Source organism: Amphibalanus amphitrite, unplaced genomic scaffold (genome assembly GCF_019059575.1).
Source record: "Amphibalanus amphitrite isolate SeventyFive unplaced genomic scaffold, NRLGWU_Aamphi_draft 001767F_arrow, whole genome shotgun sequence".
Taxonomy (NCBI): Eukaryota; Metazoa; Arthropoda; class Thecostraca; order Balanomorpha; family Balanidae; genus Amphibalanus; species Amphibalanus amphitrite.
Window position 1 is genome coordinate 1 of NW_024883260.1, and position 109145 is coordinate 109145.

Genomic DNA, 109145 nt, shown 5'->3' on the forward strand with positions numbered 1-109145 from the left:
CTAGTTGCGTCATAGTGACGGCATAGTAATTCACTATGACGTGACATAGTGAGTTAGTGACGTCTTGGTGAGGACGGCTGGCGCCTCTGAAGAAACTAATAGCGTCCTGTGAGGTCTGTGATGAGTTTTGTCTTTGTGACAGGGGACATCATGGGTTTCGACTTAAAGGTATCTAGAAAATTGTTTGTTTGTTTGTCGTTTATTCATGATTATGGGCATGGACAATGGACAAAATAAAGTTGCCTGAATAAAGTTGCCAGAAATAAATAAAATACCTGTGCCGTGTAAGTTGTGTGCATAATAAACTCTACGATTAAATACTCATGAGTTGTAAGGGAGGTTCCGGTATTACTACCAACTGCTCAAATGACTGCTGCACCGGACGTGGCCATAATCATTTATTAGCATGGTTTACCACCCTAACTCAAGGCTTCCACTTATATGACACGTCTTCAACGATTTCCCTTCTTTTACCAGGTGGTAACGAACGCCGGCTTCGGCTCCGGTAACGGCGTGTTTCTGATGGACGACCTCAATTGTCGCGGAGACGAGGAGCGACTTAACGACTGTGACTTCGCCGGATGGGGCCGATCAGACTGTACAGAGGCCGAGGTATGAGAGAGGGAGAGGGAGAGGGAGAGGGAGAGGGAGAGGGAGAGGGAGAGGGAGAGGGAGAGGGAGAGAGAGAGAGAGGGAGGGGGAGAGGGTTGGAAAGAAAGGAAGAATGGAGTGGGAAAAGCAAAGGTGCAAAGGAGAGAGGGCTGGGTGAACAGAGGTAAAGGGGAGGGGACAGAGATTGGAAGGGATGGGGAGAGGATTGGAAAGAATAAAAATGATAGGAAGGAAGGGAAAAGAAGATTCAGTGAAATTAACTTTTGGAAGTTACTATATCACCGTTATTCCTATTTGTTGCTGATAACAGCCTTACGAGTTGTTGATATCGTGCACCTTGCCTAGCGCTTTCAGGGAGTAGACGGCAGACCTCGTAACCGCTAGTTTTGCCTCCCCTCCACCAGGTGGCAGGCGTCAAGTGCCGAGTCGAGGGCGAACCGTGCACCAGCAAACAGTGGCGCTGTCGCTCCGGCAAGTGTATCGACCTCACCTACGTGTGTGACAAGGTGGACGACTGCGGCGACTTCTCCGACGAGGAGGACGCTCTCTGTAAGGTGAGCGAGGCGAGAGTAATGATCGGAAGCTGATGGAAATAATGCGAAATAAAATATGGATGTACTGTTTGATGCGTGGTTACCGGTATGAGTTGATGTTTTCAGTCATTTGACTGATGCTTCGGGAATCAGTGTAACGTGAGATGATTGAATAGGGACACTTCCTCCTTTCAGTAGATATTTCTCTGCTTCGAAGCAGGCTTTCTCTCGCGTCTTAATCATAAAATTGGTAACGCGTAGCGTTATTGGTCTCCTGCTCTGATCTTTGGTCGTGAGACCTTTCAACTCAGCTGATAAGTTTGTACTGCTTGGCTGCATCACTGCATCAGTTCATCCTTGCTTTGCATAAAAAATATAAGCCACAAGCAGTCCCGCTGCCTACATTGCATTTAACCACGAAAACTCTGCACCCACTCAATTTTAACTACTCTATAATACTCCCCTCTAACCGCTCTATAACTCCTATCCTATTTACCCCATATAATCCCTTTATAACATCCCCTTAACCATGTCTCCTCACTTCTACCCCTGAAGGCCCGTCTACATAGAGGGAGTCACCGACAGCTCCGGGAAGATGGAGTTACACATTTAAAGCCCATCTCTACCCCTCTATAACCCTTCTATAACTCCCCTTCCCCGTTCCCCCACAGCTGCCCCTGAAGACCCGTCTGGTCGGAGGCACCAACTGCTCTGGGAGGGTGGAGTTACCCCTTTAAACCTCATATCTACTACTTTATAACCCCTCTATAACACCTTCTCCCTCAGCTGCCCCTGAAGGCTCGTCTGGTCGGAGGCACCAACAGCTCCGGGAGGGTTGAACTCCGCTACAAGGGTATCTGGGGCACCGCCTGTGACGACGACTTCGACTCTGAGGACGCTCAGGTACGGATTAAAGATCAGTGGGATGATGATGTTGATAGGTACCCGATGATGACGTCACTGGTATTTGCTGACGTCATGTCACTGTCGCATTACGTTGTGGTCTGATGATGGGATTTTAAATGACGTGGAAATTGATCAATCAATCGATTCAGAGTTTTATAACACTTTCTAGGACTAATTTGAACAGCTCTGGATGTAAAGATGTAAGTGTTTGTGTTTTCTTTAGTTGCTTTAGGACATAAATTCCACGTTTAATACATATCGACTGCTTCCATTTAATTGTTGCGACTTCTCAGGGCGGGGCGTCATTCGCCCAATACATGACTGCCGGCGTGCCATTTCGCTGACGTGTAGTTCCCATTTTCACCACCAGGTGGTGTGCCGTATGCTGGGTTTTGAAGGCTCGGCCGTTGTTCACGATAACGCCAAATACGGTCCCGGATCCGGTCAGATCTGGATCGATCAGCTCAACTGCCGCGGAAACGAGAAGAGCGTCGACGAGTGAGTGGAGGGCGACTCACTAGGGACTTCCCCGGGGGATGTCGTCCTTACTTACTTACGGGGGTGTCGCCATTCGTACTTGGCGTGGCTGTATTTGTTTTTTTTTGTTTTGTTGGGTTAGGCCCTTTCGGTCTGACAAGACCATTGCAGAGCCGGAAGGATGATAGGAATTAGGGGGAGACATTGGTCTGGGCAGACACCCTAGAGAGTCGCCGGGGCTGAGCCCGTTCAGAGGACAGGCCACCCAGCCCCAAGGCACTCACTGCACCCGGCTACGGGGTGCGCTCCCTCGGGAGCAGCGGTGCCGCTCCAAGGGAGCAGTCCGCATGAGACAAAGGTGCCTGTCCAGCCCGGAAGGGGGTTGCGGCGTGGAGGAGAAGGACCTCAGTATCCTGAGGATAGAAGCACGGAACGGGGTGCTAGGATCAACTCGTGCCCATCCTTGATAATGTGACCGTTTCGGGCTACCCTTGCCACGAGTGAGGGTATCTTGTGTGAAAGTCGGGTGAGACAGAAAATACCGGTAACTCAAAACGCAAGTGATAGTTTAGTTTGATGTGATTGTGATCATAAGTGGACAGGATCGCATTTGAAATACCCAAGTGGGTGAGAGTTAGAGGTGGCAAAAGATGAAAATTTTGGGAACCAGACTCGAACCAGACCCGGCTGGACATTTCTGGAACCAGTCGGACCCGGTCTTAGTTGGAATCGGAACCAGTTGGACCCGTTCCCCAAAAGTCAAGTAATACAAATTATTACATGGCTCCTGTGTTGCGCTTTTGCACCACTCTGCTATCACTTTTATGTTGCTACATTGTGCCATATGTTTCATTGATCATGCTTTATTTCTCGTGTATCTTTTGTTCCTTAATAAACGTTTTGTGTGTGTGTGTGTGTGTGTGTGTGTGTGTGTTAATTTGGCATGAGATATTTTTTACTATTGCCCGGCATCAGGTTACTGGCCTTTCAGTGTCAGGTTACTGACCTTTCTGAAGGTGAGAAGCGGTTGCCATGTCAACGGTCAATAGTAAGTTGCTCGCGCAGTGGTGTTTTAACAAAAATTCAAATGTCGTAATTTTATCGATTTTATCGTCGTTTTCTCAGACTGTCCAGTTTGATTTCGTGATTGGCTAGTCAAGTCATCAAAAACTGGGCCGTCATTTGAACATGTCCGTTCAAATACCCCGATTTAATTTGTGGGAGCCGCATGAATTGGATGAGCTATTTTCACCGCGCTGGGCTCAGGGCACTAAAAAGGTGATTAAATCAGCAGAAGACGTCTTCATTGAGTTCTTGCAAGTAAAAGGCATATCTGTTGAAAGCTGCATGCACAGCAACGATGTCCTGGACAACGCTGTGAAGGAGTTCTACATTACTGTAAAACGCAAGGACGGTGAACGCTACAAATCGAAGAGTCTCCACACTCTCAAGTACGGCGTGAAACAGTGGGGCCTCAGACCGGCGGCGGCCAGCTCTTCACAGGCTGCATCTTCAACTTTAACATGTAAAGCAGCTAAGTGTGTGCCGTACTGCCGTAGACATGTGACGTGGCTATGATTGTATATCCAATACATTCAATTGTACCATGATATTTGTGTTTGGATATTTTTTATTACGGGATGAATGAGGACTAAGTAAAGATTCCGAGAGTTGGCCATGTAATAAAACGAATACTGCATGGGGGAGCGGGCAATAGCAAAAATATTGCCCTCTGTAACGTCACTGTCGCCCTCGGGTGAAGACCTCCACAAGTGCTATTGCCCTCGGCTTCGCCTCGGGCAATAGCACTTGTTTCGGTCTTCACCCTCGGGCGACAGTGACGTCACATCGGGCAATATTTTTTGCTATTGCCCGCTCCCCCATGCAGTATTCGTATACTACTTGTAGGTATCATTAGTTGCATCATGTAAAACAGCCTATTTCCCACTGGGAAACTCATGAGCTACTGTGTGGAAAGAAACATTCACTTCATTCGCTTCATATTTTGCAATAATGTGTAGTGTGCAAGATGTATAGTTTATGGTAGGACCCGGTTGGACCCATCATAAAATTTCCAGGAACCGGTCTGGACCCATATGGGTCCAGACTGGTTCTTTGGACCGGGTCCTCGGGTCCACATTTTGCCACCTCTAGTGAGAGTTCATATGTAATGCTATCGCCGCTCCGTCCTATGTCCTCTTGCGATGATGTTTTACCACTTTCACCGACAGATGTCACCACCTGCCGTGGGGCTCCAACAACTGTGCGCATGAGGAGGATGTCGGGGTCAGCTGTCACGCTAGTGTCGAGCCGGATCAGGTACGGGTGGTTTGGGACGGCTCTGATCCCAGATGAGGGGTTCAAACGTTTGAGCTGCTGAGCGATATCATAAACCGTATAAACGCTCGCGATCTTGAAGGGCCAATAGTTTTATTTTAAGGTTCATGGTTGAGTATGATTTTTATTTTAGCTGTTTTTTAGGATGATTTTTATTTTATTTTTATTTTAGTTAGTCGCTGCTTATGCTGGTTTTATCAGGCTCCCTTGATTTTATTTTCTCCCGCAGCAAAACATTACGCTGTCTCACCTTCTCGCCTTCTCGCATTGTTTTCCCGGCGGCTGTTCACCCAACTAACAGTTCCTGTTACCCCCGCCAGACGGCGGTGCCGTCGGCCTCGCCGCCGCTGCGCGCTATGCTTCCGGAGCAGTGCGGCAGGCGGGTGGTGCCCGACACACCAATCATACCGCTCGACCAGAACCCCAAGATCGTGTCGGGAAAGGTCACAGAGCCCGGCTCACACCCCTGGATGGTGAGTCTGGGACGGGAGGGATGTATTTTAATCGGTGCTTACATGAGATGTCGAAAGGGCCTGAGCGTGTATTGTGCGTGCTCACTTTATTCTGGATCGGGTTCAGGGCTCGATTGCTGCTAGTGGGTAGGTACTCAGTTGGTGGTACACGCTTTTTATGTGGCAGCGTGAAGCTGACTAGGAAAATAAATCGGTGAAATAACTTAATTGCTCGGCTCCATCAATCATGTATGTAATGTTTGATTGTACTAGCAGTTTTTCAAATATAATACGATAATAAGGGCAGTTAGTTTTGCCACCCATTGCTCCAATATCCCCTCGATGCCATGTTTTATACATCACCCCTACGTCCCTCCCATTTTCTACGCCCTGACGTACTTCTCTCGGCCCGTCCCAGGTGGGAGTTCGTATAAAGGCCGGCGCCGAGACGGCCCACTGGTGTGGGGCCGTCATAGTCTCCGAGTGGCACATCATCTCAGCCGCCCACTGCCTGCTGGACTATCCCCAGCAGGTCTACGTGCTGAGGGTGGGAGACTACGATAACCAGGTGAGGGACTAGTGGACTATCCCCAGCAGGTCTACGTGCTCAGAGTGGGGGACTACGATAACCAGGTGAGGGACTAGTGGACTATCCCCAGCAGGTCTACGTGCTGAGAGTAGGGGACTACGATAACCAGGTGAGGGACTAGTGGACTATCCCCAGCAGGTCTACGTGCTGAGAGTGGGAGACTACGATAACCAGGTGAGAGACTAGTGGACTATCCCCAGCAGGTCTACGTGCTGAGAGTGGGGGACTACGATAACCAGGTGAGGGACTAGTGGACTATCCCCAGCAGGTCTACGTGCTAAGAGTGGGGGACTACGATAACCAGGTGAGGGACTAGTGGACTATCCCCAGCAGGTCTACGTGCTGAGAGTAGGGGACTACGATAACCAGGTGAGGGACTAGTGGACTATCCCCAGCAGGTCTACGTGCTGAGAGTGGGAGACTACGATAATCAGGTGAGGGACTAGTGGTGTACCAACAGGTCTACGTGCTGAGAATGGAAGACAATGGCAATTAAGTAAGGGAACAAGTATTGGAACCATGTCCCATAGATCAATCCACCCTCAGCAATTACAATAGCTATGCAAGTGACCAAGAAACGCATAGTTCAAGCCTTTTCCGCCCAATGTTCTACTAAGAGATAAAAAGATTTATGCACTTTCCATAAATACTAATGTTTCGTATCTTTTATTTCTCGAAGTGCCTGAGCTACACGGAGCTTTTCGTGTTATTTTATCGTAACGAAAAAGATTGTTCTGTGCATGAGCCATGAACAATATCACGCAAAGATGGAATTGAAACGTAGACGCAATGCTAAAGTTCTTAATACAAAAATTTGACGCGTAGTTGCAAACGTATCCAGGTCATTTGCGTATAATCATGCATTTTCCCATAGTATGAATACAAAAAGTGAGCATATAACGTATACAATTAAAAAGTAATTAATTGCAACGCAATAGCAGGGCAATTGCAGACGAAATATTTGTTAAAGTGTGGCATACGATATTTGTGCACATGCCGGCTGCGTACTTTGGAGTCATTGGCACTTGGCAGCCTATCTGACAAGCTGAATCATGCTGTCTGTCGTCTTTTTATCTGCACTGTGTACGTCTGTCTATGTCTAAATTATAATTTCATGTATGTCTGTCTGTTGTCTGTCTGTTGATATGTCTGTCTGTGTGTGTGTTATGACACACATCTGTAGGTGTGTCTGTGTCCTGACAGGTGGCTGATCCTGAGGAGCAGGAGTGTGTATGCCTGTCTGTTGTATCTCTGTTTATATGTTTGTGTGTGTTCTGACACACGTCTGTATGTGTGTCTGTTGATCTGTCTGTTTATACGTCTGTCTGTGTGTTCTGACACACGTCTGTATGTCTGTCTGTGTCCTGACAGGTGGTTGATCCTGAGGAGCAGGAGTTCACCATTGACAGGATGTACCCCCACGAGGAGTTCAACAAGGGCACCTACCTCAACCACGACATAATCGTCATCAGGGTCAAGGTACGAGTGAGAAGGACTGCTTCAGACTGCTATAGCTGCAAGAGACTGGTGATCTCAATTGAGTACATTTGTGATATAGGCCAGTTGGAAATTTTGGATTGTGTTCACCATCGTTTTTTGTGTTAATCACAAGATTTTGATAATTGAGAGAAATTACGACTGAATTTCTTGTCAGTCACACGCATATTCCAATCATATCAATTCAATTGTGTATTTTGTGGGTCGGTTTATTTATTATTATATTTATTATTTTGTATCATTTTTTATTATAGCTTTCATATCGGTGGGTGTTCAAAGTCATGTTATGTTAGGAAGTATCGATTCAAGGTGAAATGAACGCTTCAGTACCGCGGCTGCACCGTCGGTGCAGGGGAATCGGTATTCTAACTCTATCACTCTAACTCTTTCTAACTCCCCCAGCCGGTGCAGGGAGCCGGTATTCTAACTCTCTCCCTCTAACTCCTCCCCTACAGCCGGTGCAGGGAGCCGGTATTCTAACTCTAACTCCCTCTAACTCACTCTAACTCCCCCAGCCGGTGCAGGGAGCCGGTATTCTAACTCCCTCTAACTCCCCACAGCCGGTGCAGGGAACCGGTATTCTAACTCTAACTCCCTCTAACTCCCCCACAGCCGGTGCAGGGAGCCGATATTCTAACTCCCTCTAACTCTCCCACAGCCGGTGCAGGGAGCCGGTATTCTAACTCTCTCACCCTAACTTTCTCTAACTCCTCCCCCCAGCAGGTGCAGGGAGCCGATATTCTAACTCCATCTAACTCCTCCCACAGCCGGTGCAGGGAGCCGGTATTCTAACTCTAACTCCCTCTAACTCTCCCACAGCCGGTGCAGGGAGCCGGTATTCATTCATAACTCTCTCACTCTAACCCCTTCCACAGCCGGTGCATGGAGCCGGTATTGTAACTCTCTCACTCTAACTCCCTCTAACTCCCCCACAGCCGGTGCAGGGAGCCGGTATTCTAACTCTAACTCCCTCTAACTCCCCCCACAGCCGGTGCAGGGAGCCGGTATTCTAACTCTCTCACTCTAACTCCTCCACAGCCGGTGCAGGGAGCCGGTATTCGGTTCGGTCGCCAGGTGCAGCCCGTCTGCCTGGCTCCGCCTGAGATGGAGTACCAGCCGGGCAGAAAATGTACCATAGCCGGCTGGGGCAGCACTGGCAGACGGGCAGGTGAGAGGGGGAGAGGAGGAGAGAGAGAGAGGGAGAGAGAGAGAGAGAGAGAGAGAGAGAGAGAGAGAGAGAGAGAGAGAGAGAGAGAGAGAGAGAGAGAGAGAGAGAGAGAGAGAGAGAGAGAGAGAGAGAGAGAGAGAGAGAGAGAGAGAGAGGAGAGAGAGAGAGAATGGGATGGGTGCTCGGAGGGGTAGGATGGTAGGATTGCATCTCTCTTGATAGCATCTGTGTAGTGTAGTAGTGGCTTAGGCGTTTTATTTTTTCGCTGTGAGAGCTTTTCGTTTAGATAGTGGATACTAGGGTTACCCGCGTACTCCGCAACGCGAAGAAGGGTTGTTTTTGACCCGTGGGTATTGGATTGGTCTGTGTCGATTTGGTTGGTATCCATTTCGTTCGATTGCTCTTTGACGGCCAAGCATTTTGTAATAAAATAAAAAAGATACATCGCACCGAGGTGCCCGTGTCGTATTATCATGCGTTCTACTTAAGAATGATTCGAAAACTGGCATGAAGTCTTTTGAGGGCCATCGATGAATTTCGCTAAAAATGACAATGTAATGGTTTGGAACATTTATATTTTTGAGAATACTGTTGCTCATTATGCAAAAATTAAGAGTGAATATTGGACAGAATTGAATGCTCTATCCAATGGTACCATATTCAATTGCCAAAGGTATCAGGTTATGCAGCAAACCCCGTGTGATTAATAAAGTGGCACAAAATTGACAAACACCATTTTCTCCTGTGATTTGCACCACCTTGATTTGGATCAATCAGCTTTTCACAATTTTTATATGAGAGGCGGTACCTTTCTCTTGCAAATAGGCGTCGATTCAACTCGCTCCAATTAACGGTCACCTAAAAATAAAATTAATTCCAAAATCCCTCAAAAACCGCAATTTTTCAAATAAAAGTGCCCTCTCCGGTGCACGTGGCGCGTGCTATCCTCTGCATTGCACACCATTCAATAGCCCGTTCAATTCTGTACACGATGCTGTTTTCCCCGTGCCGGTCGGACCCCTGGTCACCAAGATATTGCACGGGAACTGGACCCGTGTCGGTCAAAATTAGCCGTTTTCGCCCGATTTCGCACGCCGATTTATGCATGTAAAGTCTATGACGCGAATTTGCACTTTTTGAGCACGCGCCACGCGCTCCCTATCAATCCGATCGAGCTGAGACCCCTCAAAGGCACGTCGCGCATCCTTGATCTATAAGTTGTGCAAAATTCACCGGGCTAGGTGCAACGGTCTGGCCTGTAGTCCACGCAAAGCACCACCAAGTCGGGACCTCGGTAACGGACAGACGCACCCTCCTCAAATTTACATATATAAAAATCAAAATGTCTGTACGTATGTATGTATGTATGTATGTATGTATGTAACGCGTCAGTCACGCTTGGCGGGCTATTGCTCCGGAACGGTGCGGGCTACGGGGGTGAAATTTTTGCGCCGAGTCGGACGCGTGCATCTGTTTGTTGTATTAAATTTTGGTGGGGGTGGGTTCGGTGGTTTGCACGTGGCGGGCGAATCTTTGCGGGATTTTGGGCCGCGGCCGGTTTCGAGCAGACGGCACGCGCCTTAGGCTCAGATTGTTCGCTGCGAAAATGAGGGAAAACAGAGTCGGAGGTCGTTGACCTTTGGCAATGAATACCGGAACAGAGCACCGCCGGCCAGGAGGAGACGCCAAATTTATTCTGGCCATAACTCGGCCGCTACTGGGCCGATTGCAATGAAACTTGATTTATTACGCTGCGCGTAATGCTCGGCACCTAGTTACATATATAAAAATCAAAATGTCTGTATGAAACGCGTCAGTCACGCTTTAAGGGCTATTGCTCCGGAACGGTGCGGGCTACGGGGATGAAATTTTGAACGCAAGTCGGACGCGTGCATCTGTTTGTTGTATTAAATTTTGGAAGAGGTGCGCTCGGTGGTTTGCACGTGGCGGGCGCATCTTTGCGGCATTTTGGGCCGCGGCCGGTGCCGATCAGACGGCACGCGCCTTAGGCTCAGTTTCTTCGCTGCAAAACTGAGGGAAATCAGAGCCGGCAGGTCACTGACCTTTGGCAATGAATACCGGAACAGAGCACCGCCGGCCAGGAGGAGACGCCAAATTTATTCTGGCAATAACTCGGTCGCTACTGGGCCGATTTTATTGACACTTGATTCAATACGCTGCGCGTAATGCTGTCCCTCTAGTAGTAATATAGATTTTATTGTAGTTGTTTTCTTTTGTTTCGCTGGCTCTGTTCTTTGTTGTGTGATGCTTGCAGTTGAAGCGCTTCTTAGATCCCTTCTTTCCAGCGATATGGAAAAGCCAACACTGTAGCCCTCTCGGCAATCTGTGTAGGTAATAGCTAGTAGCCTTAGCCCTACTTCAGACTTCATTAGCTCCCCTACCTCGTAGAAGCGTCCCCCAGGACGTCCACTAGCCCCTCTCGCCACCCCACGGACCCCCCTCCCCCCTACCCGCCTGACCCCCCACCCCACCGTCACCACGGTCGGCAGCGTACGCCCGGCGTCTGCGCTCCGTGGTACTGCCCCTGCTGCCCATCAGTACCTGTACGGCCCGGCACGTGTACGGAGACAGCAAAATCACGGACGGCATGTACTGCGCCGGGTACCTGGAGGGAGGCATTGATACCTGTCAGGGAGACAGCGGAGGGCCCATGGTCTGCGACGAAAACGGTGAGCAGGGCGGATTGGAAAAGGGAGCAGTGTTTTCGGGAGCCCTGGTGGGGATTGTGTGTGTGTGTGTTTTTTTTATCAGAACGGTGAAGGTAAGTATCGCGACTCGATTTGTTGATTAGATATCCTTGAATGAAGTAAGGCTATTGGAGGCTTTACAGAGTAGCAGATATCATGTATGAACTTTTATCGAAGTTAGCTAGCATCGTTGGATGCATTCGAGGACATTATCCTTTTTGTAGCGTCGAGCATCAAACTGAACATATTTTGTGTATAATGTGATGGTTATAGATGTTGTTTAAGCGTACGTATATGATTAAATCAGACCAATCATACCGTTTCCACCGCCTATTCCTAGTTGCACCCCAGTGACGTCATATGTCCGCTGTGCCCAGGTGTCGGTGTGTTGTACGGCGTCACCCCAGTGACGTCATATATCCGCTGTGTGCCCAGGTGTCGGTGTGTTGTACGGCGTCACCCCAGTGACGTCATATATCCGCTGTGTGCCCAGGTGTCGGTGTGTTGTACGGCGTCACCAGCTGGGGCCAGGGCTGTGCGCGGCCCAACAAACCAGGCGTCTACACTAAAATCACCTCCTACCTGCCCTGGATCGCGCGTACCATCGAGCACGACCTGCAGACCAACTGAATGGAACGAGGACGGGGTGGTCGGTTCAGTTTGGAATTGGGTCCTTGTGACGGCCACGGATGGAGTTCATTGTGTGTGGAACGCCGAGGTATTCGAGCGACGTGTATGAGGCGTGAGTCAGCGGCGGGGCGTTTAACGTGTACCCTCGTCCGTGTTCGTGTGTCAGGGCGATGCAGTGACATTTTGGCTGCGTTCATGTGACTTTTGAAGGGTGATGATGGTATTAAGATTCGGTATAATGGTGTTACATTTTACGATATTTATGTGAGGAGCATTTCGCAAATACTTACCTACCGTTTTCCGCTCTTTAGCTCCATGGGATTGAGAATTCGGTCTTAGCATGGTTTTAGAGTTACGGAAGAAGGCATAAGTGCTCTCAGCCCTTATTACTGTGTTTCCAAGTGATGTTTGGAAATGACAAGTTTCTAGGCACGCGGATGTATTCGAGCTGTTTCCTCGTCTGGTGCACTGTTCAGTATAGTGTGATCAGTGTGCATTTTAAAAGTGTAATTGAAGTCCTGTATTCTTGTGTTACGCTGCGGTCTGTCAGTTCTGGTCTGGCGCCAGCGTCTTGTAGTTTATTTTGTTTCCGTGCATACAAAACACATCTAGAGACTACTTGCAGAGGTTTCGATAAATGACCCTAGAAGCCACGTTTAAAATGTTATGCTTAAATAGTTTTTAAGTGTAGTGTCCTTTGTTTTTAATTTGTGGTCTAGTCGTTTTACTATCGTAAGACTAGAAGACTAGGAGCTACACAGTAGCAGATGCTATAGCACTGAATGGATTGTATGTGCCGGGGTGCTGTAAGTTATAAGATAGCGTGAGGTGCAAATGAGGGTGAATTTCACCGAGTAAACTTACAATGTGAATATGTCACAATGTTCCCGATTTGTTCGTCCTAAGTCGCACTCATTCGTAATGATAATTCGTTCTAGCCGCGCTGTCTTGTGGCAAAATGTGTCTACGCTGAGAAAATTCGAATATACTGACTCATGCGGTGAAACGTCACCAGAAGTACCACGGGAGGACACGACTTCACTCGACTTCGTCACCGTTTTCATGACTTTATCGCTAGAATTGCGTGCTAGAAAATCGCCTGCCACGAATGTAGTTTGCATGATAACCTATGCTTGGTTGATAGGTGCTGCTTATTTAGCTAGTGACTTAACACCGTAGCATAGCTGTTGGCTAAACTCATCAGTTATTTATGGTGGAAGTTTTAAGGACCAGGAGCGTGCTCCCTGCTCACTTCCCTCTTCCGTTCAGTGAAACGTTTGTCATGGTTCACGGTGTTTTGCTCTTTCACATGAATGACTATGGTATGGTGAAAAGTTGATTTAAAACGACCGTATTGACTATTGAACTCATGCAGTTTATTCAACAACGTAATATGAAAGCACTGCGACAGTAACGTTTTATACGTACATGGTATATTTACATTTCTACTGTTATTTTCCATCAGCATTTTGCGTTGTAAATCAATGTTTCACTTTCGTCTTCAGTTAAACGCACCGAAATCCTCACCAGGCAATACTGTTTGCGTAACAGGCACATGCAACAAGCTCACTCTAAATTTCGAGTACCAAAAATTATCGCGTGCCCACAATAAAAGTTATTTTTCGAATGAGGACTCCGTAGACCAGCTCATGCGTCAATGGATGCGGTTTCATTACGTGACAAGTGCAACTTAAAGCTCAAGCTACCACTAACGAGCGTTTACATAATACCCATATGAATCAATGCATGTTCATGATCGTGAGGCATTTTTGCACGTAATTGAGCCAGCTCAAAACCAGTTTTTTTTAGGCACACTTCATGAAATACATAAATTCTAACAGTGGCAGATTTCATTGAATCATTCTTTAGTAAAGACTGGGACAATTAATTCGTGCTCGATTCGCGACACTTGTAACGCCATTGTTTCAGCAGGAAGCTGATAGTATTGTACGCCTTTTGTGGCTTACATCACATTAGCACTCAGGCAGCCGCATTATCTAACAAGCTCATTGCAACAAACATTGTGGTTCATGCATAAAGTCCTCGACACTCGACAGCACCGTAATATTTCAAACAATATGGCACGCGATCACATAAAAGGAATAACGACGGAGCATCTCTAGCATAAACATACACTTCTTTGTGTTTCTGCATGATTCAGGGACCGAACTCGAACTAAATAACGGCAGACACGCGTTTTGATCTTGTCAATCTAGGTCGCTGTTGGGTATGAATTTAAACAAAAGAAGTGGCCGTGTTTTGAGGTGGTTTTGAGCTGACATACACGTGTCTTGTCATAGCCAGGTGGCTTCATTGCGTGAGGGCCGGTGAAATAGATCGACCTGCGTTCACAGCGCGAAATTCGGGAATGTGAATTTCGTGCCGCAAAACACTTTTTGGCATGGCAGTGCTTGATTCATCATGACTTCAGGCTGAGCATTCACAACGTTTTTGGTTGCATTGCTTGGCAGTAACCACTGGTCGAATATTTACGTGCATTCACCATCAGCAAAATCGAGATCCGGTAAGTTCATTGGCACCGAGAATTCCTTACATCAAATGGGATCTTTTGCCGCCTGCCCACCTTACACAACACACATACCACATTGTAACGCGACCTAGTTCAATGAGCGTGTCTCACTCAAGGATACAATACCTATCAGCTTTCAACCCACATGCTTGCTGTCAACGTTGAACTTGTTTCGCCCTCCAACTTGTTCTTTCGTGTTCCTTTGTCCTTGTGCAGTTTACACTCACTTTCCCTCCTTCCGCTTCGACACGTACTTCGAACAATGAATGATATGTTGCGTCATATTTAACTCTGAACGCTAGTTAGGAATTTATCTATTCGTCGAACGGAATTACAATTTTTGCCTCCTTTGCAACCAGCTTCGCTTTGTTCGGCGATGATTCCTAACAAAATGCCATTCATTCCCGACTTTGAACCCTCCTATGTGTCTGAAAGGATTGTCATCTCTGCCGACGCTTTGCTCAGTAGTGACGTCATCAGTCTGTTGACTGGTTGGAGATCTGGAAAAGAACCAGCGATCTCCGATACGGAATCCTCCGATGTGACCGAACGGGTTGTTCTTGTTGATGCTGGAGCTGGATGAAGAAGAGGCTGGTTGATTGTACTGAATGTTATCCGGAAGCTTTCTTTGAGCTCTCTGGAAGTTTCCGGGGCTCGCCCGAGCCTCATTGTTTTCACGCTGTGGCAATTGAGGTAGCTGATAACTCACGACTGTTCTTTGGTTCTGTTGAGCCTGTGGCTCAGTTGGCTGTTGCTGATGTTGCTGAAGAATCCTTCCCCGATCTTGTTGTCTGCTGGCCCTGAGCTTCTGTAGATCGGTGAGTGAAATTACCACCCTGTCGAAGTCACGCTGCCTGCCGCTAGGAGATGCTGTAGCTTCAGTTCTCGTAGGGGGTGTTGTACTTGTTGGTGAGGTCGCCGTGGGTTTCAGCAGGTCCTTCAGCTTGACGACTACTCTGAGACGTGTCAGAGGGGTGGGTGGAGGTGTCGCAGCGATCTGACTCTCCGGTACTGACGTGACCTGGTGTGGATTTGGATGCCCTCTGGAAACCTTTAGTTGTGATGAATCTGTAGCTTCCTCATTTCCTAACACAGAGACATGCTTCGCTACTGAATGTAGGTCTAAGTGTGATGATTCCGTCCTGCTGGAAGATCCTTGCGCTCTGAATTCATATCGTTGGCGGTGTGATGGCCTAGTGGAAGGTGCCGCAGACCCGGTTGTTTCTCGATCATCACTTTGAGATGTGTGTTGTGCGCCCTCCAGATCAGATGTGAAATGCTGATCTTCTGGTCTTACCGAGGCCTCCCCGTTTTTACCAGCGTCTTCAATATTTCTGTTTTCTGAGGTGTCTGGTACGTGATAGTTTGATGAATGAATAGACTTGCCTTGCAATATTGAAGCTATCACCTCCACTTTGCTGGGCCCTGGTTTAACGTGTCGGGCTATCGAACTAGGAATTATGCTCGCTTCGCCTCCTTTGACGTTTGAAGCTGAATTATCGGCAAGGATCTGCTCTTTAGCAGTTGGTGTTTTCCTGTTCCTGTATTCAACCAACTCCTTGATGGCACCCAGCACCTCTTCTGTGGACTTTGTCTTGCTCGTGAACGTTGCTGTCCCTTGTGTCTGCAAGATCTTCTTTGTATTATTTTCTCCTTGCTCTGAGGACGCCTTCGGACTATTTCTCGTGCTTTCCTCCTTCGTCACAAGTCTGCCGAACCGCCTGCCTTCCCGTCCTCCCAGCCGATTGTCACCAAACTCATACAAAGAGTTGGCCACTCGACGCTGCCAGCAGTGGTACTGCGTGTTTATCTTCCAGATGTCGATGTCCGTGAGGTTGCCGTTGCCTCCCAGCTTGACACCACCCTGTCTGGCCACCATGGTGGGTTTGGTGCTATCCACAGCCGAGCCGCGTCCCGAGTAATGCAGGATCGAGCGGAAGTCGTACGGACCCAGCCAGCTGCCCTCGCCGAGCTCCTCCCAGACCCTCCGGCCGTAGTCGGCCCGACGATGTCGTGGCTTGATGTTGTCCCACAGCACCCTGACGAACTGATCCCGGTCCGGTCTCTGATGTTCGTGCCAGAACCCTGCTGTGTGCATCAGCTCGTGTGCAGCGTGTCCGAAACTGAGACACCAGTGTGGCAGGCTGATCTTCTGGCGTCCTCCGCGGCGTCCCACTTCTCCGCTACATCGACCGGTGGGAGTGATACGCACGTAGTCCTTCTCGCTAGTTCGAGGCACCAAGCGAAGGCAGGTGACGGTTTCGAAGAGCCGGAAGACCCTGTTGATGAGCTCCCGCTCCGAGGAGCTGTAGTTGGAGGATATGCTGTAGGGAATGACACCGTTAGGCCAGAGGCGGAGTCTCGTTGGACGGCGTCGTCTTTGTGGAAAGAGCGCTCGACTGCCGGTAAAGCGACGGTCGTATACTGGAAAAGGTGTGGGACCGGGGACGATGGAGGACTTGGAGTGTCCACTGGATATGACGTCATTTAGGGAACTGATGACGTCTGAAGGGGTTCCTTGATCACCATGAGAGGAAGCATAGATGAGGGATTTTTGAATCCTCGCCATTGTGGCGGAGGTTATCGGCGTGCTGTCGAGGATTTCGACGTCTTCTTCTGGGGCGTCGATGTCATCGACGTCACTCATGTCGCTGTCAGGATCGTGGACTTCTTCTGATGTTTGCGTGCTCTTCGAGGTGTTTTTGTGTGATGTTTCTGCTGAGACCAGCTCAGGGCCATTGGATGCGACTTCTCGTGATGTTACAGCCAGGTCCCGAGTTCCTGGAGGGATGATCGGTCTCCATCTCTGTTGAGACAGAGATGGTGCTGAAAGAGATGCTCTCGGCACTGATGGGACACTTCCAGATGATGTCGCGCCTTGGGAGGTCAGGTCAGCTACTGAGGACCTCAGCACTCCGACTGATCTCACGTCACTCACGTCGGGCACTCCTGCCGGCACTCCACGGGTCTCTCGATCGAACATTCGACGCATTACGCCAGTGAGTGCTCCGCTAGACCTCACATCGCTAGGCGGCACTCTCGACACTCCCTGTGACACTCCGAACACTCCTCCAGTCACTCCTCTCCACTCGGAATCCGACACTCCGGCGGGCACTCGCGGCACTCGTGAGACCCCCTCTGGCACTGTCTCCACCGCGCTGTCCACCACAGTCCACCTTCCACTGTTGTCCACCGTTGGAGACCGGCTGTGGACGCTGTGGACAAGCCCGAGCAGAAGTAGCTGCACCACTGTCACAAAAGTCGCCGCGGCTGCCATTTCTGTTGTCTTTTGATGCACTCCGCTGAAGCCAGTTTACACTCGGTTGTTACACCCGTTTTACGCCTTGTTACACTCGATCGGGGCACAGTTACGCCAGATTGTAGCGTAATTACACCCGTCTGAGATGTAAAACGGTGCTTAGTTACACATTGTTTGCGTAGAGTTACTCTCACTGTCGTTCGGTTCGCTCCGCTCTCGCTCCCCTTTTTCGCACCTTTTCACACAGTTTCTGCGCCCTCACCAGGTGCCCTGCAGCGCTGGCGGCGGCCCCGACCGCCGCGGCTCCGGGCCCGTTTCTGGGAGGCTGGCGCCGGCCATGGTCGGCTTTATATAGACTCTGACACATTTTCCGACTCTGCAAAGACGTGCAGTGGCGCCGGCACCGAGGCATGTAGCGCCGACAGTTGCCTAACGGAGATCTGAAATCGGATTTCAGCTGGTGGTTCAGGGCAGGTGGCATCGAGTATTTCGTAAATCCGAGCGCGACATTTTTTGTCTGTGGGTGCGCGTGATGCAATTCGGTCGGAAATTTGCAGGGATGATCGTAATACCGCAAAGCGGACATCCTCACGCGAGCAACGTCAAAACTAAGACCGGATGAGTGCGGTTGTGGTTAGGTAACTAGGCTACACCGAAAATGAAACGTGTATAAAGAAGAGTTTTTGACGTGGGGATATAGTGTAAAGAAACGGAGTTTGGAGAAATATTATTTGCGTCACGGTTTATCTCAGCCTTGTTTGTTGGATTTTCTTAGAAATATCGCAGTAACGATGTACCCGAGTCATGCCAAAAAGTGAAAGTGAACACAGTCTGATTGTTAGGGATTTGTTTGCGGTTATTATTTGTTTAATAGATGTGTAGTGCAGGTATCGTGAGGTTCATTGTGCTTGAGTTCTTAGTGTTATTCAACCATTTCGGCGATCATTATGCTGAAATCAATAAGTACCTACAAATCAAATCGGAAGGCCTAGCCGCATTTCCGGAAGTATATAATTCAAACCTGAGCCGCGCACCGTCATTTCTTTAGCGCCAGCCGCCAGTCACTGATGTCTTCTGTACAAGCCGGTTTGAAGATATATTGCAGCTCCGGATATATCTGGGCTAACCCATACTTAGCAATGAATCGGAGATGAAAACCGGACCTCGACGGGAGCTCGGGGGTTTTACAAACCGGTTTTGTGAGAACACAACTCCGGTAGGGATGTGCCGCACCTACCGGCCAGTATAGTGACCGGATTACAGCGTGTAAAACACACTTTAGTTGGGATAAAGCGAAGCAACTCATTTCTGGTTTGTGCATGGCTACTCTCACTTTCGAGGAGATGCGAAATCAAGTCGCAAAGCAAGTGAGCGGCATACGTTGTACGTTTGTTCCACTTTATCAGGCTTGTGTTAGGTAGGTACCTACATATCCTATAGGGCTTTATCGGTGTAAGTCATGGGCAAATTGGTCCGCCTTGGTTGTGCAGAATAGTGATGCAATTGTGGAATTTCCAGTTTCCATCACATTCATGTCGAAGCAGTTTCGTAACTCTTTATCATAATTTAGACGAAACGTTTACGTTTTAGTTCATCGAGTTCACTCCATTTAAAATGAGCATTGCATTAGCCTCTGAGCTATTCTAAATCCGTACCCAGAATGAAAACCATAGCTTCAAATACTTTCGTTTTAAATCTATCTGACACAGCCTCATAACTGAATCATGCTTCTGTGCTTTGTCCCAAGCTCCAGATCAGCTAATACCGCCGGCATGACAGAACTGGCAACCAAGCGTGAGCTCCGACTCTGGCCATTCGTTATCTGGCAACTGTACCGACACTATCTGGCCACACTGTCGACGGAAACAGACCGAGCCGAGCCTGCACGTTTTCACACTCGACGAGTCACGGCGTCTCCTGTCCCCTCGCCCCTCCCCCTCGGTGCCCCCTCTCCCGAATCCCTCCCCCTCCCTTGTCCCCCCACCGAGTCTCTCGGCCGTGCCCCCCTGCCCGCTCCGCACCCCCCCCCCTCCCCTGACCGTTTCCTGTGTCTGATAAACTCACCCCCCCCCCCTCCATCTGACGGGGAGGGGGTCACAAAGTATGTGTTGGTCACGTGTACAATGGACACGTTTGGTACATTATTCAGTGAGTGGGTGGGGCGGGGCCGGCGGGATATTTCCCTCACTGTTCGGCGTGCTTGAGCTAGCTGGTTTTCCCCTGTCTGTGCCACCCGTTTCAGACTTTTGTGAGACATTTGACCTGCAATAGGCTCTTTTGTTCGTCGATTGTCGGTTTGGTAATTCTGACGTATACTAAATTACGCTCAAAAGAATGGCGGTGAACTGAACCAGTTACTGAAGATATGTAATGAAAGTCAAGGTCGACGAAATGGAGGTAGGTACCGTTTCGCCGTTTCCCGTAAATGAATAACTGGTGGTCATTTGTGAAACTGGTGGTCATTTGTGACATAGTTTTTGGTCGATTACCAGTGGCGTACGCACATACAGGACATTCCGTGCATGCCCTGTCCCTTTGGCTCATCGTCCCCGGCGCCCTCAGTGACTGGCGCCCTTCTGTCCAGTGTTGGCGCTCCTCCAGTCGATAGCGGCGCGCTTCTAGTTGATGGCGAAGCCCCTCTGTCCAGTATTGGCGCTCCTCTGGTGATAGTGGCGCCCTCCTAGACGATATAGTGGGCCGGTGGCGCCCCTTTGTCCAGTATTGGCGCCCCTCCAATCAATAGCGTCGCGCTCCTAGATGATGGTGGGTGGCGCCCCTCTGTCCAGTATGCCAGTTATGTTCGTTCCGCACGTGTACGAACATAACTGACACATTCAAGTTTCAGATATGTGGCGCCCTCCTTGTTGTTGGCGCCCTCCTTGATTGGCGCCCTCTCGTCCAATGCCCTGGTCCTTCGCGAATTCCTGGGTACGCCACTGTCGATTACCATCGGGGCCAGCCACACACACTTCTGAAATAAATTAACGTTTTTTTTTTTTGCGAATCACTCTGCTATCACCAGGCTGCCAAGCTCCCTACAGCTTTCAATCACACGAGATATTTTAGCTCAAATGAGGCACTGGCGCGCCGGCTACATTTTGTTCTCGGGAACACCCGCAACATCTGGTGGTCCCAGGGGGGTTCGCTCCCGTGCCTTCAGCATTACGAAAAATGGCAACAGCCCGTGAGCAGCATCAGCGCTCACGCACATGTTCAAGGAAAACAACGTGTAATTAGCTGCTGACGACGGCCCTCTCCACCAATCAGCGCTCGGTAACTCGAGCGCTGATTGGCTGGTAGCAAACGCGTCATATGTGGGTCTCTTTTTTTGCTATCAGTGAACGCGTTATTTAATACACAGTGGCCTATGGAGAATGGCACGAGGAATTGAAGGTCAGTGTTTTATTGCTTCGTACATGCGAATGGGGGTATTTGAGTGGCATTTGACACCATTTTCGAAATCTACAGTGAATTTCTGATCGACTCATGTATATATTTTTATGAATTTGACAGTAATAGTGCTACATAGTCGGTGTTTTATGTTGGTGTTGTTTCTCTCGACCTTTGTCTTGGACTTTAATCATACCTATATTTTCTCGAAAGTGCTTGCCATAACCAGGTCTAAACTGTATCTGTATAAAGGGAATATGTGTTGAATATGAGGGGAAAGTAGTAATGACCATTCTGCCTATCAAACTGCCAGAAGGTGTGCTTGTAAGGTGATTGAAACTGCAGTACGGGTTGCAGATGTGGGTTTGACATTAGCATTGTTGTTGTAACCCCACTTGCTCTAATAAAATGGCAACATGGGGTTATGTACACACTATTGCACAGCCTGGTATCAAGCTGGTTGATAGATGGAGGATAATGAAAGCATAAAAGAATAGGAGCGTTGCGTCTTGTGACTTATGTCAAGTCATTTTAAATCAAATGATTGTGCTTGTTACTCTTACTTCAATTATTATTGCAAGTTTTGACCTTTTTAATCATCAATTTTTATGTGTACCAATTTCATATGCCTGTGTAATGTCTGTGCGGCTTTGTGCAGTGTGCGTGTCTTGAAACAAACCAATTTATTTTGTACCTTTTTGTACTTCAACAAATGTATGTCAAAGGACAAAAATGTCATGTCTATTATCATTGACACTACTACAGCTAACTTTGCCTGTTTCCTATCTTTCAGAGGCATTCAATTCAATCTGCTTTCCAGTGCAGTACCAAGGAGGCTGCAATTACTGAAACTCGCACAAAGGCAATCAAGTCACCAAGTGTCACTTCATCAGCCTACAGTAACAGCCCATCTGTAATCAAGATATGGATGAAGGGGCATAGAAGAACAACCAGCTCAAACATGAAAAGATTGTATTTTGTTTTGGACTATTTCTTAGCATAACAGAACAGTACACTTGCTGCTTTTTATGTTTGCCCTGTGTGCAGTTTTGAATAATTTTAACCATGAGATGCTTTTGTCAACTATTCTCTTTACATAAGCTTCCTTTGTCATGCATGTGTAATTTTGAGTTTACATGCATAATGTAGGCACATTTCCCTTGGCTTCATAGAAGTTAAAACTACTTGCAAGCTTTGGTTATGGACATTGGTGCTATATATGATGCTTCAAATGTGTCCAGTAGTTGATGAAGGGAGAAGAGGAGTAGGACAGCTGATAGCTATTACCAAAAGTATGTGCTTGTCTGCACTTCGGGCTGTTTTACTTCCTTGAGTTAAAAAACTCCCATCTTTTGTTTCTTTCCTGTGTGCCCATTGTTTCCATGGTGCTATACATAAACGTCAAGTTTGAAGTTGGTATCCAAGTGAGCAAAATGTGTATTATTTCAGTCCGTCTTGAATCATTCGTCTTGAATTATATCCCTAACTGACATCCTGTTATTTGTCCTGCAATGTCTGTGCCTGTGTCCGCCCTTACCTCCGGCTCCAGCCTCCAACCAGCCCTGCTGAGCTCTGTCGCCGGCGCGGTGTGTCGCAACGTGCTGTTTCTCCACTCCAGCCGACAGCTGCTAGGAATCGTCCTGTGCCATGCGCCATGCGACACAGCAATTGTAAGCTGCAGGTCACATTCGGACTGATTGGCTCTGCGTATGTGCATCCGGCCGGGAGCTAGTCGATATCAGGGACGTGGGTCGGACTGTATTGTGGCGGCGTGCACTGTGCTGGTTGAAGTTGTATTTCTGTTAGTGAAAAGTATTAATACATAACCGTGGCCGCAGCCCAATGTTATTGTGGATTTCAGAGGGAGTGGCCAGTCAGGAGGGCCCCATGTGGGTATAGATCCAGTGTCCAGTGGGATTGGCTAAGATTTCCGGCGATTGATAAACGCTTCTATGATAGCAAACCTATTGAGTTATGAGGGGAGGTCACGTGACGGACCTGACCTTACTAAACTCTTGTGAAAACACGACACATACGAACGGTAAGAAACCGACAACTCTTCTTTCTGCCAAGTGTCATCTTTCTGTGAAGGATTTCTTGGCACTGAGTGTTCAGAAATTGCGTTGTTTTTGGACTGTGCAGAGGCTCACGAGCGACAACATGGGTCACTAACCTGACCTACCTTAAATATGCGACTTGTACCATAAGATCCAGCTTGATCAAAAGATAGGACATGTCAAATTTCATCTCTTTATCTCAAAAGAATTTTGAGCTATCGTAAAAACCGCCAGCGTGGCACCATATCGCCTCCGCGCGCGGTCGGAAGGTAAAAGTTCGCCGGCTCTAACTAAACAAATAGTCGTCGTATCGCAAATTCATTGACGGCGTTCGAAGCGTCGTTCAATTTACTTTCGAAACATATCCTAACATTACCATTTAACTGCCTAGCGCAATCACTAACAAGCAAAAGTTCCGCGCATCCCTCCTCATACAGTGTTAGCGGCGGCCGGCCGCCGGCCGCTGACCCACATTCGCGTCATCAGGGAATGCCGCAACTAATTTATTGTTTCCAACTTTTTTCCCGGAGCGTTCTACCTGGTTTATATAGCCTTGGGTGGTCCGTTGAGACATTTCCTGTAGCACGGAGATCGCCGAGCGGTGTCAGATTTTCCACGGTGCACGGGTTCTGTTCTGCGAGCACTGCCTTCCTGCAAATTGAATCAGACATACCAGAGATATCTGTCACGTTTGGTCTGACTGCAAACCCAGAGTGAATGCGGTTTTTGTAGGTATGCTTAGTAAAGCGACACGATTTAATGTAATTTGTCTGGAAAATTGTGGCGAGTGTGTTTTCGTAATTTTAGATAAGTTTATAAGAAAACAGATTTCTTTATTTGCCGCATGTCCCTTTGTTGAGCAATGAATAATTGAGCAATTATGGCTGAGATATAGGGGGAACTGGGATGATGCATTTTCGTCACAAGTCGTGGGCAGTGACATTACTTATCTGTATACTTACCTGCTTATCGTGTTTGGTACGTGATGAACGTGTGAATCGTTTTGTAAAGCTATGTGATGTTTTATACGAGATACTCATGTGATACGAGCGGCTGTCTTAACGGCTTATTCACTAGTCTTATCTGGTTTCTTAACCTTAGTTTTGACCAAGCAGTTTTGATTATTAAATTAACCCGCGCCCGGCTGGGGGTCCTGGATTTCCACGCCCTGCTGGGGGGGGGGGTGTTTGAACACCCCCCCCTTGTAACTCTTCTCCTGGGCCACGTAGCGATACGCGGAAGGCGGCAATGACGAAATCACTTCGGTCAATTTTTTGGTCAGGTCAAAGGTCAGGTCACCAGAGGTCATTGAAGGCAAAATTTCGCCGATTTCCAGGTCGAATGTCGAAAATTTCCAAGAAGCCAACTCATAACTCGAGAACCAATAGAGCTACAGCGCCGCAGAAAAGCGCATTCGATAGCCCTATTAAAGCCCTTTCTGAGTAATTCTATCAGATTTGACCTAACGTCAACGGTTTTGCCTGCAGGGGGCAAAAACTGCAAAATAGCCGATTTTTTCGGAAATAGTTTTTCTGCAATAACGTTTGACCCAAGCCTTGTACGAGCTTACTTTTACCGGCATTGTGTTCCTCTCGTCAAGACGCATCGAATGAACTATAACTTGACCTTGAAAGGTCAACTTGAAAATTTGACCTCAGGTCAAGGTCATGACCTGACCGGAAAGGGTCATGTTGCATATCAGTCGATCCGTATCGTCGAGCTGAACACATCTAAGGCTTTTTCATCGCTCTAGCATGCCTCTATCAAAAGTTATTTGCGAAAAAACTGTTAGATACCATTCGTGACCTAAGATGACCTCAGGGCATAAACAAGGGTCACGGACACCATTTTCATGTTCAATGTTTCTAAACCACTTGTAATTCGGTGTTTGGGAGTGTTTATAATGTCTTTCGTCCAAAAGAGGCGCACTTCAATTTTCTCCCATTGACTTATAATGGGGAGGTCGCAAAATTGACCTGACCTTAGGTCATCGATATCAAAATTCTGAGATATACGTTTTGTACATGCTTTTGCTCTTAGCAATCGCTGAAAGTTTCAAAGCGATCGGTCACTCGGTGTAGCTATGGCAGACATTGAAACTTTTTATGAGGTGAGGTCACTTCAAGTGACCTGGTGACCTGACCTTGCATGACCTTGGTCTGAAATTTTCACAACATGTGTAGAATTGATGTATGGTAAGGTGTACCAAAAACGGCGGCGCTCCGCGCCGCCGTTTTTGAGATATTCGCGAAAAATCACAAGGGGGGGTGTTCAAACACACCCCCCCCCTAGCAGGGCGCGGGTTAATGCATTGGGCTCTCTGTTCATAGCCAGATTAAAATGTAGCTATGTTTTAGCAGGAACCCTAATGTCTTACGTTTTAACCCTTCCATCTCTCATCCATCTGCACATCTGCTGATCTGAGGAAATTATAAAAGTTTCCCAACTTCCGTCCGTACGGTGATTTTATGAGCGGGAAATATCTCGTTCCGGTACGGTACCCCTCGAAACAATCCATTCACGTGGGTATTTCTCTCACGGGGACTAGGCTAGTCTGACCGTGACTTTCAGCTTAACACGTGATTCAACGGAATATCCGTCACACGATATCACCAATGATGGGGACGACAATAGCAATTAGAGTACCTACAGGGGGTGTTATTATTTTCGACAGGAATAGTACAGACGGCAGGGCGTTCAGTGTCAGTGGCAGTCAGGGGAAGGTAGATACTGAATGTCGTCTGTCGTTCAATGTGCCTACGGTTGGTGTCAGTGTCAGTGTCAGCTATTTGGTGTCGTGTCCAGTGTCAGTACCACTGACGGTCGGTATTGGTGTCAGTCTCAGTGTCACGTGTCTGTTTTGTGGCCTCGCAGCGTGTCAGACCGTTCGCTGGATTTTTTGTTTTTTGTTTTGTTGGGTTAGGCTCTTTCGGTCCAATGAGACCATTTCAGAGCCGGGAGGATGATAGGAATTAGGGGGAGACATTGGTCTGGGCAGGCACCCTACAGTCACCGGGGCTGAGCCCGTCCAGATGACAGGCCACCCAGCCCCAAGGCACTCACTGCACCCGGCTACGGGGTGCGCTCCCTCGGGAGCAGCGGTGCCGCTCCAAGGGAGCAGCCCGCATGAGATAAAGTTGCCTGTCCAGCCCGGAAGGGGGTTGCGGCGTGGAGGAGAAGGATTTCAGTATCCTGAGGATAGAAGCACGGAACGGTGGTTCGCTGGAGTCCTCCAGTGTGACGTCACTATACGGCCGGCGGAGTGGAGGTGACGGGAGGTCCGATCTGGTCTCGGAGTCGATCACAGCGCCCTCTGGGCTCAGAGTCGCCTTAAGAGGGCGCTGTCGGCACTGAAAAGGCCGGAAAGGACACGATGGGGCTGCGGAACCTTACCTACCGAGACAGGTAAGGTCATGGACCAGTCCTCTGGGACAAGTGAGGTCAAAGACCAGTCTCCTGCTGCAATTGAGGGACGACTGACCAGTTTCCTGGGATAACTAAGGTCCCTGGCTGCTGGCCAGTCTCATGAGGCGGGTAAAGTCACAGATGTGGATGCGATAACCCGATAATACGGACACTCGCTTTCGCTAGTTGCTAGTTCTTCTGCTCGTCTGCATTTCTGCAAGCATTCAACGGCCCGTTCCGTCGTTTCCATCCTCGGGATAGTCCTGTCCTTCTCCTCCAGGCCTCCACCCCCCTGTTCCGGACTGGACGGGCATCTTTATCCCACATGCGGGCGGGTAGCTCCCCTAGGATCACGCCCGTGGCCGGGTGCGGTCAGCGGTGAGTGTCAGGGGGCTGGTTGGTCTGTCCTCGTGATGGGCTCAGCCCCGACGAGTCACCGTGATGCCCGCCCAGACCAATGTCTCTCCCTATTTCATATCATCCATCCGGCTCTGGAATGGTCTCGCTAGACGGAAAGAGCCTACCCCGCCCCTCGAAAAAAGAACAACAAAGACTATTAGCGACTAGGAATATGCCACAAATTTTCTGATGCGCCAGCGCTGCTAATCATATCAGTCATATATTCAGGCAAAGTTGCTTGTCGGTGTATAGGAATTTTTGATTTCACGGAGTTTCCTATTGTGTATTTGAATTAAAAAAGCACGTAGAGGCATGAGACCGATAGCAATAAACAAAACCGGAGGGGATATCCCTCTACCCCGTGAACTGGGAGAGGAAATCCCTCCGTCCCATCCCCTGTGGCGTCACCCTTGTCTACCGATCTGTGACCGGTCCGAACTTCGCAAGCTGATGATACAATATATGAGGCCTTATATGTGTACGGTCGAACTGACTAGCATCAGTATCTTTTAAGTCTAGCTCTATTTACAATTTCCATTTAATGCATTGTGAATGACTATTGCATATAGTCACTCTTAAAGCATGCATGGGGGATTTTTTTTGGAGAGGACGTCCCCGGGCTCCTCGGCTGCCCCCCCCCCGTCCCCCGCTTTCGACGTCCATGCTGGTCGGTGAGACATTTTACAGAATGTCTAGGTATTATATAGAATGCCCGATTCCACACCTTGTCTCTAACATATAATGCAATAAGCATGCATGGATTTCTTTAGCGTCCCCTCCCCTTCCCTTCCCCTGAGCCGCGCGTCCACAGCTGCGGCTAGTGGAGACGGCGGTGCCAGCCCGTCTATCTGACGGCCTTCCTCTGCTCTGCGGCTAGGGTAGACGGCGGTGTTAGCCCGACTATCTGACGGCCTTCCTGGCCAGTCGGCTTCAGTTTAGGTCACCCTTCCTGTGGTTGACGCGGCGGTACAGACCAGCGCTATCAGTGGAGCCCGGCGGGTATCCTGTCGACGTCTCATGTTTTTCACCATATAAGGCGTCTTTTGAAGTAGAGAGAGGGAGAGGGAGAGAGAGAGAGAGAGAGAGAGAGAGAGGGAGAGAGAGAGAGAGAGAGAGAGAGAGAGAGAGAGAGATAGAGAGAGAGAGAGAGAGAGAGAGAGAGAGAGAGAGAGAGAGAGAGAGAGAGAGAGAGAGAGAGAGAGAGAGAGAGGGAGATTGTGGGCGTGAGAAAGGGAGAGAGAAATAAAATGAATATCATCATTAGATACAAATAAATACAATCATTGGGAAATTGTAACTTAATAGTACAGTACATTGTAACCTAAGAGCTTTTCTCATGTAATGAACATTGAATATCAAGAGTTGACGTTCGCTGAATTTTAACAACATTGCTTGTTGGTTCAATCATTCCTCGGAGTTGCACTTATATAAATTTGATATGTATTTGCCTATAACACATACACTCATGAGTAACATCGTAGCTCTACGTGTACCGTTTTGCCCGTCCTATTTTATGTCTGATTGCAGACTGCACACAACACTTGAAAAAAATCTCTCTCTCTCACTCTCTCTCTCTCTCTCTCTCTCTCTCTCTCTCTCTCTCTCTCTCTCTCTCTCTCTCTCTCTCTCTCTCTCTCTCTCTCTCTCTCTCCCTCTCTCTCTCTCTCTATCTCTCTCTCTCTCTCTCTCTCTCTCTCTCTCTCTCTCTCTCTCTCTCTCTCTCTCTCTCTCTGCCTGTTCGCTACTCCTGAAGATGACACCAGAGTTGTGTCCTACTTCCTCTTCACTGATCACATTCTCCTGACAACGGGTTTTTCGGGTAGTGCATGACTCAGCCCGAAACATGACATTGTCCCCTGCTTTCGGGACGTGCTTGGAGAACTGGAACACCTTCCACTGCACTCGTCAATAGCTTTGAAGTCGTTTGGGGTTCTCCTGTACACCATGTCACTCACGTGACCCCACAGAAACAGTCAACGGTGTTGAGGCAGGGAGAAATGGCCGGCTAAGGGCGAGCGGTGATGCGCGATCTGATGCCCCCTCGCCCCTGTTCCCGTATGTGACCGATGATCGCGGTTACTACTCGTGGGGTGGCCCCGACGTGCCAGAACCACCGAATGGTGTAGGTGTGGAATTCGGCGCATTTCGGCTGCAGTAGCTAACAGAAGCCGTGAACAGATGGCACGGCAGTTTAATCTACATGCACCAAATGTGTACCAGTTTACGTCCTGAAAACGGCTATTATCGAGCGTCACAGAGCGAATGGCCGACTCGATGGTCGTCCTACTGACATGGGGACCCTTGTCCCCACCGCTCCTCCGCGCCTGGGACACCCCTCACAGAACGTGTGGCCACACCCGAGACCAATGGGCCTGTGGAACATCTCCACACAGATGGGACACTGCAGCTCTTCAGAGAGACCGCTGGACAGAGATGTAACACCGGCGGCAGGCGTGGTGTCCTCGCGCTTTGATTCCGCGACCTCCTCTGATTTCCTGTGGTCGCCGGTCCATTTGTTTTTCTTTCGGAGCGTTTTCGGGTTACTGAGGTCGCCAATAGATTTCCAACGGGGACGGTGCCGTTTTGAGCCGTGCTGGCTGCCGTGGCAGTAAAGTCGTGAGAAGGTCGGAGGGGAAGTGTCTTTATTAAAGATTCACGACGATGCTATGGTTGGTGTTAGATGCCTTAATGAAGTGGAGTAGCGTACTTTTCTCAACAACAATAGGAATAACGATTTATAAAAATTAATTTCGTTATATTCATATATGTACCTATAATAAATGCTCCGGACGTAAATAAATATTTTGTTACGACCGAGCGAAGCGAGCAAACTCTCATGGAAAATTTCTGAGCATCAGCGACAGGCCGGCCGTGGGGACGCTTTTACTTACATCGTTTTACACGTGCCACGTGCAAAACGATGAGCTGTTGGTTTGGTAACAATTGCAATATATCGGTGTTTACTGGGCTGATTGCACTAAAATTGGCGTGTAGGTACGGACACCCACAAGACGCTACATTCCCGTGTGTCACGGTTGGGGTGCTGCTGCACGTGCAGAGGTCGCCTTCAGATTACTGAACCGGGTCTGTTGTAACTTTCCAAATCTTCATAACCTAAACTAGGACCCGTTCGTCACCAGTCCCTTGTGACCCGACCCGGGAAAGTCGCGTCAGCTCCATCTTGGACTGTATTTTCCAGATTGCTGCCCCGTCCCCAGACCCCCTTCCCTAACCGACGCCACGCCAACCGCACCATGGCCTGCCTGCAGCTAGGGGAGACGGCGGTGCCAGCCCGCCTATCTGACGTCCTTCCTGGCCAGTCGGCCGCAGTTGTCGTCACCCTTCCTGCGGTTGACGTGGCGGTGCAGACCAGCGCTATCATTGGAGCCCGGCCGGCCCGGTCTTCCTTCGCAGTTAGCTGGGTCGTGGCTGGCTAATATTATATTGACACTTCATCCAGTGGCCACCACATCCAACGGTTACCATGTAATAATTCGGTACAGATTCGTATGTATGTACCGATCGGTACACCTCCTAATGTCTACATAGTTTTTACAAGAATGCATATTACACAAGACATGTATCATAAAAAGTGAGTGTTCACGGACATCAGTATCATAAACAACAGTGAGTGTTCACTGAGCCCATTTCAATAAATGACATCATCGAACAACAATTTGTACTTGTATAACAACATACGTCACCCTGTAACACATCCAATGTACAATTATTTACACGTTATGAACATCGTGAACATCGCCATTTTGTACATACTGATACCAACACTCACCTATGTATATATTTGTTTCCTGTGTTCCATGGAACGGTGATGATATACAATATTATTCAATGTATTTTCTATTTCCAATATTTACACAGTCGACACATTTTGAACTTAATTGACACCACAAATGTCTGACCCTCGACTTGTTCTCCGTAGTGGCGCCTCCTCGGGGTGGTCCGCGACTCTGCTGACATCCTGAAACACAAACAGAGTAGGATTGGATATGGCAAATATCAGCCTGAACAGACCTAAGGAGCATGAAAAATATATGGTGTTTTTATCTTCCAAGGCTGCGCCCAGCATGAATTTTATTGGGAAAACAGAAAAATCATTTTCATCCATTTTGTTAAGAAAGATTGACCTCAGGTCAAGGTCATAACATAACCATGAAGACATGAAATGAAGGTCAAGGTCTTAAATGAACTCACGTCGGTCACTTTCTGTGGCGCCGCTCCTGGCTGTCCCGCCGACAGCCGAGGCGCCGCTCCAGATCCTTCCTCTCCTGCCGGTGACGTCTGCTCTGCTCCTCCAGCTCCTGGTTATGCCGCTCCTGAAGCTGGATACGCTGCTGGCGGTGTCTTCGGGTGACCTCTATTAGGTTCCTGAGATGTTCAACGTTCCGGCTCGGCTGCCGCCTCTGACGTTGTTCTTCTTCTTGATGTTGTTGTTGTTGCTGCTGTTGTCGTTGGCCATGTTGTTGCTGTTTCTGTTGCCTCTCATGGTTCTTGGGGTCTGGAATCAGAAGGGCATGATGTACTGTTTACACCGACCCTGATTGTATAGGATTGGTGTATAGATGCGTATTTTGCTTTTAGATGCAGAAATAATTGAAACTCCCGTCAATTTGTCAGCTACGATAGGATCTCTACCACTTCGGGCAGGACATGTCGGAATGATCAATCAATTCTGATGATATGTTTAAAAGTAACATGTTTTACTGAGTTAAGATTACCATGGAACGCGGTATGTAACACGGTATACATCCTATCGATGTACGTTTAACCCGGCACCGCCTGGGCTATTTCCGTACCCACGACAGCCTGGGGGGGTCGGATCCGACCCCCCCCTGTTATCTCGAGAACCAATGGTCGTATCGAGCCCCGCGAGGCGGCGTTCGAAAGGTCTCTACGAGACCTTCCCAAAGCACTCTTAAGATTTTAAGATTGAGGTCAACTTTCGGGTCAAGGTCAGGTCAAAGGTCAAATTCTGGGGTTTTGCATGATTAGGCTTACGGACAGCGGAATCGACAGCTGCTGCTCGAAACTCACCAAAAATGACCTCAAAGACCTAGTGAAGGTACCATGTGCGTATAGGGGTCATACTAAGTACGGTTCAAGGTCAGGTCAGGTCACGAAAGGTCACGGTTTTCACTTTCTGCTACATGGGCGTGCGACACATGTTTTATGGCTTATTTTTCACGCCGAATCCAATGGTAGTGGTTATATGTGACCCCAAGTCACTGTGCTTGGTGATAAGTGTGCATTGAAAGCATAAAAAAAAATCGTTTATACCATACATAACTAAGAGAGGGCCCAAAAAAGGTCAATTTTTGAACTTTTTATTTTTAACATAAAAATGCACTTTTCTAGACGAGCTTTGTCCCAGGAATCTAGTGGTGCCATCTGTTTTCACATGCGATGTTCAGAAGTGCCTCTAATTCACGAAAATGCTTATGACGTCACCATGCCCTATGCATGTTGGAGCTATTTTTTACAATTTGGGGGTCAAAAATCAAGGTAGAAAGTTGAAATTTGGGACATCTAATGTTCTAATAGAGCTCTATAACATATATTCCGGTTTTTTGGAAATTCTCAAAATTTTGGATTTTATGAGCTGTTTTCCAAAAAATATAGTTTTTTGAATTTTTAGGGGTGAAAAACGCATTTTATGGAAAATCCGAGATAGCCATTTTAAAGAACTTGTTGATCTGCATCTATTCATGTCCTTAATTTGCAATTTGCTTTAAACCTTGATTTTTGGCGATTTTTTAAACATTAACCACTTTTTGACTGAAAACGCCATGTAGTTACATCACTAAAATCAATATATCTCAAAACTTTTTGGAATTTTTTTTTCTTCAAAATTGCACAGGAGACGTCAAATTGATGGGGGAGAAGGTATGCCAAGTTTCAAGTCGATAGCGTAAGCGGTTAATAAGTTATTCAAGAAAAACGGATGGGGGTCGGATCCGACCCCCCCCCCCCAGGCGGTCGCGGGTTAAATGATAACTTGGCTATAGGATGGCGCTATATGCTTTCCTTATTTACGTTGTATGTACTTTTACTGTTAACATATCTTTTTAACTAACAAGATACAGGAAGATTGACATTGCCGCAATCGCGAAATGAGTCGAATATTAATGCTTATAACGTGAACACGTTGTTGGACGAGCGTTCTTATCAACTCTTTTGTGACTGACTTATCCTTTTGCTAGTGTTTTTGTTAGTTTTTGAGTTTTATCCGGTCGTTCTTCTAATATAAAAATACAACACAATTTTGTTTACCCCTGAATCTTAAATCTTACCTCGCACCAATGACTCTTCCTCCTCCTCTTCCAGTTCCAGGTCCTTCTCCTGTCTCTTCCTGGGTTCCTCCTTAAACTCCAGCTCCAACTCCAGTTCCTTCCCCAGCTCCTTCCCCAACTGCTGACGCCTCCTGCTGCACTCCTCCAGCAGCCGGTCCAACTCCTCCCCTGTCCAGATGTTCGGGTACCTCTCCTTCAGCTCTTGTGACTCGCTTTGGTGTCTCCGCTTCATCTTGTTCCACTGCCTCTGGACCTTCTGCGCCAGGTCTCCCCACTCTATCTGGTGCTGTCGCTCCAGCTCTTCCGACTTTCTTCGCTTTCTCCTATTTAGAAGCTCCAAATGCCTCTGACGTCTTTCCTGCTGCGCCTGCCCCGGGTTCTGAAGCTCCACGCACCTGGTAGCACTCTCGTGTCGTTGGTGGAGCCTCTTCAGCTCGTCATGGTGCCGCTCTTCCATGCTCCGCCACTTTTTGTCATGACGTCGCTCCAGACTCCGGCACTCCTCATCATGCCGCTGGTTCAGACTCTTCTTCTTCTTGTAGCCCCGCCGGTCCAGCTCCTGAAACAGCTGCTGGTGCTGTCGCTCCAGCTGCTGCCATTTCTCTCGCTGAGGGCGAGGCAGACCCTCCACTGTCTGCTCCTCGTCTGGGCCGCGCCGCTCCTCGCCACCGGCCTCTCCGTCGTCGTCATCCGAGTCTGGAACACAGTAGGTCAGGTGAAATTAAAAACTTGGTGGTCGTTCGATACAACAGTAAGCAACGACACCTCTACGATTGGAAAGAAGGACAAGATCTGGTCAGAGCAAGGTCAGACGGATGGGTGCGGTGTGAGTGGTCACGGTCAGCGGGGTCAGCTGTGGGTGGGGACAGGGTCTGTCAGTGGCGTCAGGTGGGACCGTAACACTCACACCGTACTCAGTGGGGTCAGGTGGGAGGTCACTCAGTGGGGCCAGGTGAGAGACATTTCGGTGGGTGAGTTTGGTGAGATGGGGAACGCGAGCATTGAATTTTGTTAATAGATGTTTTTTTAATCGTTGTATGTAATGCACGGCATATATAGAGGTTCGTAAATTTATTTCAAAATATAGGCATAATTAGTAAGACATATGACCCTTAGCATTACTTGAAAAGTAAGCATGCTACTTGTAACATAATTTTTAAGGACATGCAATTTCGATAAATACAGGTACATAACACCCAACACTAGATGCTATTTTATGGTACTCAGTCGTATTGGTCGTTTTCCTTCTTATCATATCGAGATTCAATAAACCGCTCTCGTGTAATGCCGCCACGTCTGTTATGACACTGGTACTAAATGAAACCACGTATTTGAATGACAGTGCTATTTCCGTCTTACCTTCTGAGTCGGTCTCGTCCACCGCCAGGTAGTACGGCGTCATCTCCCATCGGTCCGGCCACCAGCCGGTGACGGCGTCATAGGCCGTTCGCAGCCGGTCACCGGACAGCAGCTGCTGCAGCCGGCGGCGCCAGAGGCCGGCCGTGGCGGCCACAGACGCGGCGTCCATCTCTGGCAGTCGGTGATGGAGCTGCCTATGAAGGTTGATGTCCAAGAACCGCTCCAACCACTCCCGGGTCCCCTGGTAGGAACACATTGGTAGGTAGTTACTCATCCAGTCGTTCTTCTTTCTCCGGTCTATATCCCGCCACACGTCCATTATACCCGGTGCGTTCACGCGGACAGCCTGCAGCAGCAGCTCGGGCCGCAGCAGCAGCTCGGCACGGCCCCGCGGCGTGTCCAGCTCGGCGGTCAGTCCGACCGGCCGCTCCTCCAGTGGCCGCCGCAGCTGCTGACTACACCAGGTGGCCACTCTGTCCGGGTCACCCAGCAGAAGCTCCAGGTCAGACCTGGTGAGGAGTTGTATCAGGGGCGTTACGTCCAGCGTGACGATGTCGCTGACTGGTGACGTCATCACTGTCCCGCCTACCAGGTCCGCCGGGTCGACCACAGCCCACGCCATGAACAGGTAACACTGCTGGATGTGTGTTGTAGTGCTGTAGTGAAACCACTGTAGTAGAAGTGGTGCCGTGCGGACCAGCCGAGGGATGAACTGCTTCAACCAGATCTCCCACCACGGAGCCGTGGGGCGGAAAACGACACCATCCAGTACAGCCTGCCAGACGAGCGTCCGTCCCAGACGGAGCCGCAACTCACGCTCTGAGAGCGGCTCCGTCCCGCCCTCCAGCAGCAGATCCACGTTCCACCACTGATCCACACAGACTGCCATCAGAAGGAGCGTGGCATGCTCCCTTATCAGACGTATGGTGTCGATGATATCCCGTCGCTCTTTTGTGCTGAGTTCAGCCGCCACATCAATGTTGTGATCGAAAAAGCAAGGTAGTCTCCCATTGGTAAGGTTTTCCTCTAGCCAATCAAGTATTTTGTAGACACAATCAGCGATGCCTTTCCACATTCGAGGGGGCGTAGTTTGGGCCAACCAGAGCCCAGCTGTCTTTATAAAATAAGACTTTAATTTCACCTCATCGCCCATCACCTCGTTCTTTTTCAGAATGCCTTTCATCTCTTTTACAGCCTTGATAGCCGCCCGTATGACTGAAGCGAGGTGGCGAACGGCGACCAGCTCCGCCCGTGAGTAGGAAATCCGAAGCTCGATAACCTCGGTGTCACTGCCAGGCCGGCCGGTCGGCACGAGGTGAACTCCGAAATTACGGATTTCATCCCGTGCCGCCGTTGGTGGAAAGTCGTGCACCAGGTGACAGCCGTCGAGCTGGTCTTCTGCCGGCCACCACCCACGCGCAAGGATACAGGGCACGAAGTCAATACCGCCGTCTGTAACATCATATGATGACCTGACATTGACCGCCGGTCCGGCGGTGCTGATTTGGCCCCCCCTCTAATAACCCGAGAAAAGTCCAGCATGAGATTGCGCATGGTGTGTGCCGGCAGTGCCTCCAGTGCCTTCTCGTGGCAGCACTTTGTCGTCTTGACCCAGTGCAGCGTCACGAAACCTGGGTTTTTGGTCGGTCGGGCCCACAGCTGTGGTGCAGACTGTGGAGTAACAACGGCCGGCTCCTCTCTCTTTCCGGGCGCCGCCCAGCGGAAGGGACCGTCAAACTCGAACATCAGATCAAAATCCGACGTCGCCCCTTGGCCGACTCTCCCGTCATCCAGACCCTCGACACTGCTGCCCGATCCATTGATGGAGGCTATCCTGAGGGGCTGGTCGGGCTGGCAGTGTCGACACCGGGCGGCGGCGGCGTCATTGAGATCCACCAGGGCTGACATGAGCGGTTCTTCTACCAGCCTGTCGACAGCGCGGGTTACCTCAGACATGGTACAGTAGGCCTGATACCCAGCAGAGTGGTTGCCCACAAGGTCCAGTGCCAGTAGCAGAGTGTCCGGTATCAAATGTGCACATGATCCGTACTTCTCCACAATAGTTCTCACTTCCCAGTTAATACCTCTATACATATTCCTTATCCACTCGGCTCTTCTCACACAATATGTCTGTGGTCGTGACATGGCTGCTGGCTGCTCCGACTCTCCCGGACTGACTGAGGTCGGCCGACGCCGCTGTAGATATATACCATCCCCGACAGGAACACAGATAAGACGGAACGCTCTGTGGCCGTGTCCGTCCAGTGGCAGCGACTGGCGCGCTGCAGGGCAGCGAAATCAGGAGTAGCACTATGGTAGATAGATGTAGTGCGGTATATAAATTAGCATGCTGCTGTGTTGACCCTGCATTGGGAAATTCGGCTCAAGCAGGATTTAATAACGTATACATTAATAGGAATTAGAGCAATCTTTCAACGAGCCTAGGCATCAAAATTAAACTTGGAAATTGGAATGCATGTAGACCGTACAGTATATATACTGTGGCAAACAAACTGGAAATCTGCATGAACAAATTGGCCACAATGTTTGAAAATAATGTCCGATTCCCGAACGGGTCCTTGAAGTTTGGTGACGATATCTACAATGCTTAGGAAGGTAGCGGGTCCGTTTCGGCCCCCCTTACGGGACGCGGCAGTAATGACGCGATTTGACTCTTTATACAATTGTTACACTGATTGATCTGCAATGAGATGTATTTTGAGCAGGTGCCGTCAAACGTCCAACGGCAGTCCGTCCCATTCCCGTACAGCGCTGTAACACAGGCGCCGCAGACCGGGCTCTGTGTGGGTTCTCGGCAGCGCGTGGCTGCAGCCGCACCTCGTGTCAGGCGGCAATGGTGCGTGACGTCACCGATTGTTGCCGGGAACATCTCCAGTCTGCAAGTCCTAAATTAGGGTGTGCATCATGAAAAATGGTGAATAACTCAAATGAAGCAAACCGTGCTTGATACCAATGAGCGGACTACATTAAAGGAACTATCCCACCTTCTAAAATGTTGTTAAAACCAGTTAAATTGTGCCCGACTTTATAGATTGGATGACCAGGAACACGGTTCTGGCATTTATTTTTCATTAAACATCTTAGGCTTCCCATATTCCAAACACAAACTTTCAAATATGTGACGTCACAGCCCAAAATTACCTCCTTCCCCAGGCCACATTACTGTCATAAAGCTGATTCTTTTTACTCTGTAGGCACCACAACAAAGTTCAGACCAAGTTTTAAGCGATTTTTCAACGAACAAACCCATTTAAATCAGAATGACTAAACGAGTTGGCGTCACACTAACGGTCGCTCCATGTTGAAGATAGGGCCTTGCGCAAGGCCCATTTTCAAATGAAGGGAACGAATTTCTTCAACACCAAGAGGCCGCAGGGGTTGCAACCTAGATAGATAGTGGTTTCTGAACCTCACGCAAACTTGGCTATCTCAACTCAAACCCCATATTAAAGGTGGGATAGTCCCTTTAACCTTGGCGAAGTTTCTCGCTGATATTTAATTTCTTTTTTCTTAAAAACGGTGTCTTCTGTATGATTACCGGAATACCGCACTTTTTTGCACATGTTTTCTTTTTTTTGTTGAAAAGGCCAAGGGATGAAAAATAAGTGGCTTAAAACCGGTGGGAAAACTAAATTTGGGGGCACCCTATGTTGATCTTTATTATGGTGTGCCCCCCAGTCTGAAAGTAGTTCCCGCGCCCCTGATGGTCATGCAGGGAGGAGATGACCGCTGCAGCCACGGCCAGCTGGCCGCCGGGGGATGACGTCACTGGTGACCCTTAGGTCACTGAAGGTCAACAAAGGTCCAATTTTGAGATGTTACGTCCGTTATGTCGCACGCTCCGTATAGTATTGCGGCGCTGCTGCACTGTAGGCCGGCAGCCCGAAAAAGTGCTAGAAATTCCCCCAAACTGACTGTCCGCAATATGAACAAAATAGGTATCATTTAATCCCAAATTGATCGAAGAATACGATTCCGATGCCAGTTTTTCCCTAAGGTCAAAATTGAGGTCGTCAGTTGTCACCAAACACAAGACAATTTAGACTCTCTAGTGGCCACCACATTTACCGATTTTCATGATGATCTTTAGTGGTAATTTATTAGCTGACCAATCGTCGTTTTGAACGAAATTTCCTGTCAGACTAGCTCAGGGCACTGTTGTTCACTGTGCCAACATCATTCTCACATATTGCATCGCTTTTCTGCAAGATAAGCTAGCTTTTTGCAAGCAGCTGCAAGACGTAATTAAAAATCATATCTTATTTTTTAATTAGACTTTTATAAAAATGTTATTTCGATCGGCTAAAAATGAACATTTTATACTAGCCTCTGATTACTCATCTTTCGTTGCATACAGGTGCTTTGCTGCTTTTCCCTGCTACTTTTCGAGATATGCGCCAGTAAACCACATGATGTAGGGGCAATTGTCACCTCGCCGCTCTACTGAAGGCCCGGCGCTCTTTAAAGCGCTGGAAGTTGTGAAAAACAAACGCGTATAATCTAAATAAAATATATGTCCCTGAGCTCAGAATTGATCAATGCACACAATGCTGTCAAAAAATTTGGGCCAAACTCAACAATTCAGTCATTATTAACCCCCAAACACAAGTCAGTGATAATCAACAACAACTTGCTCTTTAGTTAGACTTTTTGAGAAATGTTATTTCGAGCCGCTAAAAATGACCATGCCATACAAACCACTAATCATCTTTCTGTCATGCCCTACTCGCAATTTTTGCTAATGCCTGCTACTCTTCGAGGTCACGTGACCTCACCATTAAAAGTAAATGGGAAAATAAGGAAACTGTTGTTTATGCGCATGGAATGATCTCAAACTATCTCAAGCACATGGAATCGTGATTTCATGCACTCCTTGCAAGATCCGATGCTTTACTTTTGCATTTTTGACCTTCCGTGACGTCATTTATGACGTCACTACGGTTATAGGAGTTTCTCGTCAATAACTCATGATCAAATTGAGCCAGCGACTCGGGAAAGCTACCAATGGACTCGGAAAGACCTCCCTAATCGAATGATATGCAATACGACTTCCTTCGATTAAGTTCGTGGCCTGATGGGCTCTGACCTGACCTTGACTCGAGGTCAACACCTTAAGTTGACCTCACCCGGACAAAAAGTATACCATTCGACGCGCCTGAGCCAGGCAAACACGATGGTGCCAAAATCGCTGCTCTGCGGCCATTTTTTGCGAAATTATTTACAAAAAACAAACCCTACCTTGGGCTTTTTGACTTCACCTCAGAGGTTACCGATTGACCTGGGACCTTAAATTCGGGTATCAATCGTTCCGTCTTGAAACGGCGCACACGCTTGTTTTTTCCGCGAGGCTCTAGCTCTATTACGGGCGAAACGGCGAAAAGGGGTCGTACCGACCCTCCCCCCCTCGGCCGGGCGAGGGGGTGGGGGGTCCGACAATAGGTCCGGCGAGGGTTAAGCAGCCCCACTTCGTTTTCAGCATGTTTGCTTGTCACTGAGATCAACAACTCAATCACAGATAATTTCTAGCACTTTTCCGGGCCCCCGGCCCAGTGTGTGCTGGTCGCAGCGTTTCCCAAACACGCAAAAAAAACTAATAATATTGTCAAATTTATCTTTTAGTCAGCAGGGAAGTTGTCAAGTTTGCCTTAACAGTACCTTTTCCAGCTTCCTAAAGCTTCATGACCTGGACCCGAACCCATAGGTCATTATTCCCTTGTGACCATACTAGGGCAAATCGAGCCACCTCCATTTTGTGTAGCGTGTTTTTCAGATTGTTACCCCTCCCTCCCCTTTCCTAACCGACGCCATGTCAACCGCACCATCCTGCCTGCGGCTAGGGTAGACGGCGGTGCCAGCCCGCCTATCTGACGGCCTTCCTGGCCAGCCAGCTGCAGTTTAGGTCACCCTTCCTGCACTGGCGGTCGCAGCCGCTAGCAAAAGGGGGGGCCAAAGTCACACTCGCGGGACATAACATTTAGGGTGAATAGGTCAAAAACGCCCCCATTAACCCTATTAGTGGCAGGGGGGGGTTGTTTTTATCCACCCCTCAGGTTTTTCGGCAATATCTCCGAAACCGCTGAAGCTACGATGCTGAAATTTTCTGACTTTTCCTAAAACTAAATTGGGCTTATTCCCTGAAAATTTCAAGTTCATAACTTTACCAGGGGCGGCTCCAGAGCACTGGGAATTGGGGGTCCTATTCGTGAAGCGAGTCATTTGGGCGAAGATCACGATGCTGCACCAGTTTTACGAACAGTGAATGAAAGGTATACATGTGATAACATATACAGTTATTGTGCATCCTCTTTTGACACGTTTTTGCTATAATAGGCGGATCCAGGCGTCCAAAAAGGGGGGTTATGTTTTACCTCCCAACATAGGTGCCCTGACACCGCCTATGCATGACCAATACAATTGTAGTCGTTCTCTCATAAGAAAATTGTAACATAACAAGACCATTACCACCCTTTTTAGAAACAGTACCAACAAAAACCTTATTTACTATACTTTTTGTGTACCCCCAATCTCAATGATCTGTATCCGCCTATGATTTTTGAAAATGCATATTTTTAGGATCCATGTGAATTCCTGGTTCATTCTCTATCGATCGGCAAAAGTTGCGTTAGGATTGGTTCAGAAACCTAGCCGTGATAAACAGTCTAAAATGTATCTGCAATTTGCCCGTTTTTACCCCCCTCTACCCCCCCCTGTTGACATATTTTAATTTTTATTTTTTAGAAATGTAGATCACGTTGAGCGAAATCGAATGCCGTTTGAATTTTGAAAATCGGCCCGTTAGATCTCGAGATATCAAGGGGGGGTCGTAAACAGCCCCCCCCCCCCCTGCCACTAATAGGGGTATACCAGGAGCCTGCCACTAATAGGGTTAAGCGCGAAACCTTCTGACACTCAACCCAACCCAGATTACTCAAACCTTTGGGCACCATCATGTAGCTCATTCTTTTTACTACGCTTTGAGACCAAGAAAAGACACTTGCGTGTGGTATTTAACCCCCCAAAAAGGTTTCCGCATACCCTTACAAAAGGGCGTTTTGCCCCACACCCTGGGTAATACGCCCACACCCATGTGCAAAGCGCCCCCACCCCATCCATCAACAGAAAATGATGAACATGGCAGAACTTGACGTCATTCTGACGTCATTTGTGGTCAACCTATCATAGCCTTTGGAATAAAATGTTGTTGCAATGTGTAAAATGGATGCCCGGAGGAGTCCTGAAAGTTTGGTGACGATATCTGCAGTCGTTTAGCATATATCAGCAAAAAAGGACAGAGAGAGGCCTTTTCGGCCCCGACCTACAGGGCGCTACCCTGCACTCTCACCACCGTGCAAAACGCCCCCCTTTCAGAAAACTGGGGGCGTCTTGCCCCATGCATCGAGATAGGCGTCTTTCCCCATCCACTCCATTTCCGGTCAACAAAATATCGACAAAAAGCGCGCCACTAACGCCGCAGCATAATAAATTCAACAGAATGACAATAAAACGCAGTTTTGAGTCATGTGCACAATAGCAAGTTTTGTGATATAAAGAGGGCATCAAAAGCTTAGAAATCTTCTGTAAAAACAACAAAAACAACACCCAAAACCAACATCAGCACCTACCCACGCTGCTCCTCAAGACGCAATCGGAAATAGAGAACTACCGTAAACCGGGGTGAGTTGATATGGATTTTGAGGTTATTCTAGATTTCGTTAAAAGCCACATTCATTTACGGAATTCTTTTTGTGCCAGTTTCATGGCACATGCCTTGGGGAGGCAATCAGCAAAAATGAATAAAAAATGTATATATTAAGCCCCTTTTTTAAAACGCCAAAGTTCATATCAACTCACCACCCTACAGGGGGTGAGTTGATATGATTTTGGATTTTTCAAAATTTCTCGGCTAAAGAAGCTCAGAGGTGAGTTGATAAAATGCCAGTGTTTAAAAAAAGGATGAGAGAACACATCCTGAAAGAAACCATTAGAAAAATGCTAGTAGTTTGGCAGCAGACCTCACATTCATGAAAACGCAATCATGTCCAACACAGCGCGATCAAAATGGCTTGATTTTAGCAGCATCATTTTTTCGCTTTATGATACTTAGTTTTACTTAGAACATTCTGAACTTGGCTAGTCACGTGTCCTCAAGCCAACGGTATCAAAACTGGCAACATATTTTGGAATTACAAGTGTATTTTCTTGTAATTAAAACACATTGTCAGTTGCGGGTCAAGGTTGATATGCCTCTGACAGAAACAATGGATTGAAATGAAAGAATACATATACTTCTGAGCTTTTGTTGACTGGTAGTCAACAAAATATTAATGAAGTGAAGTGAAGCGAATCTAATTCGGACTGTATTCTAAGCGACATAAAACAGAATTCGGCATCAAAAGCCAAAATTAACCCTCGCACTTATAGGCGGGCGAACGGACCACCTCGGCTTTTCGCACATAACTCGCGCAAAAAGCGGCCGATCACGACGAAACTTTCAGTACCTCTCGAGTTTATCAATTTTACACATGTTCTAAAGATTTCATGACTCTGACTCAAATGGTTTTTGACTTGTGACCTGATTCTCGAGACCATGCTTGGCCGGAATCGCGATTTGGCGTAGTCGGCTCACATTATCCGCGCATTTCCAGTCTTTTTGTGATTGTAACGTCCAAACATGTAAATGATGTTGGTCCCACGCAGTATTTTGGGTGTCAACTGTCAAGGTCACCTGAAGGTCAGGTCAGGTCATTGACCTTTGGTGACCTCGGTTCACTTTTTGGAGTTTTACATGTTTCTAGGGTAGTTTTTTTCGGGCCGATTTCGAATTTAACATGCATTTGATCATTTATGAAGTAGTTTTAGTGCCTTCGTAACATGTTACGACACCGTCAGTGGTAGCTGACACTTGACACTCCCTATGGATAGCCGGCAGGACACCTACTGGTTGACCTGACCTGACCTGACCTGGCCTAAATGTACGAAGACATCTGTGAGCAAAACTAACATGACATTCGCGATCAGCAACAGCCAAAAAATAGTAAACTCGCTTTACGAACTTCAAATAACCCCCTATTTTCCCGACTTCTGGGTAATTGACCTGGCCTGGAAGGTTAACCAATGACCAAGTTGGTTATCATCGGCTTCCTCGCGTCTCGGGAAACACGCTCATTTTTTCCGCGAAGCTCTAGCTCCACCAGGGGCCAAACGACGATGGGATTCCAACGGACCCCCCCCCCCCCATACGTTAAACGCTGGCAAAACACGAATACGGGCGAGGGCCAAACACCAGTCAATTTCTTTATATTGTTTGTTCCATTTCATTTTGCCTCTCGTTCTCGGTTGGCAACTGCCAAGCAGGAAAACTAATCAGTTTCACGAGATCAGAATTCCCGCGCTGTTAGCCATACAGAAATGACAGTTCTGTCATTTTCGAAACTACGAATAAATATAACAGTTTTTTTAATCTGTATGTAATATAGGTGTTCCATAGTGTTCCTTTGTAGCTTGTAGGGAGCCATCTTGAGACTTGACAGGGAGCTATGCTGTGCCTTTTGCATGTTAGGTATGTCCACAGAAAAAAAAAAACTTTGGGGTTACTGATGTTAGTTGTCGGACCTTCGTCCCCGTCTTGAGTTGAGATTCAGTTTCATAACGTTTCGGCCAGTTACTCTCCGGCCGTCGTCACTCGTCAGGTGTTCTTTGACCCTCAAGGACCTGGATGTTGGTGGCGTTGCGCCGTACGCGTCAAACAGTTCGAAAGCTCCTGTAGTCAGCGGGAATCGAACTCGGGTTTCCCCGGTGATGGTCCACGGTTGTAACCACTCCACTATCGAGGCAGGCTTGACTACGGCCGGAGAAGCTACTGGCTGAAACGTTGTGAAACTAACATCTCAACTCAAGACGGGGACGAAAGTCCGACAACTAACATCAGTGATACTAACAGGCCTCGTCTCAAGCATTCAGAAAAAAACTAAAGCTTTTGGGGTTGATGGAATGATGTGGGGAAAGAAAAGGAGAAGAGTTGGTCTAATTGACTTTGTCTTACCTGCAGACCCATATTTCATGCTAATTTGCATGCCTACCAGCCTGGTATCAGCTTTTATCATGCATATCAACTCACCACCTGATGGCATATCAACTCACCACCTGTCACTTTTCTTAAAATTATAAAAAAGCGTTGTTATAGGTGAAACCCAAAACTACCTGGGATCAACAGTAAATTGATGGTAGTTTCTTTCCCAGTGCATGTTGTTTCATGAATGTCCACCGTCTTTGCTGTAGGGTGGGGACTTTTCCTTAGTTTCAAAATCAGAAGAAAAAAAGGACTTTGAAAAAAGTAATGTGTTAAGAAGGCACTGCACCACATGCATGCCTTTCTCAGCTATATGCATCACTTATTGGTTGCTTCACTTCACAGAAAAATAAAACTGAAAATTGGTTTACAAATGGATGAGCAGCACACATTTTAACATTTTTCGAGCAATTTATATCAACTCACCACCCCATATCAACTCACCCCGGTTTACGGTACGTAAACAAGCAGCTGACTGTTCTGAAAGACAGGATAAAACACCTATCCGCCGATAAGATCTACGATTTTTTTAGGGGAGGCGTTTAACCCAGGGGTGCGTCTTCCCCACAGTTACCTATCCGTCACCGGGAGGGGGGGGGGGGTGATCGGCTAATTTTTTACGTCCACGAGGTGCCGCGCAGTTGGCATTACTTATGCTTCATCCATCTGATTCTTGCGTGAAATTTTTAAGCTCAATTTAAGGCAAAATCACCAGTTCCATTTCCCGTCCCACGGTGCTTCCACCGGTCGGCCCACTGCACCATGACGACGGATCGGTGTAGCATAGGTATACTGGAAGGTCAGGCACGCGGATTCATGACCTTACCACTATAAAACAATTCGGAAAAGTACAGATACCTCTTGCTTTGAACAAGCATGTGAATTGTGAAACCCAGAGAGCATTTTCAGACTATGACATTTACTCATAGGTATAGGTAACACTAGGGTTACCCGCGTGCTCCGCAACGCTAAGGGGGGATTTTTTGACCCGTGGGTTGGTCTGTGTCGATTTGGTTGGTAAACTAGGGTTACCCGCGTGCTCCGCAACGCGAAGAAGGGTTATTTTTGACCCATGGGTATTGGGTTGGTCTGTGTCGATTTGGTTGGCATCCATTTCGTTCGATTGCTTTTTGACGGCCAAGCATTTTGTAATAAAACAAAAAAGATCCATCGCATCGAGGTGCCCGTGTCGTATTATCATGCGTTCTACTTAAGAATGATTCGAAAACTGGCGTGAAGTCTTTTGAGGGCCATCGCTGAATTTCGCTAAAAATGACAATGTAATGGTTTGGAACATTCACATTTTTAAGAATACTGTTGCTCATCATGCAAACATGAAGAGTGAATCTTGGACAGAATTGAATGCTCTTTCCAACGGTGCCATTTTCAATTGCCAAACGTATCAGGTTATGCAGCAAAACCCGTGTAATTAATAAAGTGGCACATCATCGACAAACACCATTTTCTCTAGCGATTTGTACCACCTTGGCGTCGATCAATTAGCTATTCACAATTTTTATATGGGAGGCGGTACCTTTCTCTTGCAAATAGGCGTTGATTCAACTCGCTCCATTTAACGGTCACCTAAAAATAAAATTAATTCCAAAATCCCTCAAAAACCGCAATTTTTCAAATAAAAGTGCCCTCTCCGGTGCACGTGGCGCGTGCTATCCTCTGCATTGCACACCATTCAATAGCCCGTTCAATTCTGTACACGATGCTGTTTTCCCCGTGCCGGTCGGACCCCTGGTCACCAAGATATTGCACGGGAACCGGACCCGTGTCGGCCAAAATTAGCCGTTTTCGCCCGATTTCGCACGCCGATTTATACATGTAAAGTCTATGACGCGAATTTGCACTTTTTGAGCACGCGCCACGCGCTCCCTATCAATCCGATCGAGTTGAGACCCCTCAAAGGCACGTCGCGCATCCTTGATCTATAAGTTGTGCAAATTTCAGCGGGCTAGGTGCAACGGTCTGGCCTGTAGTCCACGCAAAGCACCACCAAGTCGGGACCTCGGTAACGGACAGACGCACCCTCCTCAAATAGTAATATAGACAAGCGGCTGCGCCACTTGCTTTGCTGCGTGGTAGGAAAAAATTGCGGCACCAGCCAATTTGCTATCGAATGGTGTTCGATTCAAATCGATGTGTCGTTTAGAAGCATAGATACGGACGGAAATGTGAAGAGAATTTAAAAAAAGAACTGTTCTGAGGGCTTTGCTGGATGAAATTTGGCTGATACGGGGTCAAGACGGGTCAAAGGAGTCAGCCCCGGTCACTTTGGGTGAGGCCAGGTCACATAGGTCACCTCTCGTCCGATGGGATCAGCCCGGGCCACTGTTCAACTTTTGCCTCCACCACTACCCCTACCCCTACTCCTACCCCCTACCACTACCCCTACCCCTACCACTACTACTACCCATACTCCTACCCCTACCACTACCCCTACTACTACCCCTACTACTACCCCTACCACTACTACTACCCCTACCACTACCCCTACCCCTACTACTACTCCTACCACTACCCCTACCCCTACCCCTACTACTACTCCTACCACTACCCCTACCCCTACCCCTACCCCTACCCCTACCCCTACCCCTACCACTACCTACCACTGGGTCATGTCAGGTCACAGAAGAATTGGATCCGGCAATACATAAGTATTAAAAAAAAAACAGGCTTAAAAAAGTTTCTAGCCCTGCTCCTATTCGTGCCATTCCATTACGCTTAATCTTATTGGTCGGAAATGGCGCATTGTGACAAATGTGGCGCATTGCGGCAAACGTGGCGCATTTTCACCCGGTGATTGAGCATGCATCTTTGCACCAAATTGCAACTTTAACAGACCATATTTGACAAAACTGTGCGATTTGCGGCAAAAATGACGCCCTGTGACCAATGTGACGCATTGCGGCAAACGCGGTTCATTTGTACAATCTTATCACAAACTGTACCCATTTAGCAACAATCAACACATTTTTTCGCCACCATTTATCAAAATTAATAATTTCACCATCCTTCAATGCGAGGCACCCGCCGCCGATCGGCATGCATTTAGTCCACAAAGTTTGTCGACCCCGGCTCTCAATGAAGATCTACGAACCAATCAAAATTTCATTGGCGTTCTTCCGGCGCCCGCCACGTGCCAGCCGTGCACCCCAGCGAGTCGGAACCTAGAAAAGGCGCTGACCCGCTCTGTCACCTAGAAGGTGTGTAAATTTCAACCCCCTACGATATACCGTCTGCCCTGTAGGCCGGCTAAATTGAACCCACTACACGGCGTGGCGGACAGACAAACAAACAAACAGATGGATCCTGTTCAAATAGTAGTATAGACAAGCGGCTGCGCCACTTGCTTTGCTGCGTGGTAGGAAAAATTGTGGCACCAGCCAATTTGCTTTCGAATGGTATTCGATTCAAATTGATGTGTCGTTTAGAAACATAGATATGGACGGATATGTGAAGAGAATTTAAAAAAGAACTGTTCTGAGGCCTTTGTTGGATGAAATTTGGCTGATACGGGGTCAAGACAGGTCAAAGGGGTCAGCCCCGGTCACTTTGGGTGAGGCCAGGTCACAAAGGTCACCTCTCGTCCGATGGGATCAGCCCGGGCCACTGTTCAACTTTTGCCTCCACCACTACCCCTTCCCCTACCACTACCCCTACCACTACCCCTACCACTACCCCTACCCCTACCCCTACCACCGCATCTACCACTACCACTACCCCTACCCATACCACTACTACTATCCATACTCCTACCCCTACCACTGCCCCTACCACTACCCCTACTACTACCCCTACTACTACTCCTACCACTATCCCTACCCCTACCCCTACTACTACTCCTACCACTACCCCTACCCCTACCCCTGCCACTACCCCTACCCCTACCCCTACCCCTATCCCTACCCCTACCTCCTACCACTACCACTACCCCTACCCCTACCACTACCATTACCTACCACTGGGTCATGTCAGGTCACATATTAATTGGATCCAATAAATGTTTTTAAAAATCAGAATTTAAAAGATCTTCTAGCCCCGCTCCTATTCGTGCCATTCCATTACCCTTAATCGATTTTGTCGGAAGTGGCGCTTTGTGACAAATGTGGCGTGTTACGGCAAACGCGGTGCATTTTCACCCGGTGATTGAGCATGCATCTTTGCAACAAATTGCACCCATATCGGACCATATTTGACAAAACTGTGCGATTTGCGGCAAAAATGAAGCCCTGAGATAATTGTTGCGCATTCCGGCAAACGCGGCGCATCTTACCTGTTGGTTGAGCATGCATCCTGGCAACAAATTGTACCTTTATCGGACCATATTTGACAAAACTGTGCGATGTGCGGCAAAAATGACGCCTTGTGACCAATGTGACGCCTTGCGGCAAATGCGGTGCATTTGTTGATTCCTATCACAAACAGTACCCATTTAGCGACAATCAACACATTCCCTCGCCACTTTTCATTCAAATTAAAAACTTGCCCATCCGCCAATGCGAGGCACCCGCCACCGATCGGCATGCATTTAGTCCACAAAGTTTGTCGACCCCGGCTCTCAATGAAGATCTACGAACCGATCAAAATTCCATTGGCGTTCTTCCAGCGCGCGCCACGCGCGAACCGTGCACCCCAGCGAGTGGAAACCTAGAAAAGGCGCTGACCCGCTCTATCACCTAGAAGGTGTGCAAATTTCAACCTCCTACAACAAACCGTCTGCCCTGTAGCCGTAACAAATTGAACCCACTACACGATGTGCGGACACACAGACTCACAGACTCACAGACGGATTCTGTTTGAATAGTAAGTTAGACAAGCGGCTGCGCCACTTGCTTTGCTGCGTGGTAGGAAAAAATTGCGGCACCAGCCAATTTGCTTTCGAATGGTGTTCGTTTCAAATCGATGTGTCGTCTAGAAGCATAGATATGGACGGAAATGTGAAGAGAATTAAAAAAGAACTGTTCTGAGGGTTTTGTTGGATGAAATTTGGCTGATACGGGGTCTAGAAAGGCCAAGGGAGTCAGCCCCGGTCACTTTGGGTCAGGCCAGGTCACATAGGTCACCTCTCGTCCGATGGGATCAGCCCGGGCCACAATTCTACTTTTGCCTCCACCACTACCCCTACCCCTACCAATACCCCTACCCCTACCACTACCCCTACCCCTACCACTACCCCTACCACTATCCCTACCCATACCACTACCCCTACCCCTACCCATACCACTACCACTACATCTACCACTACCCCTACCACTACTACTATCCATACTCCTACCCCTACCACTACCCCTACTACTACCCCTACTACTACCCCTACCCCTACCCCTACTACTACTCCTACCACTACCACTACCCCTACCACTTCCCTACCCCTACCGCTACCCCTACCACTACCCCTACCAACACCGCTGGGTCATGTCAGGTCACAGAATAATTGGATCCAATCAGTACTAAAATATCAGACTTAGTGTTCCCAGCCCTGCCCCTATTCGTGCCATTCTATTACCCTTACTCGATTTTGTCGGAAATGGCGCTTTGTGGCAAATGTGGCGCATTGCTACAAACGCGGCGCATTTTCACCCGGCGATTGAGCATGCACCCTTGCACCAAATTGTACCCTTATTGGGCCATATTTAACAAAACTGTGCGAGCCGCGGCAAAAATGGCGCCATGAGACAAATGTGACGCATTGTGGCAAACCCGGTGCATTTGTAAATTCCTATCACAAACTGTTGCCATTGAACGAAAATCAACACATTCTCTCGCCACTTTTTATTCAAATTAAAACTTGCCCATCCGCCAATGCGAGGCACCCGCCGCCGATCGGCATGCATTTAGCTCAGTAAGTTTGTCGACCCCGGCTCTCAATGAAGATCTACGAACCAATCAAAATTTCATTGGCGTTCTTCCAGCGCGCCCCACGCGCGAACCGTGCACCCCAGCGAGTCGGAACCTAGAAAAGGCGCTGACCCGTTCTGTCACCTATAAGGTGTGCAAATTTCAACCCCCTACGATATACCGTCTGCCCTGTAGGCCGGCTAAATTGAACCCACTACACGGCGTGGCGGACAGACAAACAAACAAACAGATGGATCCTGTTCAAATAGTAAGATAGATATCCATTTCGTTCGATTGCTTTTTGACGGCCAAGCATTTTGTAAGAAAACAAAAAGATACATCGCATCGAGGTGCCCGTGTCGTATTATCATGCGTTCTACTTTAGAATGATTCGAAAACTGGCGTGAAGTCTTTTGAGGGCCATCGATGAATTTCGCTAAAAATGACAATGTAATGGTTTGGAACATTTACATTTTTAAGGATACTGTTGCTAATTATGCAAAAATGAAGAGTGAATATTGGACAGAAATTGAATGCTCTATCCAATGGTACCATATTCAATTGCCAAAGGTATCAGGTTATGCAGCAAACCCCGTGTGATTAATAAAGTGGCACAAAATTGACAAACACCATTTTCTCCTGTGATTTGCACCACCTTGATTTGGATCAATCAGATTTTCACAATTTTTCTATGAGAGGCGGTACCTTTCTCTTGCAAATAGGCGTTGATTCAACTCGCTCCATTTAACGGTCACCTAAAAATAAAATTAATTCCAAAATCCCTCAAAAACCGCAATTTTTCAAATAAAAGTGCCCTCTCCGGTGCACGTGGCGCGTGCTATCCTCTGCATTGCACACCATTCAATAGCCCGTTCAATTCTGTACACGATGCTGTTTTCCCCGTGCCGGTCGGATCCCTGGTCACCAAGATATTGCACGGGAACTGGACCCGTGTCGGCCAAAATTAGCCATTTTCGCCCGATTTCGCACGCCGATTTATACATGTAAAGTCTATGACGCGAATTTGCACTTTTTGAGCACGCGCCACGCGCTCCCTATCAATCCGATCGAGCTGAGACCCCTCAAAGGCACGTCACGCATCCTTGATCTATGAGTTGTGAAAATTTCACCGGGCTAGGTGCAACGGTCTGGCCTGCAGTCCACGCAAAGCACCACCAAGTCGGGACCTCGGTAACGGACAGACGCACCCTCCTCAAATAGTAATATAGATACCTAGTTGTGTGGCGGCGGGAGAGAGTAGGTACACCGACCGACCTCTGGAGACCCCCCACAGGTTCCGAGCTTTCAAAATTGGCATCTGAGGGCCGCGCGCGACTCCTGCGGGGCTTCGCAGCGGCTCTATTGGAGCTCACTCAACCTGCCTAGTCTTACTGCTAAAAAGACTGGCCCTGAGCCCTAAGGACTTCATCAGTCTCTGCCAGCCCCAGAACCCACACCGGCTCATGGGGTCCCGACGTCGAAATATGAGGGAATCTGCGCGGGACCATCAGGACGCAAAGTAATCTCGATCAGGACCAACGTAAGGCTGTGCCGGAGACTGCGTGAGCCCTCTGATCTTCAGAAACCCACCCATATATGTTTTCACGTAGAGGCCAGTTTAGGGCCCTCAGAGACCAGTACAGGGCCTGCAAACTACAAAGGCCAGTAGTTTGAGACAATCAGTGACCGAGTTGGGCTCTCAGAGGCTAATGTGGGTTATTACAGGCCAACATGGGCCCTCAGAGGTCAGCGTGGGGCCCTAAAAGACCGGCATGAGCCGTCGTTGGACCCCAGAGGCCAGCAGAGGGCCCTCAAAGGCCAAGATGGGCCCTCCTCAAATGCCAATGCAGGCCCTTAGAGGCCGGCATCAGGTCTTCAGCAGCCAGTGCGGGGCCCTCATTGGCACCTTAAGGTTCGTCTTGGGACACCACAGACATAAATAAGGCCACCAGAGACCGGTGTGAGACCCTCAGACGCCGGTTGGGGCCCCTGAGGCCTGTTAGGGGCCCTCATAGGCCAGATGTGGGGTCTCAGAGGTTGATGTAGGCTCTTAGCGGTCAACGTGGGCACTTGACCGCCACTGAAGTTCCCTCAGAGGTCAGTGTAGGACGCTCAAAGACCGGTGTGGGAGCTATATTAATAGCTGGGCGTGGGTTTTTTTGAGCTTCGTGACGATCGAATAATTGCCAGGGCCCCATACACCTATATGGGGGCCCATTGGTTGTTTGAGGGGGGGGGGGGCAAATGATATGATGGCCCCCTTTATTGACCTTGGGGGGGCATGGCCCTGATGCCCCCCCCCCCCCCGCGACCGCCACTGTGTACACATTACACACATGCCTCTGAGATTACATACTAGCTCATGCAAACTCTATGCAGGCCCCGGAGTTCCCACGCTAATCCTTAAGAAACCAAGCCGGCATACGGCGTCACCACCGGGCTTCTGAGGTGCACAGCACCAACCCATGAGGTCTTACTTTAGTGTCTTAGAGCCAATCTCCTTTAGCAGGGCCCACCCACCACTGCCGAAGAGGGTCTCATGCCAGCCATTGCTGGGCCTACGAGAGCCTCAAGTAAACCCACGCTGATATTCCATATAAGATCCGGCCATACTCGTGAACCGGTGCCAGCGACGCTGACCACCAAATTGACAGAATGCGAAACTGAGCCCTCATGAGTGAAATTTACGTCCTTTGATGGCGCAAGAAAGAAAATGAAACATACGAAAAGCTTTTCTAGGACTTTTGTTCGATCTGAAAGGTGGGGCCAAAAGATAGTATGGCCCCACCTTTCAGCACCAAAGGGGGGGGCCATGGCCCCCGTGCCCCCCCCCCTGGGACCGCCAGTGCCTTCCTGTGGTTGACGTGGTGGTACAGACCAGCGCTATCAGTGGAGCCCGGCGGGTATCCTGTCGACGTCTCATGTTTTTCACCATATAAGACGTCTTTTGAAGTAGAAGAGAGAGGGAGAGAGAGAGAGAGAGAGAGAGAGAGAGAGAGAGAGAGAGAGGGAGAGAGAGAGAGAGAGAGAGAGAGAGAGAGAGAGAGAGAGAGAGAGAGAGAGAGAGAGAGAGAGAGAGAGAGAGAGAGAGAGAGAGAGAGAGAGAGAGAGAGAGAGAGAGAGAGAGAGAGAGAGAGAGAGAGAGAGAGAGAAAGAGAGAGGCAAACGGATTGAATAGTCCGATTTCCTAACCCTCGCATTTATAGGGGGCGAGTGGAACGGACCCTCGCGGTTTTTCACAAATGACTCGCGTAAAGAGCGGCCCGATCGCAACGAAGCTATCGGTATCTACTCCCGTCTTGATTGAGTTAACACCCACCCTGTAAATTTCATGACCCTGGCCTGAATGGCATTTCTTAACCCGCGCATCGTAGGGCCATCGAAGGATCCTGCATCCGTAGGGTGCGGGTCGTTTCGTCCCCCTCCCCTTCCCATCCCACACCATCCTAAGATCTCGGAAAGTTACCGACCGATTTTCAAAATCAAACGGCGTTCGATAGCTTCTGGCCCGCCCGTGTATGCTGATGGACCTTTGTGACCCCGCCCGGCGGGCCTGACGCTCGTCTCGCAGAGCTGCGAACACCGGCCGGAGCTGGAGACGCTGGAGGACTCCGTCTCCCTCCGGGAACGGGGAGGATGTCGGTCTGACGCCGGCGTCGCTGTCGACGACCCAGGAGCTGAAGGAAGGACGAGTGCCAGAACCTGCTGGCCATGAAATTGATGGTCTGATCGACGCTCGAGGTTGTACGTACTAATACTTTTTCAGTGTTTTTTTACGATTGCTTTATTGCATCCCCTTTTAGTAGACGCTTAGCTCATTGTTCTATATGATATATTTACTATATTTACGGATTAAAGCGTGTATGTATTTTAAGTTATCTGTTATTGCTACAAATGTGCAAATTGTTTTTTTTTATATAATGAAATAAGCTTACGAATCGGCGTAGAACCAGCTTAACTAGCTGATAATCAGCTAAGAACCATCCCGAAAGGTAAATTTCTAAGCATTTTGGCGTCTGCGCGAACTGTGTCCACTGTCCACTGCTCTGTGACATCGGAGGCTGTGACCACTAGATAATTTTGTTGTCCGCTACATTTCATTTTCATTTGCTGCTGTATGTATAATTCCCGTGATATCTTCTTCAGGCCGTGGAAATTGTCACTTGTTATCTCCCGTCCACCAGTATCTTACGCCGCCCCTGCTCCCCCATCCTCCCTGACCTGACGCCGCCACTGCACCCCCATCCTCTGTGACCTGATGCCGCCCCTGCTCCACGTCCTCCCTGACCTCAAGTCGCCCCTGCTCCCCCTTCCTTTGGGACCTGACGCCGCCCCTGCTCCCCCGTCCTCTGTGACCTGACGCCGCCCCTGCTGCGCTCCGAGCCGTGCCCTGAGGCTGTGTTGGTCGGACCGGCCGGCAGTGGCCGCTGGAGAGGCGAGGGGAGCGGGTGTCTGGTGGCCGGGCCGGGTGGTGGGTGGCTGGGACAGTGGAGTCGGAGCGTGTGCTGGTCGGTGACGCTGGTGGATAACGGGAGACGGTGAGGGACACTGGTGGATAACGGGAGACGGTGAGGGACGCTGGTGGATAACTGGAGACGGTGTGGGACGCTGGTGGATAACGGGAGACGGTGAGGGACGCTGGTGGATAACTGGAGACGGTGAGGGACGCTTGTGGATAACGGGAGACGGTGAGGGGGGCTGTACTGTACACAGCTGTTGCCGCCTTTTCTCTTCGCTTATATGTAAAGGGTAGCCAATGAGAGTGTTTAAATCAACCTGTTCAATTAGTAGTCAAGTAATGTTTAACTTTCAAAGCTCGTGAACATTGATTGTTACAAATCCATTATCAGCAAAGCAGCTGTTTTGAAGGCTTCGCCACCGCTGTGATAATTTTGCGTTTGTCCTCAACGCCCATCCTCCCCCCCCCCTACACACACACACAACAGGATAGCTGTTACAAATTGACCAGGCTGACTTTGGTCCGTCTGTGTTATGTACAGCTACTGATGGCGTTACCTCTTCTCTCTTCAGGATGACTCGACGACATGCTTCGATCGCCATCGGTGGTGGACGAGGGACGCCATCGGTGATGGACGAGGGACGCCATCGGCGGTGGACGAGGGACGCCATCGGTGGTGGACGAGGGACGCCATCGGTGATGGACGAGGGACGCCATCGGTGGTGGACGAGGGACGCCATCGGTGGTGGACGAGGGACGCCATCGGTGGTGGACCGCCATCGTCACCGCCGTCCTAACTGTACCAGAACAACAGCGGCGGACCGAGACAGCAGAGCGGCACCGGGCGGCCACTTCGGAACGGGGCGGTATGAGAGGTATATGTGTTTTGGTGATTGTAACGGTAAAGTGAACAATTAAACGTCGATATGTGACCATCTAATTATTTTCTATGGCATGTAAGCCTGTGTGTTTGTCGTGGTATTCGACCGTGTTTTTTACGTGGTATATGTGGCTCTTGTTTTTACGTGGTTAAGGTAAATATGACTATGTTTTTAACGTGGTATATGCCATTTGCCAACGTCTATTTGTGGTAATTTACGTGTGACCGCCTATTTGTCTTGGCATATGTGTGGTGTGACCGTCTATTTGTCGGGATATATGTGACCGTCTATTGAACGTCTTATATGTGGCCGTCTATTTGTCACAGTGTATGACTGTGACTGTCTATTTCACGTGGCATAAATGATCGATTTTTGTCGTGGTATATATGACCGTCGTTTTGTCATGGAACGAGTGGCAGTCTATTTGTTGTGGTATTTATAACCGTTTATTTGACGTGATAGTTATATGGTACCGTCTATTTGACGTGGTTAGTGTAACGTTTTGTTTTACGCGCTATATGTGATCGGCTATTTTTCAGAAACGTGTAACCGTCTATTTTCTTTGTATGTTACTGTCCATTTGACATGGTATTTGTGACCCTCTCTTCCAAGTGGCATATGTGTTTTCATTTATTTTACGCGGTAAATATGATCATCCAGTTGACTTCTTATACGCAACCGTCTATTTATCGTGGTAAATATGTAACGGCTCATTTAATGTGGTATGTGTGACTGTCTATATGTCGCTGTATGTGTGACCGTCTCTTTGTCGTTGCACCTGTGACCATATGTATATTTGTTGCAGTACATATCGTTGCATTTTTTTTTTTGTACAAACCCCACATCTGTTCTCTCGATAATTCAAGGGAGTTGGATAGAAGCTTTCAAAAAGGGCACAGTAACTCGTTTTTCCCTCAAGTTTATCTGTCTTGGCAGATCAGGCAATGCCAAAAGAAGCCTACGAACACCATTATTCAATAAGGATCGGATGATTTGACACATTTGAAAGGAATCTTTCGTGCTTCCCGGAAATTTATAAGATAGAATGTGGGGTTTGAAAAAACGTGGTATGTGTGTCCCCTGATGTGACGTGGTGTATATTGCCGTCTGTTTAACGCGGTTTGTTTGTTTTGTTTTGTTGGGTTAGGCCCTTTCGGTCGACAAGATCATTGCAGAGCCGGAAGGATGATAGGAATTAGGGGGAGACATTGGTCTGGGCAGGCACCCTAGTGAGTCGCCGGGGCTGAGCCCGTCCAGAGGACAGGCCACCCAGCCCCAAGGCACTCACTGCACCCGGCTACGGGGTGCGCTCCCTCAGGAGCAGCGGTGCCGCTCCAAGGGAGCAGCCCGCATGAGATAAAGTTGCCTGTCCAGCCCGGAGGGGGGTTGCGGCGTGGAGGAGAAGGGTTAAACGCGGTATGTGTAACTGTCTATTTGTCTGTCTAAATTATATTTCTGTGCGTCATAATGGTGCTCTTTGAAATAGCCAATGTCCAATTTGTATGCGATCAAGTCTGACCTACGTGCCAATGCCTGCACAAAACTCTCAAATATGCCTCTAATATGAGTACCCATTGGCTGACGACCCCGCTCCCTCTGTTTACCCACAGGCGGAGATGGCGCGCCCTCTGGTCCAGTCCAGAGCGCGGAGCGACCCACAGAACGAGGCGGAGCGCCCGCCGCTACAGATGGCGCCACCGAGGCTGGCGAGCGACCTCCAGCAGCTGGCGCCGCCCTCGGTGGAGCTCACCGCGGGCACAGATGGCAGCACCGTCGACTTATGTCCGGGTTCAGTGCATCTCGCCGCTGAGCCGCCGCCTTTTTCATCCCATCAACATAGTTCGTACTTCGCAGTGCCCTCTGTGCATCTCTCCCTTGGTATAGATGGCACCACCGTCGACTGGGTGCCGATGCCTGCGTGACTCGTGTTGACCTGCCGCGTTCTCTGAATCTGAGGCCTCAGCTCGCCTAGTGGGTGGTGTCTATCTGCTATAAGGGCTTATAGTGTTATGTTATTATGCCCGCTCACACACCCTGTCGTGGCGGAAACTCTCCCGTATCGAAGTACTCGCGTCCCGAGATCGTTGACACGTCTGCCCATTGCAAGGCCGGTTGTCCCAACCGGTGCATGTGTTGGCTGCATTTTGTATGTGCGACACGTGCGTTGACTGTATAGCCATACCTCGCCGACTGTTGTTGAAATTATGTTGAAAGTGTCGTCTATTGTATGCTGGAGTGAGCGTATTTAGTCACCGCCCGCCGCTAATCTAAACATTTAGGGCGTTTGGTCGGATGGTACACTGTCGCTGCCACGTGTGGGCACCGCATGGCTGCCGCCTTTTCACTGTCATCACCGTGTCGTTATCCGCGCGAACGTTGAGAGCTTCATGTTGATGTGATGCACGTCGTTGTTCGTTGTTTGGCATTCGATCATTGATCGTCACGAAATAGTCAGGTTCTTTGTGACTCAGACCCCTGTGCTCCTGATGTTTCCCGTGTATGCATGCCACCGATCAATGTAAGGCATAGAAGAATGAATGTCGTGAAGAAAGCCTGTTTTAGGATTGATTTGATGTGCGGGTGTTCAGCTACTCAGCCCTGCCCTTGGACCTGCCTGCTGGCAATTGGTGCGTAGATTGTCGAGTGTTATGGCAAATAAATTGCTGAAAACCATGGGATGTGTGATCTGATGTGGTTAGAACACAGTGCGGACGGATAAAGAGGAAAAACGTCTGATGGCGTCACAAGAATAGGTATGGAGTGGCTAAAACACGAGTATCTAGACCCGCAAAACGAGAAAAAAAGGGGCGAGGAAGGGCGATGGAAGCTAATGCACTAAGGCTTCAGTATATTTTGGCGCCAATAAGGCTGTCCCAAATGTCGCGATCGAACCGGGGCGGTCGGTAAGGCATTCGCCGTAAAAGGAAGTGGGCGGAGCCTAATTGGCCCCTAAACTGAGATCTGGATAAGGAACTTGCAGGTGCCCCAACGGGTTTGCCCTGGTGGCCGAGTGGTTAGCGTGACGTCAGCATGCATTTTAGACTTTCGGAGGTTTCGGGTTCGAGACCCGGAATCGCCCCTGATTACGGTAAATTTTCCGTCCTAAACGGGCCTCGAACCCAAAACCTTCGAAAGTGTAAAATGCATTATGACGTCACGCTATCCACTCGGCCATCAGGGTAAACCCGTTGGGGCACCTGGAAGCGCATTATGCCGATCTCAGATTGGGGCCGTTTAGGCCCCGCCCACTCCTCTCTTTCGTCAGCCCAGCCCGTGTGACGTCACGTCCACTGCTGCCGTCGACTGTTTGGCTCTGTACGGCGTACGCGGGTCTCGCGGTCTCCCGAACCGTCCGACCATCGCTGAGAGGAGTTCCCACGCGACTTTCAGGACGTAACCACTCACAAACACGACGTTCGAGTCGCACTTTGGATTGTATTGCGACATCTACAAATAAAAACATACAATGAGCGAATGTGTTTGGTTTCAGGGGAAAGTTGGTTAGCCACGTAACGGAAGAGGGGGGGGGGGGCGTTTGGTGTGCCTCGGGCTGGCTTCGATTAATGAGTGCTGCCTCGCCGGGTGACGGACGGGTCGGCGCCGGCGGCAGTCGGCCCCTGGCAGCTAGACCGGCCCGACGAGCCGATTGAACCCGGCGACGACCTCTGATGGCCGCGGGCGGTGACAGCCGCCAATCTGGGCCACCTGGAAGTGAGTGGAGATCGGTAAGGGGTGGGCACGCAGGGGGGAGGGAGAGGGAGGGAGGGAGGGTGCCACGGACTGACGAAATAACAACAGCAGAGGGGCTGGGGGAGGGGCAGTGATGCTGTACAGGGGACGGAGCGTGCCTGGCGCAAGAGTTGCCTCGAGGGAAGTGGAGAGGCGGCATTATGATCACACGCATGAAATGTTGCACGTGTTTGCAAACACCATTCAATAAAAAGCAGCTCTCCCTCACTCTTACTTTTGCAATAGTCACTCGGCTCTGTCACTGCTGCACTCGCTACTCAAATAAACTACCTACCCTCATTCAATGCTGACAGGTTACATTTCGAAACTATCAGGTATCAGCTCATTGCCATGAATGATGACGACAATGCAATGTCAACAATGATGCGCAACAATCAATACATACCACTGTAAAATGTCAACGCATCTGCCACTGCCGCACTGTTAACTGTTCACAGTCTCTGTCACCGTTACCGCTATCACAGCCACAAACATGCATTCAAATGAAACAGTTAAACCCTTATATATAACATTATCTTGCACACCTATTGTCTGATATTACTTTGGAACGCTTCACTGTCTGCAAATCACCCGGTAACGATCAGCTGATTAGGTAGGCAGACACCTATCGGCGGCATTCAGAACCTCAAGTTCATGCAAGCAGCGCCACCTATGCTCCGAACGGCCGACCCCGATTTCCACTAGCTGCCCATAACATATACCACAGCCGGCGCTATATACCACTAGTGACATCTAGCGACAAGATCTCCCTATGGCTTGATGCCTGTGTTATGTGCAGCTAGTGGAAATCGGGCTCGGCCGTTCAGTGCATAGGTGGCGCTACTTGCATTAACTTGAGGTTCTGAATACCGCCGCTGGGTGTCTCTGCCTATCTTGTCAGCTGATCGCACCGGGTGATTCGCACCTAATGAAGAGTTTCCAAGCAAAATCAGACAATATACGAGATAAGATAATCGTGCGAAGTTGAATGTTTGTGGCTGTGAGAGCGGTAACGGTGAACAGTGACTGTGAACAGTGAGCAGTGGCGGCAGTAGCGGGTGCGTTGACATTATACAACAGTTTGTCAGTGTGTATCAGGATTGATTAGTTGCGCATTATTGTTGACATTCCAGAGTCCGGTCATGATGCATGGTAATGAGCTGATAGTTTGGAAATGTTAGTTGGTAACAGTCGATTATGGTAGATATTATTGGGGTAGCGAGTGCAACAGCGACAAAGCTGAATGATGAGTGCAAAAGCCAATGGGAAGGAACGCTGAGTTTGTATTGCATCATGCTTGCAAACACGTGCAACATTCCATGCCCGTGTTCGTAATGCCGCATCTCCACTTCTCTCGAGGCTCCTCTTGCGCCAGGCACGCTCCGTCCCCTGTACAGCATCACAGCCCCTCCCCCAGCCCCTCCGCTGTCGTTATTTTGTCAGTCCGTGGCACCCTCCCTCCCTCCCTCTCCCTCCCCCCTGCGTGCCCACCCCTTACCGGTCTCCATTCACTTCCAGGCGGCCCAGATTGGCGGCTGTCACCGCCCGCGGCCATCAGAGGTCGTCGCCGGGGTCAATCGGCTCGTCGGGCCAGTCTAGCTGCCAGGGGCCGACTGCCGCCGGCGCCGCCCCGTCCGTCACCCGGCGGGGCAGCACTCATCAATCGGACCCGGCCCGTGGCACACCAAACGCCCCCCCCCCCCCATCCGTCCCCGCTGCGTGGCGCCGGCTTTCCCTGAAAAACACTTTTCCTTATTGTATGTTTTTATTTGTAGATGTTGCAATACAATCCAAAGAGCGACTAGAGCGACGTGTTTTCGAGTGTTTACGTCCTGGAAGTCGCGTGGGAACTCCTCTCAGCGATGGTCAGACGGTTCGGGAGACTGAGAGACCCGCGTACCGAGCCAAACAGTCGACGGCAGTAGTGGATGTGACGTCACACGGGCTGGGCTGACGACAGAGAGGAGTGGGCGGGGCCTAAACGGCCCCAATCTGAGATCGGCATAATGCGCTTCCAGGTGCCCCAACGGGTTTACCCTGATGGCCGAGTGGATAGCGTGACGTCAGCATGCATTTTACACTTTCGAAGGTTTTGGGTTCGAGGCCCGTTTAGGACGGAAAAATTTACCGTAATCAGGAGCGATTCCGGGTCTCGAACCCGAAACCTTCGAAAGTCTAAAATGCATGCTGACGTCACGCTAACCACTCGGCCAACAGGGCAAACCCTTTGGGGCACCCGAAAGTGCCTTATCCAGATCTCAGTTTTGCGGCCGTTTAGGCTCCGCCCACTTTCTTTTACGGCGAAAGCCTTACCGACCGCCCCGGTTCGATCCTGACGTTGTAGACAGCCTTATTGCGGCTGAAACATACTGAAGCCTTAGTGCATTAGCTTCCATCGCCCTCATTTTTTCTCCGTTTTGCGGTCCTAGACACTCGTGTTTTAGCCACTCCAGATCTATTCTTGTGACGCCATCAGACGTTTTGCCCCTGTCTCCGTTCGCACTGTGTTCCAACCACATCAGACCACACATCCCATGGTTTTCAGCATTTTATTTGCCACAACACTCGACAATCCACGTACAAATTGCCAGCTGGCAGGTCCAAGGGCAGGGCTAAGTAGCTGAGCACCTGCACATCAAATCAATCCTATAACAGGGCTTACTTCACGACATTCATTCTTCTATCACAGTTCTTCGGCGCCAAACATTGATCGGTGGCATGCATACAGGGAAACATCAGGGGTACACGGCTCGAGTCACAAAGACCCTCACTCTATTTCGTGACTACCAATGGTCGAATGCCAAACAACGAACAACGACGTGCATCACATCAACGTGAAGCTCTCAACGTTCGCGCGGATAACGACACGGTGATGACAGTGAAAAGGCGGCAGCCATGCGGTGCCCACACCTGGCAGCGACAGTGCACCATCCGACCAAACGAATCAAGTCGATGAACGGCGGACGGTAACTAAAGACGCTCACTCCAGCATACAATAGACGACACTTTCAACATTTCAACATCCAGTCGACGGTGGTGCCACCTATACCAACGGAGAGTTTCACAGAGGTCACTGCGAAGTACGAACTATGTTGATGGGATGAAATAGGCGGCGGCTCAGCGGCTCGAGATGCACTGAACCCGGGGATAAGTCGACGGTGCTGCCATCTGTGCCAGCGGCGAACACGACTGAGGGCGGCGCCAGCTGCTGGAGGTCGCTCGCCAGCCCCGGTGGCGCCACCTGCAGTGGCGAGCGTTCCGCCTTGTTCAGTGGGTCGATCCGCGCGCCGGACTGGACCAGAAGGCGCGCCACCTCCGCCTGTGGGCAAACAGAGGGAGCAGCCGTTTTCAGCATGGTTTTTCTCATCAGATTTGAAAGTGATTTTCTATCAGATTTGAAACATCACAACCAGAAGTGCTTTAGACGGCTACAGTAAACAAGAACGTCTAATATACAACTACTTATACCAAAAGTTCAGCTGTAAGTTACAGAAAAGCTAATCTACTCTGCTCGCTGACTTTTTGTTCTGTTACATAAGCCCTTATGGTCTAGCGGGACTATCTCAGTGCTGAATGGACCATGATATCTGGAATTTGGGGGGAAATATCGGTCTGGACAGCGGGAGCTTAAACACAAAAAAGACCGTAGGTATAGACTATAGATGTTAGTAGATGAACGCGTAATGTCATATACACCAAGGCAGCTAGTGCCTAGTCGGTCACACATAGCACGGCAAATAGACGGGCACGTATAGCACGGCAAATAGACGGGCACGTATACCACGACAAATAGACGGGCACGTATATCGTGAAAAATAGACGGGCACGTATAGCACGACAAATAGACGGGCACGTATAGCACGACAAATAGACGGGCACGTATAGCACGACAAATAGACGGGCACGTATAGCACGACAAATAGACGGGCACGTATAGCACGACAAATAGACTATCACACTGCACACAATCCACGACAAATAGACAGTCATTCTGCAGAGCTGCACACATTTCATGACCAATAGACAGTCACACTTTACACATTCTACGACAATAGATGCTCACAAATAATTTGTCAAATAGACTGTCACACATACTACTTTAATATCGACGGCCACAAATATCACGCCAAATAGACGGGTCACACATACCACGTCAAATTAAGAAAATAGTCATAAACCTTGTTGGATTCGCATATGGCTAAAACTTACAGCATAAGGGATTTAGCAGGGCATTAAAATTTAATAAACTCGTTTTTTTATAGTTAACACTGATACCACTTCAATAACGTGCGTCCGTTCTGGTCAAAATTATAAGTTTATTTGAAAACACAGACTTGCCTTGTGTTCCAAGGAGATCGTTGATTTCCCATTTTCGTGGTAGCCACCGTAACACTGATGGTGCTGTAGTCCGAGGACCGGTAATCCTGTAGTCCGAGGGCCGGTGTAGTCCTGTAGTCCGAGGGCCGGTAGTCCTGTAGTCCGAGGGACGGTAGTCCTGTAGTCCGAGGGCTGGTAGTCCTGTAGTCCGAAGGCCATCAGTACTGGGACCGGGCGGACGGAGGACGGTCGTCCACATAGTCTGAAGTTGAACCACACGAATACTGCTGGAGGAGAGAAGAGGCAGTCAAGAGAGGTGAGAGGGAGGGAGGGAGAGAGGGGAGGAAAGATAGTAAGATAAGATAGATAGAAGATAGATAAAGATAAAGATAGATAGATAAAGATAGATAGAGAGAGAGAGAGAGAAAGAGAGAGAGAGAGAGAGAAAGAGAGAAAGAGAGAGAGAGAGAGAGAGAGAGATGGAGAGAGATAGAGAGGGAGGGAGGGAGAGGGAGGGAGAGGGAGGGAGAGAGGGAGAGAGGGAGAGAGAGCGAGAGGGAGAGGTAGGGAGAGAGAGGGAGAGAGAGGGAGTGCGAGAGAAAGAGGGAGAGAGAGCGTGAAACTTCTTCTCATCATTACGTAGGTACATTATAATGTATGGTTTATACTAGGTACGAATGAAATATACGAAGTGTATATGATTGTCGCAAGTATGAATAATAATTAACCTTTTGATGACAGTTAAGTTCTAACGGAAAGCGAAAAAATCATAGGGTTTCCAAAAAGTTTTTTTTTTACATTCTTTTTGCTTTGAGTAAAAGCCACATTTATCACGTTCGATACAGTCAAACAGTCTTACTAGGTATGTCTAACTAGCCCCCCCCCCCTTCTCACTCTCTCCCCGCCCCGTTCCGAAGTGGCCGCCCGGTGCCGCTCTGCTGTCTCGGTCCGCCGCTGTTGTTCTGGTACAGTCAGGACGGCGGTGACGATGGCGGTCCACCACCGATGGCGTCCCTCGTCCACCACCGATGGCGTCCCTCGTCCATCACCGATGGCGTCCCTCGTCCACCACCCGATGGCGTCCCTCGTCCACCACCGATGGCGATCGAAGCATGTCGTCGAGTCATCCTGAAGAGAGAAGAGGTAACGCTATCAGTAGCTGGACATAACACAGACGGACCAAAGTCAGCCTGGTCAATTTGTAACAGCTATTCTGTGTTGTGTGTGTGTGCGGGGGGGGGGGGCGGTGAGGAGGGCGTTGGGGACAAACGCAAAATTATCACAGCGGTGGCAAGCCTTGAAAACAGCTGCCTTGCTGATAATGGATTTGTAACAATCAATGTTCACGAGCTTTGAAAGTTAATATTTACTTGACTACTAATTAAACAGGTGGATTTAAACACTCTCGTTGGCTACCCTTTACATATAAGCGAAGAGAAAAGGCGGCAACAGCTGTGTACAGTACAGCCCCCCCCCCTCACCGTCTCCCGTTATCCACCAGCGTCCCTCACCGTCTCCCGTTATACACCAGCGTCCCTCATCGTCTCCCGTTATACACCAGCGTCCCTCACAGTCTCCCGTTATCCACCAGCGTCCCTCACCGTCTCCCGTTATCCACCAGCGTCCCTCACCGTCTCCCGTTATCTACCAGCGTCCCTCACCGTCTCCTGTTATCCACCAGCGTCCCTCACCGTCTCCCATTATCCACCAGCGTCCCTCACCGTCTCCCGTTAAACACCAGCGTCCCTCACCGTCTCCCGTTATCCACCAGCGTCATCGACCAGCACACGCTCCGACTCCAGTGTCCCAGCCAGTAGACACCCACCGCCGGCCCGGCCACCAGACACTCGCTCCCCTCGCCTCTCCAGCGGCCACTGCCGGCCGATCCGACCCGACACAGCCTCAGGGCACGGCTCGGAGCGCAGCAGGGGCGGCGTCAGGTCACAGAGGACGGGGGAGCAGGGGCGGCGTCAGGTCCCAAAGGAAGGGGGAGCAGGGGTGACTTGAGGTCAGGGAGGACGTGGAGCAGGGGCGGCATCAGGTCACAGAGGATGGGGGTGCAGTGGCGGCGTCAGGTCAGGGAGGACGTGGAGCATCAGGTCACAGAGGACGAGCCTTTTGCGAATACGATCTTTCGTTAATACGAACGATTAACTGTACGCTCTTTATCCCATACGATATTTTGGCATACCTACGATCATTTCCACTGACCATATTTTGTGCATACGATCTCTTGTCCATACGAGCATCATATCGCACTATATTTACCTATTATGATTACGATCTTTTGCATACGATCAGCTTTCTACGATGATGATCTTCTGCCCTACGATCTTATGCTTTACGACATTTTGTCCGGTTACCGGATGCAGCACTGTGTAGCATTACTTCAATTAAAACGCATGTAGGTGGCAGCACCAGTATCAATACGTTGCAGAGAACAGGTAACCGGGAAAAGATCGTAAAGCAGAAGATTGTAAGGCAGAAGATCATAGGAAGTTCATCGAATGCAAAAACATCTTAATGGATAACGATCTTACGATATAATGCTCGTATGGACAAAAGATCGTATTCCCTAAGGATCGTCAGTAAGAATGATCGTATGCCAAAAACTAGTACGTAGCGTTGTCAGCGTGGCCACGGACCTTTTTGGTATGTTCTGGCGTTACCCTTTTTTTCATTGAAAAAAAAACACAAAATTGATGTTTACCTGAACCCAGATAAAACTGGCGCAATGTGTACCGCCACCTTCAGCCTCAAAACGTTCCTTGTATCAAGCTCTATCAATATCAGTCGGCTATACTTTTCCGCTTTTTCCAACAATTTTGACCTGGGTAATGCACTACTTTTGTTCATACTCACGGCGTTGGATAAGTGAGCAAGTGCACTGGAGGTGCGCTGTGCCCTGTTGAGGTGGCCAGCGTTTGGGACAGCCGCTTTTAACCCTCGCCCGCACATGGGGGGGGATGGTTCTGGTTGCCCCCCCCCCCCAGGTAGTCTTTCTGCTCTGCACTCAACATTTTTAAAGCTAGAAGGCTGATTTTTCGTATAGCTGCTCCTCTGTCCTTTTTTGAAGTCCACTGAAAATTTCTAGTTTCTGAGATGTTTGATTTCGGAGATATGACCTTGTTTTTCAGGTCATGTCATGACCCAAATGGCCAATTCTCAACATCTTGCGTTTGCCATGGGCCTTGTGAGCTTTTGACACCTTTGTTTCGGCCTTTTTTGCCAGTCTTACCTCCCACCTATCATGGAACATGTTGTTCGACGATGTACAGGTGTCAAGGTCAGGGTCAAGGTGAACCTAGGTCATCTAAGATAATTGCGTTTTAGGCAAGCTAAATTTACTTTTTGTGAAGTTTTTTGACTGCATTTTTGGTAAAAGCTTTTCAGATCATGATTTCATGTAATATGGACACAAAAACAATCGGTGCACTTATCAGTATACACACAGACACACACAAACATACAAACACATATAATTGACCTTGACCTAACTTGACCTGAAATGACCTCAGCAGCAAAAAAAACGGGTCGGGTAGTGTGACAAAGAGGTTCTAGCTGGCTTGGAACCAGAAAACGGCATCGTCATCGGTACCTATATGATAAGCAGCGCACCTGATATCCAACGGTGACACAAAACAGCAACATTTTTTAGCTTGACCTGACCTGGAAGGTCAACGACTGACCTGAGAAGGTAAAACTGGGTATCATTGGATTCGCCTCTTCCCAAAGAATCTTTTTGGTCTTACCGCTAAGCTATATCTCCAACAGGAACGAAATGGCGCGGGGGGTGGCAACCCCCCCCCCCATGTGCGTTCTAGGATGGGAAAATGGCATGTGCGGGCAAGGGTTAAGCAATTCTGCAACGGCTGATAGCACACGCGGATGTGAAAACATCTGTTGATTTTCGCTAGTGATGTTGGACACACCCAGCGCTGCAAGGCTGGGAACGCGGATATGCTCGGCGAGAAGAACGTAGAAGCATTTAATAATTATTGAAAGAAATAGGTAACAAAAAATGAAATACCCAGAACGTTATGTTTGACACCGGATGTTGAATAAATGTGCCTGTATTTTGCACCTAAAATAACAATATGTCAATATGTCGAATAGTAACTAGGTATATGCGTTAATTTCAAATGTTTTCTACAAGCAGGCTTGTAAAAATTGAAAACAAAGTTTAAACTTTCATAAAGACGCCTATGATGATATCCTCCATTACGTATTTTGTCATGTAATATTCCGCAGAATTGCGAGCATGGTCGAATGTAATTTTTTTCTCACGCTTTCTATTTTTTCCTTCAAAATCTGTGCTGGTTGTCAACCACAATTTTCACACAGGCATGCATAATGTAGTGACAAACCCACTATGATCCAGCGGCTCGAGTCTACAGTTACAGGGTGATAAATTAAGAATGACAAAAAATGGTCCCCACGAGAGGCAGTTAATGCATGTTCTAACCCTAGCGCTTGCTGGAGGGTGAACAGACCCCCTCGATTTTTCGCGAGTAACCAGCGTAAAAGGCCGCCAATCGCAACGAAACTTGCAGTGCCCTCGAGTTGATCAATTGTTCATCAATTCTGAAAATTGTTTGACCCTGATCAAATGACCTTTGACCTGTGACCTAGCATAAGTCTAGTTTCCACGCATGCAGTGTAGTTCCTTTCCATGAAAAGTTCCACACTTTTATCTAAAGATGCCTGTGGTTTCGCTGCCGGGGCTAGATGCGCGCGCTGAGCTGCCAAACATGCCCTCAGGCGCTCGGCGCGGCTGACCGGGCATTCGGCTGGCGTCGTTGGTGCCAGGCGGGTGTGACTGTACCAGCGGGTGGCCGCCACGGGCTCCACTGTATCTGCAGGCTGCTCGAGATAGGACGTTGGATAGGGTGGCGGTGTTGAGGAAACGCTTGAGACAAGGACTTGGGTTGGAAGTCGTCGGTAGAGAAAGAAGCAGAAACTGCTGAAGAAGTCGACACAATACGACAGCGCAAGGTAAGCCGAATATGAACGGTGAGGGTTGATACGAGTATGTGTCGTGTGGTGTCGGGTGATCAGTGATTGCTGGACTATGGTTAAAATAAATGTGGCTGTAATACTTGTTGACAGGTATTTAGATTTGCGGAAAGAATTCACTAAAGCACGCCGTATGGTTGTTAAATTTTGCATTATAATTATAACAAAATTAACAAATATTTTACATCAATCGTCAATAACTTGGTATTTGATCTCTAGTTGCCTGGATCGTAATGTCATATTTGTTTTGGCAGCCTTCGTGCAGGCAAACGTTATCAATATCTAAGTCAATTTCGCTTCCAATAAAAGCTCTATTTCAGCTAACGATTTGTTTTAGCTCGACTTGATCTCACTGATATGTGCCTACAAACATGCCATAGCCCTAAATCAGAGAACAAACATTCCAGCTCGCCACATCCGGCCATAAAGTGAACATTCCACTGATCACTAACCACGTTGTTGTATGTTGCACTTGCAAAGCACTACCTTGTGAGAAACGTGAATGATGTGTGCATGTCCCAAGCGTACGCCTCCATGGCGAGTAACAAATACATTGTATGCGAAGACGAATTAACTCATTAACAACTTTTGCTTGGATTTGAAAGTTGTTACAAAACACTTATTTTGCAAAGAAAGGTGTCTTTATGATCATTTGATTGTCATGAAGCTATACCCAAGTGCTGTTTTTTGTTACTTTGCTTTTTGCTTATCACCAGTCCTTTGAATGTCTAAAAATACAGCCGTAATATGACCGAGATTTGCACTGCAAATGGTGACCTACACAAATTACATTTCATTCCGTTATCTGGCTATTCAGGCCTAGAGCTGAGATCTCTGCTCAAAGTTGGTGCTCTACTGCTAAGTGATAATCAGTTTGACGGCACTTGTATTTACTAAGCTCATTTGCTAACTTCTTGATGAGGCAGACTGAAGATTAGCGCAAGTGGACTGCAGTTTAAAACTGGGCCAACTGATTGGTCACTTGTTCAGAGATTGGACACCTAAATCATGACGTCACATCTCCCCGGTCGCTCTTGCTGCAGAGAAAAAGTTCGTAAGTGTAGCAAATGTTTAGGTTTCTGCCAATCGAACCTGCACATGACACTTTACAAAATAATACAGCAATAGATTAGGCAGATAATATAGATAGATTAATAGATAGATTATAGAAGCACTTCTCTAATCGGATTTATTGACGCAAACGTCTTAATCCTCGCCCTGGCAGGGCGTTTTTTTCAAGTTGAATGTTTATTCAACATAAGCACATCATACAAAGAGCACTCACGCCAGGCTGGGTAACGAGGCTGATCTCCCGTGATCAGGGAGGCAGCGCATTTAATTCATAACGCGGCCTGGCAATGGGGTCGATGCGACCTTTATCCCCCCCTGGTGTTTGAAAACTAATTAAGCGTCGTAGTGCTTCGCATCAAAGACCATTCGATTGCTCTTAACGAGTACTCGGGAATGGTGGTATATGTTTTTTTTTTTTACCCTAGGTCGATATTTGACCCTGTTATGACTGGTCAAAGGTTTCAAGTTTTGGAGAAAAGCTATAATTTTTCAAGTTACTTAGCCAATATTGGCGACTATATGGATAGCGACATGAAACTTTCACGACCGTGTTTCTCAATGAATTAGCAACAAAATGATGCATAGTTCACTGCATTCTAGTCATTACTGGCGTGACGCAGCCCCGGGAACACAGGTCACACCCGCCACCGGCGAGAACATTCCTTTCACCTTCTTCAAAGTTCAATTTAGGCAATTGACCTGGGTTTACCTTGTTAAGGTCAAGGAACAATTTAAAGGCGTTTAGGTGAACATTGAACCACAGATTCGGATTCAGGACCTCAAGAAACCCACTAAACACAGCTCATATTACGGAGCTCAGCGTGTGAACATGCGAGGTTCCTGGCCTTGTTAAGATTCATGTTCAGTCAAATTCTGACATAAATCGCATGGAATAGTTTCGTTCTTATCGATGAAATCACGTTCAGTTACGGTATGGAGGGGAGAACGGGGTCATTTGGCCGCCCGGGTCACTTTGGCCACCCCATGCCTACGCGTTTTAACGGCCCCGAGCGATTATTTTTGAATATGGCACCATCCGCCATCATAAGAACTACTTTGGAAAGAAACTAAGGAAACTCGGTCACGCCCAGTTTTTTGTAAAGCCAACGATATTTGAATTTTGGCTAAAAAACGTAACTTTTTCTTCTTTACGAAAAGTTGCATGGTGATCCTTATTTGGGTGACATAAAAATTTTAACTCTATTGGTAGAACAATCTGGTAATTCAGGGAGCTGTCTGACCCTTTTGCAAGTTTAACCCTCGCATGTGTAGGGGGGGTCGGATGGACCCCCCCATGGTTTTTCGCGAATAACTCGCGTAAAAAGCGGCCGATCGCGACGAAACTTTCAGTACCCTCGCATTGATCAATTTTACACCTACCCTGAAAATTTCATGACCCTGACCCAAATGACCTTTGACCTATGACCTCTTTTCCGAGACCATGTTTGGCCGGAATCGCGATTTCGCGTATGTCGGCTCGCACTAGCCGCGCGTTTGCAAGCTTTTCGTGGTTTCAAACGTTCAAACATGTGATTTGATGTTACTCCCGTGGGTGTCAAAGTCACTTGAAGGTCAGGTCAGGTCATTGACCTTTGGTGACCTCGGGTGACCTCGGTTCACTTTTTCGAGTTTTACATGTTTCTAGGCTAGTTTTTGGAGCTGAATTCGAATTTAGCAACCATTTGAACATTTACGAAGTAGTTTTGGTGACTTCGTAACATGTTACGAAGCTGTCAGAGGCGGTTGACACGTACTACGAATACCCGTCACGACGCCTACTGGTTGACCTGACCTGACCTGACCCGACCTGGTCTAAATACTTCAAGACATCATCTGTGCTCAAAACTAACACGATATTCGTGATCAGCACCCCGAAAAACCCCTTAGCAGCCACACTTTACGACTTTCTAACAGGTCCCGATTTTCCCGACTTTGGGTCATTGACCTGACCTGGAAGGTCAACCAATGACCTAGGACCTTAAAATTGGGTATCATCGGCTTCCTCTCGTCACGGGCAACACGCTCGTTTTTTCCGCGAAGCTCTAGCTCGATCAGGGGCCAAACGGCAAGGGGGGGTCCAACCGACCCCCCCCCCCCCCTACACATTAGAAGCTGGCAAACGCCGCACACATGCGAGGGTTAAGTAACAATTTTCGCTTGTCTGCGGACCCCTTTTCCTAAAAATGTCATATTGGGGTAAATTGGCCGCCCCATACGGGGCGAATTGGCCGCCTGCAGTGACTCAGTTGATTTTTTGCCTAGTCTGCGAGCGACGCGCTGCGCTGGCTAAGTTCTGCCACTGAAGATGGTAATGCGGCGGAGTCTAAATTCAAGGAACGACCTAACCAAGGTGTCCGCTGATTGGCTTTCGGCACCCGGCGGCAGATGGTGAACCCGGGACGTCACATCGTCCTCTACCAGGTGGCGCCGATTTTTCGTCGTGCCTAAGACGCCACCTTCACGCGGAAGAGCATTCGAAGCGGCCGGGATATCGCCGCTCAACCGGTTTTCGACGAAGAAGAATTTGCGCCGACGGCGGTCTTCGTATCGGTTGTTGCCCCAGCGACGGCAGATCAGCACGCCGCGGCCTCGGCCGTGCTCCAGCTGCCTGCCGCGGCCGTGCTCCAGCCGCCAGCCTCGGCCGTGCTCCAGCCGCCTGCCGCGGCTGTGCTCCAGCCGCCAGCCCCGGGACCGGCCGTGCTCCAGCTGCCTGCCGCGGCCGTGCTCCAGCTGCCTGCCGCGGCCGTGCTCCAGCCGCCTGCTGTCGCCTTGTCCCAGTCGCTTGTCGGAAGCCCATGGAGTCCATCCGACCACTTCCGCAGCTGCGCATCAACATTCAAAAAGCCGGTCGGAAGAAAGGGCGTTCTAAAATCTTGACTAGCAGCCCGGAGCGGACGGCTTTGGAGGACGAGCAACAGGCAGGCATCGGTAAAATCCCTTTTGAAAGGATTGCATTCCCAATCCACATTCCTAGTGTCGAAGTGGATTGCATTCTTACCCGCAATCCCCTTTTTTCACTTGGATTGTGATCAAATCCGCAATCCTTTTTTGCAATCCTGTTGTATTATTATGTGCACTAGTGGATCTGGGGGAGGGAGGGGGGGCATAGGGCCGTGCCTCCATCCCCAAATCACCCATTTCTAGTGCCTAGTCTTGCGAGTAATTCCTATCTAAGGCTCAGGTATTTTATTGGAAATATTTTTTGCCTCAAACACCCCCACATTTAAACCTCTACCCAACCAGTGTTTTATATTTCTAAAACTCGCCCTCAAATACGTAATTTTGCCCTTCCTATGTAGTTTGTCAGCGTATATTATTTTGAGCATTTAAATTAAAAGCGTTTAAATTATTTCAAGTTTCGATGTAAAGCCCTTGATAGCAAAGTACATTAAGCCGATGAAGCCGATCTCATAATTTTCAATCGCAACAAACCATTTCAAAGCACTAATCAAACAAAATCCGGATTGGATTGCAAAAGTTGGAAGTATGATGCAATCCAATCCGCAATCAAATCCTGTTTTTTGGAATGGATTTCAAATCCAGGTGCAATCCACCAAAAAGGAATGCAATCAGGATTTTGCAATCCTGCAATCACAATCCTACCGATGCCTGGCAACAGGCACGTATGGCGATGAGCGAAAAGCGGGGTCCACAAGCTGGACTGTCGAACCATCGAACGTCGGGAGCTGGACCGTCGAAGAACCAGGGGCGCAAAGGTGAAGAACGGTGAAGCGCAGTGATGACTGGACATGTGTCCATGCCGTCGGGACAGTATTTTACAGTGGATGTGTTTAAGTGCTGGGTCGAAGACGGGGCCTGCTGGAATCGTTTTTATTTCATGTTTACGACAGAGTTTGAAATAAACAAAAACTCGTGCACAAAGGACTTTTTGCAGTGCAATTGTCGTCTAAAGCAATCCACGATTTGGCAGCCATTACTGTTGGCTGTTGTTTTAACTCATGCGTCGTAAGCTCGTAAATCAAATGTGGCTCATCACTTGCACTGATTCAAATGAATCGAGTGTAAGCTTAGTCCTTTGAAGAATTAGGCGAACCAAAGATGAGTCACGATGCTCATCATTTGGGTCAGCATTGGGGCATCTGGATCGTCACATCAGTCATGAGTCGAGTCAATCCAAAATCATGAGCTAAGCACAATCTTGGGCGTCAATATTTCAGGTTGTCTCAGCTCTGTAGTGGGTATAGACTATAGGTCTATGAATAACAGGCCCGGCCAAATGACCCCACTCCCCCGGCCAAATGACCCCGGTACCGGGGTCATTTGGCCGCCGTGCAGTCTTTGAAAGAACGATTAATTACTACCGAAACGAGATGTCCCGGCATGATGCAAGTAATAGGCCGGAACAGCAATTGAACGCCACACACCCCTCCATGAAGAAATCGACCAAACGTGCGCTGGTTTTCTCAAAATATCGTTTTTATAAAAGAGCGGCCAAATCGCCCCGTTCTCCCCTACGATTTTGTCAAAAAAAAAAAAACCGTCGGAGATTGCACCTATGTATTACGACGTCATAGCTCGGTGATCTGACATGAACCGTAAATATTTGTTTACCAAAAGCTGCGCAAAAGATACCCCAGAGGCTATTGAAAATTTCAGCACGATCCGACTAATACTTCGGCCCCATCGCAAAAACAAACTTCAAGTGGATCGCATCGACCCCCTGCCAGGGCGAGGGTAAAACCCTGTTACATTTCGTCTCGCCACTTTCAACACCATAGCAGGAAAAACAACATCGAATGCGGCACGACAGAGACAAGACTGCAGGCGATGCCACGGTTCCATCTTGACCCTATGAATACGAAACGCTACAGGCGGCTCTGCTTTCAGACTGGGGAAGGATCAAGTTCCCGCATTGGTCCGTTTTCAGTCTGGGCAATAAGTTAATATAGTTTTCAGTTTGGGAAACAAGTTTCTAACCCCCGAATTGTTTGGTTGTAAACTTCAAAACGTTAGTTGCGAGTTTTGCCATTTAACCCCCCTGGCAGGGGGGTCGATGCGACCCCCCCCCCCCTAGGGTTTTTCGAAGATAGCCTAAAAACGGCCGCGCGCAGTGCCGCCAAATTTAGCACAGCCTATGGGGCAACCTTTTTACATATGGCCTGAAAAATTTCAGGTCCGGGTGACCTTAGGTCAGGTCACCAGATCAGAAAAACCAGTACAATGTCATGGTCAAATTTCAAATTTCTTTTTACACCTGTCCAACTCACAGTTTCGGACTGATTTCCTTCAAACTTTCAGGATGTGCTAAATTCACCGAGTTGTATAACATTTAGTTCGTTTTTTTTTTAGGTCACTGACCTGAGGTCAGTTAGAGGTCATTATGTCGTAATGTTAACACGCGCAGTGGAAGGGGGGGCGGATTTCGCCCACCCCTCCTGTTTTTCGCCAATAACTCGCGCCGCAAACATAATATCAATGTGAAATTTCGGCTACCTGTCCCAAATTGAATTGCGGATCTTCTCGTGCAAGAAATAAGAAAATCGGCTCACAACTTTTCTAGTAATAGCGGTGTAAAGTCAAACATCCTGCCGCCGCGGCGGCGCGGCGGCGCGGCGGCCGGCGCTAGCCGTTACGCGCCGCCTGAATTGTAGACTGTGCCGGGGCGGGACGGTTCCGTCTTTACATCGAGCTCCTTACCGCTGATTATATTAGATTCGCGTCAAATTCAGTGAGAGGACTGAGAAATGTACAGGCAATCATATGGTCAAAGAATTTCGAAAATCGGCCGGTAACAACTTGAGTTATGAGTGTGTAAACACAAAATTGTGATTGCCGCGTTTCCCGCGTCGGCCGATCCCGCTTCAGGCGGCGACATCTTACCCTTAGCAGGCTTCTAACTGCCATATTTATTGTTGGATCATCTAGAAATTCACCATACATACTCACAAATGTTTGTTCTTTCGTATAATGAAAGAAAAAAGAAAATCGGCCGGTAACTTTTTGAGTTATCGGCGTGTAAACGCAAAAAAGTCGCTCATATGGCAGATTTGACCACATTTGACCTCATTTGACCTTGAAGATATTGACCTATGGTCATGAAATTCACACACAACAGAGTTCCCCATAGCCCCCACCTACCCTCCAAATTTCGTTTTTCTAGCTCCAGTGGGAGCTGAGATCTTAGGGGGGGGCGACATCCGCCCCCCCCCTTCCACTGGGCGTAGTACTCGCAACCCTTCCACTGCGCGTGTTAAGCCTATGGGAAAATACTAAATTCGGAAAATGCTGGAGATATCCGCTTTGTTCAATCACTTTTGTGCTTTGAAACCACAGTACCACAGCAAACCACAGCAGGTCACTTGGTGCTTCTTTGTTTGGTGTACTTATCCATGGGTCAGGTCAAATGAGGTCAACTGAGGTCAAATGACGTCTTTGCCAATAACTTGGGACATAATGACGCTAGAGCTATAAAAAATGGTGTCATTGTGTTCCTGATGATCAGCCAAATCGAATGATATGCGGTATGATGCAATTCGGTTGACTTGAACTTAATTAATTAATTAAAGTTTACTTAATAATTACCGAAAAACTTTCAGTACACTAAGGGAAGCTAAAAAGTATACCAATCGACCTGCCTTAACGTGCTGAGTTCACTGGTGCTTTTATTTTTGCTCTATCTTAATTAGATCAAAAGTTATAAACGAAAAACTTTTGACCTGTTTTAGCGAAATTTTTATATCTATACCCCCCCCAACCCCCCTAAATATTGACCTATGAGCAGCCAAATTTGCACCGCAGCGAGAAATTCAGGGGGCCCACCGACTTACCAAACTTGGTGTTTCTAGGTGACATAAGAGCCAATCGCGAGGGGGGTCGCATCGCCTGCCCCCTGCCAGGCCGTGTTATGAAAAAATGTCCTGCCAGGGCGTGGATTAAAAAACGACGTGACTGTTTTGTATGTATCCGGCATTTTGGGAATTTATGAGAGTTACTATATTGTCGATGAACCTCAAGATGATTGAGTCTCTCTATCATAACTATGATAAGTATGATGATGATGATGAACTGTGTGTAGAAAGAAGGCTCATTCGTAAATCGTAACTTCGCTTTAACATTTTGCAGATACACAGACAACAATCGCCCCGCACCTCTTCCATCAACCTCAAAACTATCATCTTTCCAAATCACCCTGTAAGTATATAGGCCGTTCTTCATGTCTCATTTATCCAGTTTTGCGTCATTTGCCTTCCTCTGATGTGAAGCTTTCTCTCCGGGTCTCTCATTGCCGCTGTGCTGATCAATATTCATGCTACCATCCAGCTGCTCTTATCAGAACGGTCCAGGCTGTTTATTGCATGAAAATGAGCTCCAGCGCAAAACGCGGCCGGTCGAAATGATTGAGAGAAGAATGCATCGCGGCCACAAAAGAAAGCGTACAATAACAACGGCCGAAAATGTAGTTCTATGCAGGGGGATGAGGTTCGAGAGAAGGGAATGTAGAAATGGGAGGCATGGCTTGAGTCATGAGGGCTTGACGCTCGTCACGGTGGTTTATGTGCTTTGCTTGTGTTTGTTTGTTTGTTTGTTTGTTTGTTTGTTTGTTTGTTTGTTTGTTTGTTTGTTTGTTTGTTTGTTTGTTTGTTTGTTTGTTTGTTTGTTTGTTTGTTTGTTTGTTTGTTTGTGTATGTTTAAGTATCTATTATAACAGCTGAGCAGATGGATAAGTAATTGCATAGAATACCTATACAGAATGAAGATGCAGTTCGAATACAGTGCATACCTATGATCTGAACTGCATTAGATGAGCGTACGAGTACTTTAAATCTGTGAGGATTTTTATTATGTTTACACCGGGTATTGATTTGATCAGTATCTGACAGGCAGGTAGATACTGAGCTTAAATGGGTTGGACTTTCGCACACATAATAACGGTTACGTTTTGATGTAAAGATTGGTGGAATGGGTGTACCCCTTGCGTGGGTCAGGAGTGACGTCATTCAGGATCCGCCTCTGATTGGTTAGCGCAAAAGAGACTGTTCCTTCCTTAGATGGCCCTGGTGTGCCCTACATGGTTGAGATGAAGACCAACAGAGTGGTTGACTAGCGTGATTATTATAAGTGAAGCATAATTTCCAAACAATAGCCTAATCTGATTTTCTTGTGGCTGCATACACGATGGAGGATAATTGAGTTATTATGAAATTTTTTGGTTTGTCATTTTTTGCTCGCGCTCCTCCACATACATCTACAAAAGTTGCGATATTTATCAGTAACATGTTTACCTACTTTTTAATGCATCGTCCCTAGCAAACTGTCCAATATTCACTGTTTTATGACCAACACACTTGCTAAATTCGCACGTTTGTTTTGAGTTATGATGATGACAAGCTGAATAAGTCAACATTGCCGTGATGTCCCAACGACAGTAAAACAGTCGTACATCACTAATAACATGTCTAAATTGAATTAGAATGTCAGCGGGCTGTTATGGGCTGTTATAGTTTCGTTATTTGTTCAGCAGCAATAGCGAAAATAAGCAACTCGTATCGCTACCTTGATATACGCCGGAAGCAAATACAACCTAGTGTTTGTTTCATAAACTATCCACAATACCTACTACAAAAGGATCTTCAGCATAATACCCGGTTGCCCACTAAAGCTTAGGTAAAGAAAAGTGAACCAATCGAGAAAACCCACCGGACACGGAACTAAATCAGGCACTAAAGAGCAATTTTGAAGGTTAAAGGCAAAGTCAACTGTAGTTCGTGAGATACTTCGGTGTTCGTTGTAGATTAACGTCATCGCTGATTTTTATTATTTGTAACTGTTTGAAAAAAGCTTTTTAATGGCAACCTTTATCAAGGATAACTGCAAATAAATGAGGAAACGATTGTGGCGCATCACGCGTCATTATTGTCCTGAGGCTCTTTATGATGTAATCAAAAGTGTTGTGGCATGACCCTGGAGCACAAGAAGAAGAACGTACTGCCGTCGAACACCAGACCAACTGGCAATCCTTTCTCGCAGATAACACCCCAAAGAACTTTGCAGCAGCCGGCCCGATGTCTGGTCTCCTAATTTCACATCAATTGCTCAAGTTGAGGGCTGACCGGTTGCCCGAGGGTGACTGGACGACTGCGGGCGGTTTGTCGTTTAGGCGGTGCCCTGCGGGCACTGGCCACTCAAACGGCCATTGCCCGGGGGCAGATTGTAAGTCAGACATCCATTACACTCCGGGGACATTATTCGAAGCATATCTTCCCCAGAGTCCAACAGTCTGCGACATGTCTTTGAACTTGTGCATGTGAATCCAAAATCGTCTGCAGAATCGATCCTGCTGGAATTGTGGGTTATTTTACACCCAATGTTGGATTCAAAGGGACGCTGAATGCGCAAAAGACTGTCGCGGGCGTTCAGTGTACTCGTGTTTCTGACAGGGCAATGACCATAATGTTGTAGGAAGGAAATAGCGTGGGCTTTGTTGTAGGGGATTGTCGTCATCCATAGGGACTGCATGCTTTGTTGGCATATGGTGTAGTGGCTTCTGGGATAAAACTATAGGGGAAGTTGGGGCAATGCCGGAGTTGGGGCAAAGCCGAAATTCGAGATATTTCGAAAACCGTAAGACATGGATGCCACCTGTCAGTGATGCTCTGAAGCTTGACTACAATTATCGCATGTTTGTTACGAGTCGTCATTCGGAATACTTCGGCTGTGAGGGCGCCAAGAGCGTTTTCAAGGTACGCGTTTCTTGTACTACATGCGCCTTTGAAGCTGCATTTCTTATTCATTATGCTACCGTTTGTCTGGCCAATTCGGTCAAGTAATCTTCAGCATGTCTTTGCATAAGTGTGCTGCCTATTTGAAATTTATACGGTACGTTGAAAAGTTATGGGCCTGCAAATGCAAGTATGGCTGGCTGGGGTAATGCCGAAAACGTGCAATTACGCACGTTAAAGCACGCTACGTGGACTTTACTGCTGTAGAATAGCAACGCGAATTTTTAGTCACACAAATTACACTTTCAACCGACACAACGGCCTGTTACCTATAAGGAATTATTTACCTGGCATTTTCTTATTATATGGCACACAATTATAACTTCCAGTGTGCACCAAGCGTCCTCAAGCTCTTAAAACGCGTGTCAGCTTTGATAAATTCTGGATAAAGTTTGAGATAAAGTGGCAAAACATCAATGGCGGCATTCCCCGTAGATCATTTCTCCCATTTTCGGCTTTCCCCGCAGTCCGGGGCAACGCCGAAAAAGTCACTTCTTTGATATTTTTAGTTTGTGCGCTTAACGGTATGCGAATTCATCAAATGCGCCTGGTATGTTTGAAAGGCAAAAGACTGGCCTCTCGAATGACGCCAACAAGAATAGCTTATGTTGTCTACCTTGCGTGCTACGGGCGTCAGAAAAAAAGTATTCGGCGTTCCCCCAACTTCCCCTAATTGGTATTAAAGATCTTGTCATGCATTTCAAACATCAATGCGCTGCATCACTTCGCCGCCGATATAGGTACATCCAAATGAATAAAATTTTCTCATGCTCAATATTTAACACAACTTTCCATTTCTGAATTCAGTAACATCACAAACGCTGGATCTATAGTCTGTTCCATATCAAGCTTGCAGTTGGAGTTTCTTCCGCAGATCGCTCCTCCGCTTAAGAATTTGCGTCTTAACCCGCGCCCTGGTGGGGTCTGTTTATAACGCGACCTGGTGGGGGGGCTATTTTTTGCCCCCCCCCCCCCTCGTATCTCCGAAACTACTGGACGGATCCGAAAAATTCAAACGGCGTTCGAAAGGCCTGTCAAATTTGTCGAGGGAAACCAAATTTTATTGACCTTGGGGTCACCGATGACGTCACAGGTCAGGTCAAAGATGAAATGTTTCACCGTTCACGGGTCTTCTAGGGAATGCGCTATAACACCGAGGAAAACGCATTTTGTCGCGAATCAGCGATAGGGCGTCAGTTGCCTAGTAGATATGTTGCTGTTAGAGGTCACTGGTCATACCAGGTCAGGTCACAGGTCAGGTCACCAAAGGTCACCAAGGGTCACCACATGAACCCAACTTTACTAAGGTTATGCGATGCATGTTTTATGGCCAGTTTTTCATTTCCAGCTCAATGGTGTTCGTTATAAGACTATCAGGTACGGTTTAGGTCACTTTCTGGTGGAGGTCAGGTCAAGTTCAGGTCAAAAAAGGTCAAATTTCAAAGTTGATATTTTTGCATAAAATGGGTATTGATTCGATGCAGCTCGTCACGGGGAGTCTAATGGTGGTCTTTGTTTTGCGCTACGAGGTCTAGAATTGCTGAAAATTGAGTTTGAAAATTTGACGTCATCAATTTTGAACAGTTTTTTCGCTATAACTTGGCCAAAAAAAGAGGTATCGATCTCAAATTTGGTATGTAGATAGAAGGCGGTAAGGACTATCACATATATTCCGGTTTTTTTTCGAAATTCAAAAAATTGTTTGGATTTTTTGGCTATTATATTCAAAAAATCTATTTTTTTATTTTTGGGGGTCAAAATCCAAAAATTTCAAAAATCCGAGATAGCAGTTTTGTAGCCCTGTCCATTCTACAGCTTTTATGTCTGTATCATTTTTCTGTATTTGCAAAGCTATAGGCCTGACAGCTCTTCCCGCGAAACCCTTTTTTGGGTCGAAAACGGCAGAACATGACGTCACTCTGACGTCATTTCCGGCCAACCTATCATAGCCTTTGGGAAAATTTTTGGTCACAATGTGTAAAATTGATGTCCGGGAGGGTACTGAAAGTTTGGTGACGATCGGCGCAGTGGCTCTGGAGATATATCGAAAAGTCTGGAGGGGGGGCAAAAAATAGCCCCCCCCCCACCAGGTCGCGGGTTAAAATGTAAGAACCAGGGGTAGCCAGTAACAGTTGGTAGCATTAGGCCAAATGGGCGCTCAAAAACTACTACCCCATAGGGTTTCCATGTTAAATCGACCTTTTTCAAGCGAGCCTCACACGTAAGCTAAAAGATAAAGTGCCAATATTATTGTGGGGAAAGGTAGCCTCAAGCTTCCTCTACAACCATTTTATCTAGCGTTTTTCGATGCGGAGGCCATAACAGGTCCAAAAAGCATTGGGCGCTGCCCGAGGTACCAAAAGTCCCTCCATAAGAGCACAAGTTCCTGCACATGCGCACATTACCTCTACCCTGTACTGGCGTACATTAGTGATACTGCTCACGGACTCGGTCAGCCAATCAGCGTTCCCAATTATATAGATGTCGCTAGTATCACGTAAATCCTGCTTGCGAACACATTTTAAGAATGAAACAGCTGCGCCATTTCCGCCTTCCATTAATTCCTTCCATCTTAGTATCAACTATACGCTTTTCAACTAAGTTTAGACTAAGTAATACGAGAAGTAGTAGCCTTTGCTCATATTAATGTTCAAATAATTCACAAAATTGGATATATTAAAAATTGGATATTACATTTTGTGAATTATTTGAACATTAATATGAGCAAAGGCTACTACTTCTCGTATTACATAGTATATATAACGATGCTCATCACAGCCATCCATTTCATTTGCTCTCAAGTTTAGACTAAGTTTTAAACTATGGTCAGTATGTTATTTCTGGTACATACAATTTAAAAATAACTGCTTTATGAATTTGACTTTACTCGTCAGAATAGAATACTCTATTTTTTCCATATTCAAAAAATATATCGCCTACCATGTAACTTATCCAGGTAAAATGGGCGCTTTCCGCGTCGTTGGTGTACCCGTTGTTCTATATACCCTGGTAAGAACTGTATATACAGAAATCACGCACCGCTTTCAGCAGGGCACTTCGGCTGCAAACTTGAAACGGAACAGAGTATAGGCAGGGTCTCGTCGGCTAGACATCACCAGAAAGTATCGCAAAAAAACTGTGTGTGTTGTCTGCAAAGTGGTTCGGAGAAATTCACTACATACTGCCAATATTGGGGTCATGGCTGTCGCCAAGCCAGCACCACCCGACTTTTAGCGAGCTTTCAACCGGTTAAACCAGGAAGCGAGCTGCACGGTTACTCTACAAACCGGTGCCGACATAAAAACCGAGACCCGTGCTAATAGATAGAGCAGAAATACGTCATATATTGATGTTGCATATTACTCAACTTTGGTGTCATTCGTATGGTCAACAAAACAAACCCGAACTAATTTGTTGATGGTGCCTGTAATGCTAAGTAGTAAGCATTATTATGAAGACTGTTTTAATGCAGACAATAGAAGCGCGATGTCTGCCGTCAAAGTATAACAATAGTGTAATGAATAACACTACGTAATTTATGTCATAATGTAATATATATGCAACAACACCTTCCATTACTCTATATGGTATGACATCCGTCATTGCGTTGCAACAAAGGTTTATAAAAAAACGTATAGTATGCAAAGTATGCATGGATCGATCGGTTTCCCTCCTGCAGTCTGTTTCCAGCTCCCCTTCTTGTCAGTGCGAGCCTAATTTAGTCAATCTGAGCGCTTGTTACGCCTTCGAGGCGTGGATGAAACATGTCCCTCGCCTGCGTTAGCCGCCTGATTAAGATGTCCTGTCACTGTTGACATTGGCGCCACCTGGGAGCAGCGAAGGTCACAGGGTTTCCGTCTCAATATAAATAGTAGGGGAGAGTGGGGTAAGATGCCCAGGGTGGGAAAGACGCCCCACCCCCTCTAGCGGCGAAACAAAGCATCGAACCTGGAAATTAACGTTCTTAGCGTAAAGCGGAAGCCTGCCTTGTTAACTGCACAAAAAGTTGCGAAGCTCAGTTGGGCAACGGCTGGCTGGTGATTGCATGTTTTTTATTTGCTGCTTTCAAAAAATATATTCGTGTCAACACATTGCAAATATCAAAGAAGGTAGATAATTTTTGCGTCCCTTGCTATAGTCGTGATACATTAACATGCGTGTACTGTGTCCCAGACAATTTGTTTCAGGGTGTAGTTTTATGGCTAACAAATTGTACTGATTTAATGTAACTTCAGTACCTTGGGGTAAGATGCCCCCTGTCCTGATGGGGAAAGACGCCCCCCTAAATCCGTAGGCTGTCCTTCAAGCAGCCCGTCAAATCATTTATTACATACTTGTGATGAGAGACAAAAGCCGATCTGGGACTATTGAGAGTCCAGTACGGTCGGGTGCTCCCCATGCCGGTCTCTCGGCCCACACAGCGACTTTTTGGGCGGCATCTGACTCTGAGAGCCCTCACGACGGCCTCTGTGGGCCCCATTATTGGCTCCAGGGCCCCTCACGACATCCTTTGAGGGCTCCCACGTTGGCTCCACGGGCGGCCGCGCTGGCATCTGAGGTCCCCACGATGGGCTCGAAGGCCCTCAAGCATCATGAAGACCTACAAGGGCCCCACAGTGGTCTCCGAACGCCACCACGGAGGCTTGTTTGGCCGCGCTGGACTATGATGGCCAAAACGATGACCTCTGAAGCCCCTTACGACTACTTTTGAGGGACCTTACGATGACGTTTGGTGTCTACTGCAGGCTCGAAGGGACTATCTGATTCGTTCAGGCGATTCACGTGCCCATTTATGTCATTTATAGTGTAGAGGGCATCTTTCCCAACGCCAGGGGGCGTCTTTCCCACCCTGTGGGGTAAGATGCCCCCTTTCACTTATTCAGGAAAATGCCTAATAGCAAAAAAAGTTATCATATTTCAGGCACGAAATTGTGATATTTTTGGAGAAAAATGATGTCGGCTTCCGTTGAAACTCCAAGTTTTTGCTTTCCGATCGTCATTTTCGAATAATATATGACATAGTAAAACCCTGGGCATCTTTCCCCACTCTCCCCTACCCGTTTTGACGGTGAGCAGTTCATAGCACACAGGATGAAAAAAGCGGCCTTGGATACGGCCTTGGAAAAAAGTATAGCTCAACACAAATGCATGTAAAATAAGTAGGTGGCCACAAAACTATTTACAATGCCTTTGCGACTATGAATTATTATTTTCGTTTCACGGTTTGTAGTGCGATAGTTGCACAAAGCGATTGAGATGTAAAAATAAATGTAACAGCTTTGGCGAAGAGAATCCATTAATGTCAAATTCTAGGAAGTCAGTTGCAGCGCATATTGACTGACCAGCCAATATAGACAGAGAGTCGATGGAGCCTCCATTTCATATTGTTGTGGTTTCCTGTGACTTCCACATGCCACATTTCTCTTGGCGTCTTTGGGTGCTCGAACCTAATATTCACATTCGATGAAGGAGTGAGGGCTGGCAGTATCGCTCCAAGTTAAAAACAGAACAGGCGTCTCCGTATTGGGATTTCTTCCCAGAAGCTTCGATAAGTTTCTGATGTGCTGACCGTAGAGCAAGAGCTTTGAACGTATGAATTTAAGTGAGCATTGCCAGGAATGAGGTTTTAACGGTGTCAATTTGCTCAGCATAGATATGAACTGCATCACTAATTTTCTTCATTTGTTTACAAACATATCAACACACAGGCGAAAACCTACGGTTGCTACCTGCTATTATGCAGGATATCTAAGATTATATACACTCTAATCTATGAGCCTGTTCCAGCGCCTCCAGAAACCTCCAGAAAGCTCCAGAAAGCTCTAGAATCCTCCAGAGAGCGTTCCAGCGCCTCCAGAAAGCTCCAGAAAGCTCTCGCCAAAGCTCCAGAAACCTCCAGTAGCCTCCAGAGAGTTGAGAGGTCCAAATTTCTCTGGAGGCTCTGGTCTACAATTATGGTGCACATGTGACAATCACGAATGTAAACAAAGGACATTTGGCTGATTATTTTACAACTTGAATGTAAAGAAAATTACATTGCTATAATTTTATTTATCTTTTTAACTAAAATTGAAAACAAATTTTGCGTTTCAAGAGAGAACAATCGTCATTCTTTTGGTATCTATGACGCCAATCTCCAGAAATCTCCAGATTGCGTTCCAGCGCCTCCAGTAAAACCTCTGGTAGAGCCTCCAGTCAAGAATTTCTTCTGGAGGCGCTGGAACAGGCCCTAAGAAATATGTTGGTATACGCCGGCAGATCTAAGGGAGGCATTTGAGGCAAATGCTACCTGCCCCCGTGGCACCCTAAATCGATGATATTTTACTATATTTTTCTAGAAAAAAAAACTACTAAAAGCTTTGACGATCAAAACTTTTTATTAACATGCATCACAGTAGAAAATGAAATAGGTACTCAATCGGAAACCGAGTGATTTGTTAATGTGCTAGCCGCAGCGTCTAAAATCTCCTTCTTGGATCCACCTCTGCAGATATATGTTGTCTTACTATAAAAACACGTAAGGCAGCATACTTCCTTCCGTCTTGGTTTTTCTGGTTTCTCCAATGAGGTTTCTGTCATTTTATTTTTCATTCTAACAGTATCCATGGAATCAATTCACAGTGTTTCCATGGCGCTGTTTGCTACTGTTACCATGGTGACGTTGTCACTGTTTCCAAGGCACCTCTGCAGCCCGAGTGTGCGCAGCCCGGGCGTCGGCGACTTCAAAGGCTCGGCCCGGATCCTCGCTGCTTCCGGGTTTCAATCAATATGTGCGTGGCTGCTCCGCCGTCCCTGCACTGTCAGTTGGAGCACGGGAGGCGAACGGGGCCGGAACGGGCACGGAACGGGAACGGAACGGGAACGGAACGAGTCGCGGAACGGAGGTGGAACGGGGCGCAAACTGGGAGGGGGCTGCTTGGAACGGGTGTGGAAAACGGAGTGATGTGAAATGTGATGCGTTGGTGGAAAAAAGGACAAGGTGATAGGGGTGCAAAGTGGAGGAAAAATAACACGCTCGTCACGTGTAATTTTACCAGGTAAGTGACAAAGTGGAGCCAGGAGCAAAGAAGCTGGTAAAGCCCAGGGTGGTAAAGCATATGTTCAAATTTCAAAAGGTTTTTGGCCATAATGAGGTCAATAGTTGTTTAGCGAGCTTTTGAAATTTGAACATATGCTTTAAGTGAGCCTGAGCTAAACTGGTGCACAATTTGTGTACTTATACTTTTGAGCCAACGATTTTTTAACCATGGTTTTCATCATTGTAAAATTAAATTCCATCAAAAACTTTATTTGATTGCCTTCCTCCTTCAAAACTTGTGTTGGTTCTGGCCTGTGTATTTGGAACATTGACTTAGGAAGCCATTAAAGTATCCGTGTTATACGATACAGTAGATCTATTGTCTCAAAGTTGGACGACCCTAGCCGTCCCGAGCCATCGCTGAGATTTATCTTCACGGACATGACTGTAGCTAAAATGCGGCTCGAAAAAGTACACTGTAATTAAGCGAGAAATATGAATTATGCTCAGCCTTAGATGCAGTTGATTTGCATAGCGAGGATTTATTGTGCAACAGAGAAGTAGCTCTCATCCATAAATACTGACGACGAAATATGTTGAAATAAGATGGAATGCATCAAACTTATTTGACAGGGGAAGAGAAACACGATCCAAGTAAATTTCAATAATTCTAAAATTAATTGCTTAGATTAACTATTGCTAGGCTGTGGTATCAGCCAAATTTATTGATAATTCAATAGCCCAGGAAATTCAGTTAAACTCATCCTTCTTATCGCATACATTTCTTTCATTTTTTATTTTATCTCGTTTAATTTATCCTCATTCCCTTCCTTTCTCATTTGCCTTCATCTATCACTTCATCCTTTTCATCATTTCCCTTCCTTCCCATGCATCTCCACTCTCTCTCCCTCCTCTCTCCCTCCTCTCTCCCTCCTCTCTCTCTCTCTCTCTCTCTCTCTCTCTCTCTCTCTCTCTCTCTCTCTCTCTCTCTCTCTCTCTCTCTTTCTCTCTCTAATTCCCTTTCCTCTCTTAGAATGATATAACTGAAGCTAAGGATAAGCGATGAACAGAGCCGATCCCACCCTGACCTATAGGCCAACAGCCGGTCTCCTCCTTTGGCGACCACCGCTGCAGCAGTTCGGCTCTGCTCCGGTCACAGGATCGATGTCAAGGTGCCGGCGGTAGAACCGAGCTCCAGGCGCCAGACAACGCCCCCCGGCAACCGGAAATGGCGTCCATCCACACCGGAAATGAAATATACGGGATACCGGAAATAAAACCGGAAGGCAGGTAATCAAAACGGGTGTGAGGGATGCTGAAAATGAATCCAGGCGTATTCGTAAGTATATCCATATCCATATTGATTCGTGCAACAGGTCTTGTGTAAAAAAGCATGCAAATAACAAAAGACAGGGCCATGATATATTACACATTTTACTTAAAGCTCAATGCTCATGTATTGCTTATGATTTTTGCCTTACAATTTTTAATTGCTATTCCCAAAATAACTCACGATGTTTTAGTGTATTCCCTGTTTTGTCAGGGATGAACAATTAAACATAGATAGTTATAACCCGTCCCTTACTGACAAACTTCAAGAGCCGAATAGTAAATTCGATGAAAACGTCACATGACTTCAAGAGATATGGTTGAAAGCTTCCTAGAAATCGATATCCCTGCCTAACACATGACGATAAGTTAAGTTATACGGATTTTGCGCATGAATGCAACGGTGTGGCGCGCTTGACGCCCGATATTTCAGATAATGTCAGACTTAAGAGGAAATCCAAAGTAGCAATTAAGTAGTGCACTCGCAAGTGACAATGCTCAAAGTAGGTAGTAGTGCACTTCCAAAGTAATTATTAGCATGAGCGATAGTGATGTCGGTAGCACAAAATCGAAATACCGATACCAAACCAAATACCAGCTAAAACCATCAGGAAATGCCAAAATCGAACAGACGGGTGATATAAAGAAAATATCAACTTTTCGCCTAATTCACAGCTCTTTTACATTAACGAGGATTCAATAATATCAACAAAATACCCAAAAACATTAGGATCACAATACCAAATACCAAGTCGGTGTAGATTTGGTATCGATATACCAAAAAGTTGGTATCCGATTGACATCTCCAATAAGTGATGTTTATTTTGTATCATTGGCGTACCAATACTAAACCAAATATCAACCGAATCCATTAGCAGATACTCAAGCCATACCAACGCGGGGAATAGGGAAAAAAGTACGGAATCGTTTTTAAAGGTAGGTATGAATACGTTAATCCAGGAAAAACACTAGGGTGTGTGCAAATAGTGGCACCATATCAGTGCTAGTTTTAATATACGACATATTAAAAATTGTACGCTTCTGATTTCGGAATGCTCTATCTGGCCTAACGGCAACAACACTGCAACACTGCACATAAAACCTTTATTTCATATTTGAAATCAAACTTCCACAAGCTAACTCGGTATAGCACTGCTGTCACATCATCCAACTTCAGTCTCGCGGTTGGACTGTGCCGCGAAGTTTGACGAAATTTGTTTTGACTCGGAAATGACAAATCACGTGGGTTACGAGTTGAGCAAACATCAAGCGAAAAAAACGTTTTCCAAGCCAGATGAAATTGCCTTGCGGCTGGCGGGCAGAAGATGTCGTGGCCTTATATTGGAGATGAAACAACAGAACTGGGCCTCAACAAATGTAAGATTCTTGCTCTGTGTTTTAACCCGCGCCCTGCTGGGGGTCCTGGATTTCCACGCCCTGCTGGGGGGGGGTGTTTGAACACCCCCCTTCTAACTCGGCTCCTGGGCCACGTAGCGATACGCGGAAGGCGGCGTTCGAAAGAGCGTCAAAAATAATGAGGAAATCACTTCGGTCAATTTTTTGGTCAGGTCACCAGAGGTCATTGAAGGCAAAATTTCGCCGATTTCCAGGTCGAATGTCGACAATTTCCAAGAAGCCAACGCATAACTCTGGAACCAATAGAGCTAGAGCGCCGCGGAAAAGCGCATTCGATAGCCCTATTAACGCCCTTTCTGAGCAATTTTCTCAGATTTGACCTAACTTTAACGGTTTTGCCTGCAGGGGGCAAAAACTGCAAAAATAGCCAATTTTTTCGGAAACAGTTTTTCTGCAATAACTTTTGACCCAAGCCTTGTACGAGCTTACTTTTACCGGCATCGTGTTCCTCTCGTCAAGACGCATCGAATGAACTATACTATGACCTTGAAAGGTCAACTTGAAAATTTGACCTCAGGTCAAGGTCATGACCTGACCGGAAAGGGTCATGTTGCATATCAGTCGATCCGTATCGTCGAGCTGAACACATCTAAGGCGTTTTCATCGCTCTAGCATGCCTCTATCAAAAGTTATTTGCGAAAAACTGTTAGATACCATTCGTGACCTAAGATGACCTCAGGGCATAAACAGGGGTCACGGACACCATTTTCATGTTCAGTGTGTCTAAACCACTTGTAATTCAGTGTTTGGGAGTGTTTATAATGTCCTTCGTCAAAAAGAGGCGCATTTCAATTTTCTCCCATTGACTTATAATGGGGAGGTCACAAAATTGACCTGACCTTAGGTCATCGATATCAAAATTCTGAGATCAACATTTTGTACATGCTATTGCTCTTAGCAATCGCTGAAAGTTTCAAAGCGATCGGTCACTCGGTGTAGCTATGACAGACATTGAAACTTTTTATGAGGTGAGGTCACTTCAAGTGACCTGGTGACCTGACCTTGAATGACCTTGGTCTGAAATTTTCACAACATGTGTATAATTGATGTATAATAAGGTGTACCAAAAACGGCGGCGCTCCGCGCCGCCGTTTTTGAGATATTCGCGAAAAACCACAAGGGGGGTGTTCAAACACCCCCCCAGCAGGGCGCGGGTTAAAACATGAGTGATGCATTTTAGAAGTAAGTATGTCAGGGCTGGCATATGTTCACATGTATGTACAATCGGTATTAAAAGTACCGCGCAAACGGTGGACTTCCATCAAGCCTGACCGAGGAAGGGCCTGTTAAATTTGAGTCACCGAAGCAATTGACATCCTCGTCCATTCCACATTGGTTCGGTGACTTTCAAAGTATAGCAGGTCCTTCCTCGCCCCTCGGTCAGGCTTGATTGATCCACCGTCACTTTGCGCGGTACTTTTAACCCGCGCCCTGGTGGGGTCTGTTTATAACGCGACCTGGTGGTGGGGGGGGCTATTTTTTGCCCCCCCTCGTATCTCCGAAACTACTAAACGGATCCGCAAAATTCAAACGGCGTTCGAAAGGCCTGTCAAATTTGTGAAGGGAAACCAAATTTCATTGACCTCGGGGTCACCGATGACGTCACAGGTCAGGTCAAAGATGAAATGTTTTACCGTTCACCGGTCTGCTAGGGAATGCGCTATAACACCGAGGAAAACGCATTTTGTCGATAATCAGCGATAGGGCGTCAGTTGCCTAGTAGATATGTTGCTATTAGAGGTCACTGACAATACCAGGTCAGGTCACAGGTCAGGTCACCAAGGGTCACAGGTCAGGTCACATGAGCCCAACTTTACTAAGGTTGTGTGATGCATGTTTTATGGCCAATTTTTCATTTCCAACTCAATAGTGTTGGTTATAAGACTATCAGGTACGGCTTAGGTCACTTTCTGGTGAAGTTCAGGTCAAGGTCAGGTCAAGGTCAGGCCAAAAAAAGGTCAAATTTTAAAGTTGATGTTTTGCATAAAATGGGTATTGATTCGATGCAGCTCGTCACGGGGAGTGTACTGGTGGTCTTTGTTTTGCGCTACGGGGTCTAGAATTGCAAAAAAAAAATTGAGTTTGAAAATTTGACGTCATCAATTTTGAACAGTTTTTTCGCTATAACTTCGCCAAAAAAAAAGAGGTATCAATCTCAAATTTGGTATGTGTATGGAAGGCGGTAAGGACTATCACATATATTCCGGTTTTTGCGAAATTCAAAAAACTTTTTGGATTTTTCGATTATTATATCCAAAAAAAATATTTTTTTGATTTTTGGGGGTCCAAATCCAAAAATTTCAAAAATCCGAGATGTCATTTTTGTAGCCCTGTTGATTTTACAGCTTTTATGTCCTCATCTTTTTTTCTGTATTTGCAAAGCTATAGGCCTGACAGCTCTTCCCGCGAAACCCTTTTTTGGGTCGAAAACGGCAGAACATGACGTCACTCTGACGTCGTTTCCGGCCAACCTATCATAGCCTTGGGAAAAAATTTTTGGTCACAATATGTAAAATTGATGTCCGGGAGGGTACTGAAAGTTTGGTGACGATCGGCGCAGCGGTTCTGGAGATATATCGAAAAGTCTGGAGGGGGGGGGGGCAAAAAATAGCTCCCCCACCAGGTCGCGGGTTAAGACAGCCTGCACTCGTAAACATATTCTTTCTCTAGCTGCCGATAATTTATGCAGGCGCACTTTTATGCTAGTGACTGCCGAATTCTGTCGTCCCAAAGCGATGATTTGATAAAAATGCTTTTCACCTTTAGTCAAAAGCTTCGTTTTGTCACATCAAAAATATTTTTTGCGTGAGTATTTTTTTTTTTTGCAAGATCAGGCATACGCTGTATTAAAATACACATTTATAAACACCTGTGTTTATGTTTAGATTGTTGACATTTCATACACCACATCGTCATATATCTGTTCTTCTCGATCCCTTCATTTTTAAACACCCACAAAAGAGCCCAGCTGCTATTCATTAGATTCTCACGAATATCACCGACATCGGAATTTCGACCGATCACGAGAGCCATTTTCGCCGAAACGGCCGACCCATTGGCAACTGATTTTCACTAGAGGGCGGCAGCCAGCCAAAGTCAGGCGCCCAAATGTCACGATGAGTGGGGCTGGCGTTTGAAAACCGAGTGCCAATCACTTGGAAGACGGGACACTTCAAATGGGGGAGGAGGCATCAAATTATGGGAGAATATAGATGCTGACTAGTTATTTTTAATGAAATAACAATAAGGCAGGAATAAATCGTATAGTCGATATAGGCGTTTTCAGCGTGTTTGAATCGAAAGAAAAATTATTGTTTTGCTCAATTCCATTGAAATTAGCCGTCCCTCTCGAATGACCTAGCATTGGGTACCTCTGTCCCCTGATGGTCTTTTCGCAGTTATGATCAATATTCAATTCAGAGAAACTTATATACCGAGAAACACCTAAGTGTGTCTAACTGACTATAGCTATACGAAATGTTCTTTTCTCAAACATACGAATGACCTGATCAGATTCAGCCCTGTCCTCCCGAACGACTATCGTATATCACCACTAGACCAGTTACCACATAGTCCAAGTCTACGTCAGCAGAACATGCGCCTGCTAAATGTCAAAGTTCGGCCCATTCACAGCCAACGTCGGCCCATAGACCTGGAATTGAGCTGTTCCGATGGGCCCCACTATCTGTTCGATGGTCGTTTGGAGATGTGCGGCCGACCGCTTACGTCATCAGTTGGGTCGTGATCAGGTGCAGTGTGCTGGTGTTACAGTCGTGATCAGGTGCAGTGTGCTGGTGTAACAGTCATGATCTGGTGCAGTGAGCTGTTGTAACAGTCTTGATCAGGTGGAGTGTTCTGTGTAGCTATCAGTACGTTGAAAACGTTTAATTTACAAGCTAGTCTTAATTACACAGAATCAATTTGTTCTGCACTGTATGCAACGTAATGCATTAACCACGGTTGATGTTCTGATGCACCATGCTGTCGCCATCCACCGCATTAGTCCACGATCCGGGAATCTGGATGTGGGATCGACTGTTGGGCCGTTCCATGAATCTTATCCAGTTGACAAACTGGGACTGTTTTAATGCTGCCGGCAGACTGACCGGCGAATGCTCTGAGGATAGTTTTCGAGCTCTTTCTCTAAAACTCCGTTCTGGGATGGTGCTGGATGGGGTGCAAGATTGCAATGATGTCGTGCGGTCTTGATAGCAGCAACTGAGGCTTTGATGGTCTTCCGGATGGTCTTGAATCGTGACAAGATTGTCAAAAGTGAGTTGGAGATAACAGATCGAACTGTATCGATCACACTCGAAAAAAAGGTTTCATGTTCACAAAAAGTCTTCTTCTTTCACAGGACTTGAAAAACCACCCCCGCCTTGTCCAAGATGGCTGACGCCACGACAGCCTGGCCCAACATGGCCGCTCTCTGGAACGTCACCGGACCTGATCACGCAGAAACTCTCCGCAGCCAGGCGATCCAAGCTCGCGAGAGTGCCCGTGCTATCGCTGCCTGGCGCCCCCTACACGAAGCCGCTCACCCATTGGTCGACGCCGCCGCCAACATCACTGATGTCACAATGACGTCATCTCTGGGTAACGGCACCGGCGCGCCACCTGCCGGCGACCTGCTGCGACACGATCTGACCGTCAGCGCCGTCCTATGCGTTGCTTACCTGATCGTGTTTGTCGTCGGGTTGCTAGGCAACTCGTGCGTCGTGGCGGTCGTCTGTCGCTGCCCGCGCATGCGCAGTGCGACCAACTACTTCATCGCTAACCTGGCGGTGGCCGACATCTTGGTGGTGGTCTTCTGCCTACCGGCCACTCTCGTCTCCAACATCTTCGTCCGTGAGTAGAGACACTCCCCTCTTCCCTTCTTAGTAGATTTAGTTGGAACTGAGCTGGCTAAAAAATGATCAATCATACTGAATCATGTTGAGAATGACCAATGATCTATATTTTTTAAGTTTAAATGCTTAAGTTTTATTAAGGAGCTCCAATTTCTTGCACGATTTGAAGCAGAAACTTCTGGTGAGCCTATACCAACCATGTTTTACGTATTTGTCTACCTGGTTATGTAAATGTCATATAAATCGTATCGTTTTTTCAACTCCATATGTCATTATACCTAATGAACTAAAAAGTGAAGCAAATGTTCATATTAAACACAAAGAGGGAAGCTTTGCGCATGACTATTGACCATTGACCACTATCCTTTTCGTTTCGTCCAATAAATCACAATTCACTGTAGTGTCTGGTCAGGGATCCACATAAGAACTCTTAAAAAAATTTCGAGAAAAAAATGATCTTTATACTCGGTATTACTGCGATATGCGTCATCCACGATACGCCTCCTTTCATAGACCATGCGTAGAAATAAGCATTAGCTAAACAATGCTTAGAGGCTAGAGCCTAACTTATAATGATGCCTGCTAAGTTCTCAAATAGCATACGTTCAAAGGTTCACAAAGTACAATCGATTTTTACTGCACAATTGAGCCAACCGATGTGACCGCCTAGCACGACGACTTTCTGTCTTTATCATAATCACTGCGATTTGTGACATTCAGTGCTTCCTGCAGACCAAATTCAACTCTCGTCCTAAGCTATGGATTCACCACATCGCTGCCTAAATGGGCTATTCCTATAAGATCATGACATCGAGGCATGCGGCTTGTGTCGCATATATCACGCCTCCCTTCGAGTTCATGTAGTCTGCCATGTTGTTTGGGTGAAAAGATGGCCCTTATCATGTCGTTCACAAAGGGCATGACCATGGCTGTTGTGGGAAGTGGTTGCCTTCGCGCCAAGCGCTCAATATCGGTAACTTATGTCCGTGTTGAAAGTTTCGGCTCGGCTTGTGTGTTTGATTCTGACTTGGTTTGTATCTATAGCCATAACCTTCACTATGGTCCATTCGCAAACACATCACACTCAATGGCAATGCATTGTTGGGAGGATAACTTTCTAAAATTGCTGTTGAAGTGGTGTCTGTGGGCATTTCCAAAGCAAGCGTGGCTGTACTGGCGGGGAATACCTTGTCAACCCTGGCCTGTATCAATGTCTGGTTAGTGTTTGAAACAAGACCGCGGCACTCGACTAAATCCGGTGTCATTTTGAAATGTTTGAAGTGGCTTTTATTGTTCTTTATGAGCAACGTTCCGTGTGGCATTTGCGAATTAACCCGCGCGGGGCTGGGGTCTCCAGCCGAACGCGCGGGGCTGGGGGGGGGGGGTAAATTTTACCCCCCCCCCCCCTGTTATCTCCCGAACTAATGGTCCGATCTGGAAAATTCAAACGCCAATCGAAAGATCTCATCACGAACAACTAAAAACATGTACTTAATTTTAAGTTTGAGGTCAAGGTCAAGGTCAGGTCAAGGGTACAAATTGCAAGTTCCTACAGTATCGGCCTTGCACCGTAGTTGCCGAAGAATGGAGTCATTGACTGAGACTGATCGCCCAAAACGTGTTCTTAGGCTACAAAGACAATATTCGTTGCATACAATATCATTCAGAGGTCAAGGTCAAGGTCAGCTCAGGCAGGTCAGGCCACCAAAAACAAAATATAGAAAAGGGCATGTGCGACACATGTTTTATGGGTCATTTTACTCATAGCATTCAATAGGCACACTCAATAAGTGATATGGACCACCTCTGGATGAATTTCAGGTCGAGGTCAGGTCAAGGTCAGGTCAAGTGAGGTCAAATTTTGAAGTTGGTTGTTAAGGCCTAAAAAGGTGTCTATCTGATGCAGTTTTTCACGGCGAATCGAATGGTGCTATTTTTGTTTCCGTACGAGGTCTAGAACTTCCAAAAAAGTCATTTTTCAAAATGTTTGTGTGTTGTGACGTCATACAATTTTGAATAACTCCCACATTTTTTAACCGATTCTTCTAAAACTTGGTATGTAGGTACACATAGACCACTTCTCTGACATATATTCCGGTTTTTTCGATACACTCAAAATTTTGGATTTTATAGCTATTTTCCCAAAAAAGTCAGTTTTTTGAAAAAAATTGGGCCAAAATCCAAAATTGTCAAAAAACCGAGATAGCCATTTGATAGACAAAGTAGAATTACGCATATCCTTTTTTGTTACGTCTTGATTCCTTTAAAAATGAAGATGTTAGCGGCGTTTGAACTTTTGCCGTTTTTGAGGCGAAAATGACAAACATGACGTCACTAAAACGTCAATTTCTCAAAAATTTTCCGACGGATTTCGCTCAAATTTTCAGAGAACGTGTCAAATTGATGTAAAAAAGGTACTGAAAGTTTGGCGGCGCTGCGCGCCGCCGTTTTTGAGATATTGCAAAAATTCGCGAGGGGGGGGGGGTAAAATTTACCCCCCCAGCCCCGCGCGGGTTAATCGAACATAGTAGCCCGACTGCCATTGAGGCCTTGAAGCAAACAAAATTGTGCACATATTTCAGGCATATGAGCAACTGCATTGAGTGCATAATGCTGACAGTTTTTTTTGCACAACTTACGAATGTCTCAGGCACTGGTCACGTCCTGGTCTGGTCAGGGTGAAAAATGTGATGCATGGTGACGTCATTCCCTGTGAATGACGTCAAAACTCGTCGAAATCGGGCTAAGCTTTTCCTTAAACGAATCTCTGATAGCTCGCGCCCTACGACCTTCAGTTCGCAGAGCGTGCGATTTCATCTCGACAAAATTAATGACGAAGCCATGACTGAAGCCATGTGTCGGCTATTCAATCACGGCAGAGCTATCCTAGGCGACGGGAGATGAGAGCTAATGGATCACGACGCGGGGTTTTGCACTAGCAAAAACCGGCACGAAATTCTGCTTGGATCGCAGCGAATTGAACATGAAGGAATTTAATGGATAGATGTCATGGAAATGCGGACCATGCTGACGGTATGGCTTTGAATGAGTCCAGTGGTAAAATAATGCTGAATCATAGCCAAAATAAGAAAAGAATGTCATATATTTGGTCGAATTAGCAAACTGGCAACGATTATACTTTTGTCGTAACACTGTTTTGTTTCAAAGGCTCAAAATTGGACCTTATCCAATGGACAACCGTCCTTTAGTCTGACACTGGCCCTGGACCGTTCAGCCCTCTCACGCCCAGATCCAAAACACCCCTCCCCTTCCCTTCCACAACCGATCAGCCTTCAAAGCTGACCCTGAACTGCTCTGCCCTCTGAACACTTTGACTGCCCCCCCCCCCCCCGAGCTTTAGCTACCAGCCGCACGCACAGTCGTCGGCGCGGAAGCTCGAGCTCTCAACACGCACACACGCCAGCACGCGACAGTCTGCCCTCTTTGATCACGCTCAACCATCACAGCGCGGTCGATGTGAAGCGGCCTTTAGGTGATTCGTTCGACATCTGATGACCGCTTTAGAGCCGTGGCTGTCCACCAGGGCTGTCCACCGCCACGCAACTCTGTTATTTACCAACCTCAGCGTCGATTTCTCGTGCGTCGCATCTTATGGCACCTCTTGCGACGCCCCGTGCGCTTCTAGCATCGCCTCGGGCATCGCTTGAGGCTTCTTCCCAACTAACGCACAGTCTCTGCGAGCTGCCGGCTGGGAGTTTAGAGAGCTGCGAGCTGCAGCTCGGGTGGGCTGCAGCGGCTCTGCTGCGGCGCATTGATCGCCGCTACACTCGGTGTTTTGATGCGAGGAGCGGGGCGAGGAGCGGCGAATGATGGCGCCCTGTCTGCGTTGGTCACCGTCTCGGGACAGCGACGGTCGACAGGTCACGTGGAACGATGTCGGGGAGGAGGGGAGGAGGAGGATTTAGGGGAAACAGGACGGTGGAGAAAGAAGTGAAATGTGGAAATGCTTGGAAAGGTGGGGTATGTCTTTGGATGCGAACGGGCTTTGCGATGCAGGATGAATGTGCAACAGAATTACGTTGGAGACCATTTTTGAATGTAACGTTTTTGCCAAATAAGGTGCTCATCGTTTTTTAATTTCACGCAAACTCTTTATCCGCAAAAAGTTACCAGTGTCGATGTCCAGTGGACGGTCGTCTCTATGCTGACAATTAGGATCAACGTAGGGTGGTCTCCGCAAATGCGGTAGCTTAGAAAGAAGCAAACACATAGAAGGGTGTAAAAAGGAGAAGTAAAATGACTCTGCAAGCACAAAAAGATTAGGTACGTAACATGCCTCACACAATCAGAAGGATGATAGTTCGTTCTAATTACCAGCCCCAACTGCCAAACTGTCTCAAGTACATTTACACAAACATGCACTTAATACGACCCTCAGCCCAGGCCATATATGGAGCCTTTGGGTCCTCAGCTAGCGAATTCATATTCCGCTCCCCATATGCTGAACTAGCGCAGTAGCTTGGCTCTTTCGACTCCGCCGTCAACCGCCGCCGAAGATTGAAGCTGTCGCGACGTCGAATCTTTACCCGGAGGTGCTCGTTCAGTATCGATTTCGACAGAGTGGCTGGTGCTCCAGCCTGCTGCGATTTGTGTCTCTAATGCTCCGCACAGGTCTGGGACAGACTGGGCTCGGGACAGAGCTGTCGAGTGTCGACTCACGGACACAGTTTGAAGCAAAGCTGTCGACTCAGTCACTGCAGACAATGCGTGAGAACAGTGCTAATGCCTGGATTATTTTGAGGATTAGTGGGCTTATTTAGGGAATGATTTTTTAGACTGTTCACTTAAGTAATGATTAGTAGTAATGATTAGTAGTAGTAATTGGCTTCATAAAGTTGCTTCATCTTTAAGTACCTATGATTAGAGACATCATAATGCATACCTACTACCAAGCTATTTACTTCTGACAAGCCAGTGCAATTGGCTGTGTGACTGGTCAGTGGTCAAGGGGTACGAAATAGTAGTCAACCGCGCTTATTTTGGAAAAGGTAATATAAAAGAATGCCCATAGATATATGTTAAATATTTGCCTTTCATGCAACCAAGGGTTGCGTTTCCTGTCCATGTATCTGTGATTGCTTTGCCTGCAAAATTATTTGATGCGCATGTGATTGTGTACATTTCAGCATAGTTTTTTTCGTTTCTACTTGACACGTGCACTTTTGAAGCGCTGGTTAGGGAGACGCATTGACAAATGCGTCAAGGTAAAAATTCTTGTAGCTGCTTTCGTTATCATTGTCAAGAAAGAAAATGATTTGTCGCAACATTTATTGATGCAGGTAATGTTAAACATTTGTTTGTACAAACATTACGTCTCTAAATATTATCGAACGCGCACCTCACATACTCCCCCTGCCTCCCCACCATTGCCCTAGTGTGTCCGCGTGAGAGCCGCACTTCCGGTCTCTTCCGGCGCACTGTGGGGACGGTGGGGGAACCGGAAACAGTGACTTCCGGTCTGGGATGGAGTCGTTTTTCTCCCCGACATATATCGCTGACCCAGAAGGTGCTAAAAGAAGGACAGTTTCTAAGTGCTCCCAGGCGAGAAAGAAGCTACAATCTACATAGATAATCTTTTTCTTCTTTTTTTTTTTGCTTTTCGTCTCTATTCATTGCCGGCTGCTTTTGAGTGAGTATTTCTTTTTGTATTTTATGAAACTAATCCTAGTTTAAAAAAAAAAATCAAATAAAAAAACATGAAAAGACTATACAAAATCAAAATATGTTGGTAGCACCGAATGCTGTTTTACGAATAGCGATGCAGCGATTGGAAAATCTTTCAATTTGCCTCTTCAGGCATCTCATTGGTACTCCTCAGCCTTAGCTCGGGCTCCAAACCGACAGCGTTTCTCTCTCGGTAACATTTCAGCACTGCGTTTGGTCCAACTGTTTCCGCTATTTTCTGTGAGCACGTTCCAATTATGCATTCGTTTCCTTCTCTTCCGGCGCCACAAATGTCTTCCTTGACGGACGCTTGGCAGTGTTTGTCTCTTTTAGACGTTTGGTGAGCGAAATCTAGGTCGGAAACCTACTTCTTTGGCCCAGTTCTCGGTGAATTAGCTAGTTCTTTTCTCTACCAGTCTCGAGACTATTCTGTGAAATAGATTTGAATAACACGTCGCATTGCGACCAAGCTGACGCGGGTCTTCCTTTAGCCTGTGCTCTGGTGCTTCTTTCTTCGCTGCGAGCTGGTGCTTTTCTGCGCTGTAGTCTGGTTAATCCCTGGACACTGGCAACAATAAGCAGATGACCGATCCAGCACGCTCGGGGGAGGAAAGATTAGTCGAGGGTCGCCACCGCAAAGGGTTCGGGCGTGGGCGGAATCATCGTGTTCTATTCCGATACACTCTGGGGATCGTGGGCACGATAGGCGGGGAGGACCATCTCTGATTGGTTCACTCGCTGATGCGTGCGGCACTTTGACGACCGTTAAGCGTGGCCCGGTCTGATTGTGTCGTGCTGCTGATGACATATTGTGGGTATAAATTTGATGCGGGTTGGATGACCGTGTAGTGGGTCGTATAGAGAATGGTTTTCGTCTGATATGTGTGAAATTGGGGCAGAGTATGGCAGCAGAATTCGAGCCCGCATGCAGAACAGTTAGCGTTATCATTGGCTGTCGTATTGCAATACTTTCTACCATTTGTTCAAATTGAACGAGGCTGCTGCAAAGAAGTATCGCTCTGATTTCAGCATTGATGGCATAGTTCAAATATTCAGATATCTGATTTGTATCGTTGTTCGTCAGAATTACCAGTTTGCGGTGAAAGAGGTGTATTTGATTGCAGATGGAGCCTTGCTACAGTAAACCGGTGGCTGAGCCAACTTATATTTCGCTCCACCATGTGTCTTCCCAAAGCGTGGCAGGGTTCCTGATTGCGCATTATCTCGAAGCTTGAAGATGAAGCATAGGTAAAAAATAAATTGATAAACTCCGGGTATTATCTGGTAATAATCTGGTAATTTCTGGTCCTGGTAATATCTGTTACGATCCATTGATCATGTATTTATCACTCACGATTAACATGTAACATTATTTGTAATAACCTTACAAGTAATAGTGCAACAGATGAATGCAATGCAGCAACCATTCAGCCAGCAATATCACTGATCCTGTCTTGATTCGTTCGTTCTGTTCTGTGTTGGTTCGTTCAAACACCACAGCGTTCGTTCTGTGGTGTTCCCGACGCGGCCGCCTGGCCGGCTAGGCTGTTCCGCAACGCACCACTGTATTGCGGTACAGCCTACCACTTCAGGGAACCGACGAAGTTGAAGGTGCGCATTCGCAAAAGATGTTTGACTTTGTTAGCATTTTGACGGGGCTGTGACGTTTTGTTTCAATTTTCCTGAGATGTTGTTGTGCATTTTGTTTTTTTTTTCACTAAATTTCTTTTTATTTACCCCGTTTACATGAGTCAGCGAAAATGACGTTTAGAACGGATATTTCCGTTTAGCGAAAAGTGCGCAAGTTTCGACTCATGTAAACTGGTTTGGGCGCGCAAAAATGACGATTACGCGGAACGGAAATATCCGATGAATTAACCCGCGCCCGGCTGGGGGTCCTGGATTTCCACGCCCTGCTGGGGGGGTGTTTGAACACCCCCCCTTCTAACTCGGCTCCTGGGCCACGTAGCGATACGCGGAATGCGGCGTTCGAAAGAGCGTCAAAAATAATGAGGAAATCACTTCGGTCAATTTTTTGGTCAGGTCAAAGGTCAGGTCACCAGAGGTCATTGAAGGCAAAATTTCGCCGATTTCCAGGTCGAATGTCGACAATTTCCAAGAAGCCAGCGCATAACTCGGGAACCAATAGAGCTACAGCGCCGCGGAAAAGCGCATTCGATAGCCCTATTAACGCCCTTTCTGAATAATTCTCTCAGATTTGACCTAACGTCAACGGTTTTGCCTGCAGGGGGCAAAAACTGCAAAAATAGCCGATTTTTTTCGGAAACAGTTTTTCTGCAATAACTTTTGACCCAAGCCTTGTACGAGCTTACTTTTACCAGCATCGTGTTCCTCTCGTCAAGACGCATCGAATGAACTATAACTTGACCTTGAAAGGTCAACTTGAAAATTTGACCTCAGGTCAAGGTCATGACCTGACCGGAAAGGGTCATGTTGCATATCAGTCGATCCGTATCGTCGAGCTGAACACATCTAAGGCGTTTTCATCGCTCTAGCATGCCTCTATCAACAGTTATTTGCGAAAAACTGTTAGATACCATTCGTGACCTAAGATGACCTCAGGGCATAAACAGGGGTCACGGACACCATTTCCATGTTCAGTGTGTCTAAACCACTTGTAATTCAGTGTTTGGGAGTGTTTATAATGTCTTTCGTCCAAAAGAGGCGCATTTCAATTTTCTCCCATTGACTTATAATGGGGAGGTCGCAAAATTGACCTGACCTTAGGTCATCGATATCAAAATTCTGAGATAAACATTTTGTACATGCTATTGCTCTTAGCAATCGCTGAAAGTTTCAAAGCGATCGGTCACTCGGTGTAGCTATGACAGACATTGAAACTTTTTATGAGGTGAGGTCACTTCAAGTGACCTGGTGACCTGACCTTGAATGACCTTGGTCTGAAATTTTCACAACATGTGTAGAATTGATGTATGATAAGGTGTACCAAAAACGGCGGCGCTCCGCGCCGCCGTTTTTGAGATATTCGCGAAAAACCACAAGGGGGGTGTTCAAACACCCCCCCCCCAGCAGGGCGCGGGTTAATGGGAAATATCCGTTTAGGACGTCGGGCCTAAACGGATTTTTTGCGCATCTAGCAGAAAATGACATGAATATGCATGTTTTATAGATGAAATTTTTTAGTTTACACATCAAAATACATATTTATGTGGAATGGTAGGTCTAATGACAATGAAATCCACTTTTTGCCCCTGATTTCGCGCCATTGTGGCAGATTCATGAAGTACCTACATAAGTGTTGAGAGGAACGTCCTATGCTTCAAAAGGGAAGCATTCTAGTTGAGGGGTAATTTCCTTATTTCTTAGATTCAACAATCAGGGTTCAATTCCAGGGCCACCAACATAGCCTTCCCAGCCAGTCGCTCCCTATAGCCACTTGGAACAGCATGGTAGTGCCATTTAGTGCTTGGTACACTGGATATGATGCTTGATTTATTTTGCTTTAGTACATGCTCCCAAAAATTTTCTCTACCTAGGTACTTCAAACTTCCTAGCAGTGATTCAGATAACTTATGCTTCAGCGAACAGCCACCAGACGGCAGGGCACGCAGGCTGGTTGAGACAGGAACTTGGCTGCATGCCAAAATATACACAAGACACACCACACAGCCAAATTTACTCAGTGACACTGCCATCTGCCCCCCCCCCCCCACCAATATTTAAATGTTCTTAGATAATTGTTCCAAAGAAGTAGATTCTTCAGTGGTGGGAAGGCCTCTGAAAGTTTGGTTAATCTCGGATGGTGGAAGCAGGTACCTGGCAAGTTTTGTGGAATTTGTAGAATCATACCTAACCTTACCTACCAACCTAACTTTCAACCTACCATCCTTCAAACACACCTACATGCCTACAACCTATCATACCAAACTACTTCCTACCAATCTACAAGGTCAACCAACCTACCAAACCACATAGGTACCACTCAGACTTCATCTTCACATCTTACCTGGTGTGATTGAGAGTGGATTATTCTATGCATTTTGAAAATTGCACTGATAGTGTCTCAAAGTTTGGTGGTGAGTAGATGTAACTTCTGTTATGAATAAAACACATGGAACTGATGGATCCTGTGTTGCACTCGACAGTCAAGCAATGCAATGCACAGCACAGGTCACATCTACTACACAATTCACCTAGTACTGATCTGACCCCTGTCTTTGAAGAACTGAGCAGCTAAAAGCAAAAAATGAAAATAAAATGCTGGAATATTCAAGTGCTTCAAATGTGCTAACCAAAATGTATACACAATCCCGCACCACCCACTTTCATACCAATGTTTTCTGAAGTGTGGCACCATCCTGCACATCCTTTCATGCATTTTCATTTTGTCAACTTACTGGAGGTCAATCATGATGAGCTATGACTATTATGAGCTGTCTTAGCCTTTTTCTGAAACCAAAAAGACTTTCAATATAGATGTGCTCTTCAATGTTGTCCAAGACCTCAATTGTTTTCTTGCTTTCTGACAGTTAATCACGCTTCTTTTACAGCACACAAGTAAAATGATGGCTTGTGCCATGATTATTTCTAATTCTACATACAAAACTTTAAAGAATCAAGTAAATTAAGCCTAAAACAAGCACAAATAATGCTTGATAGGAGCTGCGCCAGAACTGTAAAAATGCGCAAAATATCCGTATTTTTCGGGCTGCCGGCGTAAAGGGAATTATCCGTTCCGGAACGGATTTTTCCGATAAGGCTCATGTAAACGGGGCCACCGAAACGCATTTTTCCGTTCCCTGGCTAATCGGATATTTCCGTTTAGGCTGAATGACTCATGTAAACGGGGTAATTGTGTTCTCGAATATCCAAAATCAAAGATATAGTTTTTGATGAGAATTGATTATGGCCATATGTACGCATGCATGCTCGTGCAAAAGCATGTCGATAAGCATCACTGTTATTACGGATACTGATACACAACATGCAAAAACAAACACGATCTCGGGGCATTCGCTATCACCAAGCCTACAGCGGCAACAATGTCTCAAAATGAATCACATTGCATAAATTCTATCCAAGTGACACATGGCTTCGCCATAATCCCAATACGCTTTACTCGCCAACTTTAAGCATGCGATAGCACCATCTGTTCACATTTAACCTAAATCTATGCTTTTCGACTACCTCAAATGACTTATGCTGCGTATCTGCGTTAAGTTTGGTCTGGTCAGCTAAGGCAGAATGTTTTCAACGTGATTGGAAATGTGCTGCGATAAGACAGAACGAATGAAAATCAACAAGCCGTAGCTCTTCATGCCGTTACTTGAATAAAACTGCATTTATTGATGAGCATTATTGCTAAACATCGCTTACCACTAACATTGATCGAAATTTGCATTTAGCGCATACCTCGCTGGAAATGAAGCCTCATGAACCAGCTTCATCACGAAATTGCGTTCCCTTGTGAATTACAACACTCTTATTTTCTGAAAATTGTACGTCGTTGGTAAATGCGTAAAAGCATGTCTTTGAAACTGCGACGTCAACCATGTACATTATATTTAAATGCCTTGGAGAGTCATTCCGTGTACGTTGTACGACATCTCTTTAGGGCAATTAAAGGGTTGTAATGAGCCAGTGTTGGCTGGGAGATGAACGAAAAAAGGTTAACTCGCGCCCCACTGGGGGAGGGGCTATTTATAGCCCCCCTTCCGTTTTTTTGCAATAACTTCCAAACCACTTGATGTATCGACGCCAAACTTTCAGTACCTTCGGCTGCATCAATTTGACACCTTGTGTTAAAATTTGAATTTCGTAGCTACCATAGGTCGGCCGGAAATGACGTCAGAGTGACGTCATCGTTCGGCCGATTTCGACGCAAAACATTGAACCACGGCAATCACTCCCAAGAGCTCAGTTTTTAAGCTAGATCCAATTTCTTTGCATGAAAGGACTCAGAATTAACCGCGCTATCAAACTGCTATCTCGGATTTTCAAAATTTTGAAAATTTCGAAAATTGTATATAATAATATTCAAAATTTATATTTTTATATTTTTTCAAAAAGTTTTTGACTTTTCGAAAAAAACGGAATATATGTGACAGAATGCATGATTATGACTAGCTCTAGCAAGTTTTAGCTAAATATCTTCAAAAATGGCCAAGGTATACGCATTATTGCAAAAAAGTCACAATTATTAATTTTTCAAATCAATTTTTCAGTAAGTATTTGACATCGTACACCAATATAAATGGCACCATCGTGTTCCTGAGCTCAAACTGCATCAATAGACACCTTTTTTGTTGAAAAATTTTAACTTCAAAATTTGACCTTTTTTGACCTGAAAGTGACCTGGCCTAAGCTAAATTCGACTCAAAATGACCTCGAATGACACAGACGACATCAAATTCGAAATCTATGGCCTAAATGGACCATGAAACATGTGTCACGTGACCGACGCATGATATAATATTTCAGTGACTGTGATGACCTGACCCGGCTGACCCTGACCTGAAAATCAAAGTACAACTTTGGTACCCCCAAGGTATCTAGAGCATCTGTTCACGAGTGTGTAAACCAAAAATGAGCCTGATCTGACTCGTAAGACGGCGGCCAGAGCCCAAAATGTGAACACTGAACAAGCCAAAATGCTAATAATTTTTACTTTAACCTGACCTGTGACGTCATCGGTGACCTCGAGGTCAATGAAATTAGGTTTCATTCGACAGTTTTTCCGGGGCTATCAGACGCCGTTTGAATTTTGACGATCGGCCCAGTAGTTTCGGAGTTAGGAGGGGGGCTATGGATAGCCCCCCCCCCCCCCCAGTAGGGCGTGTTGTACGCAGACCTCAGTGGGGCGCGGGTTAAGAACGCAGCGTTCATAAGACCTTATAGCTCTGCAAGGTAATTTTGGCTTGTGGTCAGATGCTTGGGCTACAGAAGCAAAAGTGGGATGCTGAGTGAGTAATGCAGCAAGCAACAATAGACCTTCTCACGAAAGAACATTGGGCACATACTTGATCGAATTTGAAACAAAAGAAACAAAGCAATCGATATGTCATTTGAAAGGTGGAATTCCTTAAAAAGGGCGACTACTAAAATTCATTGGATTGCCAAACGGATTAAACGGATCAAATAGGTGCCCAATGTTCCATCGTGAAAAGGGCTAAAGAGTAGCGTTGTAAGCAGCTATTTTCTTCTTCTGAAGCACCCAATGTAAAAACGACATCACCATTTCTGTAATCTCCCCAAACGTATGCACATTTCCTAGACATTTCCCAGTACCCCATGTGCTTCTTACCTCTGGCCAGCTGGCCGCCATAGATTCTCATAGGCAGTTGTCCCCATCAATTGGCGACCACCGATACTCCCTTCCTCTACCCACCCCTCTACCCTCTACCATCCTCTCTCTCCGTTGTCGTGCGGGTGTTATCTGCTGGCCCCGACCCGAGTGTTGGTCGTTGATTAGCAGCTCCAATGGCCTGTGGTGGTCAGTTTGACCTGGTTTCGACTGGATAGAGTGCAGCGTGCTGGTCGAAGAAACGTGGTGCTTCGAAGTTCTGGGGTGGCTGGTGGAGCGAAGGAGAGAGAGAGAGAGAGAGAGAGAGAGAGAGAGAGAGAGAGAGAGAGAGAGAGAGAGAGAGAGAGAGAGAGAGAGAGAGAGAGAGAGAGAGAGAGAGAGAGAGAGAGAGAGAGAGAGAGAGAGAGAGAGAGAGAGAGAGAGAGAGAGAGAGAGAAAGAGAGAGAGAGAGAGGGAGGGAGGGAGGGAGAGAGAGGGAGGGAGGGAGAGAGGAAGAGAGAGAGAGAGAGAGAGAGAGAGAGAGAGGAAGAGAGAGAGATATAGCATAATATGATATTCATAGCTGCTTGTGGTAATCAATATGGTTTGCATTCGAAGTGACAGTGTTGAGATTGAGAAAAGAAAAAAAAAATATTTGGCGGAATGTTCAAAGTTTGGTAGAACTTTGGTGAGCATGCATCTCACTGAAATGTTTAAAAAGAAAATCAGATAAAAAAAGTTATGGTTTATTTTTTCCACACATCTCAAAAACGATTTCACAAAATTTTGGGAAGTTCCCAATTGATATGAAGATTGGAAGCATTGTATGTAAGTACGTAATACATGAAGCCTCTGAAGCGAAACCGCATCATATTGCTGCCAGCTTGGATTGATAATTCTGAGCACGAAGCTTGTTTTTCGCATTGTTACACAGTCTGGTATCCTTTCGCCTCGTATTTGCTCGGTTGATGGACATACAGCCACAATAATACCTCCCCGCTGGCTTTGCATTGAGCCGCAAATACCTTTGTGTCATAGTAAATTCTCTTTTGCTGCGTGGTGGTGTGCGTGCGTGAGTCCATTAATCTTCAGTATAGCTGTCACTTATGACGGCGGCTGCTTGCATGCCCAGTGCTAGCTATTGACGTGTGAATAGTGTGTGCGCTACTTTCTGTGAAAAGGGTAGTGCAGCGAACTTTGGTTTTAACAATGAGTGTGTCACTCCGCTATCGATGCCCTTCAAAGAGAACCATTATTAAGGGCTTTGGGTCTGCAATGTGGAACGATAAGGAAAGTTAAAGGTATCACAAAGAAAACTGGGGTGATGTATTGCTGCGGACTGCAACTTCAGGCCATGGTGGCATGCCGACCACTTCGCTGCAGGGCGATGAATATGTGAAACGAAGAACAAAGGAAGAAAAAAGTGCATATGTTACAGGCAAAGTGAAAACTCGGGCATTTTGCAAAATGCCTAGGCAATTTGCAAAATGCCTGACCCGCCAGGCATTTTGCAAAATGCCCAGGCAGTTTGCAAACTGCCTGACCCACCAGGCATTTTGCAAACTGCCTAGGCATTTTACAAAATGCCTGACCCGCCAGGCATTTTGCAAAATGCCTGGGTTTCCATATATTCCACCGTTTTTGTTGATTACAGCCGTTGATCATAAACGTTCCACTGTGACTGACCCCACAACTTATTTCACATGTGTTGTGTTCACATTGACACATTCCACGGTCACGAATACGGGTGTCACGAAATTGTTGCGGGATGTTGTACTGGTGTCCCGAAATGTATTGCATCGTATAGTTGCGTC

General features: G+C 47.2%; 6 protein-coding genes and 1 long non-coding RNA gene across 7 annotated transcripts; 3 read left to right on the forward strand and 4 right to left on the reverse strand.

Moving 5' to 3' along the window:
- Positions 1-477: 477 nt before the first annotated feature.
- On the forward strand, positions 478-12926 carry LOC122375060 (neurotrypsin-like; the record flags this gene model as incomplete). The annotated part of the gene is made up of 11 exons (XM_043354218.1): positions 478-612; positions 1017-1166; positions 1932-2048; positions 2422-2549; positions 4760-4847; positions 5186-5338; positions 5736-5885; positions 7278-7385; positions 8442-8571; positions 11082-11261; positions 11773-12926. Coding segments are annotated over 11 exons (1476 nt in total), but the record flags the coding sequence as incomplete, so codon positions are not given.
- Positions 12927-13269: 343 nt separating this feature from the next.
- Positions 13270-18037, reverse strand: LOC122375065. The gene is made up of 3 exons (XM_043354223.1): positions 17961-18037; positions 17462-17654; positions 13270-17245 (listed from the first exon to the last, which is right to left on the reverse strand). Exons 1-3 carry the CDS (start codon positions 18035-18037, stop codon positions 14771-14773), a joined length of 2745 nt encoding a protein of 914 aa, XP_043210158.1. The 3' UTR covers positions 13270-14770.
- A 12335-nt stretch (positions 18038-30372) lies between these two features.
- On the reverse strand, positions 30373-37240 carry LOC122375061. The gene is made up of 4 exons (XM_043354219.1): positions 34617-37240; positions 33258-33953; positions 31162-31465; positions 30373-30928 (listed from the first exon to the last, which is right to left on the reverse strand). Exons 1-3 carry the CDS (start codon positions 35797-35799, stop codon positions 31167-31169), a joined length of 2178 nt encoding a protein of 725 aa, XP_043210154.1. The 5' UTR covers positions 35800-37240; the 3' UTR covers positions 30373-30928; positions 31162-31166.
- A 17661-nt stretch (positions 37241-54901) lies between these two features.
- Positions 54902-58569, forward strand: LOC122375062. The gene is made up of 3 exons (XM_043354220.1): positions 54902-55094; positions 55588-55890; positions 57507-58569. Exons 2-3 carry the CDS (start codon positions 55589-55591, stop codon positions 57778-57780), a joined length of 576 nt encoding a protein of 191 aa, XP_043210155.1. The 5' UTR covers positions 54902-55094; position 55588; the 3' UTR covers positions 57781-58569.
- Positions 58570-59311: 742 nt separating this feature from the next.
- Positions 59312-60217, reverse strand: LOC122375063. The gene is made up of 2 exons (XR_006255331.1): positions 60032-60217; positions 59312-59601 (listed from the first exon to the last, which is right to left on the reverse strand). It is a non-coding gene; the product is annotated as an uncharacterized LOC122375063 (long non-coding RNA).
- A 1943-nt stretch (positions 60218-62160) lies between these two features.
- Positions 62161-64985, reverse strand: LOC122375064. The gene is made up of 3 exons (XM_043354222.1): positions 64837-64985; positions 63964-64229; positions 62161-62944 (listed from the first exon to the last, which is right to left on the reverse strand). Exons 2-3 carry the CDS (start codon positions 64159-64161, stop codon positions 62696-62698), a joined length of 447 nt encoding a protein of 148 aa, XP_043210157.1. The 5' UTR covers positions 64162-64229; positions 64837-64985; the 3' UTR covers positions 62161-62695.
- A 21636-nt stretch (positions 64986-86621) lies between these two features.
- LOC122375066 (neuropeptide FF receptor 1-like) lies at positions 86622-94388 on the forward strand. The gene is made up of 2 exons (XM_043354224.1): positions 86622-86806; positions 93890-94388. Exon 2 carries the CDS (start codon positions 93921-93923, stop codon positions 94386-94388), a length of 468 nt encoding a protein of 155 aa, XP_043210159.1. The 5' UTR covers positions 86622-86806; positions 93890-93920.
- Positions 94389-109145: the final 14757 nt, after the last annotated feature.

What these genes read in the sequence shown, in the direction of transcription:
- LOC122375066 (XM_043354224.1), top strand. Translation starts at nt 93,921, where the DNA reads ATGGCTGACGCCACGACAGCCTGGCCCAACATGGCCGCTCTCTGGAAC.
- LOC122375064 (XM_043354222.1), bottom strand. Translation starts at nt 64,161, where the DNA reads ATGGCCTTCGGACTACAGGACTACCAGCCCTCGGACTACAGGACTACC. An exon ending in CGATCTCCTTGGAACACAAG is followed by an intron (nt 62,945 to 63,963) that starts GCAAGTCTGTGT and finishes GTTTGCCCACAG; the next exon opens with GCGGAGGTGGCGCGCCTTCT.
- LOC122375065 (XM_043354223.1), bottom strand. Translation starts at nt 18,037, where the DNA reads ATGGCCGGCGCCAGCCTCCCAGAAACGGGCCCGGAGCCGCGGCGGTCG. An exon ending in CCAGCGCTGCAGGGCACCTG is followed by an intron (nt 17,655 to 17,960) that starts GTGAGGGCGCAG and finishes GCTTGTCCACAG; the next exon opens with CGTCCACAGCCGGTCTCCAA. An exon ending in CGAGAGTGCCGCCTAGCGAT is followed by an intron (nt 17,246 to 17,461) that starts GTGAGGTCTAGC and finishes CTGTCTCAACAG; the next exon opens with AGATGGAGACCGATCATCCC.
- LOC122375061 (XM_043354219.1), bottom strand. Translation starts at nt 35,799, where the DNA reads ATGAAAGGCATTCTGAAAAAGAACGAGGTGATGGGCGATGAGGTGAAA. An exon ending in GGACGAGACCGACTCAGAAG is followed by an intron (nt 33,954 to 34,616) that starts GTAAGACGGAAA and finishes ACTGTGTTCCAG; the next exon opens with ACTCGGATGACGACGACGGA. An exon ending in GGAAGAGTCATTGGTGCGAG is followed by an intron (nt 31,466 to 33,257) that starts GTAAGATTTAAG and finishes TTCTGATTCCAG; the next exon opens with ACCCCAAGAACCATGAGAGG.
- LOC122375062 (XM_043354220.1), top strand. Translation starts at nt 55,589, where the DNA reads ATGACTCGACGACATGCTTCGATCGCCATCGGTGGTGGACGAGGGACG. An exon ending in GGAACGGGGCGGTATGAGAG is followed by an intron (nt 55,891 to 57,506) that starts GTATATGTGTTT and finishes GTTTACCCACAG; the next exon opens with GCGGAGATGGCGCGCCCTCT.